Here is a 144,179-nt window from a genome sequence, read left to right as displayed (position 1 = left end):
TAATTCAGAGATATATATATATATATTTTATTTGTAAATCATATTAATTAAGGTTGATATATAATAAAAGAAAGATATAAATTAAATTTATTAGAATAATTAAAAATTAGTAGAATTTTAGTCATCGAATATTAATTTTTGTATAATTTAAAAGAATATACTTTTGTAAAATATTTTGATAAGAGAGAACAGAGAAATATGCATACTCGCACAAAAACACACCACGTCAATTTTTTTGGCGTCAAAATACTATCTATTGTAAGATAATACAATAATAATTATAGATGTTAAGTTAAATAATAAGCCAATTTTATGTTATATATTTTATTTTTCTAATATTATTATAATCATTGATGATGAGTTTATATTCAAAAATCTAAATTAAAATAAAATAATAATCTCCCTTTCCCCCTTTATTAAGCGAAAGACCAAAATATGAGTGAGATAGAGATTAAAATTATTGTCACGGGGAAATAAAAAAGAAATTGTACATCCAAAATCTAAAAATTACTACGCATTTAAAATTAATTTTAATGATTAGTTCTTGAGTCTTTTTAATTATTATCTCATCTTGTAAGCAACAGTTCACTATGTTAGAAATAACAATATTGACTTTCACCAAAAAAAAAAAAAAAGAAATAACAATATTGACAAACGTAACGTAATATAAATCAATATATATATGGGTTGTGAGGTCAAAGGATAATTGAGTTACGTTATGGATTTGTTCTTCTTAAAAATTCATGGGTCAAATTGGGAGGTAACCCAAGCCGGCTTGCATGTTCTCATTATTTCATTCTGTAATATTTGTTTTTTTGCATGTTCAAGGGCGCCTTATAAATTCCAACACAAACCATGCCAAAAAATATAGACTCATCATAAAAAAATACTCTTATCTTTGTTAAAAATTAATATACCAAAAACATTATTAAGCTAAGATAAAGAGGGGAAAAAATGGTAGTTCGTTCTAATAATATTAGAGCATTACCATCATTATTATTAGTTCCCATTATTGTTGTGTTATTAGTTTCCTTAGCACCATGTTCAACTTCAGCTTCAAATTCAAAGACATTCATTCATTGCCTTGTAAACCATTCAGATTCTTCTCACCCAATAAGTTCAGCAATTTTCACACCAAGAAATGCCTCATTCACTTCGGTGCTGGATTCCTACGTTAGAAACCTTCGTTTCAACACGTCGACAACAAGAAAACCATACCTCATAATCACTGCTTTGCATGTATCTCACGTGCAAGCAGCCGTTGTTTGTGGTCAAAAGCACAACCTGCAAATGAAAATTCGAAGCGGCGGGCATGACTACGAAGGAGTGTCATATGTGGCTGAAGTGCCGTTCTTCATCCTAGACATGTTCAACCTGAGATCCATAGAGGTTGACATAGAAAGTGAAACAGCTTGGGTACAGGCTGGTGCACAGTTAGGTGAGGTGTACTATAATATTGCTAAGAAGAGTAAAGGTCATGGATTCCCAGCAGGGGTTTGTCCCACAGTTGGTGTTGGAGGGCACATAAGTGGTGGTGGCTATGGCAATATGATGAGAAAATATGGTCTTTCAGTGGACAACGTTCTTGATGCACAAATAGTTGATGTTCAAGGTATACTATATTAAGTATTAACTATTGGGGAAGCTCAAGTGGAGTGGATTTTACGTGAAGTTGATAGTCGAGAGTCGTTAGATGAAAATTTAGTCAAATCAGTTAAATTATCTAACGACTCTCAATTATCAACTTTACGTAAAGTCGACTGCACCTGAGTTTTTAGCATTAACTATATTATTTAAGAGTTTAAAAGAGACTTTTTTTTTTTTGTTAATATCCATTAATTTTCTATGATTATTTTTTTTTGTTATAAATTTTAAGTCTTAAATTTTAAATTATAGTCTTCATTTTAAGGTAGGAATTTATGTATAGCTGCCTTCGTATAAAATTGATATAATTAAAAATTATTAGATGATAATTTAGTCAAATATGTCAGATTATTTAATAATTTTTTTATCTAATTTTATATTCTAACTCTAAGTTTTCAAAAAAAAAATTTATAATAAAAAATTAGCTAATATTATTCTTGATGCACAAATAGCTGATGTTGAAGGTATATTATATTATTTAATTAAGAATTAAATTAGAAAGTCAAGATTTTTTGTTCAATATTAACTAATTTTTTAATTTTAAATTTTAAATCCTGTATTCAAAATTTTATAAAAAAATCAGTTTAAAATATATAATTTTATAATAAAGAAATTGACTAATAATGTTAGCTAATTAAAAGATGATTTTTTATATTTATTTATTATTATTTAAATCTGAAGCGTTAATTATTTAGTTTAATTTAAAACCAAGTGAACTAAAAACATGCATTATTTTGCTAATTTTTTTTACTCTATATGTGTATCAAAAAAATTTACCTAATTAAATTAATCGATTTTTCTAGAAAAACTTTTTTAAATCAAGAATCAATCAACAAAATAGTAAATAAACAAAGGTTAAAAATTTGAGCTATTATTATAGAAAAAATATATTAAATAATTGAAAAATGGTTCAAATCTTTTTTTTTTTTCAAGATCTAAATGTCTTAAATTTATAGTAACAGTGATTGAACTTAATTAACAGGTAGACTACTTGATAGAGAATCAATGGGCGAAGATCTGTTTTGGGCCATTAGAGGTGGCGGTGGTGGTAGCTTTGGTGTTGTGATTGCCTACAAAATCAAGCTTGTTAAAGTCCCAGAGAAAGTAACTGTGTTCAGTGTTTATAGAACCTTAGAAGAAAATGCCACAGACATAGTTTATAATTGGCAACATGTTGCACCTACCATTGACAATGACCTCTTCATTAGGCTTATCATGGATGTGGTGAATGCAACACAAAATGGAACTAAGACTCTTAGGGCTAACTTCATAGCCTTGTACCTTGGTGACTCCAAAACCCTAATTTCTCTCTTGCATGACAAGTTTCCTCAATTGGGTTTGAAGCAACAAGATTGCATTGAAACAACTTGGCTTCAATCGGTGCTCTTTTGGACTAACATCAACATTTCAACTCCTCTTGAGGTCTTGCTTGATAGACAACCACAATCACCAGTCAACTTCTTGAAAAGGAAATCTGATTATGTGAAGAAACCAATTTCAAAAGAGGGTTTGGAAGGAATTTTCAACAAGATGATTGAGTTGGTAGATACTATACTGTATTTCAATCCTTATGGTGGAAGAATGGCTGAGATTCCATCAACAGAAACTCCTTTTCCTCATAGGGCTGGCAGATTATGGAAGGTTCAGTACCAAGCAAATTGGAAAACTCCAGGGAAAGATGTTGCTGATTACTACATTGACTTGACTAGGAAACTTCATAAGTACATGACTCCTTTTGTGTCCAACAACCCTAGAGAGGCTTTCTTCAATTACAAGGATCTTGATTTGGGAATTAACCATAATGGTAAGAACAGCTATGTGCAAGGTAGGGTTTATGGGGTTGACTATTTCAATCAAAACTTCAATAGGTTGGTTCAAATTAAGACCAAGGTTGATCCTTCCAACTTCTTTAGGAATGAACAAAGCATCCCTACCCTGCCACATTAGGGTAATCATCATTCAAAATTATATTATTATTGGGAATAAAACTGGCTATTTCATGCTAGCTAGATATTATGTTTAGATTTGAAAATTAAAGTCCATGGGAAGTTATACACAAGTTAAATAATACTGTAAAGAATTTATATCAATAAAATATAAACTATGGGTGTTATATAGGTTTTTTTTTTTCAATAGTTCCATATATCAAAGCCGCTAACTATATTCATCAAAACTGAAAACCACCAAAAATTGAAATAACTTGAAAGAGGTTATTGGATCTCATTTCTAAACCTAACCAATTCAATCGTCAAAACCTTATATGCATAATAATAACATGTTTAGTTTCATTACATATATAACGTGTTTTATCAATATAAGTTACTCTTTTTATTAAAAAAAATTAAAATCTATTTGAATACTCAAATTGATCAAATCCCAAACCACATCAGCAACAAATTATATATATGTTTTAATTCTGTGGTTTTCATTGGAATGATTGACATCAACAATTATTACAACTTACAAGAGTGATCAAGTGATGACGAGAAACATATTAAAATCAGTCATTAAAATTAGATATTAGTATAAAATACATATTAAAAATAAGTTAAATTATATATATAATTTGTATATAAATATATATAATTTAACTTATTTTTAATGTTTATTTTATATTAATGTCTGATTTTAATGACTGATTTTAATGTATATCTATTATAGTTATTTAGATTATATATATAGTAATAGTAAGTTTAAATTTAGCTGCCAATGAATAATAGTTCAAATGGCATAATCTTTCCATACTTATCTAAGAGGTTGCGAGTTCGAGTCTTCATATCTTTGGTAAAAAAAAAAAAGTTTAAATTTAGCTCGTTGATGCAAACTTAAAGGTGTAACCTAGTTATTATTAACTACTATATTATATCTCTTAATTAAGTGGCGAGGTTTTCATGTCTTTACTCTTGTGAATAAAGAATATTTCGTGATATCATGCATGTATTTCCTTGAAAAAAAAAAAAAGTTCTTTGATGCAATTTGTAAACAAAAAGAACGGGTCAATTCCACGGACACCTGCTAATGGCGGCTGATTCCCACTTTAAATGATACTGTATATTTAGCACTGTTGGCCATTACCGTGGCAATAAACTTTGCTATTAGCAACACATTAGATTTAATAATAATTAAAATTAAAATATAATGTCAATTTTAATTTTTAAGAGATTAATTATTATTAATTGTCAAATAATTATCCTACCTTTTTCTAATTCCCTTGCAATCAGATTCTAAAATCGCCACAACAAAAAATTATTTTTATTGACAAATTTTTAATAATAATAAAATAATAGTCACTATATATATATTTTATAATAATTATATATTTGTCATTATTACTGTATATTATAATAGTAATTATATATTTTTTGTAATAATTAAAAAAAATTATCGGTCATTATATAATTATTGCTAAACTTTTTTAGTAATAAAATAGGGGACCACTTTAATAAAGATAATAAAAATGTCTTTTTTTTAAAGATATTTACATGTATTATGTTATTATTGGACATTTTTATTAAACTGATTAATAATTTATTTTTTAATAAACCAGAACAAAATCGGTTTATTATAGCAATAATAATAAACCTAATTGTTTGCATTATAATTATTAGACTCGATTTGATCCGATCAAATTATACGATCTAAACCGAATATCTTTAAATTTTTTTATAAAAAGACAAATATATTCCTGATTTTTTGTTTTGTGGATATTTAAATTTCTAAAAATTTAAAAATACACTTAAATCTCTAAAAAATGGGTTTATTGTTATTATTATAAAAAAAATCGGTTTTATTCTAATTTATTAAGAAATTTAAAATAACTGATTCATTAATACGTCCAATAATAATGCAAAATGTAAACGTGTTTACAAAAAGACGTTTTAAGCGTCTTTATGGAAACATCCCTCTAATATAAGATGACTAATATCCAATTTCTAATAAATATATTAGCAATTATTTTTATTGTTGTTAAAAATAAAATAAATAAATGCTAAAATAATTTTTTTTAGTAGTGAATAATTAAATAGCTATTCCAATATTCAACCTACCACAAATTAAATGTTTTTTTTCCAGATAAAATATTGTTGGCCCAAAATTTCAGAAAGAAATTATCCCACGAATCTCACGTTATCTACCATTCTTATTAAAATTGATAGGGTCATCCGAATCACCCCTCCAATTATACACCAAACCTTTCGGCTGAATTATATTCGCACGAGTATCAAATAAATGGGCAATATCCATAAAACGATACATGTCGATGATCAGAAGAAACATCTAATAAAAGAAGCTACTTATACGTAGCCTTAAAGTATAAATACCTAAATTTTAAATAAAAAATTAAATTTTTATGTTTTAATATTTTCAAAAATAATGTATATTTTAAAATTTTACTCATTTAAATATTAAAAATAATTTAAAATAAATTAAGATTTTTATTATTATATGAACACATCAATATGACATCAAGTAAGGATTTCAACTGCTTTATTTCATTTTTCAACTTTTATAGTTAAATTTCTCGAGTCCAATTTCATAGCTTAGTTCCTTTTGCTTTGGCCCCTTTCTTATATAAGCAATCAGCATGAGTCTTCTGTTATGAGTGTGTGATGTTCAAGAATTACCCTTCAATTGGCACTAAAATCTTTTTGAATTACTTTATTTTACTCTTATGGCAATCCCTTGGATATAGTTTGCACTACTTGATGATAATTCCTGCACAAAAGTGTCAAAGTTTATAACCACATAGACTTTCCCACAGCAATGCCTTAAGCTTGTGATATATCTAATTCTGTCAGAAACTAAACATTTGGTTCTTTTCATTAATGAGATTCATTTATTTATTTCTTTTAAAGTATTCAAATTCAAGAGAGCCTCAGCCCACTCAATAACCTCCCTACACAATATAGCAAGTGAAAAGCATAACTTATATGATTTTCACTAAAAATCAAACTTATGAAAGATGAGCAAATGACCCATATGATAAATATTGGAAAAACACAAATAGTTCAACAAACGACCCTATTTAATGTCATAGATGGTTCAGTCTTAAGAAGAAAGTGACAACTTAAACCTGGTTTCACTTCAATCTTAAAAATGAGGACCAAAGGATTAAGTAGAAACTCCTTACACTCAGAAGGGCATACTAATAAAAATAATAGTGGCTAATGCAAAGGTAATAGTTACAACACACACATCAATTTTAACTGTTAAATAGTAAGTTCTTATTGCGAATATAAGAAACACTTAATATAAGATCAATTAATTTGTACTGTCCAATACAGTAGCAAATCTAACACTTTCGGTTCAGGATGGGGAGGAATTTTCCATTTTTACCCTAGATAAGCACACACTTAGCAGTAAAAACTAAATAGAATAAACAATGTATCCAGAATAAAATGAAAAAAGATACTTCAACTGCTAATAACTTGAAACTAAAAAATATAATGATATAATCTAAACACCTAGCAGTAAATATAATAACAACACAATCAAAAGGGAACTCAGCTGAGACAACAATATACAGAATTATCTCAAATATCAAATGCAGGGGGAAATGCTCTAAATGTTAACTGTGTAGTATTTCATTTATCAAAACCCATCTTATAATAAAAGGGATTGGCAAGCGTTCTTAATAGCTAAGTCTTATATGATATATTTCATACCAATACTTTTTGTATATAAGCAAGGAATGGATGGCTTACCTCTTTTCTAATCTAATAAAATTTCGTTTTTTATGAATAAATAAATTAACTTGTCCTATAAAGACAAAAATCTCTTATTAAAAGGCAGCAGTTTTGAACCATTCACTCATTTATTCATAATTAGAAATCAGTCTCACAAGAAGGATTAAAAATGTGACCTTTCTCCATACAATGGTGCAACATCGCCGATAAAACGGCCATGTATCAACAGAATATCAGAGTCCCGCAAAATTACAGCTGTTGGTTTTTTCGTGGCATTCCCACCCTCTTCTTTCCCTTATCTCTGTCCAGTTCCTTCCACACTTTGCCAAAAATTCATTCAATAGTCCCCTTGTCGACTTTCTGTACAACAATCGTCAAACACACATGCGGCATACATGGTGGACCAAAAGGAAACAAATTATGACCAAAAACATCGTTAAATAGTACAAGCACAACAAGGGTCAGCGTAAACAACCATTTAATTTAGAAGCAGCAGCTCATAGAAACACCAAACACGGGATGAAATCTATAAAAGAAAACAGAGACAACATTCATTATTAGTAGAAAACAGGAGAACACTTTTTAACAAAAATTTACGATAAATAAATCATTTAAAGCATTGAGAGATTTAGAAAACAACAAGTGAATTCAATCAATTCAAAGCTACAAACTATGTTAAATGCAATAAAGTAGAAGGCACATTACCCCAAATATTCTCTTCAAACTCATCTGACAACCATTTTGCAAGAGTTAGCACAGGACACTCACTTTCAGATTGGGAACACTAGAAACCATCACCATAATGAATTCAGCTATCAACTTATATAAACATTTGGAAAAAGAATGAAGATTTTCCCAATGCGTGCCCAAAGGACAATCATTAAGGTTTTAAAGTTATCAATGTATTGAGTTTCAAAGGATTCCACTAACAAAGATCTTAATGGGTTCCCTTAGGACACACAATAGCAAAACCTTAAAAAATTGTGATTATAATATGTTAAACCAATATAACAGTCAGAACATTAAAGCATATATATGCATAAACTGAAATAATTGATGCCAAAGAAATCAACGAATGAATATCATGGAATTCCATACTTATAGGATGAGCTCAGGCTTGGATGCTGAACAAATTAACAGAACAAAGCTAAGCAGATAATAAAGGAGGATTGCTGTTCTGAAACTTCAGCAAAACAGTACAATCAAAACAGATGATGATAACATTAAAAGAAGGTTCAAGTTGAATTCTCAGTAAATCAAACTACAATCTCAACGAAAAAAGATTTTTCAATGACAAATTATTGGTATTCAGGCAGCAGACTGTGAGACCACTTAACTGTTGAACATCAGTATTCAGATATACAATAATAAGGATATCAACCAGTATTATGAAAATCAGGAAAATTGATACTCCAACCATTCCAAAATATCTAATACTTTGGAATTTTTGGTACATTTAATATTTAATGTATTGGATACAATTCATGTCTAAATGCATTGAGTAATCAATGAACCAAAATTCCAAAGTGATAGATATTTTGGAGCGGAGGGAATATGTGAATACAGAAAACCTAAATTTACAGGAATAATCTATCACACCAGTTCAATACCCTAAATCTTAGATAAAACAGAGTAATGTAGTCTTACCTTTTCGATGAAATGCAGAGACTTCCGAAACCATTCCCTCAAAATGAGGGAAGCCATGCAATCCCATTACATTGATATTTTTTATAAAAGATGAAATAATATTAATAAAAGATAGATAAAAAAATCAATAAAGATAAAAGAATAAAAATAAAAATTCGAACACAAGTCACAGCTACAGAAAAAAAGGTTTTAATTAAGACAAAAAAGGGTTAACCCTTGAAGGTCTTCATTTTTACAAACTCAATTCCTACAACATCCAACAAATCCAGTCAATAAACTAATCTACAACAGAGTGAGTTCTTGTGGGTTTTCCATAGATTGTTTGAGAATAAGCTCAACTCTCCTCTTCTTATCATCCCTCTCGTCTTCTCTACCAGCCAAGGCCGCTGTTCGTGAAGCATCCTTCTTCTGATTCCTCATATCCAAGGACTCGTGGATAAGCTTTTTTCCAGCCCTGAACTTGAAATAAACAGTAGGTCTCACAGCTGGAAGAACTGTTCTCCCTTGCATCCCATCATCTTCGCACAAAACACCACTACTCCTCATCATCTCAATTGCAGGAGCAAATGCCTCCAACACAGAAACATGATTTGCAATCATATCAACATCATCAGAAAGCTTCCCCGGCAAGGGAACTGGAGAAACATCTTTGTTATCCACAGGAGCCTTAAGGTAAGGGTTCTTATCACCCCCTTCACCTTCTCCTTGTCTAAGTGAAGCACCACCACCACTCGGCACAACCACATTCGAAGTCGTATTGCGTGTTTCTACTGAACCACTACACAACAACAACCTCTTCTGCAAGCTCAACAACGACCTCTCAGCCTTTCTACGTTGCCTGGCCTGTTCAACCTTGTCTTCCCGGGGATCACAAGTCCTCTCATCCCACATAGGCGTGTGAATATAAGTGTGAGGGTCCGGCAATGCCGGCAACCAAGGCGGTATATGCTTAGAAGGTGGTGCCTCCCCCATTTGCAAGAAACTAGGGATAACTTTCCGCTGCCGAATCACTGGAAAATTCGGTATTGGCTGAGCAAAAGGAACCTCATCACCGCAATTCACAAACCTCATAAGATCCCTAACAGTTCCTGAACCTAAAAGGCATTGACTTTGACCAGAACCTATGAAACCCTTGACCTGTTCTAAATCCTCTAACCCTAGAATCAAATCAAAGACACTACATTGCGATCTACCAGCAAGGTTAGCATAAAATTCAGCAATTTTCCCCAAGTCAATAAGGTACCTAATTGTGACATCGGAAAGTGCTTCGATGGCGGAATTCTTGACGCCATTAAACCCTGCAGATTCGCAAATCTGTGCCACGGCTATTTGAGAAACCGCACGCCCAAACTCGTCAGATGAAGCTCTTCCTCCAACTCCTCCATGGTCGATGGTCCGTCGATTAGGGTTTCCTAATTTTACACTTTCTAATGTAGGATTGCAACACTGAAGAGAATAAAACATTGTTTGGTGTGAAGATTGATGAAGTTATGGGGTGAGAAAGGTCAGAACAATTAATCAATAACCAAGTTATCAACATTCAACAATTAATCAATAACCAGCATCCAGCAATAAACTGAACAATAAAATGAACCATTAAACAGCAACCAGCAACAGCAAGGCAGCAAGCAGGACATTTCCAATATAATGAACCATTAAACAACAATAAAATGAACCATTAAACAGCAACCAGCAACAGCAAGGCAGCAAGCAGGACATTTCCAATATAATGAACCATTAAACAACAATAAAATGAACCATTAAACAGCAAGCCACTGAGCCAGCAACAGCAAGTAGCAACAAATCAACAATGCATTTGTCTGTAAGTATTAACGTGGAAAAAAAAGGCTATAAATCAACAAAACTTAGCAACAAATCAACAAATCAACAGCAAGTAGCAACAAATCAACACTAATGAACAGAATTACCAGTAAACACTAAACAGCAAATAGTCAACATTACCTGAATCGGTGGCTCGGGCTCCATATTGACTTGGGAGGAAGGCTGAGTGGGAGACTGGGAGCTGCCGTGCTGGGTTGAACTGATGGGTTAGGGTGGTGGCGTCTCAACGGCGGCGGCGTGGTGCTGTGCTGCCGTGTCGAGTCGGTCGGTGGTGGCTTCGTGTTGGCCTGATGTGCGACGGGCCGAAGGCTTCGCGGTGGTGGGTGGCTGGGTGCGCAGGTCGGCAGGTCGGCAGGTGTGGCTGGGTGCGCAGGTCGGCAGGTGTGGAGATTTGGAGAAGAGGGAGCGATGAGTACTGACAAGGTTAGGGATTGGGGATTTGGGGGTTAGGGTAGACGCTCACACTCGCGCAGTTTCGTTTGGGAGGTGGGGGTCTGGGTCGCGCAGTTTCGTTTGGAGGGTGGGGGTCTTGGGGGGTGGGGTCGCGCGTGTTTCTTACTCTCTTAGTTTCAGCTACTACTCACTCCTTCAGCTCATTTCTTTTTCATGCATTTCAATTCCCCGTCTCACGTTTCGAATGAAACTATTTCAATTGTGTCTGCATCTTTATTACTAGCAAAGAAGAAAGAAGAAAGTATATCATAGCATCAACACCAACCACAACCACAACGTTCTCTAAAATGCATCAATGCAATCACAACCGTTGATTCTTCTTCTTTCAAAATCTTGATCTACTTTTTCAGTCAACAACGACGACGGCGAGAACGTTATAAACGACGACGTTTTAGGGGTTTGTGGTGAACGGAGACAATGGTGGAGACGTTGGAGGTGCAAAGCGACGAGCAGAGGTCGCTGCTGTCGCCGGATTCGAACAATGGCGACCGTTCATGGCGGTTGAACTTCGAAGGGTTTCAGATGTCGTCGCCGCACGCCGACAAGCAAGTGAAACCCTCACGTGGAATCCATGACTGCTACGGTGTTCTAGGTACAACACAAATTATAAAATCGAAATGGAAAAAAAAAAAAAAGAGAAGGAACAAATGAAGAAATAAGATGAAGATAAATTGAGTAATGATTCTAATTAGTACCTTAATTTGTAAGTGATTCAAATTAGTACCTCACATCGCTACTTGTCAGATCCTAATTTGATCGGAACTTTACTAGTTTGAGGGCGAATTTGAGGATTTACTGACAAATATAAAAATTTTGTTATAACCTTTTTGGATTTTCTTTCGGTATTGGTTTTGTAGTATATTTTTTTGGAATCTGCTTTTTGTTATGATATGGTGTGGTTAATTTATTTATTGTGAGTGGGAATCTGGAATTTGCTTTCTACGAATGGTTGTAGTCAATTGCGAGCTTGTGCTTCTAGAGTTTTTGCTGTTTCTGTGTGTACGAGAAGGATTTAAGCTCCCTGTTTTATATTCTTTTGTATTCTCTTTTGCTATAAGAGTATACTGATACTATTTAGGGTTAGTTTTTCTCTTTCCGATGGTGGATTTCGTTCAAGGTGAAATTTCAGAGTTTGTCGTAGCATTTATGTTTGTTTGGCCTGGTTTGATAGTATTTATTGGAATTTTGTGTTTTGGCTTAAGGGTCTGGGACTCTGGGTATAAAGTGAAGGTCCTTGTGGAGATTTGGGTGTTTTGGGGTTCTTTCCGTTTGCACAATATGTTAGTAGCTTTCGGTGATTGGATTGTACACTTTCATGCTCCATGTTTTTAACTTGAAGAAGTTGCATGAAATGAAACTGGTGTATTAGGTTTTGATTTGGATTTTGGATCTTTGCCTTGTGTCTTTAAATGGAGTTTTGTTGCTTCTGTGATTCCTGCAGATTTATGGAAGGCTTTGCTTTTCAAGTTTACAATCTGTCTGCTTGTTTTCATATGACTTGCTTACTGTGTTGTCTGGTTTATGGAGACTTTTTTCTTATTATTTTTGTGGTCCTTTAAATCAAGTTTATTTGTACTTGAGCTTTGAGTGTGCTACTGAATTTTCTTCATCCATGAATTCTTATGTGAGGATTTCTTTCTGAGAGGAGGTTAATTATATTTCTAACAAGTTTATTTTGAATGATGGTATCTGTATCGAACTCTTACCTACTGAAATTTGAAATGATATTTCTAAAAGTATTCATTCCTCAGGGCAAGAAGATGACATTGCTGAGTACTATCAGCAACAGGTTGAAGTGCTAGAGGGCTTTAATGAAATGGATGCCTTGGCAGAACGTGGTTTTATTCCTGGGATGTCAAAGGTCTATATTTCATTCTGCTTTCTATGTTTCCAGCTGAGTTTTCCAAACAAATTGATGTCCATATAATTGACTAGAGTAAAAAGTGGTTATATAAATAAGCCACTATTGAAATATATTTTAACGTTCCAAATACATCAGTGCCTTTGGCTGAATATCCAATTTTGTGTACAGGAGGAGCAGGAAAAGCTAGCAAGAAGCGAGACGTTTGCCATCAGACTATCAAATGTAGCAAACATGGTTCTCTTTATTGCTAAAGTCTATGCATCAATCAGAAGTGGTTCCTTGGCCATCATTGCATCCACTTTGGACTCGCTTCTTGATCTCCTGTCTGGATTCATACTCTGGTTTACTGCATTTTCCATGCAAACACCGAACCCATATCAGTACCCTATAGGAAAAAAGAGAATGCAACCTTTGGTTAGTTCTCCTAATTTATATTCTTTTTGAGAATGTCTGAATATCAACTTATGTTCTTGCCTGTCATACAAAGAGTTGGTATTTTTCTGTTTCCCTATCTTCTTGGCTCTTGGGATTTATTTTATAATTACAATATAGTTTGGTTCTGTTGTGTAATTGTGTAATGCGTACATATGTTCCATGGATAAAGCATAAAAGAAAATTTCATCGATAATTCTCTAACGGATAATCATGTTTTCATCTTGCCACTAAATATTGAATTGAAAACTGGTTGCAGGGGATTCTTGTTTTTGCCTCTGTTATGGCAACACTAGGATTGCAAATTATTTTGGAGTCAATGCGGACACTAATTATCAGATGTAAGTTGATTATTGGTTATGAAGTTGACATGCAAACGGATAACAATATATCGTGTTTCTCTAATCTAATCCATTGCATAATAACAACTCCAGGAAAATGCATTCAGCTTGACCAGAGAACAAGAGCAGTGGATTGTTGGTATTATGCTTTCAGTGACGTTGGTCAAATTCCTCCTAATGATCTATTGCCGCTCCTTTACTAATGAGATTGTCAAAACCTATGCCCAAGATCACTTTTTTGATGTGATCACAAATGTCATTGGTCTCATTGCTGCACTTTTGGCAAATTATGTCGATGATTGGATGGATCCTGTTGGTGCTATCATTGTAAGTGAATATTCCGCCTTTGTTTATTTTATTGGTTTGAACTGTTATTTTGTTAGCCATAGAAAAGGACACACAAGTCTTCTGCCAAACTCTCCATGAATTTATGTTAAGTTCTGATTCATACCTAGGAGTAAAAGCTAATGAACCAAAAATATACAAAAATGATATTTTTATTCCTCACATTCATTGACAACAGTGACCATCTCTGCATTAGCTTCTGCTGTCCTCCTGTATTTTTGCAATTTATTCCTTTTTACGGAAATCAATATCCTGTGCAAAAGGGACCTGGTTAGACGACTGCAACTGTCAAATTAGCCTCGTAATTTCTGTAGTCTCTCTTCCATGAATTATTGCATGTTATGATGGTTTGATGCATAAAGCATACCTTTTATATCATACTCTGACTTCTAAGATTTAAAGAACAATCATTAGTCCTTTTGAGCAGTACCATATTGTGATGGAAGCGATGTCATATTATCACTATTTATGTTTACTTGCCAGCCTATATAATAGCTTGTAACATATAACTTTCAATTGCCTTACTTATGGTTATGGCTGACTCTTCTACTACAGCTGGCTTTGTACACTATCCGCACATGGTCATTGACAGTGCTGGAAAACGTGAATTCCCTGGTTGGAAGATCAGCTGCTCCAGAGTATCTTCAGAAACTAACATACCTCTGCTGGAACCACCACAAGGCCGTGCGGCACATTGACACTGTGCGTGCTTACACTTTTGGGTCTCACTACTTTGTTGAGGTTGATATTGTCCTGCCTTCTGATATGCCCTTGCAAGAGGCTCATGACATTGGGGAATCGCTGCAAGAAAAGCTTGAGTTTTTGCCTGAGATTGAACGCGCCTTTGTTCATCTTGATTATGAGTACAGTCACAAACCTGAGCATGCCCAATCCCATTGATAGCAGCAATTAGGAAATGCAATGCCTTGCCATCAATTGTAAATGTGAACCATTTCACTTGGATTCAACTCTAAAGTTGCTAATCTTTCCACATAACCCTGTCATGCACATAAGTTCTTAAATCTCAACTTGGTAATAATATGCCCCAAGTGTATGTCATGATAGGAAAATCATGCAGAGATCCTTGAACATCCCAGAGTACTATAGTAGCTGAAATAGAATCCTTGCTTCTACCTCTATTCAGGTACAGTATCACCTTTGTTTTGTATCTCAATATAGGGTGCTGGTTAAAATGTGCAAATATAATGTTTTCCTTGGACCAGTTTCATGATTTAACTATAGGATGTGCTATTTTCCAATTGTCACAAATCGTTTACCAAAAAATATAATAATCAACTTCAAACGTGAATTAGAATTACTGTTTACTAATTCATACCAGGCTCCATATCTATTTCACAGCTAGGACAGGTAACTAAAACATTAATAAATCCATAGTTCAGATTCCTGGAAAATAATTGAGACTAACTAAAATACACACAACCGTTGAATTGTTCTACCCAAGACTCTAATTGCTAAATTTAAAGGGATTGGTACAAAAATTAAGCAAGAAATAGTTACATCTTCAACTAAACACCATTTGAAAATAGATGAAATTGGATAAAAGAAGGAACCGTTACTTACCTACCAACGATCTAATCCAATTGGACCATTCGTTTGCACTGAATTCAAAAATAAAGAGTTGAAATTTGAACCAAAAATCAACCATAGAAATTAGGAAATTCCTATTCATATGAGAATAAAAAACACTTGGCAACTACGAAAGTTTAAATATTCCAGCCTATCTATGTAAGCAACCAACGGAATTTTATGTAAAACCCCGTAATATATGAATAGATAAACCTCCCAAAAAAAACTAAATAAAAATTAAAAAACAAGAATTCAGGTATTCCGGGATTGATGAAGCGTTTTGCACATTACGCTGAAATGTTAATTTAACCAAAAGACTTTGGAATTTTCAGCTGAATGCAAAAGTTGAATACGCTAATTAAACCCAAAAATACTGGCATAACATAAGATATAAAATCAGCATATTCTAAATTGAAATAGTCTCTTTTCTTCCAAAAAATTCAAAAAGTTGAAATCGAAAAGAAGAAAGACAAAGAGGAACCTGCAACAAAAATTGGAGCTTGGCTACAAGACATAAGTAAATTCATAAGCAAGGGGATCTCATGATAATTTCAGCCAAATCTCCTCTGTTCTCGCTTGCATTGCTCACCACACGAGAATTGTGAGCCATAGAAAGCTCTATTCAGGCATCGAAAGGTAACTTCATAGTCTGGAGAAACTTAAAATACAGTAGAAGAAATTTTAATTATCACTTTTCAATGTTGATAGGATGGACGGTGCAACGAAGCTGGACAAGAAAGAGAACCATGTCATGTCCTCAAAAGAAAAGGGTCCAGTTACGAGCTCACTAAGGACCCCACTTTCAGATGTCCAGTCCAATACAAGAAGTAATATTCCAGGTAAATTTACAAACAACTTATTGAAACCAGATAGCTTGCTATTCAGTTTCCACACTCATTTTGTATCTTTCTTAAATGAGTCGTCTATAGATGTATGGTTAAATTACAATAAAAGGATAAGGATTTTATGGCTTTGGTTTATAATTGGAGTGAAAAGGGATCTTCACATTGTCAAAACGGTTTATACTATCTACTCTTAACTTCCACTTATTAATTACGCAGGTGACGAAAGGTGTTGTAGTTTCAAGAATAAGAGGAAGGTGAATGAACTATGTAGCAACGAATGGTTAAGCTTCACAAACAGAAAATGTTTCGATTCTTTAGCTAATGAAATAACTCAACAGAAAGAAACAAGTGACATTCCACGCTTAGGTAAGAACCATATAAATTCATATAAGTGTAGAAATACTTTTTATCAACCAAATAAATCTTTCCATCATAGAAGGTTTCAAGAACATTTTGCATATTAGCAAGTTGTTGGGGTCAATAGTTTTTGGCTAATATAAGTCTAATTATAGCTACCTAATACAAAAAATACAGGATTGGTACCACCTATTCAAAGAATTGCTGAAGAGCAACCACGCAGATTTTTGGATAACAGCTTTACCAGTGGTTTTAGAACAACTAATGTTGCAAAAACTATAGACATAAATGGAAAACCCAGCATTCAGACAACAGAGGACACGCTGTTCTTGGGGTCTAATGTGTTGTCACAGGTGACTTTATCAAGAGGTAATTATCATAAACAAAAAATTCGAACCAGAAGAGTTTTGTGATTATGTATATTAGACTGTGAAGTGTTATTTTGATATTAGATGACTCAAAGCATGCTAGGATGAAAAGAGCAGCCAAGATAGCTAAGAAAAGGAAGTGTGTGGGTGTTGCTTCCCAACAAGGTAAACATACCATACTCTGTAGTAGAGTATTCAAAGAAATTTCCTTCTTTCCAAGCAAGAGCATCAAAATATGTTGCATCGACTGATAGCCATGATTATAGTTAGTTAATGAACAAAAAAATTATTGATATCATAGGTTATCCATGTGACTCATAAAAAATTTTTCGTACAGAAGTTACTATTTCATTAATTGACATCCTAATTCATAACTAATTTTTCAGCTTGTAGTAGAGATAATACAATTTATGATAACAATGAATTGGGACTACAAAGGCATCCAGCCTATTAGGTTAAAGGATCTTTATATATATAAGCAACTATTGGTTGCTGATACATCTATTACTCATTGGAAACCATTAGGTGTTTTGGTTTTGTAATGGCCATAGAAAAATTATGCAATGTGTTAAAAAGAAAACATATTCTTGGATTCTGAATAACAATATAAATAGTGACCTTCTTAGTATATGTAAGAATAGTAAGATAGCTTCGATTATAGGAGAAGTTAGTTAGCACATAGAAAAATTAGTGGAGAATACGAGTGATTATATCACATGGTGAAATTTTAAAAGATATACAGAAATAGGTATATAATAAGGTGAGTTGTTATGCTATTTAGAAAAACACAAATATAAAGTAAATACTTATACACAGGTAACCAATTGGTTTAAGGAATTGAAACTTCTTATCATTAAATATAATGGTATTTTATTTAATCTTGGCTTGGAGCAATATTGTAATGTAAAAAAATAATGAGATCAATTTAATTAGAACAAAGGTTTAAAAGAACAAAGATAAAATGATGTGATAGATTGGATGCTGAATGATTATTAATGCTATAAAAAATTAGTAAAATTGTGTAGCCAATGCATGGTGAAATTTTATATGTATAAAAAATAAAGTATAAAATTTCAAAAACCAATTATTAGAAACTAAGAATTATTAGATTTACAAAGTCATTAGTATCTTATGATTATATGAGTAATTAAATAAGGTGTTATCATGTGATCTAATTAATAATGACTCAGCTTATTCTTATAGTTGTGGACATGGATCATCATGTTTAATACCAAAATTAAACATGAATTGATACACTCGAATTTATGTGGGTCCACACAATATGATAAAAATATCAGCAAAAGAACTTAGGCATACATAAACCCAAGAGGTAGTTTTTTTTTCTTTTAAAAGTGCACATGTTTGATTGTTGAAGGTATGGTAAACAATTTAGGAGTTATACAAATCACTTTCAATGTAGAGGACAAGGAAAATCTAATGGAGTATGCAGTTGATGGATGTATTATAGATCAAGGTCAATGTGATGGAAGAAGTGAAAATCAGATTAAGAGAAATGTTTCTATACCGATTTCATCAGTCAGCCAATGGCCACTAAGTCCACCATTAAAAGGTAAACGAGTAATAACAAAACTAATGTAGATTGAAGTAAATAGCTAGACGTATCTTTTGATATTAAACACAAAATGAACTCTACAGGGGCAGCACGAAACGCGAGAATTGAGAGAGCATTCATATTAGCTAAAAAAAAGCAAACCATAGTCTCACGCACCCAAGAAGGTAACAATCACGAATAATAAATACAACTACCAACTCAGCCATGTTCTTACACAACTTTAGATCATACTGTCTACTATACGGGTGAAGTGAAAGTGTCTAAATTTTTACATAACTCTAATTTTTTGCTCGCAGGAACTATGCCTGCAAGCAAGGGCGGTGCTAGGCACAAGGAAAGGGGGGCAATGGCCCCCCTAATTTTAATTTTTTACATGTAAATTATATGTAAATTTTAGTTTAGCCCCCCTTAAAATTTTATTTTAGTCTTATTTTATTGTATAAATATTTTTTGCCCCCCTCTAATATTTCTTCTAGCTCCGCCCCTGCCTGCAAGCACATTCACCACACAAACCATAGAAGTGAGTTCGATGGAAGGTATCACAATCTTTTTGAATTATTATATAATAAATTGAAAGGCAATTGTTATATGTTATATGCACAGTGATTGAAAAAATGTTGCATCATGATCCCTCCACTTAGGATTCATAATGAGACATATCCATATCACTAATTTATTCATAGTTGAAGTGATTAATGGAGTTGCTAATACTCTAAAATATTTAACTTTTTATTAAAAAATTATTTGATAGAAAATATATAATTAGTTTGCAGTAGTTTAAACTTATTTTAGTTTTTATTAAAATTGTGTATTTTAACTTTCAAAATTACTGCTTCACTAATTAGATAATTTTAGCTATAACAAATACTTAATTTTCTATGTTATACATAATACACATATAAATATTAAAGCAGAATAAAATAATGTTATTTTCTTGCTTTCTTAGCATTACATTAAGAAAATGTCAAATTGTAATAGAGAAGTAATATGTGTATAGCCGTATAGGATTAGTGAGTAGCTATTTATCAAAAAGTTACAAATGCATCAACCCACCAATTATTATAACCCCAAAAGAAAAGAAAAATTGTCAATTATATCTAACGTGCTTCATAATTGGAAAAAAAAGTGTATACATAGTTACCTACTTTAATTTCTTTGTGTATAAACTATTAAAATATATGAATAAAGAGTAAAAATAAATCCTATGGAACTAATTTAAACTATTCATAGAAAGTATAAAGAAATAAGTGTTGTTTAGTAGGATATAGTAGTTAGTGATTTTGTGCTAAAATATAAACCCTTTTTCTCCTTCCCTCTCAATAATTTAACTATAAAATCACCCCATTAATTTTAATAGATAAAACTCAGTCAACGTAATTAGATCATCAAAAAATGAAATATGTCATATTTAAATATTTTTTTCTAAATAAGTAATAATATATATTTTCTTAATAAAAAAATAAAGAAATCTTTTTTATTTTATATCAATAATTAAAATTAAAAAGATATATATTTTTTTCGGAGTCATAATTTGAGAATTATAGAAATTTATAACTTACTTATTTTTGGCTTTTTAAGTACGTTATTTATTTATTCTGTATTTCTTAATTATTGGTGAAATAAATTTACAATTTTGATCTATTCTAAGCGATTAATGTAGTTGCTAATACTCTAGACAACAACCATATTCAACTTGATAAGTGTATTATATTACACTTGATGATTCTTCCTAAAATCAAATGTAAAGATGTTTTTTTTTTTTAAATTTAAGTATGGTGTATGTATATTTATCAATCACCCTTAGAATAGGTCAACCAACATATACTAGAAGGTATAGAAGGCAACTAATGGACACAAAAAAGAGTCTTGATATCTCCAAACGCATGCAAGATGTGTTGAGCTCTTTGTATGTAGTGTAGTATTTTTAGTTTAGGGCATTATTAAGAATTTATATTCACCCTCACATCCATTAATTAATAATTTAAGATTATTCAGCTAAGATATCTGGCAACTGTGTTAGGAAGTGACAAAATTCTTTAATAAAAGTTTGGCCTACTTTATTGTTTACCACTAATTACAAAAATGGTTGGAAAAAAAATAAAGTGGTTGCCAAAGGTGGAGTAACATGGGTTACAAAAGAAAATTATAAGATAGAGTTTAAATAATTTTTATTCTTAGGGATTACTATTTAAAGCGGGCTCTTATTTACAGAATCAAATCAAAATATATGAATTTATTAAAAATCACGTTTGGTACTTTGTATGTTAGGCTCGGTAAGGACTCCAAGACAAAGACCTATGGAAGCTGATAAAGACTATTGCAAGCAAAATTGTGGTATGTTATGATTTGGTGGAAGGGAGCATTATTGGGAGTTACGGGTTTATAACTCTAACAAATCTGCTAAACAAACTGCATAATTTTTTATTTCCACTATTGGAACCTTAGGTTCTTACCATTCAGTTTCTTAGTTGTTAAGTCAATCAATTTACGACTAATTAGGTTACTTTTTGCACCGTTAATTATCAAGAGTTAACTTCACAATGCAGGCAATAAGGCATCACACAGATCTAACACACATTAAGTCTACTGAACGGTCAAATAAGGGTATGAGCTTACTTAATTGAATTCAACATAGAGTCTTATTTAATGAAAGTTTTAGGCAGAAAAAAATATCTCAATCCTATTTTTATATTTTGTTGGTCAATATGCAGAGTATGTGAACATCGGATATGCAATATATGAATGTGAACATTACAATGCTCTATATTAGTATGCTGAAAGGTTAAACAAAAGTTACAACACAACAGAACCGAAATTCACATTATGTTGTAAAGGAGGAAATGTTCAACTTCCACAATTACAAGAGGCCCCGAGAGTGTTGTATGATTTGTTGTAGAATAATACCCCTAAGAGCAAGCATTTTCGGGATAACATCAGAGCTTACAATAGCATGTTTCAGTTCACATCAATGGGTGCAAAGATAGATTGTGGCAGAAGTCAAGCAAGAGGGCTACCAACATTTATTCTTTGGGGAGAGAATTATCATCTAATAGGTAGTCTGATTCCTCCAGAGGGAAACATTGCAAAATTTTTCCAACTGTATGTATTTGATACTCATAATGAGATTGAAAATCGCATGGCAGCTATTCGGTAAGTTTTAGGGTTATTTCTTTATAGAATAGGTTTAGGATTTGAAGTTACTGTTGGGAGTTTTTGAATAACAATGATCCTATTAAAATCTGGTTGTACAAATTCTGTTGTCGTAAATAGGGGTGAACATCACAAAGAGATACATGAAGATATTGTTAGAGAATTGAAACAGATGCTTGATGATAACAATGTACTGGTGAAGGCATTTCACATGGTTAGAGACTCACTTGCACGAGAGTCTAATAATACAATAAAGCTCAGGCTTTTGGGTAAAAGGGGGAAGGATGGTAGGTGATACAACCTGCCCAACACGGATAAGGTAGCTGCATTGATTGTGGGTGACTTTGACATAGATAAAACTGATAGGGACATTGTGGTAGAGACACAAAGTGGAAGGTTACAAAGGATTAATCAACTCAATCCTACTTATTTGGGATTACAATACCCATTGTTATTTCTATTTGGAGAGGATAGTTACAAGGAAGACATACCTTTCAACAAGGGTAATCAAAGTGGTAGCAAAGGGCGACAAGAGGTTTCATTAAGAGAATTCTTTGCATTCAGGATACAAGAAAGGTTAGCTGATGGATCTTCTTTGTTATATTCTAGATGACTATTCCAGCAATTCTTGGTTGATGGGTTCTCCATCAATCATCTCGCTTAAATTATATACTACTTGATCAGGAGAAACTCAGATGTGAGATGTACAAGGGTATAAAGGAAGCAGTTTTGTCCGGGAAAACAACACCTTCATTGCGTGGCAAACGTATTATATTACCATCGTCATTCACAGGTGGCCCAAGATATATGATTCAGAATTATCAGGATGCAATGGCAATATGTAAGGCTGTCGGTTATCCAGACCTATTCATTACATTCACATGCAATCCTAAGTAGCCCGAGGTAGAAGACTTTCTTAAGAACAGAGAATTAAATGCAGAAGATAGACCTGACATAATATGCATGACATTCAAGGCAAAGCTGGATTTGATGATTAAAGATATTAGAGCAAACAAAATTTTTGGCAGAGTTTGCGCAGGTATGTCTAGAGACGAAATTAAATTACATTCGATTAATTGTTATTATAAATATTGTGTCTAAAATTTCAGTGTCCATGCATTTAAATATTGTATTGGATTTAGCTTATCTATGTCCTTTTGTTGACACAGTTGTATACATAATCGAATTTCAAAAATGGGGACTACCACACGCACATATACTATTGTTCTTACATAAGGATGACAAGTTTTCGACAGCTGAAGACATTGACAAGATCATATCTGCTGAGATTCCAGATAAGGAACTAGACCCTGAATACTTTGAAGCAGTGGAAAAGCACATGATGCATGGTCCATGTGGTTTAGCGAGAAAAGATTCACCGTGTATGGAGAATGGAAAATGTGTACGTCATTTCCCTAAGCGTTTTGTCGATTGTACAACTATTGATGATGATGGGTATCCAGTATATAGGCGTAAAGAAGATGGAAGAAATATCAACAAGTATGGGGTTGACCTTGATAGCCATTATGTGGTTCCACACAACAGACTACTACTTATGAGATATGGCGCACATATAAATGTGGAGTGGTGCAATCAATCAAGATCAATAAAGTATTTGTTCAAATACGTGAACAAAGGTCATGATCGCGTAACTGCTTCCTTCTATAGAAGTGTCACAGCGTATGCTGAGTTAGATGAATATGATGAGGTGAGTATGTATTACGATTGTAGATACATATCACCATGTGAAGCGGCATGGAGGATTTTTGGTTTTAACATCCATTACAGAGATCCATCTGTTGTGAGATTGGGTTTTCACTTACCCAATGAACAGAATGTGATATTCAAAGACCACGAAAATCTGGAGGATGTTGTTAGAAAAGCATCAGTGAAGGAATCTATGTTTTTAGGATGGTTTCAAGCAAACAAGGATTATGCAGAAGCAAGGGCACTGACCTATGCTGAACTACCAACTAAATTCGTATGGAAGCCAGATGAGAGGGTTTGGTTGCCTAGAAAATCACACTTTGTTATCGGAAGGATTTTCTATGTACCTCCAGGATCCGGTGAAAGTTATTATATGCGGCTATTGCTCAATTTCGTAAGAGGGCCAACTTCTTATGAGGACATTTGTACTATAGATGGTGTTTTATATTCTACTTTCAAAGATGCATGTTACGCACGTGGCCTCTTAGATGATGACAAAGAATATATTGATGCAATAGTGGAAGCAAGCCACTGGGGATCGGGTACATACTTGAGGAAGCTGTTTGCAATGCTGTTGTTTTCAAATTCAATGGATACACCAGAACACGTATGGCAGAAGACATGGTATCTGTTATCCAATGATATACTTCATAGGCAGAAGAGGCTGCTTGACAATCCAGGTAATTCATTGTCGCAATCTAAGGTTTTGTATTTTTAAACTGAATGGAATGTCAATATCAGTAACATATTGATATTTATGTTAAATGAAAATTCATTGTTAACAGTGCCATATGTGTTTGTAGGATTTTTCGAGAAATTTTGTTAGTCTATGTAAGTATATTGTGTATAATAAAAAATTTAAGAAATGAGAAGTTTTTAGTAGCCATGCTAATCATAATTGGACTTAGGTGTATTATAGGATATAATTAGCAATTCAATGAATAGAACCAAGATTCCATAATGGACATGCAATCTTATCTTATAAGAGAGATAGTTATAGTGTATTCAATAAGTTGTCTTTATCTAAGCAAATAGGATAAAATTTAATATTATTTGGTTTTATTTTTTTTTCTGGTTACGTAACTGAAGTTATTCTTCAAGATTCATTCATACAAATTTGGTCTTTCTATTGACAGATTTATTCCTTTCCGATGATGAACTGAAGGAGTTAACGTTGATAGAAATTGAGAGAACACTTAACTCATACAATAAAAGTCTGCAAGATTTCTCTCCGATGCCAGTCCTAGATATAAGCCAACTGAATAGTCAATTATATGCTGATGGAATGAACATGTTAAAATACATGACCAAAAAAATTTATTTAAATAATATTTAATTAATTTTATTTTTTTTGAAAATAGCATTCTACATATGAAGATACAAAAGTAGTTACTTATTTGGATTATATAATAAATATAAATTGCAAATCTCTGATATTATTTTTTTCTAATGAAGAACTTATTATCATGGTTTTCAAAACTAATTATATAAAATACATAATTATCTTCATAAGTAAATTTGTCAATCTAACTTCTATTATAACGAATTTGAAATTTTCAATGAATTTTTACACGGCCATCTCATAATTTAATAACAATCCATTAAATATTAGAATATTAGCTTTCAAATAGTTAATTTAGTCTATTTATTTTTTCCTCTTCATTTGCAGTAGTTAGAAAATAGAGTATAATTTCTAATAGCCTTTTTTTGCAAAACACATATTCGAAATGAAATGTTTTATATAGTCAATTACATGCTGATGGAATGCACAGGTTAATTTCTGATGAGCTCCGCTATGATAAAAGACAGCTAGCTCTAGACCATGCCACCTATTTGCAACAACTAACCGACGAGCAATATTTTGTTTATAAGATAGTCATGGATGCTGCCGAAAATGGGAAGGGTGGAGTATTCTTTTTGTATGGGTATGGTGGAACTAGCAAAACATTTGTTTGGAAGACTTTAGCAGCTGTATTGAGATCTAAATCACAGGTTGTACTTACTGTTGCATCGAGTGGTATTGCATCTCTTTTATTACCTGGGGGTAGGACAGCACATTCACGTTTTTCAATCCCACTCAATCTAGATGAATTCTCAACATGCAATATAAGACAAGGAAGTGCATTGGCCGAACTGTTGATAAAGACAAAGCTTATCATTTGGGATGAGGCTCCTATGGTAAATAGATTCTGTATTAAAGCTCTTGATAGGACAATGCGTGACATCTTAAGATTCAAGAATCCAAACAGTCTTCACCAGCCATTCAGTGGGAAGATAGTTGTTTTTGGGGGGGAGACTTTCGACAGATATTGCGGTGATCCCTAAAGGGACTCGGCAAGAGATTGTTAACGCCACTATAAACTCATCTTACATCTAGAATGATTGCAAGCTCTTGACATTGGCAAAAAATGAGATTGAGATCAGGTGATTCCAACACAAGGTCGTATGAGTTAAAAGAGTTTGCTGATTGGATACTTGGTATTGGTGATGGTAGTCATGGAACTCCAACGGAACAATGTCAGAAGATTCTAATCCCAGATGACATACTGGTTAAAGACTGGGATGATCCCATTGAGGCAATTTGCAAGGTTACTTATACAAAACTTTTTGATGGCACCAATGCTGATGAAAACATTGAAGACCGAGCAATATTTGCACCAACATTGCAAATAGTTGATGAGATAAACCAATTCATGATGAGCTTAAACCCTACTGAAGCTCATACATACTATAGCTCAGACAAGGCATGCCCAACTGAGTCTAACAACGACTTATTGGCGTCCATTCACACACCTGAATTCCTGAATACAATTCGATGCTCAGGAGTACCCAATCATGAGCTGACATTAAAGGTCGGAACTCCTATCATGCTTTTAAGAAACATTGACCACTCGGTAGGATTGTGTAATGGAACACGTTTGGTTGTCACTAAGCTTGGAAAACATATAATAGAAGCACGTGGTAGTGCCGGAAAGAACAAAGCTCAGAAAGTCTTTATTCCTAGGATGACTCTAAGTCTTTCCGATCATCGAATACCATTTAAGTTCCAACAAAGACAGTTTCCTATAATGGTATCATACGCGATGACTATAAACAAGAGCCAAGGGCAATCATTAGCGAATGTTGGATTACTTCTCAAAAAATCTGTTTTCACCCACGGTCAGCTTTATGTTGCAGCATCTAGGGTGACACACAGGGGAGGTCTTAAGATACTTTTATGTCATGATGAGGATAACTGTACCGAAATGGATAATGTTGTTTTTAAAGAAGTTTTTAGAAATGTGGCTTAAATAGGTCTACTTAAGCCTAATAGAAGTCTAACATGCAGCATATATAGGAGACCTTGGATGCAAAAGGATTAGCTTCATTCAGGTACGGCTATTGGCATAAATTTGACAATTTCATTATATAGTCCTTTTTGCATATTTAAAAATTTGAAAATACACAATCTAATGCAACAAGAATTGGTCATTAAAGCACCTTTAGTTAAGGAAATCATTGTTATTCAATTAATTAGCATAAATTAATTTAAAAATTCTTACCAATGCACCCACTAGCAACATAATCTGGAACCCATAAATCTACTGCCATAACCATATTGCATAAGCTATGACGGTCACAAAACTTGCAGTGCGTGATGGAACAAAGAAATTATAAGGTGAGAAGCACATACACATTATCTTATCAAGCATCACAAACATGTTCGTATAATATTTTGAGTTGTTAGTGTATGCCAGAAAATATATTTTTGTGATTAGAAGACTGTCCTGTTTGACAAAAGTGTAGAGAGAGTTGTAGCGTAGATTTTTTTAAAACATTTGTACTTAACAGGTTGCATACATGTATAAATTTATTCAGTGATATCATTAATACTATATTTACTTATTTTATGCATAATGAAGTGATACAAAATTTTTGATATATAGTGGATCAGAATCCATGAGCATGAACCCGATACCCCTTTACCAGAGTAATATAATTAAAAATTAGGATAGATAACCAAGTAGGTGATACACAAATAGGATATGTGCACATGAATTATTCTAACAATACCAGCCAAGTCTAGGTTTATAAAAGTCTTTAAAAACAAAAAAGGTAAGCATGAATAAACAACGGACAAACCCTTATTCATTGTTTGTTGTACTACAATTGTCACAAATCGATTACCAAAAAAACTGAATTAGAATTACTATTTACTAATTCATACTAGGCTCCATATATATTTCACAAAAGAAATGGTTAACTAAACCTAAAATAAATCACAGCACTGTTGAATCAATCAAAATACTCATATTTTTAGTCCTTTTAAGATTTGTTTATCTGGTTCTTTAGCAATAAAGTGTACAAGAGAAATTTGGAAAATTCGTTAGAGTTGGCTCTTATAGGTAGTACACATAGTTGATACCTAGATCATCAGTTACCACAACGAAAACATCAATAAATCCATGATTGAGATGCCTGGCAAATAAGCGAGGCTTACTAAAATACACACAAGCTTTGAACTGTTCCACCTAAGACTCTAAATGCTAAATTCAAAGGGAATGGTACAAAAATTAAGTTAAAAATAGTTACATCTTCAACTAAACACCACTTGAAAATAGAGGAACTTGGATAAAAGAAGAAAACCCATTACTTACCTACCAACGACCTAATCTAATTGGACCATTCATTTGCACCGACTAAAAAATAAAAAAAGTTGGAAATTGAACCAAAAATTACACATAGAAATTAGAAAATTCCTATTCATATGAGAATAAAAAACAATTGGCAGTTACCAAAGTTTAAATATTTCAGCCTGTCTATGTAAGAAACCAGGGGATTTTACAGGAAACTCGGTTACATATGAATAGATTAAGCTCCCAAAAAGAATTAAAAAAATTATAATTCAGGTTTTGCGAGATTGATGAAGTGTTTTGCACATTAAGATGAAATTCATCTACACCAAAAGACTTCTGAATTCTCTGCTAAATTCAAAAAGAGAATACGCTAATTAAACCCAAAAATACTGGCATAACATGAGATATAAAATGCTCACCTTCTAAATTCAAACAGTCTCTTTTCTTTTAGAAAATTCCACCAAGTTGAACTTGAAACTAAGAAAGCCAAAGAGGAACCATATGGTCATTTAAAAATATGGTTTTTGCAATGTGCCAAGAATATAATTTTTTCTTGGTTTTATTATTTTATTTTTTTTTGCACTCTATTTTTTCTAATCTAATTTTTTGCTTTGTATTATATTTCTTTACTTATGTTTTGGGGTGATCACTTAAAATAAGTGTTGTAAAAAATGCTACTATAACATGCTTATCTTCTCACAGTCTTATCAATCAAAATTGCATTATTGCAGTCTTCTTATGCGCTGAAAACTGCATAATTTCATGTGAAACCGTTTAAATAAAGAAATGGATAACATACCAATTGGCAAATAGGAGAAACCTCATACCAGGCTAACTTTAAGTAAGCAGCCGCTCGGCTACAGTAGTAAGTCGCATTCATGCCATTCAGTTTGATAGCCTCAGTGTAGTAAGATAGTGCCTTATTCCTCTGGCTTCCTTTAAAGGCTGCATTTCCCTGAAGAATACGCCTTTTATCAGCTTATATCATATTATCCACATTGCACATATAATGTAAGCTGCTGCTCTTAAAGTAGCAAGATAGAACAAACCTTCTCCTCTAGAAGCTCATAAGTTTCAATGTTGCCATTGGTATCTGGTAATGGCAAAGAATAGGAGGCAACACTAACTTGCTCTTGAAGAGTGCAATACATATCCAACACCGTATCAAGCAGAAATTTATCAGCCCCATGGAATGAGATGAATGAAATAGAAACACAGCCACCATTATGAGAACCTAATGGAACTGTAACCTGCAACAAACAATATAAAAGTAAGCAAGCAGCTCAAGCAACATTTCAGAACAAATGAAACTGAGAAAAGGAACAAGATCACCTCTAGCACCTAAAGATAGTAAATTACTTGACAACATCCAGACACGCTAGCAATGCTCGACAATGCAGAAGTTCTAACATGAAACTCAGAAGACAACCCTTACTTTGTATTAAGCTTTAATGGACCATTAGCTACAGAAGGAATAACGAGTATTCCATCATCCTGAGGGACAACTAACCAAAATCAGGATGTGTTTAATTGGATGGGATGGAAAGTAGACTTGCCAAAATTTTTTGGTCATTTCGTTGTAAAAATCAGAGATCTAAGTAATTTTGGCATAAATAATGAAATTCCATGACAAGGAATGCCACTTATTCAAAAAATTAAATAACAAGAACAGCTTACTACATTATTTTATTTTCTGTCTCCTATGATAGAATCAACATTAACATCACTAAAACCTTCAATATTGATAACACTAAATACAGAGCACAATGGATATAAATAAAGAATAAATACACATTTTATAGTACCTTTAGTAGACTTTGAAATGCAGCTCGCATCTCAGTCCGGACTTTATACAAGGTTTTTATATTATCATGAGTAGCATTAATATTAATAGCAACAATAACACCAATAACACCAATAACACGCTCAAAAACATCATGGCCTAATTTGAATTTGATGGATTTGACCCAATCCTCATGATTGGTTTTAAATTTATATATGAAATCAGATGAAGAAACACATTTCTAGAATAAATACATGCCATAATATTCTTTGTTTCTTATAGACAGAATATAAAACAACATAAGCATATAAATATATCACACATCATTTACACACCACAAAGCATTCTGCAGTTACGAAAGAAGTAACCATTCATTGCAAAGTATGGTTCTTTTGAAACTAAAGTTCGAAATTGTTTGAGAGAAATATCTCAGGAAAAGGCATCAATTAACAAACAAAAAAATTTTTCTAATATCAAAATGAAGAATAGATAACCATATGGTACAACATTATCTACTACAATAAACTAAATCACAAAGCATATAATAAAATACCCGTGGGTTGAAAGCATAACTGCAGAAAGAGCTTTCAATATAGATGCTCCATTTTCTTGGTCTGTTCATGCTGGATGAAGCTTTAGGCTGGGCACTTTAAAAGTAATATCCAAAGGATGAAAAATTTTCAGCGCCAACAAGGTTTTAATCAGCACTTTAATACTCACCTTATCATACAACAAATACATTGTCATTTAAACAAGCATTGGTTAACAGAATAAGGAGAGCACATTGCAACTTGCAATTAAACTTAGCCAAGGTCTGAGATTTTTGATATGTGAAATACTTACTATGATACTTGATTAATACTTTAACCCCCTCTTTTCATTGTTGAACTGGATACCAAACAATAGCTGCAGCATTAGCTTATTTTGGGGCAAAAATGGTTGTTGGCGCTGAGAATTTGAATTACTCATACTCTTTTTTGGAAAAGAAACATACTATTTTTTAATTACACCTAAATGCCTTCTAATTGGTTGGTAGGCTTTAAATGACTCTTTCTCTCTCATTGGTTGGTGCACCTCAAAAAGTCTTTCTCTTAAATTTAATGTTAATTACTAATGGAGAGGATATTAGTTTTATTAATTTAATTTGGTCTCCAATTATATAATTTGTTATATTGTAATGTTTTAGTATATTTTTTTGTGCTTACGTAATCCAATCAATTTTAATTTGTAAGATTTAAAAACAAATAATAAAATAAAATATTAAATTCTTCCATGTTAATTAATTAATTGTTAAATATCACGTAACAACCATATGATTTTTTGTTAACAAAACAATCAATTTGTGCATTTTCTTGATTTAAAATAAAAAACACAAAATTTAAATAAAACAAATCTTAGAATTTAATTTATTGACTTCAATTAGTTTAAATTAAAGTAGGGAGGACCTTCATTAGTTTTAAAACAAAATAAGGAGCAGCATTCTATAAGCATGAATGGGATGGACGAAAGAAAATGGAAAGAAGTCGACAAATAGAATTTTGTGGGAAAAAAATAAAATATAAAACATAAAACAGAAGTCCTCGCTGCTGGTCCTACTTCTAACTCCACTATAATAGTTAGTATTACATATATGTATGTCATGCTGTATATCATATATGTTCTTATTGTTTTCTGCTACGGATCCAATCCACGGATCCCACAATCCGGGACGACCCCCGAACCCGGTTACCCGGGTCCGACCCATCAAAACCCTCTAGAAGGCCAAAAACCGGCGCAATAGAGCTCCCAACCAACTTTCAAATTCAAACGTCTCCCTTATCTTAGCCAAATAAGATAAGATAAGATATTCACCATCACCTATAAATAGAGGACCCAGGTCCCTCCAGATATTCATTCATTCCACACACCTTATACCTCTCAGATCCATTCTGACTTGAGCATCGGAGTGTCTTTGCAGGTACCTCCCCCCATTGCTCCAGTCAAGAGATCCGGCACCTGCCTCAACCCGCAAGTTCTCGATCCACCTCTCAACCCGTACCAGAGACATCTCGTACATTGGTGCCGTCTGTGGGGACTTGCGCCGATTAAGCCAGAATGGGGGACGTACTTGAAGAAACCTCCTTAAGCCAAGATAACTCCCGAACGAGGAAACCGACCCCCGAACAGCAGGAGGTCACGAACCGTGGAAGGATAGCAAGCACCATCCACCACGCCACCCCAGCACAGAATAAGGAAAACGAACGCGTCGTCGCAGAGCCACGGCACCCCAAAAACACAGGGGACAAAGCGGCACAAATAATCCAAGATCTCTGCCTTCGAGTCCAAGAACTCGAAGGCAGAGTGGCCACCAAGGAAAGGCACAACGCCGAAAATGGAAGCCACGTAACCTCTATATCAAAATCTCGCCGAGGTAGATTGCCAACCCGACAACACGATGGGAATCACAGCACCTCGCACGACCCCAGACGTGAAAAGTCACCAGAACGGTGACACAGTAAAAGGTGCAACCGCAGCGCTTCCCGGGATCTAAGTCATTAACACGACTCGGACAAAGACCGACGACACCGAGAAACCAAACGCACGAGAAACGACCACACAATAATGGGAGCCACTCCTTTCACGGAGAGGATCTTAAAAGCAAAACTTCCCAAAGGTTTTGATAAACCCACATACATGAAGTATGACGGAACCAAGGATCTCCAGGAACACCTAATGGCCTTCGAAACCAGGATGAACCTAGAAGGCGCAGCCGACGCAGTCCGATGCAGAGCTTTTCTGGTAACCCTAGCCGGGCCGGCAATCAAATAGTTTAACGGCCTCCCTAACGGATCCATAACCGGTTTCCACGACATTTCACGAAAATTCATGGCCCAATTTACAACTAGAATCACTAAAGCTAGACACCCCATCAGCCTGCTAGGGGTCACACAAAAACAGGATGAGTCTACACGAAAATACCTCGACCGCTTCAACGATGAATGCCTAACGGTCGACGGGCTCACAGATTCCGTTGCAAGCCTCTGTTTAACCAACGGGCTCATGAACGAAGATTTCCGCAAGCACCTTACCACCAAACCAGTGTGGACCATGCACGAGATCCAGAACATCGCCAGAGATTACATAAATGACGAGGAGGTCAGCCAGGTCGTCGCTACCAACAAACAGCAACACCCAACACGGCAACTTGACGTCCCGACCTAACCCACCATCCAGAGAAAATCAGAGGGACCATCCCAAACAAACAAACACAAACCGACCACCCAAAATCGGTAAATTCTCTAATTACACACCCCTGACAACCCCAATTACTGAGATATACCACCAAATAGCAGATCGATGTATTATCCTGAAAGCCCGACAACTCAAAGAAAGAACAGACGGCAACAAGACCCTTTATTGTGACTACCACCGAGGTTACGGGCACAGGACACAAGACTGTTTCGACCTTAAAGACGCTCTCGAACAAGCCATAAGAGATGGCAAGCTCCCATAGTTCGCCAAAATCATCAGAGAACCAAAACGCGCGGAAAGAGACAGGTCACCAGAAAGAGAAGGACGCAACCCGAGAACACAAAAATAACCCCCTAGGGAAAGCCCAGAAGACGAACCAACCATAATAGTAAACGTTATCACGGGCAAATATGTATCAGGCAAGTCAAAATCAACACTAAAAAAGGACCTCAAAGTCCTGGCCGTCAGAGACCAAACCCCAACTACCACCGCCGACAACACGGTAACCTTCCTACCCGAGGACTGCCAACACGGCACCTCGGCCGAAGACGCACCTTTCGTCATCTCAGCAAGAATCGGAACAGAAGTAGTACGAAGAATACTGGTGGACACCGGCGCAGACTCTAACATCCTCTTCCGAGGAGCCTTCAACAAGCTCGGGCTCCACAACGATAATCTCCAAACGCACCGCAACGACGTCACGGGACTTGGAGACAACTTCCTCAAACCAGACGGTTCCATCACCCTCCCCCTCACCATAGGAACGGGTAACCAAAGGAAAACAATTCTATCCGAATTTGTAGTCCTAAAAGACTCCACTGCTTACAACGTCATCCTTGGAAGAAAAACAATCAACGACTTCTCTGTCGTCATCTTTACCAAATACCTCCTTATGAAGTTCACAACGGAAGACGGCTCCATCGACACCATCCACGGAGACCAGGAAGTCGCAGTAGAATGTGACAACACCAGCCTAGCTTTACGGAAGAAGTCTCGCGACGCGGCTGGAATATTCCTAGCCGACCAGGACGCTCGACAAGATGGCCAACCCATGCCAGAACCAGAAGGCGATATGGAGAAACTACAAGTAGGGCAAACCAAAGACGAATACACTTTCATCAACAGAAACCTCCCGTATGACCTTAAAGAGGACCTTTCTCAATTCCTGAAACAAAACAGAGACTTGTTCGCATTCACACCAGCCGACATGCCTGAAATAGACCCCGATCTAATGTCCCACCGGCTAGCCGTAGACCCCAAAGCCAAACCCGTGGCACAAAGGAGACGAAAAATGTCCCCAGACCGAGCGGCCGAGGACAAAAGGCAAGTAAACGCCCTACTCAAAGCAAACTTCATCAGAGAACTACCCTACATGACATGGTTGGAAAATGTCGTTCTAGTAAAGAAATCCAACGGGAAATGGCGAATGTGCGTCGACTACACGAACCTCAACAAAGCCTGTCCAAAAAACGCCTTTCTCCTACCAAACATCGACGGATTGGTAGACGCCGCATCCGGCCATCGATACCTCAGCTTCATGGACGCATACTCCGGCTACAACCAAATACCTATGCACCAACACGATGAGGAAAAAATGGCATTCATCACCCTTGACGGGACGTACTGCTACACGGTCATGCCCTTTGTCCTGAAGAACGCCGGAGCCACCTACCAAAGGCTCGTCAACAAGATATTCCAGAACCTGTCCGGGACCAAATTAGAAGTTTACATATACGACATGCTCGCCAAGACTAAATTCGGCGAGCAACTCATCAACGACCTCAAGCTCGTAATGAACACCCTACGAAAGCACCAAATGCGACTCAACCCGACAAAATGCGCCTTCAGAATGGAGGCAGGAAAGTTCCTCGACTTTATGATCACACAACACGGAGTTGAAGCTAACCCAGAGAAATGTCGTGTCGTTCTCGAGATGACAAGCCCAAAAAACCTTAACGATATCCAAAAGCTCACCGGCCGGCTCACTGCGCTATCCCGCTTCCTCGGAGCATCGGCACTAAAAGCAATCCTCTTCTTCAAACTGATGAAGAAAGGAACCCCCTTCAAATGGGAAGCAAAATGCGAAGAAGCATTCCAATATTTCAAGAAAGTCCTAGCAGAACCACCAGTCCTCGCCAAACCCCAAACAGGGGAGACCTTCTACCTATACCTCTCCATAACAGAAGAAGCACTCACAGCGGCACTCATCCGCGAAAATGAGAAAAAGAAAAAAAAACCCATATACTTCATAAGCAAAGTCCTACAAGACACGGAAACTCGCTACTCGCGCCTGGAAAAGCTATCTTTCGCACTCCTCACGGCCTCCCGGCGCTTACGACAATATTTTCAGGCCCATCCCATGACAGTTCAAACCGACCAAGCGGTCAAACAGATACTGCAAAAACCCGACCTAGCAGGAAGAATGCTAGCATGGTCCATCGAGCTTTCCCAATTCCAGATCAAGTTCGAACCCTGAAACGCAATCAAAGCACAGGCAATGGCCGACTTCATCGCCGAGATGACACCAGGAAACTCCGCCCCCGAGTCATGGAAACTACACATCGATGGCTCGTCGAACGTCACCTCCGGAGGTGCCAGAGTCATACTCGAAAGTCAAAATGAGGTCGTAATTGAACAGTCAATATGATACGAGTTTTCAGTTTCAAATAATCAAGCAGAATATAAGGCCCTCATAGCAGGCCTAGCTCTAGCCAAGGAAGTCGGAGCAAAGGACCTGGAAGTAAACACCGATTCACAGGTAGTCAGCTCCAAAATTAACGGAGACTACCAAACGCGAGATCCCCAACTCCAACAATACCTTGCCAAGGTGAATGAACTAAAGGAAGGATTCAATCGCGTAACCATACAGCACGTTCCTAGGGAACGAAACGCCAGGGCAGATCTCCTCTCTAAACTAGCCAACACTAAGCCAGGACACGGCAACAAGTCGCTAATTCAGGAAGTCGTCAGATCACCATCTATATCAACCACGACCGACACCTACCTAACACTCTCTAGACAGGGATCATGGACCTACCCTATCATACAATACCTCTTCAACGGAACACTGCCAGAAGACCCCAAGGAGGAAAAATGGACAAAAAGGGAAGCCGCCAATTATACGGTCATCGCAGGACAACTATACAAACGCGGATTCTCGCAACCCCTTCTCAAATGCGTCGAACTCGAAGACACGGAGTACATACTCCGCGAAGTCCATGAAGGCTGTTGCGGCCACCACATCGGGGGCAAAACCTTGGCCCAGAAAGTCATCAGGGCCGGATACTTCTGGCCTACGATTATCCGGGACTCCATGCAGCTGGTAAAAAACCGCGACAAATGCCAAAGGCACGCCAATATTCACCAAGCCGCCCCGCACCAGCTCAGCATCATATCGGTAGAACGGCCATTCGGTACCTGGGGATCGACCTCGTCGGGCCCTTTCCTACGGCACCCGGCCAACTCCGGTACCTCATCGTCGCCATAGATTATTACACCAAATGGATCGAGGCCGAACCCCTGGCCTCCATCACGGCAACCTAATGCCGAAAATTCCTTTGGCGACAGATCATAACCCGCTTCGGGATCTCCGAGATCATCATCTCGGACAACGGAACCCAATTCGCCGATAGGAAATTCAGAGAATTCCTAGAAGGGCTACATGTATCCCACTGATTCAGCTCGGTAGAGCACCCCCAAACAAACGGGCAGGTGGAATCCCCAAACAAAATAATCGTCAAAGGACTGAAGAAATGGCTCGACGAAGCCAAAGGGCTATGAGGCGACGAACTCGGATCAGTCTTATGGTCGTATCGAACAACCCCCCAAACGACCACCGGAGAAACCCCCTTCCGATTAACATACGGCGTGGAGGCTGTTATCCCAGTGGAAATAGGAGACCCAAGCCCAAGGAGGACGATCGGGGGTAACGACGAGGAAGCAGAACGAGACCTCACCAACGAAGTAAGAAGCATAGCCCACATCAGAGAGCTAGCTCTAAAACAAATAATCAGCCTAAGATACAACCACGGCGTCATCTGACGAGAATTCGTACCCGACGACCTCATCCTACGACGAAATGACATTGGAACCCCAACCCCAGGGAAAGGAAAACTCACCCCCAATTGGGAAGGACCATACAGAATCAAGGCTGCCCTCGAAAAATGAGCATACAAGCTCGAACGACTTAACGGCGACGAAATCCCGAGGACATGGAACGCCGCCAACTTACGATGATACTACACTTAGACTGACCTCCCTAGGTCTTCCCTTGTTTTATCTGCTTAGTTGTTTCTTTTCTTTACTACATTTGTTTTCCCTCTTTACAACAATTAAAGTATCAATCTCGGGTACTCTTTTCCGCCATAAACGGAGGGTTTTAACGAGGCCCGAACATTAATAAAATTCCATCAAAAGCCATTTTTCATACCTCTCCCCTTTTTTTCCCAAACACGGAATAAAAACAAGGCCACAACACCGAGAACTGATCACCCTCGAGGCCTAACAAACGGATATCCTCTAACACTACCGAACGGCCTACCAAAGGTCCTAAGTCACGACGGCTTAATCATATAAAGCGGAAGAGCCCGAACGGCCACGCGAGCCATCAAAGAAAAACAAAGCTATAAACGGCCACAATGGCAGCAAACTATAAACGGCCACAACGGCATAAAGAGTTCAAAACATACCAAATACACGGCCTCAGGGCCAACCAAAATATCCAAAATAAAACTAACAAAGTCCAAAAAAAAACTAACATAACAAAATATCATAAAAAACTACTCAAGGTCAACGATCTGGCCATCACGGATGGTCTTGAAAGCCCCATCACAGACACATCCACACTCGGAGCTAGCACCAAATCCTGGGCCCTCATTGTCTCCTCGGTAGGCACGATCGCACCCTTTGCATCAGCTAACAACTCCACCTTCTCCTTCTTCAGAGCGGCCACTTCAGCCTTTAAAGCCTCCACCCATAGTTGTAAAAACCGAACCGGACCGGCCGGTTCGACCAAAAAATTGGTGAATCGGTGGTCCAGCCGGTTCAGTTTTAGTTTGGACCGAAGAAGGAAGCAAACAGCTTAAACCCGGGTGGTTCATCACAAACCGGACGAAACCGGCCAAAATCAGCCGGTTTGATGCAATCCGTAAACCGGCCGGTCCTATGGTGCTCCCAACAAATGCAAGTCTTGGGTGTTCCAGCAGCATTTGAATATTGGATCCAATATTCAAAAATGCATGCAATGGGTTTCGAACCCATGTCTCCTTGCCTAACAAGGATAAAGCATGCAATGTGCTAGTTATTCTATATATTATATACATACACAACTAAATTATTTTATATTTATTTAATTTAATTTTAGTTTTATACTCAATTTTTTTAATTCTTTAAAATTTATAAAATTATTAAAATAAGTATCAAATATTTTAATATTTACATTTACATATTAAAATGTTAATAAAGATATTTATTTTAAATTTTTTAGAGTATTGAGTTAGTAGGTCTTCGAAGATTTTGACTTAAGACTAATTAGTAGGGACATCTAAGCATCACCACTAAATTTCACATGAAAAATTTTAATAGAAGGACGTAATGTGTTCATCGTTTACTATCTTGAAGGACCAAATTGATATTTTTTTTTCAAGGGCTAATTAATTTGAAGTAAAAAATTTTAAGGATGGACCTAATTGTCACTTTATTCAATTTTTTACTATTTTATATTTTTTATTTACGTACGACCGGTTCTATCGATTCAACCAATGATCCACCGGTTGAACCAGTGACCCAGTGACCCAGTAACCTGACCGGTTCGATCACCGGTTCGGTTCTGACAACTATGCCTCCACCTCCCCAAGAAGCACGGAAGCCTGAGAACCCGCATCGGAAGCTCGCCTTCGCTCCACACCCAGCTGAGATAGGAGTGAAGTCTCAACCTCAAAAAGTCAGAGGATCTCAGCCCCGGCTTCCTCGGAAGACTTCGCCGCCTTCTCTCTCGCTACCTCGGCGGCCTCAAGCTGTTCTTTCAACTTGGCCACATCAGCTTGGGAATGACGAAGCTTCTTATCCAGCAAACCGACCTGAGCCATCACGGGCTCAGCCTTCCGAACAATAACAGCAGATCGGAGGAGGGCATGATATACCGACTTGGCTTGAAAGGAGACATCACAGTCATCAAAAAATGGTTTGGTACCTGGCATCAAGTACTGATCTATAAACCCCGAAGCATTGAAACGCCGATCCATCACGGTAGGAACAGCACCCTCCTCCTCAAAATTCTCACTACTGGGCTCCTCGGGCCTCTTCCTCTTCCGAGAAGCCTTGGCGGCCGTGACCACAACGACTTCCTCTTCAGGCGAGTTCACGGGACCAGGAGAAACCTGAGCACCAGCCCTAACCCCAGACGAAATCACCTCCTGGGAAACAGCTCGAGAATCCGCAGCAGAATTAGAGGCAGGGGTAGCAGGAGACGCCGACGACCCCTCCTCCCGATCCATTGCTGCTTTCAGCCTCACCAGAGAAGTCAAACCACCAGCCATCTCAACTGAAAAAATCCAAAGAAAAACAAAGTTACAAAATCGGGAAACAAACATAACTACAAAGAAAAAGATAGCCACACACCAATATACGACCGGCAGGACACAGGATCCCCCATGACGTCCCGAGGATTCAATAGACGCTCCCCAAACAAATGCCAAAGGACACTAGCATTGTCCTTATCCTCTAGAGACAAACCATCATATGTGACCTTGGTCAAAACCGACGGCCCTGCACCGAAATTCTAATAAGTCAGAAACCGACGCTCGCCCTCTAACGTCAACCAAAAAGGACGATGTCCCTGAACAGGGCGTACTTTAAAGTATTCTATTTTAAAATCGTGGAAAGAATCTTCAAACAAACCAAATATACGACGATGAGGCTGAGCCCGGAACGACATATATCCTTTCTTATGTTTCCCCTCCTTAGTCGGAAGAGTACATAAGAAAAGAAAAAGGAAAACAGGAACAGAAACCGGAAGATCGATGTACTGACACACAAGCTCAAAAGACCTGATGGCCGCCCAACTATTCGGGTGAAGCTGAGACGGTGCCACGGAACACCGACTCAGCAGCTCCTGAACAAACGGCGAAAAGGGAAACCGCACGCCGAGCCAAGTAAACATCGACTCATAAACCCACATCCAGTCCGGCACAGTGGGCGAATTGAGTTTCAGATAACAAACATGCTCATCGGCATCCGGGAGGGCAAGCTCATATTGCCGCTCCATATCGCCGCCACCACAAATCGCCCCCTGATCGCGGAGCCTTTGGAGATCGGCCTCCGTCATCCGCGACGGAACGCCCCACATATCGCTAGTCACCCAGATATAGCGAGCGGGGACGCCCCTGGAAGGGGCTATTGAAGTACCCACTCCCTCACTCCTCCGCCGATGCATACCTAAAACAGGGAGGAGCACCACCATCAGCCTACTAACCCTACGCAGAAGCAAGGAAGACAACCAAAAACTTACTACCCACTACCAATCCAATACGGCGGTGCTCATCCCCTTCAAAACACAAATACTACCACCACCCAAAACGCAAAATGCAGCACAAGAAAGCAGATGGCAAAACAATGCATGGCAATTACAGAACAACAAAATACCACCAAATAATGAAAGCAAGAAAGAAACAAAGGGATACCAACCTGATAATGCAAAGAACGAGCCCGAAAATGCTGAAGCAAGGAAAGCAGAAAACTCAACCTCGAAGAAACGCCAGAGCACACCAGAGAGAAGGAGATTTTTCAGAAAAGAGAGTAAAAGAGAAATGAAACAAACGAGGGAAGTAAGAAGGAAAGCCAAAACGGTTTCAAAAAGAACAGAAAGATGTAAATAACCCTGGAAAGTAAAAAAGGGCATGGGGGAAATAAGGGAAAGCTACCTAAAAACGTCCCCTCACAATAAATGCCCCCTTGGAAAAAGAAACCAATAAAGTACACGTCGAAAAATGCAACAGGCGCTGGGACACAGAAGAGACGCGTCAGACCAAAACGGCCAGGCGAAACCTCGGCATGGCCATAAAAACCAGAGCCGGTGCACCGACCTCTCCTCAAAAGAATCAAGCGACCACCCAAGGAGAGCATAAGAAGGCCACAAACGGTTAAGACTACACCTCCCAGCGACAGACCGACCTCGCTCGCTCTCCCGCTGCGGGGGCAACTGTTACGGATCCAACCCACGGATCCCACAATCCGGGACGACCCCCGAACCCGGGTCCGACCCATCGAAACCCTCTAGAAGGCCAAAAACCGGCCTAATAGAGCTCCCAACCAACTTTTGAATTCAAACGTCTCCCTTATCTTAGCCAAATAAGATAAGATAAGATATTCATCATCACTTATAAATAGAGGACCCAGGTCCCTCCAGGTATTCATTCATTCCACACACCTTATACCTCTCAGATCCATTCTGACTTGAGCGTCGGAGTGTCTTTGCAGGTACCTCCCCCCATTGCTCCAGTCAAGAGATCCGGCACCTGTCTCAACCCGCAAGTTCTCGATCCACCTCTCAACCCGTACCAGAGACATCTCGTACATTTTCCTTTAAGTTACACTTAGTAAGGATGAAAGTAAGAAATTTGTAAACCAAAATTGAAACTTAATATGAATAAAGAGATTAATGCTTATTGAAATTAATTAGAAAAAAAATGTGACACCCAATTTACTATTTTTTCTCAATTAATTTTTTTCTGAGATATTTGTAAAAGCTACTTGGATTCCGTCTTTTTTTTTTCATTTCTTAAATATCTTGGTGAATAATTGCATTATTTTGCAGTTGCTTTTTTTTTAATTTGCCAACTGAAATATATAACCACTCGCTAGAGGAGGGGTTGAGGGTGTTCATGTGGTACTGTTGCTTTGTTATTATTTTGTTTATTCATGTCCATCTATATCTTAGGGATAATCATCTTCTCCTTTCTCTTCTATAGCCTTTTTGTAGCAGGTGATAAGATTTACTATGCTTCAACTTCTGAAAGATTAGAGATCTCTTCTCATGTTAAAGATATTATTGATGTTGATATTTTGAGCTGGGCAATTATTAAAGTGAAAAAAGCAAAAGGAACTTCACAAGAGGTGTTTCAAAGTAATCAACCAAAAATTTATCAGTTATAAGTTATCAATCTTTTATAATGAGTACATTGTAAGCTGACTTTCAAATCTTTTTTAATTAAAGATTAGTGTTTAAGAATTGTGTGTGTCAAGAGGAGAAAGTCAAAATTTATTCAGGATCAAATTAGTTTTGATAATTATGTAGTATAGTATTAAAGTAAACTTCAGGCCTAATTAAGTTAGATCAAATTTGTTTATTAAGGGTCAAATTAAGTTAGATCATAATCCACTCTCGCTTTTATTTTTCACATATTTTTGTTGAACCTACTGGGTACAGTTTATCATATTTTACAAGTATGATATCTATCGATCTATGTAACAGTGAGTTTTGGCTTTGATTTTACTTTGTTTATATACTTTCTTTTAATGGGTATCCAGGCTTTAAATATGATGTTATTCTTCTTTGGGAGCAAAATCATAATTCTGTTTAAAAAAAAACAATAGTTATTACTTTATATTGATCGCAAAGATAATTGACCAATAGTTGGTTTAGAAAATTTTACTATACCATTTATTCAAGCATGTAATTCTATGAATTTAGGAAGAATTTAGGAAGAAGTCAAAGGCTCAAAGCTCAACATAAAAGACCTTTGATCTTTTGGTATATGCATATGAAAAAAAAAAGAAGAAAAATAAAAAATATTGAAATATCAAATAGAGAAAAAAATAAAAGAGAAAAGAAAAATAAAGAAACCAACAAGGAATAAAAAAGTGAAAAATTTGAATAAAGGATATCTTTTTTTTTTTAGGTTCACTTCTATATCATTGTAAATAAAAAATTACCACTTAGTTATGTTAAAAATACTCATTAATAACAACTCCAATACAATTTAAATTCTATAAGATAGTTGGCTCATAAAAATTATATATTTTAAAAATATACAAATTGATTGAGGCTTGAGAGTGGTATCATGCATGATTATATTTGTGAAACATCATGTATAAGTTGTTGAAAATTTTTTCATGAATATTTATTTTTCTTTTATTGGATAAAAGTTATAAATAAGAGTAATAAAGATATAAACACAAATTTAAAATAGTTTATATGAACTTCTTCAATATTGATAAATTTATAATCTATTTTCTTTAGAATTTAATTTTGATGCATTATTAATGAAAAATTATTTTACACGTGTATCTAATATATTAGTAAAAATAACTACTATTTATATTGATCGCTTTTCTTTATTTAAACATTAATAATATGTTCTTTATTTAAAATAGTTATAAAAACTCCTTCAATAGTACAAGTTATAAAAAAAATAGTTCTATAATAGCAATCTTATTTTTGAAAGTGAGATTATTTATTTCAAGTTTTAAGCACAAATCAAGTTGGAATTGATTTTTTTTATTTTTAATTTCTATTTCACCTTCTTAGAAAAAAACCAGGAAAATAAAAATTAATTAAGAACATTAGTAACACATTTAATTAAAATAAAAACGATTCAAATTAAAAATTACACAGAATTATATTTTGTATTTTGCAGCTATTTACCAAAGACAAAATAGTAATTAAACTATGCCATATTAAAGGGAAAGTTAATGAAAAAAAATTGTAAAAATACAAATATAAATGTCAAACAACGACAATATTTGTTTGTATATAATGAAAATAGTGTATGAAATAATAGAATAAATTCAAAGTATCAAATAGCCTGTGTAAAAAGAGGAAGTATATTGTAAATTTTAGGAACATTGAGAATTTTGTAATCAAAGTACAATCAACGGTAATAAATAAATTTATGTATAATGACAATTTTGCATGCAACACTCAATGTTTGAAATTAGTGAATAAAGAATTAAAAAGCGTACTCTATTTCAACTAATTAAGTTGTCCGTACAAATTAAAAAGATAACAAATCACCATTTAAACATATTACAGAATCAACATGACACATTCGAAGCGTGGGCCAATAGGGTGTAATAACTAACTTAAAAATTAATATAATAAAAGAGATTAATTACATAATCTTTTTGTATATTAAACAAATTAAGTCTTTTAATATATATTAATGTTTTTGTTAAGAAACTATACATAAATACAATAAAATAGATTAAATACAAAATTTGTATACAATGCAGACCATATACTAGAGATTTAATAATATAATTAAATATTCTTTGGTAAATGTTCTTTATATGATTATAATATAAATTATTTTTATTTAGTCTTTAGAAAATGTTACGGCCTGGCCCAAACCCTTCACGGGTTGGCCCGACCCGAGCGCCACCCGACTCGAACGGTCAAGGGTGAGGCGCCCCGCAACTGACCCGGACACGTGTCCCAGACAGCTCACTTACAGCTGTGGGAGAACGTCTCGGAGGAAGTGGACCTGTCCTTGTAGGGCCCACTCCTGACACAGTATATAAGGAGAAGGTTTTACCCTTCCCCAAAGGGTATGTCACACATCATATTACCCCTTTTTTCGCCTGCACGTTACTGACTAGAGCGTCGGAGTGTCTTTGCAGGTGACACCCCCCCTCTCCACAAGAAGTGCTCGGGACCCCACCAACACCAGACCGGCAGTTCACGGCGAGACGAGACCCCCCATCTCCAACTAGGATACCAACCCGATCCGTCCGGTACCCGACCCACCGAACATTGGCGCCGTCTGTGGGAACTCGTCCATGGACTTCGTACTGGTCCCAGGTGAGACAGCTCGCGAGGCCGAGCCCGTAGGGGACCCCGCCGCGACTGCTCCTTGGCAGCGCACAGGATCCCCCCTGAGACACACGACACAACCTCACGAGAGACGCCCCTTCGGGGGAACTGGCGACAACCACGCCAGAATAATGCAAGAGCTACGCCACAGAATGCAAGACTTGGAACGTCGGCTGGCGGAAAGAGAACACGATCAGCACACCCCAGAACAAAGCCACTCTCGCTCCCGCTCAAGGAGCCACTCCAGACGCACGCCCAGCCCCCAAACTAAGTCCGAGAGCGCTGGGAAAAGGGGACGCACGAGAAGACGCCACGACCCCGTCATTTATGCCAGGCATGAGAGGCGGCGCACTACAGATCGCGGAACCGAAGACGCCCGTGGGGAGAACGACGAAGGGAGAACGGCGAGAACACGAGGACCCGTGATAATGGGGGCGACCCCATTTCACCGTTCTATACTCGAGGTCCGGCTGCCAAAACATTTTGACAAGCCCACAGACATGAGATACGACGGAACGCAGGACCCTCTGGAGCACCTCACGGCCTTCAAGGCCAGGATAAACCTGGAGAGAGTGGGGGACGAGGTAAGATGCCGCGCTTTCCCGGTCACCCTTGCAGGACCTGCAATACGGTGGTTCAATAACCTCCCGCAAGGCTCAGTGACCGGCTTCGCAGACATCAGCCATGCCTTCTTAGCCCAATTCACGACCAGAATTGCAAAGGCGAAGCACCCAATCAACCTGCTTGGGGTGACCCAACGACCCGACGAGTCGACCAGGAAATACCTAGACAGATTCAACGACGAGTGCCTGGAAATCGACGGGCTGACAGACTCAGTGGCAAGCCTGTGTTTGACGAACGGACTCCTGAACGAGGACTTCAGAAAGCACCTCACTACGAAGCCAGTATGGACAATGCAGGAGAAAGGCGAAAAGGAACATGCCAGGGACGGCGGTCCCAGCAAAACACCAAGGCCGTTTCCCCGAGTCTAGAAGTTCACCAACTATACCCCCCTAGCGGCATCAATCGTGGAAGTTTACCAACAGATAGCCAAGAAAGGAATACTGTCAAAACCCCGACCTCTGAAGGACCGAACAGGAGAAAACAAGAGCCTTTATTACGAATATCACAAGGGGTATGGACACAAGACCTAAGACTGCTTCGACCTGAAGGATGCGCTAGAGCAAGCAATCAGGGATGGGAAGCTCGCCGAATTCTCCCACCTCATTAGAGAGCCAAGGAGACGGAATCGCGACCACGAAGGCGAAGACAGGCCCCGGGCGACAAGGCGACCCCAAGAACCGGAGGGTGACGACTAGTCGACCACGGCCTCACGGTGGTGAATGTAGTAACTGCCAGGAATTTGGCCCCGAGGTCAAAAACGGCACAGAAGAAAGACGCCAAGGTCCTGGCCGTCTCCTCCTCATCTGCGAGAAATTCCCGGAGACTCTCATCCATCTCCTTTGGCCCCGAAGACCAGTGGTTTGACGAGATACTGGAAAGTCCCCCTATGGTCATTACGGCCAGAGTCGGAACCGGCCTCGTCAAGCGGATCCTCGTGGATACGGGGGCAGACTCGAACATCATGTTCCGCAACGTATTTGACGCCCTGGGGCTGCGTGACACCGACTTAGCGACTCACCAGCACGGTGTGGTAGGACTAGGCGACCACTTCATCAAGCCGGACGGGATCATCTCCCTCCCGACCTCAATGGGACAAGGACAAGGGCGGAGGACAGTAACGGCAGAATTTGTGGTCTTGCGAGATTCCACAGCCTATAACATCATTTTGGGGAGAAAAACCATCAACGACCTTGGCGCGGCGATCAGCACGAAACTGCTTGTAATGAAGTTTGTTACTGATGACGGATCTATAGGATCCATCAAAGGAGACCTGGAAACGGCAGTCGCCTGCGACCACGCTAGCCTCTCCTTGAGGAAAAAGTCTAAAGAAGCATCAGGGGTTTTTCTAGCCGACCTAGACGCCAGAATATATGACAAACCCAGACCTGAGCCAGAAGGGGACCTGGAAAAATTTAAGGTTGAGAACACGGAGGAGAAGTTCACGTTCATAAACAGAAATCTCCCCCATGGATTGAAGGGACTTTTGATGGAGATGATCAGAGCCAATGCCGACCTGTTCGCTTGGACACCGGCCGACATGCCAGGGATAGATCCCCAACTCATGTCACACTGTCTGGCCGTCAAGCTGGAAGCCCGACCAGTGGCCCAAAGGAGGAGGAAGATGTCGCAGGAAAGGCCAGAGGAGGTGGCCAGGCAGACAGCCAGCCTCCTCGAAGCGGGGTTCATCCGAGAGCTGGACTACTCGACTTGGCTATCGAACGTGGTCTTGGTGAAAAAGCACAATGGGAGGTAGAGAATGTGTGTGGACTACTCCGACCTCAACAAGGCATGCCCCAAGGACTGCTATCCCCTTCCCAACATCGACGCACTCGTCGACGCAGCAGCGGGGTACCGGTATCTGAGCTTCATGGACGCTTACTTTGGGTACAATCAGATACCGATGCACCAGCCCGACGAAGACAAAACGGCGTTCATAACGCCTGGAGGGATCTATTGCTACAAGGTGATGCCGTTTGGCTTGAAAAACGCTGGCGCCACGTACCAGAGGCTGATGAATAAAATATTCAGCGAGCTCATAGGCAAGATAGTAGAAGTCTACGTGGATGACATCCTTGCGAAAACCACACGACCCGACGATCTCCTAAGTGATCTGGGGGGCGTGTTCGCGTCCCTCCGACAAAACGGCATGAGGCTCAACTCGCTCAAATGCGCCTTTGCCATGGAAGCCGGGAAGTTCCTAGGGTTCATGATAATCCAAAGAGGGGTAGAAGCCAACCCTGAGAAATGCCAAGCGATTCTCCAGATGAAGAGCCCGGGTTGTATCAAAGACGTACAGCGATTGGCAGGAAGGCTGACGGCGTTATCCTATTTTCTCAGCGCATCGGCAGCAAAAGCCCTGCCCTTTTTCAATCTGATGAAAAAGGGGATAGCGTTTGAATGGACTCCTGCGTGTGAGAAAGCGTTCAACCACTTCAAAGAGATCCTAGCATCACCTCCGGTGCTCGGGAAGCCAATGGCCGGAGAACCACTCTACCTCTACCTGGCCGTAACGGAGGAAGCGCTTGCAGCAGTGCTGGTACGAGAGAAAGGGAAGGCTCAACAACCAATCTACTTTGTAAGTAGGGCGTTACAAGGAGCAGAGCTGAGGTATAGCAAATTGGAGAAACTGGCGCTGGCACTCCTAACCTCCTCCCGAAGGCTGAGGCAATACTTCCAGAGCCACCGTGTTGTCGTGAGAACGGACCAAGAAATTTGCCAAGTACTCCAAAAGCCTGATTTGGCAGGAAGGATGATGACTTGGGTCATCGAGCTCTCCCAATATGATTTGTACTACGAGCCCCGACATGCAATCAAGGCCCAGGCAATGGCAGATTTTCTAGTGGAGGTAACAGGCGATCCCCCAGAGAAAACGGGCACACGGTGGAGGCTCCATGTGGACGAGGCCTCCAACCAGACGTCCGGGGGCGCCGGGGTCATCTTAGAGAGCCCGGCCGGGGTCGTATACGAGCAATCGACCAAGTTCGAATTCCCCGTATCGAACAACCAAGCGGAATATGAAGCCCTCCTGGGAGGACTGACCCTAGCCCGGGAAGTCAGGGCGATAAGGCTGGAAGTGTGCAGCGACTCACAGGTCGTCACCTTGCAAGTGAACGGAAGCTATCAAGCAAGAGACCCGTTGCTGCAAAGGTATTTGGAAAAGGTTAGAGAATTAACCAGGCAATTCCAGGAAGTCACGGTCCAACACGTTCCAAGGGAGAGGAACACACGGGCGGACCTCCTATCTAAACTAGCAAGCACAAAACCGGGAGCAGGCAACCGGTCCCTCATCCAGGGCATGGTAAAGGAGCCAATGGTTGCCCTCCATTTGACGGAATCAAGCCCTTCCTGGTTGGACCCCATCACAAACTTCCTGGAACATGGCAAACTACCCGATGATGAGAAGACAACCAAAACGTTGAGAAGGGAAGCAGCCAAATATGTAATCATACAAGGACAACTGTTCAGAAAGGGACTCAGCCAACCCCTATTGAAGTGCTTGCACCCCGACCAGACGGACTACGTACTTAGAGAAGTCCACGAGGGATGCTGCGGCCACCACATCGGGGGCAAAGCCCTAGCAAGGAAGCTCATCCGAGCTGGGTATTACTAGCCATCAATGATGAAAGACTCCAGGGAATTTGTCAGAAAATGCGTCAAGTGTCAAGAAAACGCTAACTTCCACAAAGCGCCGGCTTTCGAGCTGAGCCTACTGACGTCTACCCGACCTTTCGCTCAATGGGGAGTCGACCTCTTGGGGCCTTTCCCGGTCGGCGCAGGACAAGTTAAATATCTCATAGTTCCCATCGACTACTACACCAAATGGATAGAGGCTGAACCACTAGCCGGCATATCCTCATCCAATTGCAGGAAGTTCATGTGGAGACAGGTGATAAGCCGTTTCGGCATCCTGGAGGTTGTCATTTCGGATAATGGGACGCAATTCACTGACAAGAAGTTCACGGAATTCCTCACTGGCCTGGGGATAAAACAAAAGTTTTCCTCAGTTGAACATCCCCAGACAAATGGACAAATGGAGTCCGCAAACAAAGTCATCCTACTAGGCCTCAAGAAGCGCTTAGACAACAAGAAAGGCGCATGGGCCGACGAGCTCGCTTCGGTCCTCTGGTCCTACCGGACAACCGAGCAAAGCTCCACCGGGGAAACCCCCTTTCGCCTAACATACGGGGTCGACGCGGTGATACCTGTGGAAATTGGTGAACCGAGTCCACGACTACTTCTCGCAGGAGTAGACGAAGCAGTGGAAAAGGACCTGGTGGACGAGACCAGAGAGATGGCCCACTTGTCAGAAACAGCACTTAAACAAAGAATAGCTCTGTGCTACAACACTAAAGTCCTCAGGAGGGAATTTGAGGAAAGAGACCTCGTCCTGCGACGCAACGACGTCGGTTTACCGACCCCAGGAGAAGGAAAGTTGGCGGCAAACTGGAAAGGTCCCTACAGAATCAAAGAAGTGCTCGGCAAAGGCGCCTACAAGCTGGAGAGACTTGACGGCAAAGAAATTCCAAGAACGTGGAATGCAGGTAACCTAAGGAGATTCTATTCGTAGCTTGGGCACACCGGCCAAGCGGCCTGATGAGCCAAGAGATGCTTGCTCTATTCACGTGTTAATTCTTAGCTATTTATCTTTATCAAGTACCTGCCATGTTCACGAGTTTGTTTGGCTAACAACTAATTTTTACTTGTCCAAATTCGTTTATCTACTATTTCCCAATACGTATTCCATACAATCGCGTTCTTCAACGGCAATCTGGGACTGATCACCCCGGGAGCCAGTCGGATCATAGCCATGACTAACGGCCGTGATAACACGACCAAGACAGTTCCAACCGTTACCAACACAAACGGCAAAATGGACACAAACAATAAGTCCACACCAGAAAAACGGTAACAAAACATAGGTGCTACTAAACAAACAGAATAAAGGCGATAATAAAAGACCGACCAGGCGACCACTAAAAAGTAGCAAAGGTCTCAACAGTTATAACAAGTATCTTACAAAGCCACACAAAAACACAAAGTTACAAGAGCTCGTTTTTGAGGCATATCAACAATCTTGCCGTCCTGGATTGTTTTGAGGACTCCAATAGCCGACGTGTCGAATTATGGTACCACGATCTTCACCTAGGCCTTGAGAGCCTCCTCGGTCATAAAGATCATGTTCTTCCCCTGCTCCCAGACTGTCTTATATTTCCTCTTCAACTCTTCCGCCTCGGCTCGCGCAGCCCCAGCCGACGAGACGGCCGCATCGCGCTCCTTTTCCACAGCGACCACCCGACCTTGCGCGGCGTTAAGCTGGCTCTCTAGAGTCATCTCCCGCTCGGTAAGACGGGAGACGGTGGTGTCGGAGGCATTCATTTTTTCCTCAAAGGACGCAGCCCTCTCCTCGGCATCCTTGCGCCCCCTCTCTGCTGCGGCCAGTTGCTCCTGAAGCTTTTCGACCTGGACCTTGAACTCGTTGTTGGCTTTGGCAGCGGTATCAAGTTTCCTTCGCAGCGCCTGCATACCCGACAACTCGAACTCAGCCTTCCGAGCTATCACAGCTCCGCGAAGAAGGGTTCGGTACATCCACCTCGCCTGCCCGGCCAGGTCGGTGCCAAGGAAGTGCTCCTCCGTGCCAGGGATCAGCTGGGAGTCGATGAAAGTCCCAGCATCAAAATTTTTCTCCATCACGGTGAGGGTTCCTTCCGGGCTAGCGGAGGCCCTCAGTCTCTTGGGAGTATGAACAATTTCCACATCTTCTTCTTAGAGGGTAGAGGTCGAATGACCAACAACGGCTTCTTCGAGAATAGGGGAAGCCTGCGCCCCGGCCGAATTCTTTTCGGACACTGCGGTGTCCTGGGGAGAGGGCACAGCCTGATCCTCCTTCTCCCCGGAAGGGCCTTCCGGCTTCCCGGCATCCTTCTCGTCAGCCTTCTCCTCATTGCTATCCTCCAAGAAGGTCTTGACCAAATTCTCGAGCCCGGTTACCGAGGCAGACATCTCCACTACAACAGAGAAATAAGTACGTTAGTCGTGAAGTCGGAAAGAACAAATTAAATAACAAATAATGCAAAAGTACAAGACAAAACAGCTCACAAATATAATTCCTGGCAGACTCCCGTTCACCCATAAGGAGGTGGGGGTTCATGGGGTTCTTTCCAAAAAGAGCAAACAGCACGTCGGCAATCCTCTTATTTACAAGGGATATTCCCTTGTAGGTCACCTTAATGAAAGAATTAGACCCCGCACCGAAGCTCCAATAAGTCGGGATGGGGCGCTCCCCCTCTAGCGATAACCAAAAGGGATGGCGACCTTTAACAGAACGAACTTTGAAGAATTTGTCCTTGAACCCATGATAAGAGTCCTCGAACAGGCCAAATATCCTCCGGCCTTGGGCAGACCGGAAGGACAGGAACCCTTTCCTCGCCTTCCCTTGTTTGGAGGGGTTGGTAAGGTTGAAGAAGAAGAGGAAGACATCCACTGACACCGGCAGCTCGAGATATTCACAAACCATCTCGAAACAGCGGATGGAAGCCCAGCTGTTCGGATACAGATATCCGATTAAGAAGCGACATCTGAAAATCGGAAAATGGTAGGCGAACGCCAATCTGGGTGAACATGGCTTTGTAAAACCAAATCCAGTCGGCAACCCGGGGAGAACGGAAATTAATCTCATACAATTGCTCGTTGGGGGCGGGAACGAAGGTCTCGTAATTGGCCTCCTCATCTGTCCCCCTGCACAGATACCCAGCTTGCCGGAACTCCGTCAACTCCTCCAGATCCATCTGGTTCGGCGAATCCTTCACATCTGAGGTCACCCAGGCGTAGGGGTCGTAGTTCGCGGCAGAAACAGAAGCCCGGGAGACGACGCGAGGCATACCTACAGTGGGGGTACCACTCCATTAGTCTATGAGGTCGGGAGTCCGGAAAAAACCCAGAAACTATTCCTATTCAACAGTTAAGATCAAGCATGGCTAAAGCTATACCTATCACGCAAGCCACCTAAAAACCTACCCTGGAATGGTACCCCTCCCCTAACACATCTACTTAGCACTAAAGGTCATCTAGCAACAAAAACCAAACAAGACAGCAAGAATGCAAAGCAAACACAAACAACAAGCATGCAACAACGAAGTAGAAAAGAAAGAGATCCAAGGATTACTTGAATTTGTTGCAAAAACTAAGAAGGACGAAGGGAAGCTGCACGAGGGCACTGCAACGACGCTTTGAAATCTTTTGAAAGAAGAAGAGGAGATAGCGGGGAGATGGAAGAAACAGGAGTGTAAAAGAATAAAAAAAAGTTGAAGCAAACTGTTTAAAAACCGCTACACAAAGCGCGAAAGAGCCAGGGGCAAAATGGTCTTTATGCGCGGGATTTTGCAACCCATTATGAGCATTTAATACTCAGCACGAAGAACGAAGCGACAAACGGTTGCCTCAACAACCAAGAGACACGCGCGCAGGGGGCATGTCCCTTCCACGGGTGGCCGACCTGGCGACGATGAATGGAACATGAAATAACACGCCACTAATAGCTCCCACGACTATCACTGGCGCGTGGGGGCACTATTACGGCCTGGCCCAAACCCTTCACGGGTTGGCCCGACCCGAGCGCCACCCGACCCGAACGGTCAAGGGTGAGGCACCCCGCAACCGACCCGGACACGTGTCCCAGACAGCTCACTTACAGCTGTGAGAGAACGTCTCGGAGGAAGTGGGCCTGTCCTTGTAGGGCCCACCCCTGACACAGTATATAAGGGGAAGGTTTTACCCTTCCCCCAATGGTATGTCACACATCATATTACCCCTTTTTTGCCTGCACATTACTGACTAGAGCGTCGGAGTGTCTTTGCAGGTGACACCCCCTCTCCACAAGAAGTGCTCGGGACCCACCAACACCAGACCGGCAGTTCACGACGAGACGAGACCCCCATCTCCAACCAGGATACCAACCCGATCCGTCCGGTACCCGACCCACCGAATAGAAAACAAAAAATAAAATATTTTTATATATTGTATAATAAATTTTTATATATAAGTAATTTTTTATGTTAAAAGTAATAATTATTAATATTAATAAATATATAACAATAAATTTTTATAATAAATTAATATTTGGCCGGCGCATAGCACGGATTTTACACTAGTAAATAGTAATACTAATATTGTAATACATATACGTACTTATTTATAAACTCTTATACCCATAACTTTTTTTTTTTTGAATAAGAGAGTTCAATACAATAAGTGGAGTAGCAAGAACAATAACAAACAAATAGAAAAGTTAAAAAAAAAATTACAAAGAAATTTATTAACTATTTGTTGTGCTCCTCCTTCTTAAAATGTACTCCTAATTTTATATTTCTAATTTTGTACTCGTGAAAACATTTTCAACCATTCCAATCTTATTAAAATTCTGTCAATTCAATTTTAAGATCATTGAGCAAAAGTCCACTAATTATATATTTTTTTTATCAATTCTTACTAAAATTCTGTTAATAAATTTCTATGTTATACTTTTCGTTGGTCAAATATTCTTAAAGTGTGTTAACAAGACTAAGTATATTAAATTAAGTAAAATTTACAATGGTACGAGTATTTTTCATATTATAGATAAGAAGAACACGAAGTTGTGACTCAGCAATGGACTATGTGGGTTCAATACTTCAATTCATCAGTAAAAGTAAGCCATGGATACTAGCAAAGACATGTTAACTTCATTTACATTATGTTTCTATAATTTTATATGCAATTATGCACATGTTCAAATTAAGACGCATTTTTTCAAAAGCAGAGTTTTCAACCGCTAGCTTTGACTAAATGTTTATAAATAGTAATACTAATACTGTAATACATATACGTACTTATTTATAAACTCTTATACCCATAGCTAATATTTAGATAACAAGATACTTATTATAAACTATTCTTTTTATTTTAAAATTCTTGTAATCATAAAAGTTTTTTAATCAAATATAGATATTTATTTATAAAAAGAAAACTACAAGTAGGATAATTTGGGTTAATAGTACAAATGAGGCTCCCCCAACATGATTGGATTAGAACAAAAAATGAATATCCTTAGTTCCGAGAGAAAAGGTTCAAAAAAAAATGTAAAACTAGTATCACAATACAATATATATATATATATATATATATATATATATTATATTATATCTAGGAAAAAGAATACTAAAAAAAACAGAAAAGCTCTCTTACTTCTCCATTTTCTTCTTCCTCAAAATGAAGTAAACTAAAGAAGAGATTGCCTTACAAATCATCATAAATATAAAATCTTCTAAGTGAAAAAAGAAGAAAAGAAAAGAAAAGAAACAAGTCTAGGATGGAATGATAAAAAGCATGTAGTAGTAATGTAGTATCTGTAATTCTGTATCAACTGGTATGCACAATTCTAACTCTCATAGCATCAATTTCTTTTCTAAAACAGAAGTGAAACATATTTTTTCCAATTAAAAAATGCAAAGAATTTTGGAATGATTCAAAATAATGTCTAGAACAACCTTAATTATCCTAATGAAAAATGCTTTATCTGAAAAAAATGAGCAAGCAGTCTTTTTTTTCTAACGATATATCTGCTTCTTTTTGTTGTTTCCATCTTAAAAGAAACATAATAATCATGAATAGGAAGAAAAATTGAAAGTTGAAAAGTCAATATACTTAAGCATAACATAATTATACATATCTAGGTACTAAATTTTCAATGTATTCAAAATGTGAAATGACAAATATTATGAATAAAAAAATTACAATGATTAGTTACTTAATTTCAAATACAAGACAACAAATCGAGTGGTATGATAGAGTTGCAAGTTACCAAATGAATCCTTCAAACATGAATAGCCTATCTTATAAATTCTGATATGATGACATGTTTATGATCAATAAGCTCACTTATCTTTGGTTAGAAACAGAGAGCAAGAAATACACTAAGATATGCCAAAAATGAGAATAATTTACACTCATAACATAATTCATTATTACCTATCACTCTTAAACCCTTTTGTTCTTGTGTTACTTTCCCTACTATGCTCACCTTCATTATCAGCAGCAAATTCAGCTCACAACACTTTCCTTCATTGCCTTGTAAACCATTCTTCTGACCTTTCTCACCCCATAACTTCATCAATCTTCACACCAAACAATGCTTTATTCTCTTCAGTGTTGCAATCCTACATTAGAAACCTTCGTTTCAACACCACCACAACAAGAAAACCATTCCTTATAATCACCGCATCACATGTATCTCATGTGCAATCAACCATTGTTTGTGCACAAAAGCACAACAAGCTGATGAAAATCCGCAGTGGCGGCCATGATTATGAAGGGGTGTCTTATGTGGCAGAGGAGCCATTCTTCCTCCTAGACATGTTCAACCTCAGAGCCATTGAGATTGACATAGAAACTGAAACAGCTTGGGTCCAAGCTGGTGCAACACTTGGTGAGATCTACCATAGTATTGCTCAGAAGAGCAAAATTCATGCTTTCCCTGCAGGTACATGTCCCACTGTTGGTGCTGGAGGACACATAAGTGGTGGTGGCTATGGAAGCCTAATGAGAAAATATGGTCTTTCAATTGACCATGTTATTGATGCACAAATAGTTGATGCTCAAGGTAGAGTTCTTGATAGAGAATCCATGGGTGAAGATCTCTTTTGGGCTATTAGAGGTGGTGGTGGTGCTAGCTTTTGTGTGATTCTTGCTTTCAAACTAAAGCTAGTTAGAGTTCCTGAGAAAGTCACTGTTTTCCAAGTTGAGAGAACATTGGAGCAAAATGCAACTGATATAGTTTATGATTGGCAACATTTTGCACCGTATACTGATTCCAATCTTTTCATCAGGGTTGTTCTTGATGTGGTAAATGGAACACAAAAGGGAAGAAAAACTGTGAGGGCTAGTTTTACTTCATTGTTCCTTGGTGACTCAAAAAGCCTTGTTTCTCTCATGAGTGAGGCATTTCCTCAAATGGGTTTAAGGCAACAAGATTGCATTGAAACAACATGGATTGAATCAGTTCTGTTCTGGACTGATATCAAGATTTCAACACCTGTTGAGATCTTGCTTGATAGAATGCCACAATCACTTCACTCATTGAAAAGAAAATCTGATTACATAAAGGTACCGATTCCCAAAGAGGGCTTGGAAGGGCTATGGAAGTTGATGATTGAGTTTGAGGACACAATCCTTTATGGCCATCCTTATGGTGGAAGAATGGATGAGATTCCATCATTTGAAACTGCTTTCCCTCATAGGAAAGGGAATCTATGGAAGCTTCAGTACCAAGCAAATTGGAACAAGGAAGGGAAAGATGTTGCTGATTACTACATAGACTTGACCAGGAAACTTCACAAGTACATGACTCCTTTTGTGTCCAAGAACCCTAGAGAGGCTTTCTTCAATTACAAGGATCTTGATTTGGGAATTAACCATAATGGTGAGAACAGCTATGTTGAAGGTAGGGTTTATGGTTATGAGTATTTCATGGATAACTTCAATAGGTTGGTTCAAATTAAGAACAAGGTTGATCCTTCCAACTTCTTTAGGAATGAACAGAGCATCCCTACTCTACCTTATGAGATGATATTATTCAATGATGCTTACTCAAAATTATTCATTGATTTGTAGTTTTTTATTATAGGTTTGATGACTATGTTGGTCCTATAATTTTATAAAATTTTTAATTAGTTTTTTATATTTTTTTTAATTGAGTTTTTACACTGCTTTAATTTTGTAATTAAGTCCTTCTTAGTGTAAAAAATATTAAAATTAACTGAATATTTCTTTGCAAATTGAAAGTATTTATAATTAAAAACTTAATTAAATGTTCGATCGCATGTATTTTGGTAAAAATATTATGTTAATTTTAACATTTTTAACATAAAAAGGATGTAATTACAAAATTAAAAGCAGTGTAGGGACTAAATTGAAAAGAAAACAAGTATAAAGACCTAATTAAAAATTTAATGAAATTATAGGGATCAATAGAGTAATTAAACCTTTATTATAGGTATGTTAGTTGCTAGATTGGTTTGAGAAACAAAAACCACACCAAGTCTTTTTCTTTTTCTTTTTTTTTCTTTGAACTTGAATTTGTTTGTAATAGTAATAAAAATAGAATTTAATTTTAATGTATTATCAGTGTAAAATAATTTTACACGTACATTTAATTACGTAATATTATGTTAGTAAAAATAACTATTTTTTATTTTGATTGCGTGAATGCTCATCTAAAAGAATGTATGTGATTAGACGATTATTACCTAATATTACATTAGTAAAAATAACTTTTTTATTTTGATCTCGTGAATGCTCGTCCAAAAGAATAATTTACTATTAATTATAAGAGTGAAACATTTGTTTGTGGAACATGTCGTACTTTGACGATCATCCTTAAATCTCATTCAGACCCCATTCATCAATGAAAATGGACAAATCGACCTCTACAATTGGATGGCAACTGATTGCCCGTCTGATATATTAGGTTAAGTCCGACGTGTCAATTGCCAGTGCCACGTGTCAATTCTAAATGGTTGTAAGGACTAAAAATCTTCTGTCTATCTCTTCTTCTTCCTCCCCCTCTTCTTCTTACTCTATTTCAAAGCCATTATCAATAGCTACTCACAAACAATGAGTTCTTAGAACAGAGAATAAAATAAACACAAACCAAACCCAACCGCCACCACCATATATTACCTTCTCTGCAAACCAAAATCACTTCTTCACTCTCAACAATTCATTAAGGTTCAGTTTCTTTGTCAATGGAGCCCTTCCTTCTCTCCCTCCCCTTTAAACAACATGGACGATTCTTCTTCAATTTGGGACCTTACTTACCTTCTCGATTTCAACTTTGACGATGACCAAATTCCTCTACCCCTTAACCCTCATCAATCATCTCAACCGTTGGATTTCGATCCTCCAGCTCCTCCTGATCCACACAATATTCCTTCTCCTCTTTGCGGGCCGGGTTCTATGCGCGTGCCCCGAGATCGATGCTCAGCTTGAGAAAGACGATCTCCCTAGCAAGAAGCGTGTGCGCACCACTTTTTTCCGCGCATGGCTCACCCTCGACGGTTTGTTGGCAAGTTCTTGGCTGTGAGGTTGATATCACGAAGTTAAAGGGGTACCACCTAGGGGTGGTAATATGTACCCTACCCATGAGCACCTAACTCGATCTAACTCGGTCGGGTGGGTTGCCAACCCGATCCGCAGCGGGTAGGATAGGGTGCGGGTAGGGTTCTCGTGCGGACGGATAGGGTGTGGATTGAGTCTCAATCCTATCCAACCAACCCACATATTATATATGTATATATTATATACTTATATAAAAATATGTTTCAAGTGGATGTTGAAGCAAAGACCTCTTACTAAACGCAAAAAATCGTTAGCCACCAAAAGAATATCATTAATTAATAATTTAATACGTTTTTTTTTACACAAAAATCAATTCTATTTTAAATTATCATCAAGTTATATAATAATATTGTATCTTTTTTTTATAATCTGCAGGTTAAAAACGGGTAGAATTAAAATTGGAATATTCTTAACTCGCGAGTAGGATAGAATTGAATTTATATAAAAATCTCAACCCACAAGTAGAATTAAGATTGATCTAAACCCTATCCTACCCTACATATTATCACCTGTAGTACCACCGGAGGCATAAGGTTCGCCTATTGTTTGTGGGTAGTATATTTCTTTCATAAACAATATCATAAAAGTCTCATACGAATGATAGAAAAATCAGATCTTTTACTTTAAATTTATTTTTATTTTTTGAGCTTCTATCTCACCGCCATACTCAAAATAAAGAGAATTAATTTATTGAATTTTTTGTGGATGAATTATTTAAAAGTCATTTGTTATTAAATAACTAAAAACCCTCAGCTAAATGGTTTAGTTTGTATGGAAACTGTGATATCCACGTTAAGACCATGAAAGTCTTGGAAGCATCATGTCTCATACTATTTTGGGGCATAGTAGAGATATAGAACACACAAATATTTTAAATTACAATAATAATTTGTATTTGTTATATTTTCGATTCTAAGTTATTGTTTGTGGGTCGCTATTGATAATGACTATGAAGTAGAAAAATAAGAAGAGAAAAGGAGAAAGAAAAAAAAGAAAGAATAGACAAAATTTTTTAGTCTCTGCAATTATTTAAAATTGACATATGACATTTATAATTGATATATTACACTTAACTTGATACATTAGATGGACAATCAATGGTCATTCAGTTGTAGGGATCGATTTGTCTATTTTTATTGATAGATGGAAGTTTGGATGAGGTTTAAGAATAATCAGAGTGCGACATATTTTACGAACAAATAGTTAGGAGCAGAGACGAATCCAAGTGCATTGGTGTGGGGGCAAGCGCCCCCACTACAATTTGAAATTTTTTTAGTAATATATGATAATAATATTTATTTACCCCATTATATTATTAAATTTGACCCACAATAATTTTTTATTCAACTTTTGGTACTTAATCATCAATTTAAAATTTTATATTAGATATTCGTTAGAAATTTAGAATGATCAATTCTCATTTAAACGAAATTAGTGTTTTTTTTTTAAAATTAACTCAAAAGAATATTATTTATCTTCTCTTCAAATTAGCTTTAATTTTTGCGTAGCAACCATATTAATTAAAAGAACTTTTTTAACTATGAATATCAATAAGAGTCGACTTCTAATTGTGTTGGGAAGTGAATTTTTAAATAATTGTTTAGTAATATATGTGGAAAGAGAGAAATTTTGATGGTAGTGTTAAGAGAAAAATTACTTAATTTTTTAAAAATATAAAACCTAAAAGAATAGAATTTTAAATTATATATTATTATTTAAATTACTATTTTAGTGTTTTAATTTGTATATTAGATATTTTGAAGGCTAATCATATTTTACAATAACAAAATATAATAATAATAATAATCATGTTATATGTACATAAAAAATAATTATCTGTATAAAATACATATTAAAATATAAAATACACATTAAAAATAAGTTAAACAATACATGTATTTATACATAGATATATAGTAGTTAATAGATAATTTAATATTTAATTTTTTATATACACATTATTTTTATTATAAAAATTATTATTATGTTATATAAATTTTGCCCCACTACTAAAATTTTCTGGATCCGTCACTAGTTAAGAGTCGGATATTCACTCTAATTATAATGAATAATATTTTGCTTGCTTATAAATACATTGTTAAATAATTAAAATAATTGACTCAGAATTTTAAAACTTTATACCTAAGGTAATGAACAAACTTCTATCGCTTAGTTAAAGAAAAATGGGCTCGCTCTGTTCAACTATTTTGTATATGGAGCTATAGCTACTTAGATAAAGACGTTTAAAACGTCTTTTTTTAAAAATATTTTTAAGTAATTAAAATTCAATACATATAACTGATTAAACTATGTTATTTTTATTAAAATTAGATCAGATAAATTGATTTGACAAAAAAAATCGATAAATTATACTTTGAACCGGTCTAAATTAATATTTTTTTATAAAAAATAATTACAATATTTCTATTCATACCCTGGCCCAATAAATAGGGCCCAGGATCCAAGCAAAGAAGCCCAACCCAAAGGGTTGGCTCTCCCCCAGTACCAGCCTTCATCCCAAGAAGTCGGTGCTGAACACGACCTGCTCCAAAGAAGTCAGATACGAGGGTTAGCTGGCAGATAACACTCATTCGAATGAGTAACTGCCCCTAGAAACTCTCTAACCACTTCATAGAGCCATATCTTAACCTCCCTAAGATATGGGAACGGTTATCCACCTAAAAAGGTGGCACTACTTCAGCGGTGGTTATTGGTTCACCACTATAAATACACTGACACCATTCAGGTATCTCTAAGGCCCAATACACTCTAACCTGCTCACACTCTTGCTAACTTAGGCATCGGAGTGTCTTTGCAGGTACCACCCCCCATTCTTTCACACGTACAAGTCGGACGGAGGATCACCGAGTAACAGATCCCCTCGAAAGCCACCTCCTTCCTACGTTTGGGCCAATCAACGCTATCTAACCCATTAATCTCCGGTTACCCACCGTAACATTGGCGCCGTTGCCGGGGACCCGAGAGATCAACCAGTGATGGCAGATAGATCCCCTGAAGAGGGTCATGTGGAGACAGATTCTGAACAAGAGAATCTGAACACTGGAAACAATGAGGCAGACCAGACCCTTCACCAGGAAGCCAATGATCAACACAGGGAAGGCACCTCCGGAATCAAAAACCCGAAGGTAAATTCTTCAGAGGGGCGCGAATCAGAAAAAGAAGGACCATCCCACGCAATTGAGCTCATGGGATTAGTCCACAGTCGCCTCGAGCAGCTAGAACAGGAACGGGAACGACAAAAGGAAACCGAAAAGAACCTAAAGGAGGAGATGGAGCGACGAAAAGAGTTAGAAAGAAAACTCTTAAAGTTAGAATCCTCCCTCAAAGGTCAGAACTCCCACGACGGTAGAGAAGATTCGCCCTTAGGGGAGGAAGATCCTTTTAGTGAGGACATAATGAGGGCAAAAGTTCCGAGAAACTTTAGAAGCCCCGATATGGACCTCTACGACGGAACCACTGATCCAAAGCATCATCTGAGCAACTTTAAAAGTCGGATGTATCTGGCTGACGCTTCTAACGCTACGCGATGCAAAGCTTTTCCGACAACCTTGTCAAAGGCAGCGATGAAGTGGTTCGACAGCCTCCCTCCGAGGTCGATTACCAGTTTTGAAGACCTCTCAAGGAAGTTCTTGATGAGGTTCTCCATCCAGAAAGACAAAGTAAAACATGCACCAAGTCTCCTGGGAATAAAACAGGAGGTCGGGGAGTCCTTACGAGCCTATATGGAAAGGTTCAACAAAGCATGTTTGGAGATTCAAGACCTGCCCACCGAGGCCGTCATCATGGGGCTAGTCAATGGTCTTAGAGAAGGTCCCTTCTCACAGTCCATATCAAAGAGACACCCCGCCTCTTTAAGTGATGTACAGGAAAGAGCTGAAAAGTACATCAATATGGAAGAAAATGCTAAGCTAAGAGACCCGAGTTGGCGACCTGGTCACCCTCCCTCAACGAAAGAGAGGGAGAGGGAAGCTAAGAAGAAGGAAGAACTCGGCCTCGATAGGCCAAGAAAATATCACTCTTATACTCCTCTAAAAGTTCCTGTAGTGGATGTATACAGAGAATTTTGCAATACCGAAAGGCTGCCTCCTCCCAGGCCCATTAAAAATAAAAGAGGGGGGAGCCGCGGTGATTACTGTGAGTACCATAAGATATATGTGCACTCCACAAACGACTGTTACGACCTTAAAAATGTGATAGAAAAGCTGGCCAGAGAAGGTCGGCTTGACAGATATCTCATAGAAAGGTCGGACAGTCATGGAAAAAGAAAGCGAGATGATGTGGATAGAAGAGACCCACCACCACAAACTCCGGAGAGACATATCCATATGATCTCAGGAGGGTTTGCGGGAGGAGGACTCACAAAATCTTCTCGTAAAAGACATCTCAAGAGAGTTTACCAGGTCGGAGGGGAGTCATCCGACCTTCCTACCATTTCATTCACGAAGGAAGATGGGCAAGGAATAATCTCGGGGCACGATGACCCAGTGGTAATTACCATGATCCTGGCAAATGCCCATCTCCACAGAACACTAGTAGACCAAGGAAGTTCAGCGGACATCCTCTTTAAGCCCGCTTTCGACAAACTGGGATTAGATGAGAAAGAGTTAAGAGCCTACCCCGACACCTTGTACGGATTAGGCGATACGCCAATAAAGCCACTAGGATTTTTGCCCCTCCACACCACCTTTGGAAAGGGGGAAAAATCAAAGACTCTGAGTATAGACTTTATAGTCATCGACGTGGGGTCAGCCTATAATGCTTTAATTGGCAGAGCTACCCTTAATCGACTCGGAGCGGTGGTATCGACGCCCCACCTCTGCATGAAATTCCCGACCTCAGCGGGGATAGCAACGGTAAGGGGAGATCAGAAGTTGGCAAGGAAATGCTACAATGAAAGCCTAAACCTGAGAGGAAAGAACAAAGAAATCCACACAATAGAGCTCGGTGGAGCAAGGATTAAAGAAGAGCTGCGACCACAGCCCGGGGGAAAAACCGAGGAGATTCAGGTCGGCGAAGAGGAAGGAAAAACCACCCACATAGGAGCCAACCTAGGGGAAACCCTAAGACAAGGGTTGACTAAGCTCCTAAGAGATAATTCCGATCTCTTCGCCTGGAAGGCCTCCGACATGCCTGGGATAAATCCCGAGCTCATGTCTCACAAACTCTCAGTCTACTCGGGGTCCCGACCTGTGCAACAAAGAAGACGCAAACTCGGCCCAGAGCGAGCCCTAGTAGTGGAAGAGCAAGTACAGGCGCTCCTGGAAGCTGGCTTCATCAGAGAAGTCAAATACCCAACATGGCTAGCCAATGTAGTGCTAGTCAAAAAACAAAATGGCAAATGGAGGATGTGCGTCGACTATACCGACTTAAATAAAGCATGTCCCAAGGACCCTTATCCACTACCAAGCATTGATGCCTTAGTAGACTCTAGCTCGGGGTATCAATATTTGTCGTTCATGGACGCCTACTCGGGGTATAACCAAATCCCGATGTACGAGCCAGACCAAGAGAAGACATCATTCATCACACCCAGAGCCAACTTTTGCTACGTGGTCATGCCATTCAGATTAAAAAATGCAAGAGCCACCTACCAGAGGTTGATGAATAAGGTGTTTGCCTCTCACCTAGGAAGCTTAATGGAAGTATACGTCGACGATATGCTGGTAAAGACCAAGAAAGAAGTCGACCTCCTGCCTGACCTTTCACAAGTCTTTGACACCATAAGGTCGCACGGGATGAGACTAAATCCCGCAAAGTGCGCCTTCGCGGTGGAGGCAGGAAAATTTCTGGGATTCATGCTAACGCAAAGAGGGATCGAAGCTAATCCCAATAAATGCAGAGCTATCCTGGAAATGAGAAGTCCGACTTGTTTAAGAGAAGTCCAACAACTTAACGGCCGACTTGCAGCTCTCTCCAGGTTTTTGGCAGGATCAGCACTAAGATCCCTTCCACTGTTCTCCCTATTGAGAAAGGGACACCAGTTTGAATGGACTCCCGAATGCGAGGAGGCGTTCCAGGAGTTCAAAAAGTTTTTGAGCCAACCTCCTATTTTGACCCGACCTGTAGCCGGAAAAGACCTCGTCCTATACCTATCCATGGCAGACAAGGCTGTCTCAGCAGCCTTGATAAGAGAAGACGAGGACGGTCAACACCCAATCTATTTCATCAGTAAAGTTCTACAGGGCCCTGAGCTAAGGTATCACAAATTAGAAAAATTTGCCTACTCCTTAGTGGTAGCCTCACGAAGACTACGGCCTTACTTTCAAGCTCACACAATAAGAGTCCGCACGAACCAACCCATGAAGCAAATCCTCCAAAAGATGGATGTTGCAGGAAGAATGGTTCAATGGGCAATAGAACTCTCCGAGTTCGACTTGAAGTATGAAACTCGGACGGCGATTAAAGCCCAGTGCCTCATCGACTTCATTGCAGAATACGCAGGAGATCAAGAGGATAAACCAACTACATGGGAACTCTATGTAGATGGATCCTCCAACAAAACAGGAAGTGGTGCAGGCATAATATTGGTAGATGAAAGGGGAACCCAGATAGAGGTTTCCCTCAAGTTCGAATTCCCAGCTTCAAATAATCAGGCAGAGTATGAAGCCTTGATCGCAGGACTGAAGCTGGCAGAAGAAGTCGGTGCTACAAAGGTGATGATATACAGCGACTCCCAAGTGGTGACCTCCCAAATAAGTGGAGAATATCAGGCAAAGGACCCAAACATGAAGAGGTACTTGGAAAAAACTTTGGAGCACCTTGGGCGCTTTGCAGAAACCGAGGTGAAACACATAACTCGGGATCTAAACAGCAGAGCAGACGCCCTATCCAAGTTAGCAAGTACCAAGCCAGGAGGAAATAACAGAAGCCTGATTCAAGAGACTCTCCAGGAACCTTTAGTGGTAAAAATAGAAGACAAATAAGAAGTCTTCGAAGTGGTCGGATTAAACCTCGGATGGATGAACCCCTTAGTCGAATACCTGAAATTCGACATCCTCCCCAAAGAGGAAAGGGAGGCCAAGAAAATCCGAAGGGAAGCACAACACTACACCCTGGCAAGAAATATCCTCTACAGAAGAGGGATATCAACGCCATTATTAAAGTGTGTGCCGACCTCCAGAACCACCGAGGTATTAGAGGAAGTACATAGTGGAATCTGCGGAAACCATCTCGGAGCAAGGTCATTAGCCAGGAAAGTAATCCGAGCTGGATTCTATTGGCCAACCTTGCAGAAAGATGCCACAGAGTTTGTGAAAAAATGCCAACCATGTCAAATGCACGCAAATTTTCACGTGGCTCCTCCAGAGGAGCTCATTAGCATCACTTCTCCGTGGCCTTTTGCAAAATGGGGAATGGATTTGTTAGGCCCTTTTCCTCAGGCGCCAGGACAAGTCAGGTACCTAATAGTGGGAATAGATTATTTCACAAAGTGGATAGAAGCAGAACCACTGGCCACTATCACTGCACAAAGAAGTCGGAGGTTCCTCTACAAAAATATCATCACAAGGTATGGGATACCTTATTCCATTACCACAGATAATGGAACCCAGTTCACCGACTCCACCTTTAGAAGCCTAGTAGCCGGCATGAACATCAAACACCAGTTCACCTCGGTGGAACACCCACAAGCCAATGGGCAAGCCGAAGCAGCCAACAAAGTCATACTGGCAGGGCTGAAGAAAAGATTACAAGATGCGAAAGGAGCTTGGGCTGAAGAGCTCCCACAAGTACTATGGGCTTACAGAACAACCCCCCAATCCGCCACTGGAGAAACACCCTTCCGACTAGTTTATGGCGTAGAAGCCATGATCCCAATAGAGGTCAATGAGCAAATCCCAAGAGTGATTTTCCACGACGAGATCGGGAATATACAGGGGCACAAAGAGGAGCTCGACTTGCTCCCCGAAGTCCGAGAAGAAGCCCAGATAAGAGAAGCAGCGTTGAAGCAAAGGATGACCGCGAGATACAACAAAAAAGTCATTCGAAGGAGTTTCACCCCAGATGACTTGGTCCTAATCAGAAACGATATTGGAGTCAACAAATCGGGGGAAGGAAAGCTCGCTGCTAATTGGAAAGGACCATACAGGATCAACGAGGTCTTAGGAAAAGGCTATTATAGGGTAACCGACTTCGACGGCAACGAGTTACCAAGATCATGGCATGCTTGTAATATGAAAAGGTACTACAGCTAAAAGCGAACCCTACTCCCTGATGTACTCTTTTCCCAATTTCATGATTTTTTCCCAAAATCAAAGGGTTTTTTCTGAAAAAGGTTTTTAACGAGGCATCACAGTAGGGGCTAAGGGAAAATAGATTTTTCAAAAGCCCTTAGTAGCAATAAGGTACCTCCTTAATTAATAAAGATCTCTTTCATATATCTCTTTTAAATTCCCTTTTTTATTCTCTTTCTACGAAACGTGCCGATTTAAGCTCGACAAAACGTGAAAATCCCATGAACCGACCTAGATGGTCGTCAGGATAAAACGATGAGGTACAAGTCGGCGTAAAGAGGCTATGGAAGTCGATCATGATAAACTCGGGAACAGTCCGACTCATAAGTCGGAATGCGAAACCGAGTAAAACTAAAATGAATCGCAAAAGTAGCCTAAGTCACGAAAAGCTCAATGAAACGAAATTGAGTACCAGGAATAACAAAAAGAGATAGGAAAAACTAAGAAAAGATTATAAGGCTGCCTTGAAGATCATAAAGATTCAGAAAGCCCAAAGAAAAGGTTTTTTCCAGAAAAGATCAAAAATCAAAAGAACTACGAATAGAAGAGCATGCGCGCACAAGATAACTCAAAACCCTTATCCAAAAAAGGGGGTATTTATTTAATCGTTAAAATTAAACCCTTGTCAAAAAAGGGTATGATAAAACTATTTTGTTTACGGCCTTAAAAGGCCAAAAATTGTTCAAACATCAACAAATAAATATAAAGAGTTTAAAAAGGGGGGGGTCCACAGGCCGGACCCCCAATAGCCAACAAATTACTTCTTTGCAAGAGGAGTAGAAGGATCACCACCACCAGGACCAGGAGTTGGAGAGAAAGTCGGAGGAGCGGCAGAAGAGCTCGGAGCGTCCTTAGAGCGAGGAGGGGACTTTATGATCTTCTGCCCCCGAGTCTTCAAATCAGACTCAGACTCCACCATGGGGACAGGAGGATCCACGATGGCACCATCAATAACAATCTTATCAGGGTCCAAAGGAGAAAGGTCCAAGTCAGGAGCAATGACTCCGACCTGCTCCTTAAAAACCCTCCAAGCCTCATCAGCACCATCCGCAATAGAGTCCTCCAACTCGGTATAGGCCTTCCGGGCATTCAGCAAGTCATTCTTTACAGACACAAGATCAGCAAATAAACTGTTGTAGCTGGCTTGCGCTGCCTTCCTCAAATCCACCTCCATGTTGCATTGGGCTTGCAACTTCTTCTCCTTCTCCCGGAGGCTGTCCCTCTCCTCCTTCAGCTTGGCGACTTTCCCCTCTAACTCCCTCTCATGCTCCTGATATATGCGAAGCCTGCCTTCCAGCTCCTCGACCCTCGAGGTCGTCCCTAAAGAGATGAGAGGAGTCTTCTCAAATATATCTAAGAGTTTGCCACAAACTCCCGCCGTCTTGAGACTCTCCTCAACCACAGCAGTGAGGTAGTGCCGAACAGAAACATCATCCATGCTCATACGAGCATGGGGATAAATGTTCTTTCGGACGAACGCAAGAGCGTCCGCCTCACCAGAAGCGCCAGACTCTAAGGTCTTACGCTTCCTCTTCTCTGGTTCAGGAGTAGGTCGGACGGAGGGGGGTGGCAGAGAGGAAGCAGAAGAGGAAATCACAATAGGTTGGGAGGGAGTCCCGACGTTCCGAGGAGGAGGAGGAGGAGAGACAACCGCCCTAGCGCCACCAGACCTGGCACGAGACCTCGCCTTGGCCTCCTGAACTCTTTGGTAAGACTCCTGGGCATTTGTTTTTGCCATCTCTGAAAAAAGCAACAATTGATAGATTAGACAAGTCGAAAGAATTAATCAGACAAGTCGGAGAACCAAATGAAAGCTACCTATTTGTGCCTGGATATAACTTGGAGACCCCTGGAGAAACTTTTTCGTGTCCAAGTATGGAGACCTCCCCCAAACTTCTCGGAGGAACCCCACAATGGCCGCCTCCACCTCATCCAGGTCGTCAAGACCATATTTTTCACAAGGGGAGGCCTCCAACCAGTATAAAGGAAAGCGGGGGGAAGAATTGTCATCCAGGAAAAAGGGGTGGTGGCCCTCTACAGCTTACACTTTGAAAAAATAGTTTTTGAAGTCGTGGAAGGATTCGTCAAAAAGGGTGAAAATCCTCCTACCTTGTATGGCTCGGAACGATACCCACTGTTGTTTATTGTTTAGCCCACTAAAGGGTTTTGTCATATGAAAAAGATGGAAAAAAATCTTTAAAGAAATCGGGAACTCTAAAGCCTGGCTGATAAATTGATAAATTTTCAAAAAACCCCAAGAGTTGGGGTGAAGCTGGGTAGGAGCGACTCGGCAATGACGTAAAACAGACATCTCAAAGTCTGAAAAAGGAAGAAAAACACCCAAACGGGTGATCATACACTCATACATAAAGAAAAAATGGGAGGCCGCCTCATTAGCCCTCCCAAAGCAAACCCGGTCTTCTGGACCCGGGGCCACTAACTCATACTTCGGCTCGTCCTCCTCAGAAGAACAAATTCTGTGGCGAGTACGAATGTGGGTGATAAACTCAGAATCGACTGAGGGTTCCTCCCCTAAAACTGTGACATCGACCCAGTGAGAGAGAGCATCTACAGAAGCCATTTCTTTTTCTAAAAAAGGGGTGACAAAACCTACAAGGGGAAAAGAAAAATCACCAATACGGTCTCTAAAGGAAGGGGGATGCGAAACCAAAGTCTGCAAATCAAATTTATCTACAAAAGCATATTAAAGAACTAATCTTTATCTGGAAATGAGGGTTGGAAGCAAAAGCCTTCGAAAGCGCAAGAATGCAGCACGAACGAATGCAAGGAAAATTTGAAAGATCGCAGAAACGAAACAATGAAAGAGAGGGAAAGTATTTATAAGAACGTTAGGGGCATAATGGTAAAATAGGGGCAATCATTAATGAAGATGCACCGTTACCAAGGCTATTGAATCCCTATGCACACCCTAACGGACACGACGCTTGATTAGACGTAACTGTCAGAACCAAAAGGTCACGAAAAGTCACGTCGGTTTCAAATCATCACGTCGGTCCCCTTACAAATCGGCTACGATCCCGAGTAGAATACTCGAACCCAAATCTTAAAAAGAAATTGGGCTCGAGTAGGGGCACTGTTCATACCCTGGCCCAATAAATAGGGCCCAGGATCCAAGCAAAGAAGCCCAACCCAAAGGGTTGGCTCTCCCCAGTACCAGCCTTCATCCCAAGAAGTCGGTACTGAACACGACCTGCTCCAAAGAAGTCGGATACGAGGGTTAGCTGGCAGATAACACTCATTCGAATGAGTAACTGCCCCTAGAAACTCTCTAACCACTTCATAGAGCCATATCTTAACCTCCCTAAGATATGGGAACGGTTATCCACCTAAAAAGGTGGCACTACTTCAGCGGTGGTTATTGGTTCACCACTATAAATACATTGACACCATTCAGGTATCTCTAAGGCCTAATACACTCTAACCTGCTCGCACTCTTGCTAACTTAGGCATCGGAGTGTCTTTGCAGGTACCACCCCCCATTCTTTCACACGTACAAGTCGGACGGAGGATCACCGAGTAACAGATCCCATCGAAAGCCACCTCCTTCCTACGTTTGGGCCAACCAACGCTATCTAGCCCATTAATCTCCGGTTACCCACCGTAACAATTTCTATTATAAAAAATAACTAAAATATTCTTTTATATATATATATATATATATATATATATATATATATATATATATATATATATTAAGAACCCTAAATTCTAACCATTTTTTTTCCTGTGTCGTTATAGGGTTAAAATTAGGATTTTTAAAATTAAAAAAATATATATATAATAAAAATATTTTATTTATTTTCTATAATAAGATTATTGTAGTCATTTTTTATAAAAAAGAATATTAATTTAAATCGATTTTAAAATTTGATTTGCTAATTTTTTAACCAAATCAATTTATTTGATCTAATTTTGATAAAAATAATATAATTTAATTAATTATATATATTAAATTTTAATTAAAAATAAATATTTAAAAAAAAAAAAGCCGTTTTAAGTGTCTAAGTCTCCCCTTGCATATTACCTTATCTCTAATCATTGGTCATATCTCAATAATTGAATTTTTGAGCCATAACATGTAATACAACATCTCAGTTATTAGAAAATATGATATCCACTTAAAAGTTGAGGTTCACACCAATTATTGTTCGGTTTTTATTGGTGAGTGATTTCAAGAGTACAGTTCAGTGATAACAACTGAGTGGTTGCAGTTGCACATCTTTTCGCAGGCATGCTGATGCTGAAGTATCCCTAATTCGATGTATTTTTATATTTTATTAGATCTTGTCTTTTTGCTAAAAAAAAAATAATAAAATAAAAATCATTTAAGTAAACATTATTTGTCAATAAAAATAATAAAAAAATATTGATTAATTATTATTTAAAAAGATTATTACTTTTTCGGTGAACAATTTTTTTTTATAAATTTCTTTAACCTTTTGTTCATCATCTACTAATTAATTAAATAATTATTTATTAAAAAATTAATTTTTTAAAAATAAAATCTCAAAATAAAAAATATACAAAAAGATCTTGGCGACAAGTTAATAGATTTTAATTGGCACTAAGTGCTATTTATTTTTCAGGAAAAATCACCTAAAGAAATGAGATGAGTTTTAATATTACGAAAATGTCTTAAAATAAGTACACTAAAAATAAAAAAAAAAGATATTTTTTTATTAAAAAAATATCTTTTTTTATTAAAATAATGACGTCCAAATAAGCACAAATTATAGTAAATCGAATTAAGTAGCTTCGAATTAGGACCACCTATAATAAATCAAAACCAATAGTTTCAATTTAGTAGTAATGTGACGTTGGGGAGTTGCATGGTTAGATAAATCGAATGAGAGTGTTTTGATTTAATAGTTTTGTTAGCTCATGATAAATCAAAGCCAATTGTTTCAATTTAAATAAGGTGTTGTCCAAGGTAAATCGATGCTACTTATTTCGATTTAGTGTTGGCAAGCTATATAAAAGAGTTCGAATTTGTTAGATGCGAATTACATTTACGATTCTCCACTCCACTAGAAATACAAATTCTCTAAAAAAATCTTAAAAACTCCGGATATGGAGGACGACCCAGATTGTATATATCGTTTGGACGGAGTTGTCCATATTGCTGTATCTTGTGTATGATGTATCTCTTGTCCCAAATCCAGATTCTGCATCCGGAGATTTCTATTGTGTCATGGCCTCCAAGTCTAAAATTGAAATGTGCGGAGAGTATTGTTGACTTCTCAAACTTGATGCTCCACCATGCATCCCGGATTGAAATATTCCTCCATAGATCGTCATCGCTATCATCATCAATCATGACGGATTCCACATCATTGTCATCCCACAATATATCTTTGACGGCATCTGGCTGTCCACTCTTCCCTGAAGCCGGGATCATGACAGGAGTACCACCATCACAATAGCAAGTTGACGGAAGGATCAATTGTCACCTATTTCTCCATCATCAACGTAGTTTAGATTAGCTGCGAACGATGGAGATGCCACTAACCCAGGCTCAGGTGCAATGACATGCACAAATGACAAGGAACCAACAGGTATTGAACTTGAGGCTCCTGACATTGTTATAAATTGAGGATTCTGATTTGATCCTCCTAAACTACAAACCACATCTCCAAATTTGGCCAATAGCTCATAGGTCATCACCTCAGAAAAATGATGACGACAGTAAAACAAAACTTGCAAATCTTCGTCACCGTTTATTACAAAGGGGTCATACTTCACACCATCTCGAATAATATAAATCAAAATTCTATAAAATAACTTCTCCACTTGTTTCATGCCTTGCCATCCTAGATTTTGGATTATAGTTCTCTAAAACTCAACAAAACTTGTCGAAGGATTGATAAGGACACTCAACAAATCTTTATCAGTGAATTTTATTCTCTCTTGCGTTTTTTTCTTAATCGATTTTAGTATGGTTATCTTCAATGGTAAATCAAATCCTTTATACTCGATTTATATGGTTTCACCAATTTCCAGTAAATCGAAACAATCTCATTCGATTTATCTAGCTATGCAACTCCCCAACGTGACATCACTATTAAATCGAAGTTATTGATTTAAATTTACATGGATGGCCCTACTTCGAAGCCCTTAATTCAGTTTACTATGGTTTATGGTAAATCGAATTCACTCAATTCGATTTATATGGAAAGACTTAAAATTAAGTTTAATAAAATAAGGACTCTCACAAATAACTTTTCATTTTAGGACATTCACGTAATATTAAAACTCATTCTATTTCTTTAGGTGATTTGCCCACATGTAATACTATTTTCCATTTTCTATTGGCACTTCAATATGTTAGGAAATTCTAATTTATTTATGAACAATATATATATATATATATATATATATATATATATATATATATATATATATATATATATATATATAATCACAAATTAAGTTATTTTATAAATAGTCACAAAAAAAAGTTATTTTATAAATGACTTATATAATAGTGATGTTATTTATTATTATAAATGCTAATAAAATAAGTCATTATTACTTTTGATTTGAAATTAAATGAAAATAAAACTAGAGATACTATTATATTTAGGTTTTAGGGTTTAATGGGTGTCACACTCAAATATAAATAGTGACTTCAGAATTTTGGTCTCGAATATTCCAAAGCGGCCTCCGTAGTTTTTTTGCATTAAAGAGTTATGATTCAACCCTATTAGAGATACAGAAGACTTGGTTGAGAAAGATAAAAAAATCAAACTTTTTCAATTATGCTCATGAATTAAGATACGCTTCTGTATTCAAGTATTTTTTTTAATAATTTAATATGAATGATTTTAGGATTAAAAAATTTTAAGAATTTCCAACAAACAATATCAGAGATATTTATGATTGAATCATTAAGAAATTATAAATTTATTTATTTATAATTGAATCTTGATTAAGTTTATGAAATTAGACTCAAATTAAATTTATAGAATTTTTTCTTTTCATATATATTTTGTCCAAATTAACCAATGTGAGAATAGCATTTATATTGATTCGTTAATAAAGAATTCAAAATTTTGGTTATTATTATTATATTTGAATTCAATGTTGAGAGTTTGGAAAAAAAACTTTTGGCATTTCCTGTCTTATAGGCTCATGGATCGAGAATCAATTTCTTGATGTACAGGACAATTTGAATTGCTATATTATAATGGAATGGAGTTTGGAAAAAAAACTTTTGGCATTTCCTGTCTTATAGGTTTCTCCTCAGGAATAAAAGTGGTGTTAACTAAGCATTTAGTGTGGATTTATACAGTAAACAGAATTCTCTTTTTGGAGCATATTGAGTTAATTTATGGAGATATAGAAAAGAAATTTAAAGTAAAGGGTGAAGAGATGAGCCTCTATGATCCTCCTCTTTAGAGGAGCTGATCGTCAAGCTAGTGACGTTAAAGAAGCGCTTGTCGGGAGGCAACCCGATAATTTCGTATCCTTAGTTATTCTTCGTAATAGCTTTCTTACTTATTTGATTTTTATTGAGATTTTATTATTTTTCTGATCATGCAGCTATTTTAGAACAGGAACCGGATTCCTCTTACTATTTGTTTTTATTTTCAGTTCTTCTTTACTTGAGGACAAGCAAACCTTTAAGTTTGGTGTTGACGCTTCGTTTAAGGGTTTTCTGTTTATTTTTATTGCACTAAGAGAGGTGAATCATCTTCACAAAGGAGCACAACCTGAAGAATAAAACGACCGCTCGGATAATTAAGGTGGTTGAGTTCCTTTCATTTTTTATTCCTTTCCGCTTTTATTATGTTATGTTCCGGTTTCCTGCTATTTTGATTTGTTTGTTGCATGATCCTTTATTAGTTAGAATCCTAGGTCTAGTTTAGTTTTCTCTTAATTGCTTTAATTCTGAAAAGATGTCTCATGTATTACTCACTGAGCTTGAAATTCAAATAAAAAAATACAGAAGTGATGTATTGCATGAGAAAATGAGTTTATATTGAAGAATAGTCTTATTTACTTAGATGTGGTGGTACTTTCTATGATTCTGAATGCATGACTTGAACAGTGCATGTTTTTTATAGTGAAATTTATGAATGTTAAAATTGTTGACTTTTGAAAGAATGATGAAAAAAGAGAAATGTTATTGATAATCTGAAAAATCATAAAATTGATTCTTGAAGCAAGAAAAAGCAATGAAAAACACGAAGCTTGCGAAAAAAATTTATATAAAATAAAGAAAAAAAAAGAAAAGCAAGCAGAAAAAGCCAATAACCCTTCAAACTAAAAGGCAAAGGGTAAAAAGGATTCAAGGCTTTGAGCATTAATGGATAGGAGGGCCCAAAGGAATAAAATCCTGGCCTAAGCGGCTAAAATCAAGCTGTCCCTAACCATATGCTTGTGGCTGAAGGTGTCAAGTGAAAAGCTTGAGACTGAGCGGTTAAAGTCGTGGTTCAAAGCAAAAAGAGTGTGCTTAAAAGCTCTGGGCACCTCTAACTGGGGACTCTAGCAAAGCTGAGTCACAATCTGAAAAGGTTCACCCAGCTATGTGTCTGTGGCATTTATGTATCCAGTGGTAATACTGGAAAACAAAATGCTTAGGGTCACAGGCAAGGCTCATAAAGTAGCTGTGTTCAAGAATCAACATACTGAACTAGGAGAATCAATAACACTATCTGAATTATGAGTTCCTATAGATGTCAATCATTATGAACTTCAAAGGATAAAGTGAGATGCCAAAACTATTCAGGATTACAGTTGTAAACCCCACTATAAGAAGAGACATGAGCTTAAGTGAACTCTCATTCTCATGCAAATTCACATCCTAAACTTATATTAGTTTTGGTTGCTTGAGGACAAGCAACAATTCAAGTTTGGTGTTGTGATGCGTGAGCATCTTTCCTATCTTTTCCTAGTGAATTTGTATTTAAATTGTTGAGTTTAATAAAAAATTAATTATCTTTTAGCTAATATGGATGCTACTTTGAATCTTGTGCAATTCTGTTTATTTTAGGTAGCATTCAGCTGGATTTGATGGAATTTCTGCAGAAGAAGAGATGAAGGCGAATGATGTTGTCAACCCTGACCTCTCTGCACTCAAACCTAAATAACTCGAGCTACAGAGGTCCAATGGATGTGATTCCAGTGGCGTTAGAAAGCTAACTTCTAGAGCTTTCCAACGATATATAATAGTCCATACTTCTTCTCCGAACTCGCTGCCAAGGCTGCGCCGAACTTGAGATTTCTCAAGTTAGGCGCAAGACACAACAACAATACGCGAGATTGGTCCTGCCCACTTCAAGTTAGGCACACTAAAGCACAAGTTAGACGCAGCTTCACTCAACTAAACTCTAATTCATGCTGTCAAACCCAAGTTAGGTGTGGATCCTAGTGAAGCCAAGTGGTCCCCATCCATTAATTGAAGATTTGCTAATTGCTATAATTAATTCTAATTTAAATTCAAATTTTAAAAATAGGAAAAGATATTATTTTAGTTTAAAAGATAGATTTTTAATTAATTAGGATTAGATATAAATAGAGGGATACCACTTCAACATTATTGGATCCCAGACTACCAAAATACATTTTATTAGAATCCTTATTTTCTACCTGAACCATGAGCAACTAATTCTCCATTGTTAAGGTTAGGAGCTCTGTCTATTTCTATGGAATAATTTTATTGCTTTTTCTATTTTAATTTATGCATGGATTTATAATTTAAGAATTGTTTTCACTCTTTATCTTATGAATTTGGGTAGAACGGAAGTATGACCTTCTTTCTATTTGAGTTCTTGTAAAACTTGGAAAAGCTCTTTACTTGAACAACAGCTTGAAAACATATTCTCCTAAATTTTAATTATCTGGATTTCACGGGATACATGACATATAATCTTTTTATTTTTGGGTAATTAGAGTTTTTGGGGCATATAAACTGGAATTTGATCATGTAGCTTCTAACTGGAATTAATTGACCAAGGAATTGGCAGTTAATGAATTTTAGAGGAGACTAGAAAGGTCTAAGGAATTAGGGTCTAGTCACATATAGTTTGCCATAAATTAAATCCTACATAATTAAAATAGTTAGTAAGAAAAGTAAATCCGAAAAAATAGATAACTCTGAAGCCTTAACTGCTTTCTCAATATTTTACTCCCAACTTATTCACCTGCCTGTCTTCAAACATCTAAATTTATTAATTAATGCTCTTTGAATATTCAAACACTATTTTCTATTTGTCTAACTAAGCCTATCAAACACTATTGTTGCTTAATCCATCAATCTTTGTGGGATCGACCCTTACTCATGTAAGGTATTACTTGGTACGACCCGGTGTACTTGCCGGTAAGTTAGTGGGTTACAAATACCGCACCAATGATCGAGGATGATGGTGATGCGGAAGATGAGGCTGATAATGTGTAACAAGTTATTTTGTATTCGCGTTGAATATTTTGCTATTTTATATGTAATAGATAATAATTTGTGGTGCTGTTGAACTATGATTTTGTTGGTTGTGGAACTGAATTGTTTCCGTTTAATGATAGTGCTTTTTGTTTAAGGAAAAAGCTGTGCTTGATTGATCGGAAATTGATCTGAGAATATTTCCCTTTTTGTTTGATGTGACTGTCGAGTATTGGCAGGTTGTAATTAGATGAGTGTTTCTGTCGTCCGAGCTATATGGATAGTAGATAGAATTGTGTTTGATTGACAATATAATTCGCCTAGTTGTTAGTTTAAATAGAGGGAGATAATTTTTATTTCTCATGTATGGTAAATTGGTGGACCTTTGAATACAAAGGTGCAGGTAGGCTAGCCTCGTTAAAACCTCTCCAAGTAAAACCCTTTGGGACAAAATCTTGGTAGTAGGAAAAAGAGTACAAGCCTGTCCCTGACTTTTAACTATAAAATTTCTTTAGGGAAGAAACATTCCAGGTATTGGGCAGGATTTTACCATCTATGGATTCTAGTTTGTATGCTCCATTTTTGAGTACTTCTGCTATTCGGTATGGGTCGTCCCAGTTTGCTGCGAGCTTTCCATGTGATGGTAGTTTCTGAGCAGTTTCTGTCTTACGAAGTATTAAGTCGCCTTTCACAAATGATCTGCTTTTCACCGTTTTGTTATATTGGCGAGGTAGTGCGTGCTGTGCCGCACGTTGTCGTAATGTGGCGATGTCTCATATTTCTTTGATGATATCGAGTTCGGATCTCCGAGCTTCTTCCTGATTGCCGAGCTGGGTTCTGATTGAGCTCTGGAAAATTTCCAGTGGTATCATAGCCTCAGAGCCATATACTAGTCTGAATGATGTTTCTTTTGTTGATGATTGTGGGGTTGTATTGTACCCCCAAAGGACTTCAGGTATTAGCTCGGCCCAGAGGCCTTTGGCGTCATCTAGCTTCTTCTTCAGTGTATGTAAGATGACCTTATTTGCGGCTTCGGCTAGCCCATTCGTTTGAGGGAGTTCGACTGAGGCGAAATGTTGCCGGATTTTAAGATTCTGCAAAAAAGACTGAAATTTCTGATCTGCAAACTGGAGACCATTGTCAGTTATGATATGGTGAGGTATTCCAAAACGGCAAATAATATTTTTCCAAACGAAAGAAATCATTTGTTGGGATGTGATTCTCGCCAAAGGTTGGGCTTCCACCCATTTTGAGAAATAATCGATTCCTACTATGAGAAAATTTACCTGGCCCGGTGCCGTGGGGAATGGACCGAGTATATCTAACCCCATTGGTTGAAAGGCCAATTGATATCAGAGTGATGTAGTTGCTCGACGGGAATGTGTATCAGTGGTGCATGTTTCTGGCAATTGTTGCAGGTCCGGATTTTGTGTTGGCTATCCTGCTTTAAAGTCGGCCAGAAGAAACCAGCGCAGAGGACTTTTGATGTTAGGCTCCGAGCACCGGTGTGTGTTCCGCAGATTCCCTCATGTGCCTCGGCTAATGTTATGTCGGCTTCGTGCTTGTTAAGACATTTTAGCAACGGGCGAGTGTATCCTCGTCTGTACAGAGTTCCGTGGAGTACTGTGAAGGAAGATGCTTGTCTTCAGAACTTTTTTGTATTTTCGACCTCTGCTGGTATATGACCTGTTTGTAAATATTGTATGAAGTCGTCCCTCCAATCCTTTTCCTGTGTAACACTTAACACATTTGTTAGAGTAACACTTGGAGATATTATGGTGAATTGATGTAGTGTAGATAACTCGGATTGTGTGCTGCCGAGCTTAGATAAAATGTCAGCCCTTTGATTTTGTTCTCGTGGTATGTGTTGTATTTCAAATTTAGAGAATTTTGAAGTTAATTTTTTCACTAATAGTAGATATTTAGATAAAAGAGGATCCTTTACCTGAAAAAGGTTGTTTACCTGTTGTACTATCAGTAAAGAGTCATAGTATAACTTTATGGCCGATTTTGGAGATTCAGACAAAGTCGGAGTCCGGCGAGTAGTGCTTCATATTCGGATTGGTTGTTGCTGGCTTTGAAAGCTAAGTGTAAGGAATGTTCCAGTATAAAGCCATCTTCGGCCTCCAGACAGATTCTAGCTCTATAGCCCCCATTATTGGAGGAGCCGTCCACATACAAAGTCCATTGCTTTGTATGGTCCTCTTCTGATGGTATTGTAAGTTTGGCAATAAAATCGGCCAGGAATTGGGACTTAATTGGTCCTCTGGATTGATACCTAATGTTGAACTCTGACAACTCGACTGCCCATTTTATAAGTCTTCCTGCAATTTCTGGTTTGTGTAACACCTGTCTTAATGGATGATCTATTCTGACATAGATAATATGGCTATGGAAATAAGGTCGGAGTCGTCGCGCTGAGAATATCAAAGCTAAAGCGAGCTTCTCAATCCTCGGATAGTTGAGCTCAGCGTGTTGGAGAGTTTTGCTGACAAAATATATTGGATGCTGAACTTTGTTCCTTTCTGTAACAAGAGCCGAGCTTATCGCCCAATCAGTAATTGATAAATATAAAAACAAATCCTCCCCTTGGAGGGGTTTTTGCAGAATCGGCGGTTGTGAGAGAGTTGTTTTTAGTTTGGTAAAAGCTCTCTTACAGTCGTCGTTCCATTGAAATTTGGTTTTCTTTTTTATTGTTTGAAAAAAGGGAATAGATGTTGAAGCTAGGCATGGAACAAATCTCGACAGGGCGGCAAGTCTTCCTGTAAGGCGTTGTACTTCTTTGACTGTCTTCGGGCTAGCCATATCCAGAACTGCTCGGCATTTGTCTGGATTTGCCTCAATTCCCCTGCGTGTTAGTAGAAATCCTAAAAACTTACCCCCTTGAACGGCGAATGCGCATTTCTCGGGATTGAGGCACATGTTGTAGCGGCGTATTTGGCCGAATATTTCTGCTAAATCGTCGATATGGTTTTTCCCGATCTGTGTCTTGGCCACCATGTCATCGACATATACTTCGATGTTTCTGCCAATCTGTTTGGCGAAGACCTTGTCCATAAGACGTTGATAAGTTGCACCTACATTCTTTAATCCAAATGGCATAACTTTATAACAGTAGTTACCGAAATCAGTAATAAATGCCATTTTACTTTGATCGGATGGGTGCATGAGAATTTGATTATACCCCGAATACGCATCCATAAAACTTAAGGTAGCATAACCTGAGGCGTTATCTACTAAAGAGTCTATGGATGGTAAAGGATAGGAATCCTTAGGGCATGCTTTGTTTAAGTCAGTAAAGTCGACGCACATGTGCCACTTACCGTTTTGCTTTCTTACCATTACCACATTTGCTAGCCAGGTAGTAAATCTGATTTCTTTGATAAATTCTGCGTTGATGAGCTTTTGGGTTTCCTCTAAGGACGCTCTTTTCTTCTCTTCACCGAGTTTTCTTTTCTTTTGCTGTACTGGTCTGACTGACGAGTTTATTGCTAGTTTATAGTTGATAATTTGTGGGTCGATGCCGGGCATGTCTGAAGGTGTCCATGCGAATAGGTCGGCTTGATTTTGTAGGAAGGTAGTGATGGCCTTTAGTTCTGATGTGTTGATTGACATGCCTACATAAGTAAATTTGTTAGGATCATTATTAAAATATACTTTCTGTAAGTCGTCGGATGGTTTAGGGCGTTCAAGAAAGTCAGCTCTTGGATCAAGGTCGGCGAGTGCATGGCTGTTGTTGGTAAGGTCGACATTGTTGACCTGTTGCCTGGAACGGTTTTGGAGTTTCATGTTGATTTGTAACACCGCCGTGCCTCTTTATGATCTCCGTGGATTGTTACAACTTGATCGTCCTGCAGAGGAAACTTAACACACAGATGAACTGTAGAAACAATTGCGCCGAACTTGTTTAAAAAAGGTCGGCCAAGTATAAGATTATATGGACTAAAACAATCGACTACTAAATATTGAATGTCATATGTTTTTGAAAGATGATGCTCACCCAGTGTGGTTTGTAACCACACTGATCCCAATATTGGCACTCGTTCACCCGATAACCCGACAAGGTCTCCTCCTGTTGACTGGAGGGTATTGGCGCTGAGCTTCATTTTTTGGAATGTTGTGTAGAATAGAACGTCGGTGCTGCTCTCGGGATCCAGAAGTACTTTCCTTACCAACAGATCGCCCAATTGAAGGGTGATTACCATAGGATTGTCCAAGTTGTGTATGTTTGAATTAAAGTCGGCGTGTGTGAACGTCACTTGGGGGAGTTGTGTTGCGAATTTAGCTTCACGCTGGAAGCCCTCTGCCGAGCATATAGCTCGGTATGATCTCTTTCTGGCCGAGCTTGAGGATCCCCTGCCGGCGTATCCCCCTGAAATACAATTGATTATACCTCGGGGCTTTTCATATTGATTTGGCGTTGTCCTTTCCTTTCCTCGGTGCTGTTGTTCTGATGAATCCTCGTTCCTGGAAGGTGTGGAACGTTTTTGAATGTGACTTCCAATGTACTTGTCAAGATGTCCTTGCCGAGCTAACCGTTCTAAGAGATCCTTTGCTACCACATAGTCATCAGTGGTGTGGCCGTGCTTCTGGTGGAAGGCACAATATTTAGATTTGTCTACGTTCTTAGTGTCTTGGTAGGTGCCGGCCTTTCTTGGTAGCTTGATGAGTTTGGAATTTAGAATCTCTTTGATGATATCCTCCCGCTTAGTGTTAAACTGCGTATAAGAGTCGAAACGAGGTGTTAGTTTAAAACCTTTCTTACTATTTAGAGTTTTATCATCGTCTCTATAGCTTGTTTTGTCAGACTTCCGAGCTTGTCTGAGCTCTTCGATATCAGTTTGGCCTTTGGCTTTCTCCCGGAACTCGGCAAGGATTTTGGGCTTGGCTACTGCAATTGTTTCCTGGAACTTCCCAGGTCGGAGGCCGCTTTTGATTGCATGCAAATGGACTTCGGGATGAAGGTCGGGTATGCTGATGGCGACTTTTGTGAAGCGAGTCATATAGTCCTTCAAACTTTCGTTTTGCCCCTGCTTGATAGTATTCAGATAGTTAGAGTCATGCAGATATATTGCGGATCCAGCGAAGTGTTCTTCAAACAGCTTGGCCAGTTGCTGAAATCGCGAGATAGAACCTGCAGACAAAGCACACAACCAATCAAGTGCAGGACCGTCTAAATAATTTGGAAAACAACGGCATAAAACAGTATCTGATGCACCATTGACGATCATTGTTGATCGGAACTTTTTGAGAAATTTCTTCGGGTCTCCGAGTCCATCATAAGGTGTGAGGGTTAGTGGCAGGGTGAATCTCTTCGGCAATTCGAAGTTCATCACTTCTTCTGTGAAGGGTCCTACAGGTTCGTCGGACTCTTCGTTTTCATCTTCAGGTTGAACTTCGTCGGCTCGGATAGTTTTCGAGACATGAGAGGGCTGGGAATGATGCTCATTATCTTCTGGTTGCTGGCGATGAGTATCATTATGTTCTATCCGAGCATGGTTTAGTTTAGCGATTTGAGCAGCCATTATTTGATTTTCTTCGGCCATTCGTTGATTGGCTTGTTGTAGCTCAGCTACCATCCGCATAAGTTCGGATAGTGAAGGAGGTGGTACGTCAGCCATGGGTGTAAACGAAAGTAATGGGACCAAAAGAAAGAATTGATTTCCTCGGCCCCACGGTGGGCGCCAATTGATCTTGCCTACGAAATAGATCGGCTTCAACTATCTGGTATCAACCGAGCTATATACTCGGAGGCTGGACGTCCAACTCCTGAATCCGAGCTTTTCTTTGTGTTACTGTGTGAAAGCGCGAGCAATGAAAAGGGGGAGGAGTTTACCTGCAAAGGCACTCCAAAGTTTAAGTCAGTATATTATCTTGTTCGAACTTTATGAAAAAGAAATGTTTTACCTCCCTTTATATGATGAATTCTTCGTCAGTTACATTCTCGGCAATAATCGTCGATTTCTGAAATGATTGCTATTGTAACCGACTTTATTATGTCGTTTGGGTGTCAGTTATGATAGGAGCATTGATGTCATAAAATCCGAGTAGTAACATATAATAATGAGTTATAGCTCATATTGATAACGGTTATGAGGCCGAGTTATAACTCGTATTAATGATGACCATATCAGTTATTATTACCTTTGCTTTGGAATTAAATAAGAATAAAATTAAAGATACTATTATATTTAGGTTTTAGGGTTTAATCATTTAATGGGTACCATACTCAAATATAAATAGTGACTTCAGGATTTTGGTCCCTAGTATATTAAAGCGGTCTCCATAGCTCTTTTTCTATTAAAGACTTGTGATTCAGTCCTACTAGAGATACATAAGACTTTGGTTGAAGAAGATCAAAGAACTAAACTCTTTCAATCATGCTCACGAATTAAGATAACTTCCACATTCAAGTATTTATTTTTTAATGATTTAACGTAGATGATATTGAGGTTAAAAAATTCTAAGAATTTTCAACGCAATATTATATACTCACTCAATTGACATTTGACAATAAATTAAATAAAATTTTTGTCAGCTTAGGTTGGTCAAGTGATCAACTCACTCGTTCGCTTAAATAAGTATCGGAAATTTGAATCTCATCTTGTACATGCAGCAATCCATTAAACAATAACAAACTCCTTAAATAAAACTCAAATCTACAATAAATTAATTTTTAACATATCGAATTAGAAGATATCGTAAACAACAACAAAATTTTTTTAAAGCATTCTCTGCACTACTGATGCAATTTTACGTTATTACATACCTTCGTTTCAAGTTTCAACACCTTCATATAAGAAAATTAAACCATTCCTTAATTATAACAATAATAGAATTAAACACACCACTTGAATATCTGAGCAAGAAGAATGAAAATTATATACAGAAAGTCCTGGGATTAATATTTTTTATTAATTTTGATCAATATTTAACCATCATAAATATCAAATTATTTTTAATAAATAAATTATATTAATTTATATATGTAAATTTTATTAAATATAAATATAAATTGAGTTAATAGTCAAAATAATCTCTAAAAAATACTTCGATCTCCATTTTCATTCCCAAAAGAATAAATTAATTGAATTCGTCTCTAAAAGATAACCAACTTAGTCACGTTCGTCCTTCCGCTATTTTCTTTACTAACGGTGCTCACAGAGAATGACGTGGTTACATTTTTTTTGTTTGGTTAAAGTCTGAAACTAAGCAAGCCCAAACCCGAAAAAACGAACCATAATCACTACCAACCCGATTCTCTACTAAAACTCCCTCACTGATTGTCTTCTCCTGTTCCTTCATGGTAGAATACTGTGCGAATCCTCCATGGCAATGGCTCTGCCGCCACTGCTTCGGTTACGGTTGGTTCCGTCGCCGCCGATGACTCTACTTTTGTTGCCTTCACCCATGCCTCTGTTCCTGCTACCGACGCCTCTGCTCGCACTGTTGCTGCTGACGCCTCTGTTACTTCTGCTGACTCCGCTTCTGCCGCCGATGATGCCGGTGTGACCTCCGAAGCTGGCCCCATCTCCGCTTCACTTCTGCTTCGTACTCACACAGTAGCTATGCTTCGAGCTCCTCCATGCGAAGAAGGAAGAACGATGAGACAAGTGTCTTGTGAAATACCCCAGATAGAGATGACACTATTGTCCTGATGGCTGAAGACGACGAATTCGAATTGAAGCTATCCAAGGGGGTGGTGTGAGCCAATTCGAGAAGTCAGATTTATTATTACTGCTTGTCTTGTTCTCTTCTGGTTCTGCCTAACCCCACTTCTTCATCCATATATCCACTTCCCATTGATAAATCTAGAGAAGAGAGGGACAACTTCCCAATTGATGAAACAGAATTCTTGTTGTTGGCATCATTAATTTCACGATCCATTGCTGTGTTTGACCAAGCATCCATGAAAACCTTTGGTTTATCAAATTGGAAAGTTTTCATAAGAATCAGAACAGGGTTAATGAAAGTTTGAGAGGCGCTTGTTGTGTTGTTGATCTAAGCACATTCCAAGTTCCAGAACGAACACACTAACAATGCTTTATGACTACTCTAATGATTGCAGATGATATAGTGATCTTCTTTGTCTTCATGATGGTAAGTCATGGGTTAGAAAAAGAGAGAGTGAGAGTGAGAGTGAAAAAGAATCTAAGACTGTTCTAAAGGTAAAACAACGTCATTTAGTAAATTATATTAATTTATGTGTATAAATTTTAATAAATATAAGTATAAATTATGTATTTTATGTGTAAAATTTATATTTTTGTAAATATAAATACAAATTATTACTAACCAAATATTAGTATAATATAATATTTTTTGTTTTCAACGATATTTTTTAGTTCGGTAGGCTAAGAACTAATCCATCACAGTACTGAGATTTATTTAAGAGTTTACTAGTAATTAATAAATTGAGATTTAAATCCAGACAATTATTAAACGAACTAGTAAATTAATCACTAGACTAATCTAATTTAATTATATAATATAATATTTGTTGATCCTGGAATACTACTAAATTATATATAAAACCATAAATTAATAAGTTTTAAGAATGTGGTAGAATTATTTATAATAATATATTTATTATATTTTAACAATAATAAATAAATAAATAAATAACAAATTATGGCTTCCACCTGCAAATTTTGATAAAAAAAATGCTCGAATTAAATTAGCCCACGTTTCTTGAATACTTTTTTGTGTACCATATTTTCAGCACATTGTCACGGCCTTGGACACACTCCAACGCTACCGTGATGGCACTCGGACTTACTCAACCTCTTGAGCTAAGACCAAGTCAGCCTAACCCTCAATACTTAGCAAGAAAGCTAAGAATACAAGAGAACACAAGAGAAAGGAAGCTTTGGTGGAAGAACACTTTATTGATCAAGTGTGGTTACAAATGATTCACACACCTTACACTAACTCTTACCTCGTATTTATAGCCATCCACCTCCTCAATGGATGGTTAAGATCAAATCTAATCAACGGTCCAGATTAATCATCCAGAACCTTCTTTACAAATATCTACCCTACCACAACTTTCCAAATATTTCTAGATTATTCCATACCACTATTTATACTTCTATATACATCTACACTCTTCTAGAATACTCTATGATCTTCTAGAGTCTTCTAGAACCTTCTAGGATATTCCAGGAACTTCTAGGACATTCTAGAACGTTCCAGAACCATCTAGAGCATTCTCAAATACTCTAGAAAACTCTACAAACACTGTTAAATTTAACCTTCTAAAATTTTCCGTGACATTCTCCCCCACCTAATGCGCAGACGTCCTCGTCGCGTTCTGTTCATGATAGCGCTCTAGGTGTTCTTGGAATTGCCACAGATCTTCGCGAGTTTCCCAGCTAGCTTCAGTTATCGGGAGCCCTTTCCACTTGATCAAGTATTGGATACTTGGTGGTACTCCTCTTCGTCGCACGACGCGATTAGCTAGGATCTCTTCGATTTCTTTGTCAAAAGATCTAATCACCACAGGCGGAGCACGACTCGAGTTACCTCTACTCGGTTCGTCTTGGTCCGCATGATATGGTTTAAGCATACTCACATGGAAGACCGGGTGGATCTTCATAGAGGGAGGGAGTTGTACTTTATAAGCAACCTCCCCAACACGTCCAATGATCTCAAATGGCCCTTCGTATTTGCGGATTAAACCCTTATGAACCTTGCGAAAGGCTTTGAATTGTTGTGGAAGAAGTTTGATCATTACCTTGTCTCCCACTTGATAGCTTGCATGCCTCCTCTTCTTATCTGCCCATTTCTTCATCCTCTTGGCAGCTTTGTCGAGGTAAGAACGAGTGACATCTGCTTGTTCTTCCCATGACTTAATCATATGATAAGCTCCAGGGCTCTTCCCTGAGTAAGAGGAAGAAAGAGAGTGAGGCGTAAGCGGCTGTTGTCCAGTCACAATCTCGAACGGACTCTTCCCTATAGACTCACTCCTTTGCAAATTGTATGAGAACTGAGCAATGTCGAGGAGTTTTGTCCAATCCTTCTGATTAGCGCTCACAAAATGCCTTAAGTAACACTCGAGTAAGGCATTCACTCTCTCAGTCTGCCCATCGGTTTGAGGATGGAAGCTTGTTGAGAAATGAAGCTCCGACCCAAGGAGTTTGAACAACTCTGTCCATAATCGTCCTGTGAAGCGTGGATCTTGATCACTAATGATGCTCTTAGGCAATCCCCAATATTTCACCACATTCTTGAAGAATAGTCGTGCTGCCTCCTCTGCAGTGCAGTCAGTAGGGGCGGGTATAAAGGTAGCATATTTCGAAAATCGATCCACTACCACGAGAATAGATCCAAACCCCTCGGATTTCGGTAAGGCAGAGATGAAATCTAGAGAGACACTTTCCCACGGTCGCTCTGATAGAGGCAGAGGTTCCAACAACCCACTTGGTGTCTTGTTTTCAATCTTATCTTGTTGGCACACAAGACAAGTTTTCACATAGCTCTCCACTTCATCTCTCATTTGAGGCCAATAATAAGAAGATTCAATGAGTGCTAAGGTCCTTCGCTGACCTTGGTGACCAGCCCACTTGGTGTCGTGGTGTAGTTGGTTATCACGTCCAACTTCTTGGCTAATGGATCGTGATGCAACCCTTCCTTGATGGTATGCACAATATCTCCTTCAACCATAGAAATGGCCGCCATCCTGTATGGTTTTAAGATAGGTGATTTCGCTCCTAACTCCAATTCAATGTTGTCATCCATCTTTCTTCTAGGTGGTAACTGCTTTGGCAACTCGAGAGGTATCACATCCTTATTTTCTTCAAGGACTTCCTTGATTTTAGGGGGAGCATCTTCTCCTTTGGCTGTTGACTCCTCTTGTAGTAAAGCCAAAGACACCATCTCCTCCTTCTTGAAACCTTTCTTGAGTTGCATGGTCGAGAGAATCGGAATTCCTCCAGCCTTTGAGATTGTAGGGACCATGCATGGAGACCCTTTCTCCATGACGCATACTATATTGTAGTATGGCATAGGTATTATATTTGCCTTCCTTTGTAAATCGAGCCCGATGACTATTTTAAAATCGTCCATGGGTGCTACTGAGAAATCCACAAGGCCCTTCCAAGAACCAAGAGTCATCTCAACCCCTTTTGCTACTCCCTTAAGGGGTTCACCCTTGGTATTCACGGGTTTGAACCAACCATTCTTTTCGGTGATCTTCAACCCAAGCCTCCTTGCTTCATCAGGCGTGATGAAGTTGTGTGTAGCACCAGTGTCGATCATAGCCATGACGGGTTTTTCATTGATAAAGCCTTTGACATACATCAAGCCTTTCTTTTCTATAGTGCTTGCTTCTTTGCCCTTCACAGCATTCATGTGTTGGATAGATCCAACACACTCAGTTACTTGAGTTTGAGCTTCTCGTTCCTCGGCGATAGATGCCAAAGTCCCTAGCTTGGGACAATCCTTCATTTGGTGTGGTCCCTTGCACACGAAGCATCCTCCTTTGGGCACGAAAGCCTTCTTTTTTTCTTCGTACTCTTTCTTTGAAGAGTATTTTCCTTCTTTCTTGGTTGAGAAACTCTTCCCCTTGTCTCCCCCACCTTTAGCAGAACTAGGCTTGGAGGAAGACTTAGGTTTAGAGTCTCCCCTATGATACTCAGTGAGTGATTCGGCCACCACGATGGCCTCATCAACATCCTTAACATTCCTTCTTTGTAGTTCTTGCTTTGCCCAAGGTTGGAGTCCATCAATGAAGAAGAACAATGCATCCTCTGATGCTAAGTTGGGGATTTGAAGCGTGAGAGTAGTAAACTCCTTTACGTAGTCGCTAATCGTACTCTTGTGCTTCAACTCCCTCAACTTCTTCCTTGCTTCATAAACCACATTCTCAGGGAAGAATTGTCTTTTCAATTCCCTTTTGAAATCTTCCCATGTGGCTATGTTGCAAGTGCCCTTTTCCATATCTACGCACTTTCTCCTCCACCACAAAGTAGCATTATCAGAAAGGTAGAGAGCTGCAGTGCGTACCTTTATTGCTTCTTCGACCACCCCTTGGCCTTCGAAGTACCTCTCCATTTGCCATAGGAAGTTCTCCACCTCGCGAGCGTCCCTTACGCCCTTGAACTCCTTTGGCTTGGGGAGATCAATCTTTGTCGTCTCCCTTATAATGGTTGGTCGAGATTTCGCCTCCTCGAACCAAACTCGAACTTCCTCAAATAGCTTTAAGGAATTCTCAAGCTTCTCTTCAATTTGGAGCATGCTTTCTTTGAAAGCATCTAGTTCTCCTAATACGTGAGCCTCGAGGGTCTCCTTGTCATGTTCTATCCTTTGGAAGCGCTCATCCATAGAGGATAGAACATTTTCCAACATAGAAACTCTTTCTTCTAAGAAGTTAGAGTCCTTACCTCTAGGCTCACTTGAAGAACGGACCTTCTTGCCTCCCCATTGAGAAAGAATAGTATCCCTTCCCCTTTGAGACTCAACATGCTCCATGGTGATACTAGAAGCCATTCCCACAAGCGACTTGTGCTCCCTCTCGAACCTTGCTCGGATACCAAATTGTCACGGCCTTGGACACACTCCAACGCTACCGTGATGGCACTCGGACTTACTCAACCTCTTGAGCTAAGACCAAGTCAGCCTAACCCTCAATACTTAGCAAGAAAGCTAAGAATACAAGAGAACACAAGAGAAAGGAAGCTTTGGTGGAAGAACACTTTATTGATCAAGTGTGGTTACAAATGATTCACACACCTTACACTAACTCTTACCTCGTATTTATAGCCATCCACCTCCTCAATGGATGGTTAAGATCAAATCTAATCAACGGTCCAGATTAATCATCCAGAACCTTCTTTACAAATATCTACCCTACCACAACTTTCCAAATATTTCTAGATTATTCCATACCACTATTTATACTTCTATATACATCTACACTCTTCTAGAATACTCTATGATCTTCTAGAGTCTTCTAGAACCTTCTAGGATATTCCAGGAACTTCTAGGACATTCTAGAACGTTCCAGAACCATCTAGAGCATTCTCAAATACTCTAAAAAACTCTACAAACACTGTTAAATTTAACCTTCTAAAATTTTCCGTGACAACATGCATACCAAATGTTGAAAGTTGCAAGTTAAGTTGCAACGCATCATTAGCTACATGAGTTGGGTGAAATTTGGTTAGTCTTGATTCGAATTTAATTTTATATAATAATTGGATTTATTTTTGAGATTTTTATTCGATCTTAAATTCGATAAAATTATACTACTTTTAAGTCATACTAAAATTAAATTTCGATCGAGATGAATTTCAGGTCTTACTAAATTTTATGTCAAAAAATTATAATGTATTTATTTATAAAAAAAATTTGTTATAGAAAAGTTGATAATTATATTTAAATTGGTCTATAAATTCTAATTTCATGCTTTTTTAATTTATTTCCTAATTCAATAAATGTAATAAAAAAATAAAATAATAAATTTATAATTAATTTAACATAATATTAAAATTAATTTAAAATATATATATCTTTTTTAGTTCTTTTAGAGTGCACATGAGTCAAATGAAGTCGAATTTATCTTAATCCAAATTCAACTCTAAATAATGATTGAGATTATTTTTAAAACTCTTAGACGATCTTAAATTCAATAAAATCACACCAAATTAACCCCAAATATTGAGGTTCGAATAAGATTTTCGAATCAAATTGAATCATGTACACCTCTATGCAACCATAGATGAGTAAAGAAGATCTTTTTAACAACGGATCCATTTTATAAGGTGATGATTCACCTTGGCTGTTATCAATGTTCTTTACACACGACACGACAACAGCATTTAAGAATAGAATAATATTATACATTTAAATTTTATAAATTAAATTTAATTAAATTAAATAATAAAATTTAAAATAATACTAATCATAATTAATTTTTATTATATTAAATTAATTTAATTAAATTTAATTAATAAAAAAATTTAGATATATAACTTTACTTTTAATAATAAACAGTATGATAGTAAGATAAGAAAAAATTTGACAGTATCTAACATATTAGTGTCTAAATTATTTAAAAAATAAGAGAAGTCACGGTGAATCCTATTTTTTATTTATGTATAAAATAATTAAAAAATTAAGTACCATAACAAACAGCTAAGATAAAATGAAAAACGTTTAAGTGTACTATAAAATGAGGTATTTTAATAAATTTAGCCATTAATTTCAAGAGTAAATTATCAAAAATGTCTAATAATTTTATCGCTAAAAAAAATTATTTGAATTTTGTTATCAATAAAAATACCATCAAATAATTTAAAAACGTGACAAAAATATTCACCATTAAATATATATTTCTCAAAAAATATTTTAGAGATTGAATTTTAATGCGATTTTTTACAAATATAATTAAAAAAATAAGATATTATTATTGTTAAAAATTGGTGATTTCTCGTTAAGTATATATTATTTTGTGATTTTTAAAATGTATTGTTGGTTGTTGACCTAAAAAATCACAAAAAAAAATATAGGCTTAGCGAAAACACCAAATTTTAAGAATAAAAATATCTCATTTTTCTAATCATATTCGCAAAAAATTACATCAAAATTTAATCTCTAAAATATTTTTTGAGAATACATATTTAATGTTAGATTTTTTGTCGCATTTTAAATTATTTAAAGGTATTTTTGTCGATAACAAAATTCGAATACATTTTTGTCAATAACAAATTAAAATTATTCAAGTATATTTTGTGTGGTTTATCCTTAATTTCAATCATAAAATTAATTTATAATTGAGGTAGATGGTTAATACTTAAATTAAAATTATTAAATCACATGATTTCATGCTCCACTTGAAATATATCTAATAAGATATATTGCTGAGTATTTTTTAAAAATATTTTAAATTATATATTTTATAAATATTTTTTTTATTATTTTTATGATTTGAATCTAAATTTTTTTAGTTAAATTATAAGTCATTTTTTATTTTAAATTTTTAATTAATTTTATTTTGACAAACCATTGTCTACTTGATCTGTACATCTAACCTTCAATAATAATAGCAATAAGGCAAAATTTGTCGGTGCTTTTAAATTTGATGTCCAATTTACCGAACTTGTTTTTTATAATAATTATTAAATTGTTGTAAAATAAATAAAAGATATATTAAATATAAAATAAAGATGTATAAATAGAAGAGTCTAGCATTAATATAATTAGTTCAATAATGATTTATATATATATATAATAATATTATATGTTGTAATGTGTATATATATAAAGATAGGAAGAAGTATTAAAAGTAAGAAGAGAGAGAATTGCATTTATTTATTGTTACTGTAAAGAGAGAGAAAAGGAAAATATTTGTAATTGTGTGTATCAAATTCTATTGCCTCGTTCATGCTTTTATAGGCAAACAAATTCTTCTTTTCAAACATTATTAATTGTGCTATATGAGAATTCGCTCCTTCCAGCATGGGAAATTAGATTCACCCATAAATGAGTATTCATCCTTATCCTTCCATACTGTAACACTCCCCCTTGGGTGCTCATTTAGGAATATGTCTCATTAAAACCTTACTAAAGAAAAACCCAATGGGAAAAAACTTTAGTGAAGGAAAAAGAGTACAATATCCTTTGTGATGAGGGCTGCCCCATTAAAAACCTTGTCAAGAAAAATCCAATAGGAAAAAACCTGACCAAGAAAAAAAGAGTACAGTCTCCCCCTCTTGCCGACATCATTTAATGTCTCGAAATCGGTGCATCCCAATCTCATGTACCAATCTTTCAAAGGAGGATTTTGGGAGTGACTTTGTGAATAAATCTGCCAAATTATCACTTGAGCGGATCTGTTGAATATCAATTGTCCATTGATTTTGAAGATCATGAGTGAAGAAGAATTTGGGAGAAATATGCTTTGTTCTATCACCTTTGATGTATCCGCTTTTAAGCTGAGCAATGCATGCTGTATTATCTTCAAACAAGACAGTTGGAGCTATCTTATGATCAATCAGTCCACATGATGACAGGATATATTGGATCAAACTCCTCAGCCAAAAACACTCGTGACTTGCTTCATGAATTGCTAGTATTTCGGCATGATTAAAGAATGTTGCAGCAATCGTCTGTTTCGTGGACCTCCATGATATAGCTGTTCCACCATATGTGAACAAGTATCCTGTTTGAGATCTCCCTTTATGTGGATCAGACAAGTATCCGGCATCTGCATAGCCAACTAGTTGTGACTTGGATCCATAGTGATAAAACAATCCCATATCAACCGTTCCATGAAGATATCGAAAAATTTGTTTGATTGCACTCCAATGTCTTCTGGTTGGAGAGGAACTATATCTTGCTAGTAAATTCACCGCGAATGATATGTCAGGTCGCGTATTATTAGCAAGATACATTAGCGCTCCAATGGCACTAAGATATGGTACTTCAGGACCAAGGATATCTTCATTCTCTTCTTTAGGACGGAATTGATCCTTTTCCACGTCCAAAGATCTTACGATCATTGGGGTACTTAATGGATGTGACTTATCCATATAAAATCTTTTCAAGATCTTTTCTATGTATGTTGTTTGATGAATAAAGATCCCACTTTTTATATGCTCGATCTGCAGGCCGAGACAAAATTTAGTTCTTCTAAGATCTTTCATCTCAAACTCTTCTTTTAGAGTTTTTATAATTGTTGGAATCTCTTCAGGAGTCCCAATGATATTTAAATCATCAACGTACACAGCAATTATAATGAACCCAGATGTAGTTTTCTTTATGAAAACATATGGGCAGATATCATCATTCTTGAATCCATTTTTGGCCAGATACTCAGTAAGATGATTATACCACATTCGTCCAGATTGCTTTAGACCATATAAAGATCTTTGCAATTTAACTGAGTATAACCCTTGCGAATATTCATTGGATGGTTTAGATATCTTTAGTCCTTCAGGGACTTTCATATAGATATCCCGATCTAATGAGCCGTATAAATAGGCTGTTACCACATCCATTAAATGCATATGCACATAAACTGACCAAATAATGCAATGTTATCGCATCCACTACAGGGGAATACATTTCTTCATAATCTATACTGAGCCTTTGTGAAAAAACCTTGTGCCACAAGTCGGGCTTTATAGCGCACAACTTCATTTTTCTCATTTCGTTTTCTCACAAATACCCATCGGTATCCAACAGGTTTTACATCTGCAGGTGTACGGACTACAAGTCCAAAGACTTCACGTTTTGCAAGTGAGTCTAATTCAGGCTTCATAGCTTCTTTCCATTTTGGCCAATCATTCCTTTGTCGACATTCTTCGACTGATCTTGGCTCAAGATCCTTACTTTCATGCATGATATTTAATGCCACATTAAATACAAATATTTCATTGACAATTGTCTTATTTCGGTCCCATTTCTTTCCTGTAAAGACATAATTTATCGAGATCTCGTCATTTTCACAATTTTCAGGTACCTGAACGTCTTCTGGCGTTAACATTATATCAGAATTTTGGACAACTGCAGGTGTCTCTACTATGTCTTTTTCAACAGGAATATTATTTACCTCTTTTCGCTTTCGAGGATTTTTATCTTTGGAACCGACAGGCCTGCCACGCTTCTGGCGTGTATTTGCTTCAGTGGCTATTTGTCCTACTGGGACATCAATTCAAATTGGGGCATTTTCCGCCCTGCCACGCTTCTGGCGTGAATTTGCTTCAGTGGCTACTTGTCCTACTGGGACATCAATTCGAATTGGGGCATTTTCCGCTGGTATATAAGATTTGGTTATCCTCTTTGTATCGGAAAATGCATCAGGCAATTCATTTGCTATTCTTTGCAAATGTATAATCTTTTGAACTTCTAGTTCATATTGTCCTGATCGAGGATCTAAATGCATCAAAGATGATGCATTCCAATTAAGTTCCTTTTCAGGAAGCTTATTCTCTCCCCCTAATGTTGGAAACTTTGATTCATCAAAATGACAATCCGCAAACCGAGCTTTAAATACATCTCCAGTTTGTATCTCAAGATACCTCACTATAGATGGAGAATCATATCCAACATATATCCCCAATTTTCTTTGGGGTCCCATTTTAGTACGATTAGGTGGTGCAATGGGAACATATATCGCACACCCAAATATTCTTAAATGGGAGACATTTGGCTGCTGGCCAAAAGCTAATTGCATAGGAGAGAACTGATGGTAACTCGTTGGCCTCAATCGAATAAGTGCTGCGGCATGTAAAATAGCATGCCCCCAAACTGAGGTTGGGAGATTTGTTCTCATAAGTAAGGGTCTAGCAATTAACTGGAGGCGTTTAATAAGTGATTCTGCTAACCCATTTTGTGTGTGAACATAAGCTACCGGATGTTCAACACTTATTCCATTAGCCATACAATAAGCATCAAAAGCTTGGGAAGTAAATTCACCAGCATTATCAGGACGAATTGCTTTGATTGGATTTTCTAAAAATTGTGCTTTTAATCGAATAATTTGAGCCAGTAATCTCGCAAACGCCAGGTTGCGAGAAGATAATAAGCACACATGTGACCATCTCGAAGATGTGTCTATCAGGACCATAAAATATCTAAAAGATCCACATGGTGGATAAATAGGTCCACATATATCACCTTGAATCCTTTTTAGGAATTCAGGGGACTCAAATCCAACCTTTACTGGTGATGGCCTTAAAATTAACTTTCCCTGAGAACATGCAATACAACAAAATTCACTAGATTTAAGAATCTTCTGGTTCTTTAGTGAATGTCCATGAGAGTTTTCAATAATTCTCCTCATCATGGTTGTTCCCGGATGACCCAATCGGTCGTGCCAAGTTATGAAATCATTTGGGTTAGTAAACTTCTGGTTTACAATGACATGTGATTCAATTACACTAATCTTGGTATAATACAACCCAGATGAAAGTGAAGATAATTTTTCTAATATAACTTTCTTATTTGAATCATGAGTTGTGATACATAAATACTCATGATTTTCCTCATTCATTGTCTCAACATGATATCCATTTCGGCGAATATCTTTGAAACTCAACAAGTTCCTCAGGGACTTGGTAGATAATAGTGCATTATTTATTATAAATTTTGTTCCTCCAGGAAACAAAATTATAGCTCTTCCGGAGCCTTCTATCACATTGCCCGAGCCAATAATAGTATTAACATATTCTTCTTTTGACACAAGATGGGTAAAATATATAGTATTTTTAAGAATAGTGTGCGAACTTGCACTATCCGCAAGGCAAATATCTTCAGAATATGTCCTTGTCATTTTTCTTCAAAAAAACAAATAATGATAATAATAAAATGAGTAAAAGTACATGCACAGTAAAAATTATTTACATGAATACTTAACAAACACACATATTAAACTATTCCATCATTGATCAAATGGCCAATATTTCCTTTAAAATCCTCAAAGAAATCAGATACATCATAATAAGTGGTGGAATTTTTATAATTTGAAACAAAAATTGTTTCCTTTCCTTTGTCATCCCTTTTCAAGGATGCTTGTAAAGATCAATTAGGTGCCTTGGGGTACGACAAGTACGTGACCAATAGCCCTTTCCACCACAACGGAAGCATTTATCCTCAATTGATTTATTTTACCCAGTGTTTCTTTCTTTATCCCACTTCTGGTGAGATCCTTTATTATGAACATAATTTCTTTTCCTTCCATAATTTTTCTTGTTATTAAAACCTTGCCATTTACCTTTTCTAGGGTAATTTACCGCATTTACTTCAGGAAATTGGGCGGCGCCAGCTGGGCGCGCTTCATGATTTTTCAAGAGCAACTCATTATTGCGTTCAGCAACAAGAAGGCAAGAAATTAACTCAGAATATTTTTTAAATCCTTTTTCTCGATACTGCTGCTGCAGGAGCACATTCGAGGCATGGAAGGTTGAGAAAGTTTTCTCTAACATATCGGGCTTGAGGAAGTATCACATGATTGTACATTTTTTCAAGGTCTTTCCACAGATCTGCAGGATCTTTTAATGTGGAATATTCATTTTTCAATCATACGTCAAGATGACGATGAAGGAAAATCATGGCCTTGACTTTATCCTTCTGGGATGCATTATTTTTCAGCCTTAATGGTATCTTCAAGATCAATTGAATCAAGATGGATTTCAGCATCTAATATTCATGATAAATAATTGTTTCCAGATATATCAAGAGCATTAAATTCAAGATGAGAGAGTTTCGACATAATGAAAATTTGTTACTTGAGTCTTCCTAAAAATTTGATGAGAGTCTCGTGCTGATAACGTGTTGTAAAATAAATAAAAGATATATTAAATATAAAATAAAGATGTATAAATAGAAGACTCTAGCATTAATATAATTAGCTTAATAATGATTTATATATATATATATATATAAAGATAGAAAGAAGTATTAAAAGTATAGAGAGAGAGAATTGCATTTATTTATTATTACTGTAAAGAGAGAAAAAAGAAAAATATTTGTAATTATGTGTGTTAAATTCTATTGCCTCGTTCATATTTTTATAGGCAAACAAATTCTTCTTTTTAAACATTATTAATTGTGCTATATGAAAATTTGTTCCTTTCCAGTATAAAAAATTAGATTCACCCATAAAGCATTCATCCTTATCCTTATCCTTCCATACTGTAACATAAATATTAATTTTATTTTTTTAATAGATTAAGCAACTATATATAGACACCATAATAAGTACTTGATAATAATTGTCGTGCCAAATAAGAACGAAGAGAAGAAAAATGGAACTGCTCACAGCAACTATTTTATTGCTTCTTTCATCATCACTCCCGTTTTCTTTTTCTTCTGCTCACAAAACTTTCATTCACTGCCTTGTAAACCATTCTTCTTCTTTTTCGTCTTCTTCTCACCCCATAACAGAATCAATCTTCACACCGAACAATCCATCATTCTCTTATGTGTTGCAATCGAACATTAGGAACCTTCGTTTCAACACCTCCACGACAAGGAAACCATTCCTTATAATCACTGCATTGCATGCATCTCACGTGCAAGCAGCCGTTGTTTGCGCTCAGAGGCACCACATGCTTATGAAGATTCGTAGCGGCGGCCATGATTATGAAGGAGTGTCTTACGTGGCAGAGAGCCCATTCTTCATTCTTGACATGTTCAACCTCAGATCCATTGACGTTGATATTGAAACTGAAACAGCTTGGGTCCAATCTGGTGCAACACTTGGTGAACTCTACTATACAATTGGTGAGAAACAATTATGCAATTTATTTTACTTTTTCAAATAATTAACTAAATATTAAACTATTTATGTGTATATACAGATGTTTTTTAGGCCATTTGTTAAAAATAAAAATAAAATTTAACACTGAGAAAATAGACTTAGACATTGTCTGCTATTAAGCCTAAGAAAACTCTCAATCGAGAGGGTTGTGTTAGATATATATTAAAATAATAAGGTAAATTCTATGCTGCCTTTTATTATGGTGCCTAAATTGCCTAACTTTCTTTTAAAAGTAAAAAATAAAATATTTAAAGTAAAAAATAAAATATTTAAAATTTATTAAATATTATCTATTTATCTTTTTTAATAAGTTAAGCACAATCTCAAAAATACCATAACATTCACCAAATAGCAAATTCTAAAGGTCTAACAAATTTATAAATCAAAAGTATTTATATATTAGTTTTCACATAAAAGTCATTATAATGTTACTCATAAAAATAGTAAATTACATCTGCGTGCAACATGCTTTGGTTATATAATAATAATAACATTATTCAATATACTTTTGTCATTATAATGTTACTCATAAAAATAGTAAATTACATGTGCGTGCAAGATGCTTTAGTTATATAATAATAATAACATTAGTCAATACACTTTTGTCATTATAATGTTACTCATAAAAATAGTAAATTACATGTGCGTGCAAGATGCTTTGGTTATATAATAATAATAACATTATTCAATATACTTTTGTGATATTTTCTTATCGATATCTTATTAATAACCGATCAAATTAGTCTCGAAAAGATGATCATTCTTTAAATTAGTTTTTGAAAATTTTTTTAATTAAATTTGTCTTTTAAAAATTTTAAGTTAGTTTTATTAGTCCTTTTATGTTAACAGCATCAAAATTTGTTGTTGTGACACGTTAAATGATCCACAATATACGCATAGTAGTCCTAATTAGCGACTAACATGATAAGTTTATGAAAGGGTAAACCATAAAAAATGCACCCGAATAATTTTTTCATTGACGAAAACGCATTTGAATTTTGTTATCAATAAAAAAGGCCCTCAAATAATTTTAAAATGTGACGAAAATGCCCAATATTAAATATGTATTCTCAAAAAATATTTTAGAAATTAAATTTTAATGTGATTTTTTTTGCAAGCATAATTAGACAAATAAAATATTTTTATTCTTAAATTTTGGAGATTTTTTGCTAAATATATATTTTGTGATTTTTTTGTCAACAACTAATAATATTTTTAAAAAATAAAATAAAAATATAGAGATCAAATTTTTATTTTTTTTTTGTGTGTATTTTTAAAAAGTTATGTAAATATTTCTATAAAATTTTGGATTAAATGTATAATTAGTTTGTTAAATACAAAAGTCGTTTGTCACTTACAAAAACAATATTTTTTGGGCATTTTTGTTGCGCTATTAAATTACTTGAGAGTATTTTTGTCGATATTAAAATTTGGGTGTATTTTTGCCCGTGATAAAATTATTCGAGTGTATTTTTGGTAGTTTACTCTTTATGAAATTAGATCAAATCAACTCTAAATTAAAGAACTTTAATATCTCAAGTTCTATCCTCAATTAGATTTTGATTTGATCTAATTTTATAAACTTATCATAATAATAGTTAATTAAGACTTTTATGTATGTGTTGTAGTATTACTTACTGTGCTACATTAACAAATGTTGGTGCCGTCAACAAAAAAAATAATAAAAGGATTAAAGCGAATCATTTAAAATCTGTAAAGGATGAATTTGATTAAAAAAAATTTTGAGAACTAATTTAAAGAACGAGGAACGAATTTGACAATTTTCTCAATATCTTATTTTTTTTTCTTTTAATATACAATTATCACTATTTATTTGCCATAGAGAAACGACATTAATTTTTTTCAATACATATTGTTTGTACTCTATACTCTATACTAATATTTTACGAGTTAATATTCAAAATAACCCCTGAAATTTGATCCCGATTCAATTTAGCTCTTAAGGTTTCAATTAACTCTAATTGTACCTTGAAATTTTGACTCGCGCTTCAATTTGGCCATTTCGTCGTTTTCCGTCACCGGAAAGCTGACCTGACAAATTTGGTTGACACTTGGCACTATCAGAACGACGTCGTTTAAATCTTGGCACCCAAATTATTTAGAAACGACATCGTTTGACATGAGAAAGGGGTTAATGCAAAAACCCAAACGTTAGCTACTTGAAAATGAAACCCTCAACTGACCCTCTTTCTTCCTCCTCCTCCCCTCGTATACGTACCCTCAGAAAAGAACCATGGGTGTCACTGTAACTAAAGCTTGAAGCTTTTCTTACTTGTTTCGCCCCCCATTGTGAAGACTAATTGCCTTCTCATCTCTTCAAAAACAGGTTAGTAATAAAATCGTTGCTCTCAACATACGATACTCTGTTTTTTGCAAAATGTTGTATAAAGTTTGTTCTTCATTTTTTCGCTCTATTTCATCAGTGAAATTTTGGGGGACTTTGCTTGATTACGATTGTTGATGATAGTAGAGTTTTTGTATGCTAGGGTTTAATTTTTTTGTATGTATATGGTGGTGAACAACTGAATCCTATAATTTTTTGTAACGTAATTATTGATTCTTCATATTCCATTTTAAAATGATAAACTTACTCCTTCATATCCTATTTTAATTGAGAATTGATTCTATTATTTGTTGCAAAATATTAGCTTTTAATTTGACATTCTAGCTGCGCAGTTCTGGTTAGTTTGTTTATTTGTTCTTTTTAATTGATTTTTCATTGGAAAATTATGTAATTTTAATGGTAGAGTCATGCCGTATGTCATTCAATACATTCTTGTTACCTTTTGATCATTTTAAATCTAATAGACACAATAATCTATGCGGTGAAATTTATGAGATGTGGTATAGAACAACCGAACAACTTTTGTATATCTTTGAAAAATTGCATTGATCTATGAAAATACATGTGAGATTTGGTGAGGTGACTGAAAATGCTCCATTAGTACCACATCTTGCTGTTGATGATACACAAGCTTCAGAGATTATACTCACCCAACCCACTTACTCACAGTCAGAAAATCAAGAACAGGTAGGTAGCGTTTAGTGGAGAGACAGAGACGAAAAGACTGAGACTGAGAGACAGAGACTAAGAGACAGAGATTGAAATAAATCTCAGTATTCTTTTTGGTGCAAAATGGGAAATAGAAATTGAAACAAAAACAAAATTCTAATTTAATTTACATAAAGGGTAAAATTGGAATTAATTAATTGAAATGAGGGTATTTTAGATATAAAATGTTATTAAAGTTTCAGTCTCCATCTCTAAAAATTTTAGTTTCCTGTGTTCCTACTTTTTGGAGGTATTGAAATACTGAAATTTTGGAGACAGAGACAGAAATTTTAGTACCAGTCTCTGAACCAACAAACATGATACTGAGTCTCAGTCTCTCAGTCTCTGTTTCAGTACCTCAAAACAAACGCTACCGTAGTGATTGGTTTCTAATATTTGATGAATTGTTGACTAATTTGTAACCGTTTATCATACACGGTTAAATGTTTTTTGGATCCAATTGATTGATGTTATTTGGTTATCTTCGAGAGACTCTTGCGATTTGGAAAAATTGGGGCTGCTATGTTTTATTTGAAATTTTTAGGGATTAAATTTATGCCTTCAAACATTTCGCCACATCATCTAACTGCTTTGCTGCTAGGTGTCAACCAAAATTGTCAGGTCAGCTTTCCGGTGACGGAAAACGACAGAAGGGCCAACTTGAGGTGCGAGTCAAAATTTTAGGGTACAATTAGAGTCAATAGAGACTTTGGGGACTAAATTGAATTGGAGGTCAAATTTTAAGGGCCATTTTGAGTATTAAGTCAATATTTTACTTACTTTCTTTTTAGAAAAAATTAAATTGTCTTTATTTATGTACCATAAGTTGTCAGATATTTTATACGGATGCAACACTTACAGGCGAGAAAAGTAAAACCCATGGCTTTCCAGCTGGAGTTTGTCCCACTGTTGGCGTTGGAGGACACATAGGTGGGGGAGGCTATGGCAACATGTTGAGAAAGTTTGGTCTTGCTGTGGACCATGTTATTGATGCACAAGTAGTTGATGTTCAAGGTACTCTTGTCCTTTCAAATGTCAATAGCTTAACTAAACCTAAAAAATTAGCTCACCAAGTAAAAGTTGTCTTACACTTATAAAATATATGTAGATTTTATTCATGATATATTGATATGTATAAAATTTGTAATGTTGTATTTAGCTTTATTCTAATTTATCACTTAATCTACTAATTTGAATCTAAATGCAGGTAGATTGCTTGATAGAGAATCCATGGGTGAAGATCTCTTTTGGGCTATTAGAGGTGGTGGTGGTGCTAGCTTTTGTGTTGTCATTGCCTACAAAATCAAGCTTGTTAGAGTTCCAGAAATAGTGACGGTTTTTCATGTTAAAAAAACACTAGAGCAAAATGCCACAGATATAATTTATACATGGCAACATGTTGCACCAAACATTGACAATAACCTCTTCATTAGGCTTATCATGGATGTTGTAAATAGCACACAAAATGTAACAAAGACAGTGAGGGCTAACTTCTTGTCCTTATTCCTTGGTGATTCCAAAAGCCTTGTCTCTCTTATGAATGTGAATTTCCCTCAATTGGGTTTGAAGCAACAAGATTGCATTGAAACAACTTGGCTTCAATCCACAGTGATTTATTGGAGTGATATCAACCCTTCAACGCCTCTTGAGGTTTTGCTTCATAGAGACCTACCATCTGATTACTTTAAGATGAAATCAGATTATGTAAACAAACCAATTTCCAAAGTGGGTTTAGAAGGGATTTGGAAGAAGATGATTGAATTGAAGGATACTAAACTATATTTCACTCCTTATGGTGGAAGAATGAACGAGATTCCATCAAATGCAACACCTTTTCCTTACAGGGGTGGGACCCTGTGGATGGTTGAATACATAGCAAATTGGTTTGAGCCAGGGAAAGATGTTGCTGATTACTACATGAACTTGGCAAGGAAACTTCATAAGCATATGACTCCTTTTGTGTCTATGAATCCAAGAGGGGCTTACTACAATTACAAGGATTTTGATTTGGGCATTAACCATTATGGTAAGAGCAGCTATGTTGAAGGCATGGTTTATGGTTATCAGTATTTCAATGATAACTTTAATAGGTTGGTTCAAATCAAGACCATGGTTGATCCTGCCAACTTCTTTAGGAACGAACAGAGCATCCCTGTTGTCCCATATGAGATGGTTTTGGATAATGGTGGTTACTCAAGAATAATGATCAATTAATTTGTAGTTTTTTAATTGGTTTGTTTGGGGGAAAGATTGATTGTGGAAATATAAGATTGGCTCTTGCCATAAAGTGCCAAAAACTAATGTAAATAATTGATTGGTTCAAAGCATTTCAAATGTTTCAATGTTTGGAGTGTTATAGTGATTTTAGTCATTGATCTCAATCATACAGTACGAATGTTTTATCAGGAAATATATGAATCCACGTGATAAACGTTCATAGCTTATCAAATAATCTCAAAACTTCGATATAAGATTTATTTCAACCTAAAGTACAAAACAAAAATGGAACCAATCTTATCTCCAAAACCAATGCTATGGTTTCTTTCCACTCTTGTGTTCCTTTCATCACTTCCTTGCTCTTCTGCTACATATTCAGCAGCAGAGTTCAACACTAGTTTCATTCACTGCCTTATAAACACTACTTCTGATTCTTCTTCTTCTCACCCCATAACAGAATCAATCTTCACACCAAACAATGCTTCGTTCTCTTCAGTGTTGCAATCCTACATTAGAAACCTTCGTTTCAACACCTCCACAACAAAGAAACCACTCCTTATAATCACTGCTTTGCATGTATCCCATGTACAAGCATCCATCCTTTGTGCTCAGAAACACAACATGCTGATGAAGATTCGTAGCGGAGGCCATGATTACGAGGGTGTTTCTTATGTGACTCATAACCATGTTCCATTCTTCATCTTGGACATGTTCAATCTGAGATCCATTGAGATTGACATAGAAACTGAAACAGCTTGGGTCCAGGTTGGTGCAACACTTGGTGAGCTCTACTATAATATTGTTCACAAGAGTAAAATTCATGGCTTCCCAGCAGGGGTGGGTCCCAATGTTGGTGTTGGAGGACACCTAAGTGGTGGTGGCTATGGCAATATGATGAGAAAATATGGCCTTTCAGTGGACAATGTTCTTGATGCACAAATACTTGATGTTCAAGGTACTCATGAAAATTAAACTCTAAATAATTTTGTTAGTTTAAACTTTAAATAAAGTAAATAGTATATATTTAAAAAACCACATAGATTTATATACTGTCTGAAAAATTCATATATGAGTATAGTTTTGGTGTAAATAAGATTTGTGGGTGAAATGCGAAAATATGTCATGCAGGTAGATTGCTTGATAGAGATTCCATGGGTGAAGATCTCTTTTGGGCTATTAGAGGTGGTGGTGGTGCTAGCTTTGGTGTTGTCCTTTCCTACAAAATCAAGCTTGTTAGAGTTCCGGAGACAGTTACCGTTTTCCAAGTTCCAAGGACCTTGGAGCAAAATGCAACAGAACTAGTTTATAATTGGCAATATTTTGCACCAAATACTGATCCTAATCTTTTCATTAGGCTGATTTTGGAAGTTGCAAATGGTGCTGAAACTTTGACAAAGACAATAAGGGCTACCTTTGTAGCAATGTTCCTTGGTGACTCAAAAAGCCTTGTGTCTCTCATGAATGAGACATTTCCTCAAATGGGTTTAAGGCAACAAGATTGTATTGAAACAACATGGCTCAAATCTGTGTTGTTTTGGGACAACATGGACATTTCCACAACTCCAGTTGAGATTTTGCTTGAAAGAACTCCACAGTATACACTCAAACACCTCAAGAGGAAATCTGATTATGTTCGAAAACCGATTTCGAAAGCGGGTTGGGAAGGGATTTGGAAGAAGATGATTGAGTTGGAGAATGGTGCAATGTACTTCAACCCTTATGGTGGAAGAATGGCTGAGATTCCTTCAAATGCAACACCTATACCTCATAGAGCTGGGAATCTTTGGAAGATTCAGTACCATGCAAATTGGAATCAAAAAGGAAAAGAGGTTGAAGATCAGTACATAAACATGATTAGGGAACTTCATAGGTACATGGCTGCTTTTGTGTCCAAGAATCCTAGACAAGCTTATTTCAATTACAAGGATCTTGATTTGGGTATAAACTACCATGGTAAAAACAGTTACTATCAAGGTAGGGTTTATGGTTATGAGTATTTTAAGGATAATTTCAATAGGTTGGTTCAAATTAAGACTAAGGTTGATCCCAACAATTTCTTTAGGAATGAACAGAGCGTCCCTGTGATCAGTTACATGGGAAGTGTTAGAATAGAGAGTGAAAAATCATTACTTTATACTTTGTTATTTTTGTTAGTATTAAGCTTGGTTTTTGAAAGTAAGAATTATATATTTAGAGAAGAGTGCTAGAGGAATAGTAATTTTTGTAATTTGTAGTCATCAAATAGTTATCAATGATAGTTTTAATGGTGTGAAATTAGTGTGAGATTTCATTTAACAGCTCACTTTTTTTTGCTGGTTATATGTTAGCTAGAATTTAATAAAGTTGTTAGCCCCTAGACTTTTCCCATATTTAGATCCACTTCTTGTTGTCTGAATTCATTAGTCAAGTTCTGTACCAAAAACAATTAAATGCATTAGTTGTGTGATGTGAAATTGAGTTATGAATTTATGATTGTGGGGCACAATCGTTTTATGTACATCAATGTTGAGTTGAAAAAAAGAAAAAAAAAAAAGAAACATTTGAGTTATCTCGGTGTGACCTTAAGGTTATGGGTCAAAGACGAAATTAATTATTGATATAATTATTACTTATCTGTTTAAGTTGCTTATGTTACATTTTTTTAGTGCGATTTTTATTCAGATCTTGTATTAACCGGAGATGCTTGTTCACTAATTGCCCTTTTAATGTTGGAATGAAAAAGTGCTTCTCTTATTTATTCTTGTGTCTGCGTTGATGTGTTTTTACTTTTTAACCAATGATAACATGGATATTCACCTTTCACTCGTTGTAACTTGTAAGTATAACATTCACACCAATGAGATTTAACGTAATTATAAAATCGTTATTTTAGATAGATTAATTTTTTAAATAACAAAACTGTCCCTTCTCTCTTCTCATCACTACCCCCTTCTACTACCATTCCATCACCATCTGCATAAAAAAAAACTTTAACAATAACCTCAAATAAATCAAAATCAAAACAGCAATTCATCACTAAAATTATTATTGTTAACAAAAAAATGAAAAAATCATTATCATCATTGTTAAAATAAACATTAACAAGAAAGAAAGGGAAGTGTGAGAATAAAAGAAAGACAGAGAGAAAACAAAAGGAGGCAAACAAAGGATGAAAGAGAGAAAATGATAGATAATTAAGGAGTTTTTATAGAAAATTATTTTGTAGTATGTTCTCTTGTTATTTATAGAAGTTAGGAAATTATATAAATGAATGAAATCAAAATGTATTCAATTCAATTAAAATCAAAGGAATTCACATCCATAGCAATTATTCATTTTCTTTCTTTTTTCTCTTTAATAATTATATAGCGAGTGTATTATTGTGAGTAATGTTCAATTTCATATTACTTTCTATCTATTAGAAGTCAAAATTTCGCTGCAGACTCAACAATTGGTATCAAGAGCTAACGTTATATTATTCATTATTTGAGTGGTAAAATTCAATTTTGAATATAATGGCTTCTACTAGTAGTAATGTCAAAGTAGGCAAATATGAAATCGAGAAGTTCAATGAAAAAAATGATTTTTCCTATTGGAGGATGCAGATGAAAAATCTGTTTATATCACAAAAGTTACACAAGGCACTAGTAGGAAAAGAGAAAAAGCTGGAAGGAATGAAAGATGATGATTGGGAAGAATTAGATCTTGAGGTACGGGCTGCAATAATCTTATGCCTTGAGAGGGATGTTGCTTTCTTGGTAAATGAAGAAACAACTGCAACAGGCGTCTGGACAAAGTTAGAGAGTAACTTCATGACGAAGACTCTAACTAACAGGATCTACTTAAAATCCAAATTGTATACATGCAAGATAGAGGAAGGCACCTCAATTCGAGAATATATCAATAAGTTTGATAGGATCATATCAAACTTAAAGGATATAAATGTGACGGTTGATGATGAAGATCAGACACTCATATTATTACTTTCATTACCGAAGTCCTATGAAAATCTGGTGAAGACATTGATGCTGGTGGGTGACACTCTGACCATGGATGAGACGAGGGCATCACTTTTAGCGGATAATCTACGTAAGGTTGCTACAAGTGTAATGTCATCTTCAAATGGAAGAGAGTATAATAATCAAGCACAAGGATTGTTCGCGGCTAGAGGAAGGACTAATGAAAGAGGAAAAGGTAATAAGCGTGAAAAGTCTAGGCCAAAATCTAGACCTCACGCGGAGAGAACATGCTTTAAATGTGGTGAGGCTGGACATTTCAAAGCAAATTGTCCAAATAAGAAGATAACTTTCAAGAAATAGAACAACGATAACCCAAAAGAAAAGCAAGAAGCAAGCTACGTCTCAAATGATGAGGATGATTGTTACTCTATAACAGAACAATCTTATGAAATCTCCGGTAAGTGGATTCTTGATTCAGGAGCCTCTCACCATATTTGTCCAAATAGGAAGTGGTTTACTACCTATGAAAGCATAAATGGTGGCACAATTTTAATAGGCAATGATCATGCTTGTAAAACTGTGGGGTTGGGTACTATAAGAATCAAGATGCATGATGGAGGAGTAAGAACCTTAAAGGATGTAAGGCATATTCCAGACTTGCAGAAAAATCTTATTTCCATAGGTTTGTTGGAGAAAAATGGCTGCAAAATAGTTGCGAAAAATGGGGTACTAAAAGTTGTTTATGGTTCTTTGGTAGTAATGAAAGGAGTTCGTCACGGTAATCTTTATTCTCTTTTGGGGACAACAGTCACATGTGAGTTAGCAGTTGGAATCAGTGGAAGTAGAGATCAAACAAATTGCACAAGAATATGGCACATGCGGCTTGGACATATGTCAGAGAAAGGTCTATCATTGCTTTGTGGACAAGGTTTGCTGAAGAATATGAAGAAACCACAAATGAAATTTTGTGAGCATTGTGTGTATGAAAAGGCACATAGAGTGAAGTTTTCTACAAGCAAGTATAAAAGCAGAGGGTTGTTAGACTACGTGCATACTGATGTTTGGGGCCCGGCTAAAGTTACTTCCAAGGGTGGTTCCAGGTATTTTGTTACTTTTGTTGATGATTATTCCAGGTATGTTTGGATTTACTTCCTCAAACATAAGAATGAGGTATTCGATACTTTTAAGCGGTGGAGAGCAATGGTTAAAAATCGAACAGGTAGGAAGCTGAAAACTCTACGATCTGATAATGGCACAAAGTACACGAATGGGGCTTTCAAGGAGTTTTGTGACCGAGAAGGCATTGCAAGACACTGGACAGTTAGAGAAACACCACAACAGAATTGAGTCGCCGAACGACTAAATCGTACGCTACTTGAGAAGGCAAGGTGTATGCGCTCTAATTTCGGGTTAGGCAGAGACTGGTAGGCAGAATCGGTTGCTACAGCTTGCTACATAGTGAATCGATCCCCACATTCTTCTCTAGATGGAGACACACCTTATAAGGTGTAGTCAGGAAAACATGCAGATTACGAAAAACTCAGAGTCATTGGATGCACAGCCTATTATCATATCAAAGATAATAAGTTTGACGATAGAGCTAAGAAGGCAATCTTTTTGGGGTATCCAAGAGGGGTTCAAGGCTATCGCCTTTGGAGTGTAAATGATTCTAAGTTTGTAATTAGTAGGGATGTTACCTTTGATGAACGATCTATGGTAGCTTTGTCTAAAGATATGGTGCCAGGTGATGGTGATGTTGAAAAAACTTCAAATACTCAAGTGGTGGAGATAGAGTCTAAATACCAACAAATAGACTCTAGTAATGTTCAGGTGGAGCATCCTAATGCTACTCGAGATGATGCAGAGGATGAACTTGATCATGAGAAAATTCAGCGAGAAAATGCACATGCATTACAACAACAGTAGCAGGATTCTTTGACATATACTAGGCCAAAGAGAAATTATAAATTTGTTCAGAAGTTCGGGTCAGACAAGCCTTTGAGACATTATGGGCAGGTAAACTTAGTAGATTATGCACTCTCAGTGGAGGATGATGAGTTGGTCACCTTCAAACATGCTATCAAAGACAAAGATAGAGAGAGTTGGTTGTCGCTATGGAGAAAAAGATGCAATCTCTTCATAAGAACAAGACATGGGATGTGGTCCCATTGCCCGTGGAAAAGACTGCAATTGGTTGTAAGTGGGTGTATAAAACAAAAGAAGATCCTACTAAGTCAGATGGTACAAGATTCAAAGCTAGGTTAGTAGCAAAGGAATTCTCACAGAAAGAAGGGGTTGATTACAATGAGATATTTTCTCCTGTGGTGAAACACACTTCCATACGGGTGCTTTTAAGTCTTATCACTCATGGTGATCTTGAGTTGGAACAATTAGACGTGAAGACTGCATTCTTGTACGGTGACTTAGAGGAAGAAATCTACATGTATCAACCTGAGGATTTCAAGGTTGAGGGTAAAGAAAGTCAGGTATGTCACTTGAGGAAATCACTATATGGATTGAAACAATCTCCTCGGCAATGGTATAAGCGATTTGACTTCTTTATGTTAAAACAAGGTTTTTCCAGAAGTAATTATGATTGTTGTGTATACATTCATAAGCTTCTTGGAGGTGATTATATCTATCTTCTATTATATGTGGATGACATGCTTATTGCCTTTAAGAACAAGGTAGAGATAGATATGTTAAAGGTTCAACTTGGTAAAGAATTTGAAACAAAAGACTTGGGTGCTGCACGAAAAATATTAAGCATGGAAATTAAAAGAGAGAGATCAAGTCAAAAATTGTTCTTGAGCCAAAGAGGATACACTGAGTGCGTCATTGAAAGGTTTGAAATGAAAAATGCTAAATCGGTGGTAACGCCGTTGGCTCCACATTTTAGACTCTCTGGTAAACAATCTCCCACAACAGCAGAGGATAAGGCTTACATGGAAAATGTACCTTATGCTAGTGCAGTCGGTAGCCTAATGTATGCTATGGTGTGCACACACACAGATATTTCACAGGCAGTCAGTGTTGTTTAGCAGGTTCATGGCAAACCCGGGTAAGGCACACTGGAAAGCAGTAAAGTGGATATTAAGATACTTGAAGGGTACCATTGACACAGTTTTATGCTTTAGTGGAAAATCATGTCAAATCAGCGGCTTTGTTGATTCTGATTATGCTGGTGATCTAGATAGAAGACATTCTACAACTGGTTATGTATATAAAATACAAGGTGCTCCAGTTAGTTGGCGATCGATGTTACAAGCTACAGTGGCACTATCTACTACAGAGGCTAAGTACATGGCAGTAACAGAAGGGGTGAAAGAAGCATTGTGGCTAAGGGGTCTTCTAGATTATTTAGGGTTGAAGCAAGATTGCGTGAATCTGAGTTGTGATAGTCAAAGTGCAATTCATTTAGCTAAAAATCAGGTTCATCATGCTCGTACCAAGCATATTGATGTAAGATATCACTTCGTGCGCGATGTTATAGAGAAAGGTAACATTTCTCTTATAAAAGTACACACAGATGAAAATCCTGCTGATATGTTGACTAAAGTAGTGTCAGAAAATAAGTTCCAACACTGTTTGGAATTTCTCAATATTGCTTCATGTTAGGCATTACATGGAGAAATAGAGGAACTACGATTGGTTTGATTCTGAACAAGGGTACATAGGCAGTCATTATAAAAATAATGCAACCGGATATGAATACCACATTTTGATCGTTTAAAATTTGAGTAGATTTCAAATTGTGAACGAGGTGGAGAATTGTGAGAATAAAAGAAAGGCAAAGAGAAAACAAAGGGAGGCAGATAAATGATGGAAGAGAGAAAATGGTGGATAGTTAAGGAGCTTTTATAGAAAAATATTTTATAGTATGCTCTCTTGTTATTTATAGAAGTTAGGAAACTATATAAATAAGTGAAATCAAAATATATTCAATTCAATTAAAATCAAAGGAATTCACATCCATAGCAATTATTCATTTTCTTTCTTTTTTTTCTTTAATAATTATATAGCGAGTATATTATTGTAAGTAATGTTCAATTTCATATTACTTTCTATCTATTAGAAGTCAAAATTCCGCTGGAGACTTAGCAGGAAGAGAATGAAAGAAAAGGGGAGAAGAAGGGTGGCAAAAGGCAGAGAGACAGAGGCGGAGCCACGTACAAGCCAAGGGAGGCAATGGCCTCCCCCAACTATCAAGTTTTTCTTATAAGTTATATATAAATTTTAGTTTAGTCCCTTTTAAAATTTTTATTTTATTCTTTGTTAATTATAAAGTTTTTTTTGGTCCCTCCCTAAAAGCTAATCTAGTTCTGCCCCTAGAGAGAGGGAAAGAGAAGGGAGGCATGGTGATGCTGGAAATGTGAGGAATACAACCACCACCTCTCCAACGACAACAAAAAACACGAGGGACACAACCACCGCTTACCATCGTCATCTCCAAAATTTTTTTAGCAATCACACCGCAGATACCAAATACACAAAAATCCATAACACAAATCATACCCAAGACTCGCCGTATAACTAACCTGAAACAGTTTCTGCAAGCCAAACAAAAGAAAGCAAACAACGGCAAGATTTTTTGTTTATTTATTTATTTATTAACGTGGTAATAATGAGTACGTGGACCAATTTTTGATATGTGGTAATGCATTATGCAACCATTAAAGTATCAAGAAAAAGACTGAACTACCGTGTTTTTCCTTCAACATTATAAGCATTCAAGGAATGCATTGGCGTAACTGTAATTAATTTCTCTTTAACACTAGTTATAAAACTTAAAAGAACTTAACATTTTTAGACATAACATTTTTGTCTGCACATAAAATCTGAAATTTTTATCCCTTAGAAGTTGTCACATATTGAGAATATTTTATTCAAGAACTGGACAACTGAACTTGGTTGAGTGAGTGTTGGAACAAATAATTGTCTTACTATCTGCCACTGCAAGTTAAATTGATAGGCCCCACAATCCTCCGTAGCTTCCAAGATGAATGCATATAAATTGATAGGCCATCATTTTCTATCCAAAACCATTCAACAAAATGAAAAAGAACAAAGCCTCTCTTATTCTCCAAATCTTCACTTTCCTCATCTTTTACTGATCAAGTTCATATGTTGCATCACACAGAAAAGGAGGATCAGGAGTTGTTGGTTATGGCTACACCATATCTAGTGTCAATAACAATGCTCTCTCAGCTAATAAGACATCCTTGATTGCTAACCTTAAACTCATCAAGTCTTCCACACTTTATATGGACCTGATGTTCCACGCCTCAGCCTTCATGCCAGGTAACAATAAGTATTAAGTACTATTGTTATATTGAATCAAATTTATACATACATGTATTAGTAACGAAGATGTTCACATATGGCGATGTCTTTCTTGACATATGATATTCTAATAACTTTAACCATTTAGATATAATAATAAAAAAAATACAAGATCCAGATTTGACGAACAAACACACATAAATATGAAGGCTGGATGGTGCATGTAAGCATGCAACCGATTTTTTCTTTAACAAGTATTTTATGATTGAAATTGTCACCTTGTCCTTATAGGCAAATTTTAAAAGTCATTTTTTCTAGCCACCATATGTGATATGTCTTGGCTGAGCTGCAATAAATGGTGTTATTTTTCTTTTCTTTTCTTTTCTTTTTTTTTTGAACGAGTCTCACAACAATAATCATGCAATTTATATAAAAAAAATTAGTTATTGTATATAAAAATATCATTTGATTTTCATAAAAAAATTTATTATAGTACTATAAAATATTTAAATTATTTTTTTATTATATATTTGATTATTCTATTATGTTAAGTTTAATTATTTTAATAGTTTAATTATAATAATACTATAAAATAATTAATTATTTAATACTTTAAATTAAGCGCAATAGGGTTCTTCTTTTAATGATTAATGATTATCTAAAAGTTTAACTTGATATCATCAATATGATGACATAATCAATCATATTCTTAAATTTTTATGTTTATGAATTGTATTTTTCTAATTAATTTATGATTTGATTAAATAGAGTTAGTTTTAGTCAATGATGTATGTAGTATTTATTATCACAAAATTACTGATTTTTATTTACTAAAATTATTATATAAATTATTCATGCATGTTTACATAGATAGGATAGAATATAACTATCATGAAAAAAAAAATAATGGAACAAGTCATGGATTATGCAATAATATTAGTTAGGATTTAAATATTAAAATAAAATAAAATAAGTACCCACTATATAAGATTATGAGTAAAAGAAAAATATAAGAAAATACCTCCATTGTTAATTAAAATAAGAAGATGACATACTTGTATTTTTTTTAATTCCATTCTAATCAAATATGGAATTGATGCTATTTTTAGTTTTACACTTAACATAATTGAAAGCATCTTTTCTTTCTTTCAACTTTGTATTACTCATAATAAGAATCACACGAACATTATTCACACTAATTTTGTAGAAATTTGTTGTTGATAGCGATTTTTAGTGGATTAATAACCAATAGTTAATGACTAATAACCTCGTAATGGTATCCTAAATTGTCACTTTACATATAGCGATACTAAGTTAAGGTATTATTATTAATAATTCAGTTTGTCATGTTATATATATGGTATTAATATTTTTAGAGGTATAATATAACTAAAATAACTGTCAAAAATAAAATTAAAATATATCTATATATAACATCAGAGATACTATTATAAAACTAAACTAAATGTAAGTGTCATAACATGTATGTCGTGAGTCGTGACTATAATGCAGAAAAACAAAAAAAAAGTATTTTTCAAAATCGAAATAACTAATCATAAATTAAAGAGCACATAATGAAAATATTTAAAAGCAAAAGAGATTCACTACTAATTATTTTTTATAGAAAAATAAAAAAACTTCCATTTTACAAAAAAGAATTAGAGTTCAAATTTAAGAGTCTAATTATATAAAAATGAGTTAAATTTAATTCAACTATATTCTTAAGGTTTAATTATTTTATTGGTCTTTATAATTTTATCAAATTTATAATTAGGTTTATATATTTTTTTTCTTTTAATTGGGTTTCTATATTGTTTTTAATTTTATAATTTGGTCATTTTTCACCAAAGATAGAGAAACTCGAAACCTCTTAAATGAGTATGGAGACTATGTCATTTGAGTTATAACTTATTGGTAAAGACCAACATAATAATTAAACCTATTTTTAATACATTTATTGTAATCTAGATAAAATTATGCAAATGATTATAATTTAAACAATATTTTTTTCAAATTAAATAAAGGCTGCATTTACAAAAGAATTAAAAGAAAAATTGTTCACAATTATTATTATTGATTGATTAATTAATTAATTAAATAGAATTTGTTTACGATTAACCAATAACAATAACAATAATGACTACCACAGCAACAACAATTATAGTGACAATTATAATAGCAATAGATAGTGGCAATGATAGAATAATAATAATGATGATTATGATGATGAAAATTATAAATAAATAAATAAAAAGATAGATAAATAAATGGAAAAAAATTAATTTATAAAAAAAAATTAGTTCGACAAATGGTTTTTATATTCTCAAATTTAATAAATAAGCCAAAACTAATGTATTTTTTTATACGATATTATATGGAGAAATAGAAAGAATTAGATAAAAATCAAAAAAATTATAATAAAGATTCTTAAAATTAGGATGAAGAAAAAATTAAAGTTTTTAATTATTTAATTAAGTTATAGAATCAATATTAATCTTATAATTTTTTAAAAATAAAAAAAATTAAGTGTTAATGCATTTACACGTGTCTTTTAATTGAATCTCCTTTCCTCTACTAGGTATTGCTAACCCTCTGACATATCACATATCCCTTTAACTTAGACCCAAAATAAGATAAATAAATAAAGAAGAGCAGCAGCCTTCAAAGCCAAAACATTTAGCGGCTTATTTTCGTCTTTTTCATCAATAAGATGAACATTTTAGGAATTTAATTCCTCACTAAATAATAAGAAAAGTGTTAGGAGTCGATAAGTTTTGTGATTTGTAGTCATCAATTAGTTATCATTAGTGTTTTTTATGGTGTGAGATTTCATCCAATAGTGTGAAATTACTCACTTTTTTTTTATAGTTAAGTGTTGGCCAAATTTTAATAAAAATTGTCTCTAGACTTTTTCATAAAGAAAATAACATGGGCATGGGCAGCTGATTCGTACATGACATACCATATTCTATTAAAGTAGCGTGGAAACTGATAATTTTCCATTTAATCACCCCCATTGAATTGACATATATAAACTTGTTTGTGTTATGCAGATTATTTTGACTTATCTAATTGAGTTTTCTAAATCATATACCATTCTTTTCCTTAAAAGCGTATTATTATACAGTGATAATATAGCCTTAGACATACACATACCAGTGCTAATACAGTATGCAAAATTTATAATTGATCATTCCTATTCATCATCCTTTGTGTAAGACATACTGAAGCTAATATAGTACGCAAAGTCAACTGCTGCTCTAACCTCTAACTGATAATAATTGATTATCATTCACAGCATAATGTATATTGAAGCATGTATAATCTGCAAAATTTTCATTGAAGGTGCATTATTTATAGTTTTTGGTATATAATATGTTTTCTACTTTGTAATTGGTTATATATATTGTATGTGTCTTTTGCAGTTTTGCGAGCAAGGACAGATTAAGAGTTAGAATCACAGACTCCACTCACCAAAGATGGGAAGTTTCAGAAGAAGTGATTCCAAGAAGCTCCCATTTCCCTCTTCTCCCCTTTCTCATCAACAAACAATTCCCTTCTTCCAACCATACCTGCAATCCAAAACAAGAACCAAACTTTTCTATCACAACACCAAACTCAGACCTCATATTCAGCCTCCACAACACCACCCCATTTGGCTTCACTATCTTGCGCAAGTCCTCCAATGATGTCCTTTTTTTTGACGCTTCACCGGACCCTTCCAACTCTTCAACTTTCCTTGTGTTCAAGGACCAGTACCTTCAGCTATCTTCCTCACTCCCAAGGGAAAGAGCCTCACTTTATGGCCTTGGTGAACACACCAAGAGCTCCTTTAAGTTGCAGCCACACCAGACACTCACCATGTGGAATTCAGATACTTTTAGTGCTAATCTTGACTTGAACCTTTATGGCTCTCACCCTTTTTACATGGATGTAAGGAAAGGATCTAAAGATGGAAGTGTGAAGGATGGAAGCACACATGGGGTGTTGCTGCTAAATAGCAATGGGATGGATGTTGTGTATGGTGGTGACCGGATAACTTATAAGGTGATTGGTGGGGTGCTTGATCTTTACTTTTTTGCCGGATCGTCACCGGAGTTGGTTATGGAGCAATACACTGAACTCATTGGAAGGCCTACTCCTATGCCTTATTGGTCTTTTGGTAAGTCTTATCTATACTCCTTTAACTTTATCAGTATTACAAGATTTTAACTGAAAATTGTTCTCACATAGTGGTTTCTAGATTCAAAGTATTCTGTTTTATAATAGAAGTAAATATAACATGTGATAACTATAAATCACTCTGCTTTTTCCCGTTTTGATATATCTTGCTCCCATGCTAATCCATAAAGTTATCATTTCTTTTGTGAAAGGTTTTCACCAGTGTAGCTATGGCTACAAGAGTGTAAATGATCTTGAGGGTGTGGTTGCTGACTACACAAAGGCACACATACCCCTTGAAGTTATGTGGACAGATATTGATTACATGGATGCATATAAAGATTTCACCCTTGATCCTATCAACTTTCCCCTGGATAAGATGAAAACATTTGTTGATACCCTTCACCGGAATGGACAGAAATATGTACTCATATTGGATCCTGGTACCTAATTCCAATACCATGCATTTTCTCCCAACCAAAAAACACTCTCCACCTAATTTTTAGGGAAACTACACTAATATCCCTTTTTTTAGCTTATATGACACATGACATCCTCTTAATTTGCCATGTTTATATAGAGAAATGGAGTCAATTACCTTGGTCAACTTTTTCCAGGACAAGTTTACTTCCCAGATTTTTTAAATCCAAGAAGCCAAGAATTCTGGGGGAGAGAGATCAAACTATTTAGGGAACTTCTCCCATTTGATGGTCTCTGGGTTGACACGAATGAGATATCTAATTTCATCACTTCTCCTCCTAATCCATCTTCTAGTCTTGACAACCCTCCCTACAAAATTAACAATTCTGGAGCCCTACAACCAATCAATACGAAAACGGTACCAGCAACATCCTTACATTATGGAAATATCACTGAGTATGATGCTCACAATTTATATCGACTACTAGAATCCAAAGCTACCAACAAAGCTTTAAAAGATGTAATTGGTAAAAGGCCTTTTATTCTTAGTAGATCAACTTTTGTAAGTTCTGGTAAGTATACAGCACATTGGACTGGAGACAATGCTGCTACTTGGAATGATTTGGCATACTCAATTCCTTCTATATTAAATTCTGGAATATTTGGAATTCCAACGGTTGGAGCAGATATATGTGGTTTCTTAGGAAATACAACTGAAGAACTCTGCAGGCGATGGATCCAGGTAACAATTGATCCTAAGATATGGGATAATTTCTTTGTGAAAAACTCAAAACTGGAAGGTTTACTATACATATACATATCTAATTCCTTTTATTTACCTCATGTAGTTGGGAGCATTTTACCCCTTTGCTAGAGACCATTCAGTAATATATTCCATCAGGCAAGAGCTTTATCTTTGGGATTCAGTTGCTTCATCAGCAAGGAAAGTGCTCGGCCTTCGCTATCGCCTCCTCCCTTATTTCTACACATTGATGTATAAAGCACATACAAAAGGGACACCGATTGCAAGACCCCTTTTCTTTTCATTCCCTGAGGATGTCACAACATATGATATAAGTTCACAGTTCCTACTTGGCAAAGGAGTTTTGGTGTCACCAGTGCTACAATCTGGAGCTGTCACTGTTAATGCATACTTCCCTGCAGGGAACTGGTTTGATCTCCTCAATGTCTCAAATTCAGTGAGTGCTGAGTCAGGAAAGTATGTTACTCTTGATGCTCCACCTGATCACATCAATGTGCATGTTAGTGAAGGTAACATCTTGGCCATCCAAGGAGAAGCAATGACAACAGACGCGGCCCGAAAGACTGCATTTCATCTTGTGGTGGTTGTTAGTAGCAGCAAAAGTAGTTATGGACAAGTTTATTTGGATGATGGAGAAGCACTTGACATGTTAGGAGAGAATGATCAGTGGACATTGGTAAGTTTGTATCGTGCATTACAGAAGAATAGTGTTTTTGTTGCATCTAATGTTACTAATGGAAGATTTGCTCTGAACCAAAGATGAATCATAGAAAAGATCACTTTCTTGGGAATTCCTAAGCATACTGAGTTGAATATTGAGAATGGAACAAGTTCAATGAGAAAGATGGTTACACATGTTGAGAACTTTTCAGAGTTTGTTAGTATAGAAGTTTCAAGATTGTCACAGCCTATTGGAAAGGCATTTAAACTAGAAATTCAAATACAAGGTTGAAGGGTAGCTAAAAGAAGGATTGTCTTTATAGATGCAATTCCTTCTCATGTTTCTCCAGTTAAAATTATTGTGATAATTATTATGACATAAAAATTAAGGATTTTGATCCTCTAAATTTTGGATTTTATTTGAGAGGATAAAGTGTGATTTCTCACAATTTATTTTATAGGTGGGACTAAGAGAAAACATGAGAGAAAAAATATTCAAGGACGAGAGATCACACTTTACCCTCTCAAGTGAAAATCTAAAATTTAGATGATCCAAATTTAAAAATTAAGATGTCATTTTTTATATCTAAAATAAGTGTGACAGAATGCTATAACATGACTATGAAATTAAAATATAAATACATAGATATCTATGTTAATAATAAAGTTTTCATTGCAAGATATAGTTATATATATAAATATTTAGAAGAAACCGAGTTAAAATTGGAACAGAATTCGTTCTAAAAAGCTAAGCTTGTCAACTAATATTGATTCATTTAAAAATCTAAGTCTTAGAAATGATGTCATTATTTTGATATCCATGTAGAGAATAACTTGGATTCGTTTCAAGTTGGAACATGATTTCGAATCTAATATATATATATATATAGTTATATACCCATATGGCCATATATATATATATTAAAAAGAAATCTTTAGCCTTTACAATGATTAGAAAGGTAGACATTTGTTTTTGTTCAGTTACACAGATACATCTAAAACTAAATTATATAAGCATTGCTTTTCCAATATTCGAAACATCATCGTGCAATTGGTATACTTAAACAATTCATATATTTAAAATGTCTTTACCTTTCTAAAAAACTAATGAAAGAGACTAAAACAAAAAACTTCTAAATTTTATTAGACTAATTTTTTTTTACAGAAATAAAAAAAGGGCATTTCACAAGTAACAAAAACTTAATTAAGCCTACAATAATTGAAAATGAATTGAGCATAACGGCATACCTTAGCTTTCTAATTTCTATCTTCAACATTCAAGACTAAGAAGCATAATATGGGTGCGGTTTTGAGGAGTGAAACCAGAACCACTATGTTTCCACCACCAATAACAAGCTTCTTCTATATGTGTATTTGCCTAATCTTTTGCCATTTTGTTACATATTCATCATCATCAGAAGAAATAGAAGTAGTTGGTTATGGTTACACCATCTCAAATGTGAACAATGAAGATCTTTTAGGAACTTCATTGAGTGCTAACCTTAACCTCATCAAGTCTTCCTCCATTTATGGGCCTGACATCCCACACCTCAACCTTGTTGCCAGGTAAGAAATGTTGTAGTCACTTACTTTGCATTGTGTATCAAACCGGCTTACATTCTCATCCCCATTGGATCAGGTGTAAACCGGTCTGATATACAATGCAAAGCGAGTACAACTATCATTGTTCTAAAGCTAACATGGAATACATATTTCTAAATTTTGCAGTTTAGAAACCAAGGACAGGCTAAGAGTAAGAATCACAGATTCCATTCACCAAAGATGGGAAATTCCAGAAGAAGTGATTCCTAGAAGTTCTCAATACTCTTCTCATTCTCTCAATAGCTATGATCTAAATCAAGAACCAAAACTATCTCTAACATCACCAAACTCAGACCTCATATTCAGCCTCCACAACACAATTCCATTCGGCTTCACTATCTCGCGCAAGTCCTCCAATGACATTCTCTTTGATGCTTCACCGGACCCTTCTGACCCTTCAACTTTTCTTGTGTTCAAGGACCAATACCTTCAGCTCTCTTCCTCACTGCCAAGGGAAAGAGCCTCCATTTATGGCCTTGGTGAGCACACCAAGGGCTCCTTCAAGCTGCAGCCAAACCAGACATTAACAATGTGGAATATGGACAATGGTGCCAACCTTGACTTGAACCTTTATGGCTTTCACCCTTTTTACTTGGACATGAGGAAAGGATCTATGGATGGGAGGGTTAAGGCTGGGGCTACACATGGGGTCTTGCTGCTAAATAGCAATGGGATGGATGTTGTGTATGATGGTGACCGCATAACTTATAAAGTGATTGGTGGAGTTTTTGATTTTTACATTTTTGCCGGATCATCGCCGGAACAAGTGATGGAGCAGTACACTGAACTCATTGGAAGGCCTGCTCCAATGCCTTATTGGTCTTTTGGTAAGAAAATCTTAATTAGTACCATGTATTCTTATAGCAAAGTTGATAAATCATCACAATATTTTTTTTGTCCAAGAAAAGTCTGTGGATCCCAACTTTACATGCTAATCCAAAAGAATTCTCTCTTTTGTGAAAGGTTTTCATCAATGTAGATATGGCTATAAGGATGTGAGTGATCTTGAAAATGTGGTTGCCAACTATGCAAAAGCAAATATACCCCTTGAAGTTATGTGGACAGATATTGATTCAATGGATGCATATAAGGATTTCACACTTGATCCTATAAATTTCCCATTGAATAAGATGAGAAAATTTGTTGACACTCTTCATCAAAATGGCCAGAAATATGTTCCCATCTTAGATCCTGGTACCTAATTCCAACACCAAGCAACCTCTTTTAACCAATCCACAAACATATTACAGCAGTTATTGATTTGAAGCTAATTTTTCAAACAGGTATCAGTGTAAATACTTCATATGCAACTTATGTCAGAGGCTTGGAGGCTGATATCTATATAAAGAGAAATGGAGTCAATTACCTTGGTCAAGTTTGGCCTGGACCAGTTTACTTCCCTGATTTCTTGAATCCAAGAAGCCAAAAATTCTGGGGTAATGAAATCAAATTATTTAGGGAGCTTCTCCCATTTGATGGTCTCTGGCTTGATATGAATGAAATAGCTAATTTCAACACTTCTCCTCCTAATCCATCTTCCAATCTTGATAACCCTCCCTACATAATCAATGATTCTGGAACTCAAAAACCAATCAATACCAGAACAATACCAGCAACATCTTCACACTATGGTAATATTACTGAGTATGATACTCATAATTTGTATGGACTCTTACAAAGCAAAGCAACTTACAAGGCTTTAAAGGATATAACTGGTAAAAGGCCATTCATTCTCAGTAGATCAACTTTTGTAAGCTCTGGTAGGTATGCAGCTCACTGGACAGGAGATAACGCCGCGACTTGGAACGATTTGGCATACTCAATCCCTTCTATATTAAATTTTGGAATATTCGGAATTCCAATGGTTGGAGCAGATATATGTGGTTTTGGACCAAACACAACCGAAGAACTTTGCAGGCGTTGGATCCAATTAGGAGCATTTTACCCCTTTGCAAGAGATCATTCAGATAAATCTTCAACCAGGCAAGAGCTTTATCTTTGGGATTCAGTTGCTTCGTCAGCAAGGAAAGTGCTCGGCCTGCGCTATCGCCTCCTCCCTTACCTTTACACACTAATGTATGAATCACACACAAAAGGGACACCAATTGCAAGACCCCTTTTCTTTTCATTCCCTGAGGATGTCACCACATATGACATAAATTCACAGTTTCTACTTGGCAAAGGGGTTTTAGTCTCACCTGTGCTTGAATCTGGAGCTGTAACTGTCAATGCATACTTCCCTGCAGGAAACTGGTTTGATCTCTTCAATGTCTCAAATTCAGTGAGTGCTAAATCAGGAAAGTATGTTACTCTTGATGCTCCATCTGATCACATTAATGTGCATGTTGGTGAAGGTAACATTTTGGTCATGCAAGGAGAAGCAATGACAACTGAAGCCGGCCGGAAGACTGCGTTTCATCTTGTGGTGGTTGTTAGCCGCAGCCAAACTAGCTATGGACAAGTTTATTTGGATGATGGAGAAACACTTGAAATATCAGGAGAGAATGAAGAGTGGACATTGGTCAGATTTTATGCTGTTTTACATAACAATGGTGTTTTTATTACATCTGATATAGTCAATGCAAGATTTGCTCTGGACCAAAGGTTGATCATTGAAAAGATCACATTCTTGGGGATACCAAAGAACAAGAGATTAGGTAAAGTGAATTTGGCAAGTAATGAATTGAATATTGAGAATGGAATTGTGCAGACACATGCTGATAACTTGTCACAGTTTATTAGTATAGAAGTTTCAGCATTGTCACAACTTATTGGAGAGAAATTTGAGCTAGAAATTGAAATGACTATGGTTTAAAAAGCAGGTTTTTACTATGAAAGAATCTATCTTCTTCTTGTTGAAGGGATTTCTTCATAGTTCTGTCTTACAATTAGATGATCTTTCAGCAACTACATTCAAAGCTCTCTCCATATATAATATACTTCTCTGTGAAGTTGTTTAAAAGAGTCAAAGATGTAGCATTTCTTTATTACTTATGGTTGGAAAATTGAGAAATGACTATTTTAAGATAATAAAATTTCAGATTATTTATCAAAGAATATTTTTTGTTGACAGAAATACCTATTTTTTTTAGCAAATGAATCAGAAGTATGGCATGGACTTTTTTTATTTTGGCTAAAAAATTTATATATCGAAGAGTCATGGTCATGGATATGTATATATCATAAAATGGCTCGGGAAGTGTAATCTAGGCGTATATAAAACATGTAATTCAATGGGGGGGCGAAAAGCTCTTTTAGTAGAGATCAAAAGCCTTAATGTATTTAAGCATCTATCTATCTATTTTATCTATATAAAAGTTAATACTAAAATCATGCTATATTTAAGTAATGACATATAAATTTTTTAGAATTTTGCCACGTCAGCATATTAGTATAGATGTAATTCTATTATAAAATCAAATATATTTTTTCTTTCAACCTCAATATCAATTCTTTGTAACTGTTTTCGTAATAATTAACACAAGATAATTCTTGTAATTAAAATTTCTTTTTAATAATATTAAATGTCTTTTTATTTTACAATTCATATTTTGTAACGCTTCTCACAATAATTAACAAGATTTTTTTATGTAAAGTATCACATGTGTTGAATCTTAAATTATACATTAAAATATCTTCAATCTTTCTCAGAGACACATGAAATAAATTGGTTATTCATTAGTTTCTATAATTGCATTTTTTAAAAAAATAATTTATGGGAGATGAGTGTGCTAGAATGTTTCAAAAAATAAAAACCAATAAAAAGTTTATACTATAGTTAAAAGACGTCAAGCTACTCTATATAATACATGATATATATACGTAGATTATACAATCCTATATATACATAATACATGATATATATACGTAGATTATTCCATCTTATATATACGTAAATTATATTTTAAAAATATTTTTATGAAAAATTATATTATATAATAATATCTTTAATAAAAATAGTTAATTAAATTTTAAATATAATTATTTAATTATTTATCAAGTAATATAAAATAAAATTTTAGTTATTTTATATTTTTATGTTACAGTTTAAAATATTATTTTAATATAATTTTTAAATATTATTAAAAAATTTTGTATAATAATTAATTTAATAAATAAAAAATATTCAGATATTTTGTATTTATATATTTTATATTTAATTATTTAAGAATAAAAGATTCTATTGCTATTTAAAGTATTGTGTATTAAAATATTTTTATTTAAAGTGTTTATTTATGTACTATGATATTCTGTATTTATTAAAAACCATCAATACTCTTCTTTTATATTAGCTTTTGATTTTAATCTAATAAAATCTAATGGTCTATATAAATATGGCACATTCAATAAGCACACAAGTGTTGAGCTCATTTTAGACATACCCATTAATTTTTAATTTTAGATTATCACAATTAATTTTATGCCTAATAATCCAGTACTTTTTTGCATGCACTTTAATAGTATTATAAAACACACAAATAACTATAATAATATTACATAAAATTATAACTTGTGTTCGATCTTTATAATATTTACTTTTGAATTGATTTAAGTTAACGTAGTTATTTAATGTTATTTTATTTTATTTAAATATTTATATTTGAATCCTATCCAATAAAAAATACAGTTTATTTGTACTTATTAAAATAGTTGATAATATAGATATAAAAAAAATTTAATTTTTAAAATATAAATTAGTAAAGATAATTTTAGAGATTATACAATAACCACCTTGCATAAAATCTTGAAATGTTTACGACCTATATTTTCATATAATTAAACTTCTATAATTTCAACAAATATACTTTTCAAAAAATTATTTATCATTTGTATTCATATTTATGTATTTAAAATTTTTTTTATAATATTTATTAATCATTTTTATTTTTTATTTAAATTTGCAGAACATGTGGGTCTCATTCTAGTTATAACATAGAGAGTAATACTTTTGTGCAAAAAAATTTATCAAAATTGTATCCTTTTATATTTATATTTGTCCGTTTAAAAACTAAATTCTATTTTCCTTTTATGTATAATTTCGACACGCTATATTTTTAATGGTTAATTTGAATATTTCAACTTTTTTTCTTTTTCTTTTTCATTTTTTGTTCTAGATTAATTTTAAAATCAATGAAAGTTAATTGAATATAAACAATTTCACTATACTTAAAATGACTATAAATAATAATAATAATCGTATATGCTAATTTTTATTTTCTTTTGCATGAAAATATTAAAATCCTATACTTTAAAATGGAAATAGAAATTTTATATATGTGAGATAACTTATTTCAAAAACAAATTAAAATTCCTTGGAAAAAAAAAAGCCACTAAAATCAGAGGAACAGAAAGTGCAAGCAAGATGATAGACAATGCAAAAGGAAGGTACTTGTACCAATAGAGATCTAACAATTATTGAGAATCCCATGAATAGAAATATTATAAATGATATTTTCAAGAAAAACTGAGAAAGTACAGGGAGTCAATGCCCTAAGCATACAATATGTACAATGAACATTTAAGAAGTATTAGAGATATGACCATTAGTGTTACATTGTCCTATCAAGTTACATTTTTAAGATGAGTGGTTTCATGATATAGTATTAGAGTTCTAGATCTAAAAGGTCAAGAGTTCAAACATTGACATCAGCATTCTAGACTTATTTTATTCATTCGATGACTGAACTATTGTCCTTGTACAAAAGAGAAAAGTCCCTCACACTCAACACACTCACTAAGTAGCAGAAGAATGAGTAGTAGGCATGAGAGAAGAGACACTATGCTTCCCTTGTTATTGTTCTTGTGCATCATATTTAGGCATGGAGTTGAAGCTTCCACACTAACAGAAGAAGTAGTTGGATATGGCTACACCATCTCAACTGTGGCCAGTGATCACTTTGGGAAGTCGTTGACTGCCACTCTTAGCCTCATCAAATCTTCTTCTCTCCATGGACCTGACATCCCACAACTCAAACTCTCTGCCAGGTAACAACACCACCACTTTGAATCATTAGTGTGATCTTTTCAGTGATTATTAGAAAATTAAATAATTAAACACTATGATATCTTTACTGTTATAGCACGTCATTATACTAACCTTAGATAGATTAGTTCAGCTTTGCTTCGAATCTTGATACTAATGAATTCTAGGTTATAATTGATTATCAATTCGGTATTCACTATTCACTATCCAATACATACTGAAGTAATAATATTAATACACACAGCAAAATGTGATGCAAAATTTGAAGTTGATATGGCTTGCATCATACACGATTCCTATTCACTGCATCATACAAACTGAAGTGTATATAGCATGAAAATTTTGGTTATTTCTGAATTTTGCAGTTTTGAGAACAAGGATAGGCTAAGAGTAAGAATAACAGACTCTACCCACCAAAGATGGGAGATCCCAGAAGAAGTGATTCCTAGAGGTTCCTATTACCCTCACTGCTCTCTCAGCACCAAACAATTCCCTTCTAAACAAGAAGTAAAACTATCTCTGACAATAGCAAACTCAGACCTCATATTCAGCCTCCACAACACCACCCCATTTGGCTTCACTATCTCGCGCAAGTCCTCCAAGGACATCCTCTTTGATACCTCACCAGACCCTTCCAACCCTTCAACTTTCATTGTGTTCAAGGACCAGTACCTTCAGCTATCTTCCTCACTCCCAAGGGAAAGAGCCTCACTTTATGGCCTTGGTGAACACACCAAGAGATCCTTTAAGTTGCAGCCACACCAGACACTCACCATGTGGAATTCAGATACTTTTAGTGCCATTCTTGACTTGAACCTTTATGGTTCTCACCCTTTCTACATGGATGTAAGGAAAGGGTCTAAAGATGGAAGAGTGAAGTCGGGGAGCACACATGGGGTGTTGCTTTTAAATAGCAATGGGATGGATGTTGCATATGGTGGCGACCGTATAACTTACAAGGTGATTGGTGGAGTGTTTGATCTTTACTTTTTTTCTGGATCATCGCCGGAGCTGGTGATGGAGCAGTACACTGAACTCATTGGAAGACCTGCTCCTATGCCTTATTGGTCTTTTGGTAAGACTACTTATATAGCATGATAATCTATTCTGCCTAGTTATAATACATATATAATGATATTGATATTGCTCACATATTTTGATAATGATGATGAACCCTGCTGCTCTATTCAGTTGGACAAATTCATTCACTTCCACATTTCATTAAAGAAACGTTGGGTTACCATGTGGTACTTTATGAATTTTCCTTTCACTTGTTCACAGACATTTAAGTTCTAATCAATGTGTAAAAACTGTTGGTCTTATCTTGCTGATCTATTATTTGTAGCAGTGATTCCTATGCTTATCCACATCTTCATTATTTCTGTTCTGAAAGGTTTTCATCAGTGTAGATGGGGCTACAAGAATGTAAGTGATCTCAAGGGTGTGGTTGCCAACTATGCAAAAGCAAACATACCCCTTGAAGTTATGTGGACAGATATCGATTACATGGATGCATATCAAGATTTCACCCTTGATCCTATCAACTTTCCACTGGATAAGATGAAAACATTTGTGGATACCCTTCACAAAAATGGCCAGAAATATGTGCTTATCTTGGATCCTGGTAACTAATCCAGTAATCCTCATACCATGCCATTTCTTTTGATAATAAAATAACATCCATGCATAAGCATTAGTTATTGATCCAGGCTTTAATTTTGCAAAAAGGTATCCATGTGAATCAAACATATGCAACTTTTGTCAGAGGATTGCAGGATGATATATACATCAAGAGAAATGGAGTCAATTACCTTGGTCAAGTTTGGCCTGGACCAGTTTACTACCCTGATTTCTTGAATCCAAGCAGCCAAAAGTTTTGGGGTACGGAAATCAAATTATTTAGAGAGCTTCTCCCATTTGATGGTATTTGGCTTGACATGAATGAGTTGTCTAATTTCATCACTTCTCCCCCGAATCCATCGTCTAGTCTTGACAACCCTCCCTATAAAATTAATAATTCCGGAGTTATGCAACAGATCAATTACAGAACAGTCCCGGCAACATCTTTACATTTTGGCAATATCACTGAATATGATTCCCATAATTTATATGGACTCTTAGAATCCAAAGCAACCAACAAGGTTTTAAAGGATATAAGTGGCAAAAGGCCATTCATTCTAAGTAGATCAACTTTTGTTAGTTCTGGCAAGTACACAGCTCACTGGACAGGAGATAATGCTGCCACATGGAATAATTTAGCATACTCAATCCCTTCTATTTTAAATTTTGGAATATTTGGAATTCCAATGGTTGGAGCAGATATATGTGGCTTTTCGGGAAATACAACTGAAGAACTTTGTAGGCGCTGGATCCAGGTAAAATTTCATCCTTAAGTATGGTAATTAGTATCGATTATTGATTCTTTTTTCTTCTTTGTGAATGTTGTTTTCATATACTTGTATTAGTTTTGTATGCTTAGGTTACAAAAGTCACATGTAGAAACTAGTATCTTCTTTGTATAGTAGAAAACTTGGAAACTCATAACAAAACGTATAGATATCAAATTATTTTCACTTTCCACAATGCAGCTGGGGGCTTTTTATCCCTTTGCAAGAGATCATTCGGACAACACTTCCAATAGGCAAGAGCTATATCTTTGGGATTCAGTTGCTGAATCGGCTAGGAAAGTGCTCGGCCTGCGCTATCGCCTCCTCCCTTATCTTTACACACTAATGTATGAGGCACACACAAAAGGGACACCAATTGCAAGACCCCTTTTCTTTTCATTTCCTGAGGATGTCACAACATATGATATAAGTTCACAGTTTCTTCTAGGAAAGGGGGTTTTAGTGTCACCTGTACTAAAGCCGGGGGCTATAACGGTTGATGCATACTTCCCAGTAGGAAACTGGTTTGATCTCTTCAATTTCTCGAATTCAGTGAGTGCTGAATCAGGAAAATATGTTACCCTTGATGCTCCATCTGATCACATAAATGTGCATGTTGGTGAAGGTAACATCTTGGCCATGCAAGGAGAGGCATTGACAACAGAAGCCGCCCGGAAGACCCGATTTCATCTTGTGGTGGTTGTTAGTAGCAGCAAAACTAGCTATGGACAAGTTTATTTGGATGATGGGGAGACACTTGACATATCAGGACAGAATGAGCCATGGACATTGGTTAGTTTTTATGGTGCATTGCAGAAAAATAGTGTTTTTGTTGCATCTAATGTCACTAATGGAAGATTTGCCCTGGACCAAAGATGGATCATAGAAAAGGTCACTTTCTTGGGAATACCTAAGCATAAGAGAATAAGTTATATGAATGGAACAGGTTCACTGAAGATGGTTGTCAAGACTCACAATGATGACTCCTCACAGTTTGTTACTATACAAGTTTCAGAATTGTCACTGCTTATTGGAGAGGAATTTAAGCTTGAAATTGAAATATAAGGAACAAGGGAAATTAAAGTTGTTTTTTTCTTTTTATCTACTGAAGGAATGTGTCTTGCTGTAGGTATTCCTCACAAATGTCATGTTTTGTAACAAAAATAAAGAATACTATCAACATGGCTGGGAATCTAAGTACTAAGAAATCATATCTCTATTAATACTGTGGTTGTATAGTGTGATTGATTTGCTGTTTTAAATGATTTTATTGTGGAGCTCATTCTGATTCACCTATCTGTTTCTAAACAAGAATAAAATTTCAAATTATTTATCAAAGATTATTCTGTACCAACAGAAATAACTATATTTTGGGTAATGAATCAACACTTTGGGAGTGTTGGCTGAACTTTTTCCTTTCATCAGCAACTAAATTTTAACATGATAAAAGTCTAATTTTAATATAAAATGATTTTATACTCTTTAAAAGATTATAATAGATTTGTTAATTTGTACACTGGAAAGATTCTAAAATAGCGAAATACACCTCAAAGATTGTTTAGACAGGTCAGAACTGTTCTTTCCTTATTTAGCATTCTATTGGTCTGACATAAAATTGCAATCATACACTTTGTAATCCTCCAAATGTCGATGTATCAGCTTAAAAAATCTAAATTCATTACTGCATATACAACTAAGTATACTTTCGACTTGCTTAAATAAACAATCTTTGGGGTGTATCAAGTTATTTTAAAACCTTTTAGGTGTACTTTAATCACCTTTATACTCTTTTTCGTATATACTTTTGTCTATTTTTACTCTATAATTTTTTTTATAAATAAAACCAAAGGAAGAGACAGACACAAGAAGATAGACTCATAGACGTGCACTAAAAAGATACTTGTACCCATAGAGAATTAACAATCATCGAGAGCCTCATGAATAGAAATCATAGAAATTGTTGTGAAAATAATGGATGTCCATTTGAAATGATTATGACTTGGATAGCAGCACTGAGTGGAATATCACTTTTCGGTGATCACTAGATTTTGATTCGCAAGTGATTTGGTTATGGAACTTTATGTATTGGTGGTAGATGATTGCATTTGATTCTCCAGCCATTATGAATAGCCTTCTAATCTCAACCACCAACACAGTAATAAGCTGCAGAATGTTTTTTCCCATGTTGTTGTGCACATGTTTTTGCCTCATATTTTGGCATGGTGTGTTGAAGGTACTTTCCCATTAAGAGAAGAAGTAGTTGGATATGGCTACACCAGTGAAACACTAACGGCTAACAACCAAGTGAACCAATCAACTGTCTATGATTAGTGAGAATTTCTTGTATAATCTGAAAGCAAATAAGTACTCTGATTCTGGTTAAATTGTATTTGTGGACAAATTTTAGGCTTTCTTTCTGTTTTTTTTTTTTTTTTTGAAACTATTCCTTTGTTATTTGCACTATAAAAATGAATTATTCACGGTGTTTATTCAATTTTTATAAGTTCATGTTAAAATTCATTTTCTTTAATTTAATTCAAGATTTTGTATGTATAATTTTTTACAATAGTCATGCTACACATACAAACCTTTTTGGCTTACAAGTCCTACAAGTTGGGCCAAGCCCAACAAAACACACGCGCCTTTTACTCCCCCACTCGAGCGTAAAGACACGAGTGTCAGTGAACCGTTTCCAAAGCGCGCTCATTATGAACAACTCTTTTTCTTCTTTGTCAATCAAAACCACAACCCTCGAGATTCAAGCCACATTCAAAACCAACACCTACTCTGAAGAAACTGTCAAACTCCTCGCCAAAAGTAGACAAAATCAGCAAGAAAACTTCCAAATATCCATAAAAAAACACCAAAAAGAAAGAAGAAACATTATTCAAGGTACTGTTTGACTATTCTATTAGGTTTTTCAGATTTCTATTTCTGATTTCGAATGTGAAGCATTATATCGTCGTATTTCTCTCTCTGTTTCACTATTCTTGGTTTAGATTTGATATTACTGTTCTGATGAAACTGTTCAAGTCATTTACACTTCAAGTGAATGGTTTAACGTGTGTTTTCATCTGTTTTTGTGCATGATATGTGCAGTTTGCATATTTTTTAAGTAAGTTTGTATAGACATCAACTCTGTATTGTATTTCAAGTGAAATCATTTTTTGGTGTATATGGCTGATTTTTTGGTGTAAATCTCGAAATTCGAATGTGACTGGTGCATCTAGTGGCATTTTGAACTTAAATATTATTCTGAACTAATATAATGTCATGGAATTCAAAAAAAATAGAGGTGTATGAAATTTATATATATATATATATATATATATATATATATATATATATATATATATATATATATATAAAGAGTATTGAAGCGTAACTGGTGCTGTTGTACCTGTGTTTGACCTTGTAGTGTCAATGTACGCATGTTTGGTTGACTTGAATATCATTTTGAACTCATTTAATTTCGTATAAAAAAATAATAAATATGTAGAGGACTGAATTTGGGTGTATGAGACTGGAATTTGGGTGTATGTGGCTGGTATTTGGGTGTATGTGTCTGTAGCTTGCCTGGTATTTTTATCTATTGATAATATTTCTTACTCCTTACAGTAAAAATGACAACCAAGAGACAAGGTAAAAAAAATACAATGTAAGCACATATATATATATCTTAGAACAATTCAATTATTCCTAATGTAAATATAAGTTATTTAAGTGACTCTCATTTTACTTTGTTTACAGCAAACCAAAGACTTGAAATGTGCCACGAGACTATTGAGTGAAAAGTTTGAAATGATGAGCAAGCCAAAAAAAAGTCATCGTTTGCGAATTAGGATTTGGTGGCCTCATGCACATCCTGCCAATGAATGTACCACACAAACTGTTAAAGGAGTTGGCTAACTGATTTAATTTGGACAAAAGCAAACTGGACACAAGTTATGATTCGTTTAAAGTTAAACCCAAAATAATAGGGGCTGCTCTTGGCCTCAATGCATCAGGTAACTGATTACAGAAAATCTCTATATTTGCATTCTCTATAATATATTTTTTGTAATATCTTATTTTAATATCATGTAATCAAGTAAAAAATTTAGGTATATATGAGTGATATTTGGATGCATTTCAAGTGATTTGGAGTGTAAATTATTTTTTTTATAGGAGATCTGGTTTTCGATAAAGTGAGTTATAAGAAACTTTCTGAGGAGAACAAACTAATTTTTAGAAGGTTTCAGGGGAAGACATTAAAGAATCTAATCGATGAGATGATGAATATCGGTGTTGATAACGACCACAATCGCCTGATGTTCAAGAAGAGTTTTATCCTCTATATTCATATGGCGTTCTTGTTGCCAACTACGATAAATAAAGTATCTCCTGTGCACCTAACTCAAATTTTTCAGATGGAGAAAATAACGGAGGACAACTGGGGCGTCCATGTGCTCAATTTCATCATCAAAGGCATAACCAATTATCGTCTGAAAAAGAAAAAATTGATTCACGGCTGCCTCTATGCATTGATGATAGTGTATTTCCATCTATCAAAACACATAGACAAGAAGGGAGAAGCAATCCATGGACCTTCCTGGGTTAGCCACTGGAATAGAGAGCTGCTGGTTGCAAGAATGAGACCAGAGATAGATGGTCATATGGTAACTAAACAGAATACCTTCTCTAATTTGGGTGTATTTTAATTATTTAGATGGTGTAAACTAATGTCTCTATTGTTTCAAGGCATCGTCAAAAAGGAAAAAACAAAAAAGAATTTGAAGGAATTGAAAAAAAAAAAGAAAAGAAAGAAAAAAGAAAAAAAAAAGAAAGCAAGTTCATCCGAGAGTGATCCATCGGAGAGTGAACTTGATTTTTTCTCCGAGTCTTCAGTCTGAAGAAGACTCAGAGGAACCAAGAAGGAAACAACCCACCAGAACGGCCAAAAAGTAAGTAATATTTTTTGGTATATTTTGTCACTTTTAGGGTATTTTTTACTAATGATTGTTTGCCTTCCAGAATGGAATCAAGAAAAAGGAAGCAGCTTTTAGAGGATTCCACTTCAGAAAGTGAAAATGAATCCAATGATGAGTAAGATTCTGAAATTATTATCACTTTTTTTCTGTTTATTTTCAAAATTTGATGTATTAACAGAACATAGTATTTCTCATTTAATTTCAGAAGTGAAGAATCGTCGCCAATTAGAAAACAAAAATCAAAGAAAAAATTTAGACTCCCCACAAAAAGTATGCATTGCTTTTGAGAGTATTTTATCATCAATTTTGTTGTGCTTGTCTGATTCATATTTTTTTATTTCCAGGACGCAATCCAAAAAGAGAAAGCACATTGTTGAGGATTCGTCTTCTGAAGAACAAATTCAATCCTATGATGGGTAACTTTATCATCAAAATTATATTTGTTAACATGTTCTTCTGCATGTACTGTCAAAACTGATATTGAAACTAAAGTATTAGAAGAATTCTTAAGAGAATAAAAAAAAGAAGACCAACAAAAAGGTTGCTGCACGGGGGTTTGTTATATTTGGGTGTATATTACCGATTTTAAGGTGTTTTGGTTGCTGATTATTGTTTTTGGTTTCCCAAGATGAAGGGAGCTGGGTTGCAATCAACAGAAGGTCACTATGACTCATCCGAAACGTAAGATCCTTTATTTGATAGAATTTTGATATCCTGATTTAACTAATAGTATTTTTACTGAATGATGTTTATTCTATGCTTAGAATATCGGAGGTTAACTTAGGAAGTGAGAGTGATCCTTTGTTTCACGGATAAACAGATCAAAGCAGCATAAACAAACCTGCGGATAGCATGTAATTTCTCTTTCTAATACCGGTTGCTTAATTCTTTTTTTACCATCTGCTTCTAATTCTGTATATATTGTTTTAGAAAAAAAAGCCCATTAATGTTTTATTCAAGAAAAAAAGGTAGGAAAACAAAGAAAAATCTGCAACTACTTAAGTTGTCAAAAAACAGAGCTTGTGTTTCTTTTCAATGTTTCAGGTGTATTTTGACATTATTTTGGTAGATTTCAGGTTGAGTCTGGAAGAAGAATCGGTCAGTGATCCAGCTCAACAGAAGATGATTGTTGTTCGGATGGAGACACATTCGAAATCTGAACCGCTTGATATGTGAGTTTGACAACTAATTTTTGACCTTCTGATCATCTATTTTAAGGGAGTTTCTTAACTTTTTACTTTTGTCTTGTTTAGAGTTCTGATTCAAGTACGCATGCCTCTGTCCCAAACAACAACACCAAGCCCTGTGTCACAAATTGAACCATCCCCCCTCCCCCAAAGTCGCAGAGCGAGAAAATTAGTGAAGAAACAACTAAGAGGTTAGGGATAATATTCGGGTGTATTTGGGTGTATTGTTTTCTTATTTGGGTCTATTATTTTCTTATTTGGGTATATATCTACAGGATTGAGCTGTAACTGGTTTTTTATAATTTGATTCGTTTTCTATGACCTTGCAGCACTCTACAACCCCAGAAACCTAATGAAAGAACACCCATGGTGCCATCAGCTGTAAGAACAGGATTTTTCACGGATAAAATTATTTAAATGCCCAAATTAAATTTCGAAAAGTTAGGATGAGAATTTGGGAATTTAAACATGATTTTTGGACTCAGTGGGTCCTTCCGAGTCAGAAAATGTGTTTTCTGCGAAAAACTATGAACCGGCAATCGAACCGGTTAAACCGGTTCAAGTCTGCTAAGTGCTGCGCGAGAAGCAGTGAAAACAGCCGAAAACCTTAGAAAAATATTAGAGATGAAAAACGGGCGTTAGTGTTAAAGGTTTTGCCCAAAGTTGGGTCGAACGGGCTAAAAACGCTAATGGGTTGGATCGGGCCCAAGTTGGACCCAATCCCCACATATATAAGGTTCGTTAATGAACCAAGTTCAACACAACACACTAACAAACACACCCACACAGCTGAGAGGAGAAGGAAGAAGAAAACCCTCTATTAACACTATTCACTTCCATCTTCTCAAGCTCATATCTTGAGTTATAGAGCTCCGATCGCCGCACTGTTTGCGGCTACGCGTTTCTTGTAGAGAGCTCTACAAAACCCATATAAGAAACTGGTAAGAAAAGCTCGAAATCTTCTCAGATCTTCTCTTCAAAGTTTCGAGTTTAGGGTTTTGTGATTAAGTGAGATTTGTGATTTTTGGGTGTTTAGGTTCACTCTAATCCTTGCTTAGCATTGGATTTTGACATCCAAATCTGTTAGACAAGATAAGAGGCTTTGAACTCTTGTGAAATTTTGTTTTATGATAAGTCCTAGGTTGATTTGTGGTGATTTATATGTATATAGTTTAATTATTGTGAGCTTGGAGCTTGTTGGTGATTGTTGGAAGCTTGGATTGTGTTGGAAAGCTTGTTGGTGATCTTTGTGGTGCTCGTTGTGGGTTAAGGACATATTGAGAAATCGGCCAATGTATGGTTTCGGTTTTCTCTATGTAGTATATAATATTCATGGACACTTAGGCTAGTGACTCATAGGATAGGTTTGAAAATTACATGTTGTTGATGATTGGTTGGTTGAGGATGTACAATGAATTGGTATTTTTGATGTTGTTAGATGATGATGTTGAGATATGATGAAATTGGATGAATGAACATTGTTGACTATTAATATGAAGCATGGTTGAGTTGATGATGAAGATTTATAGTGGTAAATGATGATTTGTGAATGTGCTTGGAATGTTATATATATACTTGATTATTGAGGTTGAGAATAATGAAGTAGGGTGGAAAGATTGGTATTAATGGGGAAAGGTGACTCTAGAGGGGAAACTTTGCTGTAGAGGGGAGTTGAGTGTTGTTTTGATTGGTTTGAGATATGAAAATTATGAAATTGGTAAATTGTGAACTTTGGGTAAAAGTTGGTTTTTTATGAACTTTGTTTGATCATAACTTTTGCCTCGATTTTCAAATTCTGTTGGAATTGGTTTAGATTTAAAGTTCATTAAAAACTCTTCGAATTGATATAAAGTTTGTAAAATTTGAAATTTTGTAGAGGGAGTTATGATCATTCAAAGTTGGTGTTAAAAATCTGAAATTCTGCAAAGTTGCAGAATTTCAGGATTTCTGATATGTGCGCACGCACAGCCTTGTGCGAACGCACAACCCTGAGAAAATCTTATTCTGTGCGGACGCATAGACCTGTGCATACGCACAGGCAGGAAAAGACTCTCTGTTTGCAGCGTTAGCACAGCTTGTGTGCGTGCACATCAATGAAGAATTACGACCTGTGCGTACGCACAGCCTTGTGCGCACGCACAAGTCGGGAAGGGTCATCTGTTGGGGGCACTCGCACACCCTGTGCGAGTGAACAGACTTTACAAATTTTAGTACCTGTGCGTACGCACACCCCTGTGCACACGCACACTTTCAAAATCTTCCTGGGCGTGCGCACGCACACCCCTGTGCGGACGCACACGCCCTGTTTCACAAATTTAAACTTTGTTTTCAACTATTTCACCTTTCCAACAAGGTTGTAGGCTTCTATAACACCATTTTAAGGTCTTTGGGCTTAATTTTGAGTATGGAAATATGAGAAATAAGCTAAGGGTTTTAGTTGACGATTATTATGAAAAACTAGAAAACGGAGGTTTAGGTTTCTGGTGTACTAGGGATGGGCTTGGTGGAGTGAGAAAGAGGAATGGAGATGTTGAATTGACAGTGGTTGAGATGAGTCGAGGACTCTGAATGGGATGATGGATCCATGTTGTACTAAAAACGTTTTCTGAAAACCACTGATGTATTGTTTTGTATTAAGATTATGAGACGCTACGCACCCGGCAGGGACGGTGGTTAGATCCTGCCTGTCGAGGTAGCGGCGGCGGCGTAAGGGCGGTGGTTCGTCCCGCTTGCATTGAGATGTGAGGTCTGTGGCAAGAGTATCCCGCTCGTATCCCTTCGGATCAATAAAGCGTGCAAGCGCAAAATCCTGGACAGTGATCCGAGCACTATATCTCGGGGGTTCCCATATGGTGATTCCGAAGGGCAACATCTCCATGGAGATGTGTCGGGTTGGCAGTTGAACCGACAATGTGATATCACAGCCAATAGGGCAGGAATTCATCATGTGCATTTTTTATCTGTTTGTATGCTTTTCTGACTTGTAATTTTTTGCCTAATTGCATAACATACCTATTTGCTATTTGAATTACTTGCCTTACATGCAATACTTGTGTCTTACTTGCCTTATATATAATTGTGATTTCTACTGGGATTGAGGAGGTTCAGAAGGCGGTGGTGATGGAATTGCATGGAGGTTAGGTTGGTGAAGGCTTTGGGACAGCGGTGATTAGTTAGAATAGAAATCCCCTAAGATAGAATACCATGTTTATTTATGTTAAGAGTATTATATGTGCTTTATTTTTTTAGTATGCCTTAAGTGTGAATCTTGTAATGGAGTTGGAGCCTAGGATTGCCTTTGGCGTCTCGGAGTCTTATATCCTACATCACTGGACACTGTTACCATATTGAGAACCTCCGGTTCTCATACCATATCTCTGTTGTGTTTTTCAGATGTAGGTCACAACCCACCTCGGTGAGTTGTTTGGTTGGTGACAGAAGCGGATGATCCAGATACTATTTGGAGTCTTTTTGGTTTGTTTTGTATTTGTCTCTCGCTTTTGTATTTTTGTTTTGGCCTAGAGGCTTGTATTTGAAAGAGAACAAAACTTATATAAGCCATTTTAAACTTCAGTTTCCTTTCGTCTGTATATTTGGCTAGTTGGCTTAAACTCCACGAGCCGCGGCTAGTTTCTTATAATATTACACTATTATACTATTATCTTTGTTTATATCAAATATATTTCTTGTGCTTTAAGTTAGGCACGTCGTTAGTTCGTTTTGCGCTTTTAAATCCTGTTTTTGAGCTATATCCTTCATCAGACTTCTAGATTATATTATTTCTTCTATATATATCATATGTATCAGCTTTAGAACTGTCGTAACCCTTGATTAACCTTTGCTTTACGACGTGAGGTAAAGCTTAGGCTAATTAGGGTGTTACACCAGCTCCATCTAAAGTGTACGTCCAGCACAATATAACTCTCTTTCGATATCATTCGTCTATTCTTATTCTTATAATATCTTACATATTAACACGCAGTAATCTAGCCCCTTAAGCCACTGCTGCACTGATGATGATGATGGCCCACACAACATCCTACGTACCTAAAGAATTTTCGATGCCATCATTCAGCCTTGGCTTCACTGATTTAAGTCAAGAAGAAACACTGACCCAAGAGGGGCAACCAGGATCTCAGAAGGGAAAAAGTCCTGAGACGCCAATACTAATCAAAGAATTAGAGGGGCTGGTGGGGAAAATTACAAACAGTGGGGTAAAGGCAGCATTGGATTTTGGAGAGAGTAAAAGTGCCCCGGTCGAAAAGCAGCTTGCCGGCCAAATTTTTGAAAAAGTTTGAAACTCCTGAAAGGAGCAACCTAATGTCGGCGAAATGAAAGAAAAGTACTACATATGGGCCACACGAGTAATGACATACAGGGATGGAACAACTAATGAGTATGATCCAGTGTGCACCCTCAATATCCAACAACCATTGCTAATGTCAAAAGTCCACTTTGCGTCTCTAAAAGCTAGTACATATATTGAAGCTGAAGTAATATTAGAATAAGATTAATGATTATATTATGGCATGTGACTGCAATGTTGATTGATGTAATTAATTTGAGTATTTTGTTTTTCTAGATTGTCAATGCTATGTGCCTGATCTTGAACCAACAAAATATTAAAAAATTTGAAGAAGAAATTTACTGTCTCTCGCTTAATATTGCGATAAGGTGTATTGTAATTAAATTTGGGTGTATTTTTGTATTCTTTTGGGTGTATTAAATATTTCTTTTGGTGTTTCACAAATGCTGCAGAACATGGCTATTGGGAATCATGCAGGTGGGGAGTTCTTACAGCCAAAATAAAAAAAGCCATTTATGATTGAAGACTACAAAATGTTCATACCCTTTTTGGAGCTGAAAAAATTAGCATCACATCCATATGTAAGTTTTTATTTCTAAAACTTCTTATCACAATTCTTTGGTTATTTACCAATTAAACTAAAACACTGTTCAATGTGGACATGCTTAGGATATTTGCACCTATTTGCTATTCGGAGCATTGGTGGTTTTGGGTGGCTGATGTTAGAAAGAAAAAATTTTATATCATTGACCCATATCACAAGACGTGTCCCTCCGAACCATGAATGAAGCTAAATAAATTTGTTGCAAGTTGATTCTATTTTTTGTGTTTTAATATTTGGGTGTATTTTTGTACAAAATAAGGTGTAGTTTGTGATCCTTTGGGTGTATTTATTTATTAAATTTATTCTTTCTTATATGTTGCTTTGTTTTTTGTTTTTAGGGGTATGTGATTTCCAGAATGAGGGTATATGGCGGGGGCACCTCTCAAGAAAAAAAGATCGTGAAATTGAACCGCCATACATCGATATTTCAGGCCAAAAAACACAGAATAAATCTTTCACTCTAAAAATTGTGTTTTCTCTTGCTGTCCTGTATTAATTTGCTAATTTATTTTTTGTTTTCAGCTATGATTGTGCTGTTTATATAATGAAATGGCTTAAAATATTCCAGCCTCAAAACATTGAGAAGGGAAAATATGAATGGGACAATTGGACTCAGATAACTGTGTTTAAAACTATATAACTCTCTATTACTCTACTAAATTAACAGAGTTGATTAAAATAATATTCTTTTAAACTGTAGACAGAGGTGGACCACTTTAGAGTTGAATTTACTTCTCGCATTCTGTTTCATGATATGAATCGAGACAGAGATGCAGCCATTAGGGGAAGTGAAGTAGTGAGATTGTCCAAGCCATCTGCAGTGTTGTTGAGTTCATATTGTCAAATAGATTCATATGATATTGACAGTAATTAATTTCAGTGTTATGTAGTCTTGGAATAGTTGAAATTAATTATTGTCAATATCATATGAATCTATTTGACAATATGGACTCAACAACACTGCAAATGGCTTGGACAATCTCACTGCTTCACTTCCCCTAATGGCTGCATCTCTGTCTCGATTCATATCATAAAACAGAATTCGCGAAGCAAATTCAACTCTAAAGTGGTCCACCTCTGCCTACAGTTTAAAAGAATATTATTTTAATCAACTCTGTTAATTTAGTAGAATAATAGAGAGTTATATAGTTTTAAACACAATTACCTTAGTGCAATTGTCTCATTCATACTTCCCTTTTTAATGTTTTGAGGCTGTATTATTTTAAGCAATTTCATTATATAAATAGCACAATCATAGCTAAAAACCAAAATAAATTAGCAAATTAATACAGGACAGCAAGAGAAAACATAATTTTCAGAGTGAAAGATTTATACTGTGTTTTTTTGGCCTGAAATGTCGATGTATGGCGGTTCAATTTTACGATCTTTTTCTTGAGAGGTGCCCCCTGGCATATACCCTCATTTTGGAAATCAAATACCCCTAAAAACAAAAAACAAAGCAATATATAAGAAAGAATAAATTTAATAAATGAATACACCTAAAAGATCACAAACTACACCTTATTTTGTACAGAAATACACCTAAATATTAAAACACAAAAAACAGAATCAACTTACAACAAATTTATTTAGCTTCATTCTTGGTTGGGAGGGACACGTCTTGTCATATGGGTCAAGGATATAAAATTTTTTCTTTCTAACATCAGCCACTCATGACCACAAATGCTCCGAATAATAAACAGGTGCAAATATCTGAAGCATGTCCACATTGAACAGTGTTTTAGTTTAATTGGTAAATAACCAAAGAATTGTGATAAGAAGTTTTAGAAATGAAAACTTACATATGGATGTGATGCTAATTTTTTTAGCTCCAAAAAGGGTATGAACATTTTGTAGTCTTCAATCATAAATGGCTTTTTTTTATTTTGGCTGTAAGAACTCCCCACCTGCATGATTCCCAATAGCCATGTTCTGCGGCATTTGTGAAATACCAAAAGAAATATTTAATACACCCAAAATAATACAAAAATACACCCAATTTGATTATAATACACCTTACCCCAATATTTGGTGGGAGACAGTAAATTTCTTCTTCAAATCTTTTAATATTTTGTTGGTTCAAGATCAGGCACATAGCATTGACAATATAGAAAAATAAAATACTCAAATTAATTACATCAATCAACATTGCAATCACATGTCATAATATAATCATTAATCTTATTCTAATATTACCTCAGCTTAAATATATGTACTAGCTTTTAGAGACGAAAAGTGGACTTTTGACATTAGCAATGGTTGTTGGGCGTTGAAGGTGCACACTGGATCATATTCATTAGTTGTTCCATCCCTGTATGTCATTACTCGTGTGGCCCATATGCAGCATTTTTCTTTCATTTCGCCTGACATTAGGTTGCTCCTTGCAGGAGTTTCAAACTTTTCAAAAATTCGGCTGGCGGGCTGCTTTTCGACCGGGGAACTTTTACCCTCTGCAAAATCCAAGGCTGCATTTACCCCAATGTTTGCAATTTTCTCCACCAGCCCCTCTAATTCTTCGATTAGTATTAGCGTCTCAGGACTTTTTCCCTTTTTAGATCCTGGTTGCTCTTCTTGGGTCAGTGTTTCTTCTTGACTTAAATCAGTGAAGCCAAGGCTGAATGATGGCATCGAAAATTCTTTAGGTACGTAGGATGCTGTGCTGGCCATCATCATCATCAGTGCAGCAGTGTCTTCAGGGGCTGGATTACTGCGTGTTAACATAGAAGATACTATAAGAATAAGAATAGACGAATGATATCGAAAGAGAGTTATATTGTGCTGAACTTACACTTTAGATGGAGCTGGTGGCACTGTGGGTGTTCTTTCATCATGTTTCTAGGGTTGTGGAGTGCTGTAGGGTCAGAGAAAATAAATCAAATTATAAAAAACCAGTTACAGCTCAATTCTGTAGAGATACATCTAAATAAGAAAAAAATACACCCAAATAATACCCAAATACACCCGAATATTATTCCTAACCTCTTAGTTGTTTCTTCACTAATTTTCTCGCTCTGGAACTTTGGGAGGGATGGTTCAATTTGTGGCACAGGGCTTGGTGTTGTTGTCTTGGATAGAGGCATGCATACTTGAATTGGAACTCTAAACAAGACAAAAATAAAAAGTCAAGAAACTCTCTTAAAATAGATAATCAGGAGGTCAAAAATTAGTTGTAAAACTCACATATCAAGCGATTCAGATTTCGAATGTGTCTCTATCCGAACAACAATCATCTTCTGTTGAGCTAGGTTACTGACCGATTCTTCTTCCAGAATCAACTTGAAATCCACCCAAATAATGTCAAAATACACCTGAAACTTTGAAAAGAAACACAAGCTCTGTTTTTTGAGAACTTGCGTAGTTGCATATTTTTCTTATTTTTTGGCCTTTTTTTTTCTTAAATAAAACATTAATGGGCTTTTTTTCTAAAAGAAATATATACAGAATTAGATGCAGATGGTAAAAAAAGAATTAAGCAACCGGTATTAGAAAAAGAAATTACATGCTATCCACAGGTTTGTTTACACTGCTTTGATCTATTTGTCCTTGAAACAAAGGATCACTCTCGCTTCCTAAGTTAACCACTGACATTCAAAGCATAGAATAAACATCATTTAGTAAAAATACTATTTAGTTAAATCAGAATGTCAAAATTTTATCA

The 144,179-nt window shown here is 36.4% G+C and overlaps 12 protein-coding genes and 1 pseudogene across 15 annotated transcripts; 10 read left to right on the top strand and 3 right to left on the bottom strand.

The window, feature by feature from the left end:
* The first annotated feature begins 762 nt into the window (after positions 1-762).
* On the top strand, positions 763-3,757 carry LOC112741519 (berberine bridge enzyme-like 8). The gene is made up of 2 exons (XM_025790533.3): positions 763-1,612; positions 2,627-3,757. The coding sequence occupies exons 1-2, from the start codon at positions 955-957 to the stop codon at positions 3,589-3,591; spliced, it is 1,623 nt and encodes a 540-aa protein (XP_025646318.1). The 5' UTR covers positions 763-954; the 3' UTR covers positions 3,592-3,757.
* A 3,680-nt stretch (positions 3,758-7,437) lies between these two features.
* LOC112741516 (transcription initiation factor TFIID subunit 8) lies at positions 7,438-11,138 on the bottom strand. Its single transcript, XM_025790529.3, has 4 exons — positions 10,938-11,138; positions 8,034-10,421; positions 7,804-7,854; positions 7,438-7,688 (listed from the first exon to the last, which is right to left on the bottom strand). The coding sequence occupies exons 1-2, from the start codon at positions 10,959-10,961 to the stop codon at positions 9,258-9,260; spliced, it is 1,188 nt and encodes a 395-aa protein (XP_025646314.1). The 5' UTR covers positions 10,962-11,138; the 3' UTR covers positions 7,438-7,688; positions 7,804-7,854; positions 8,034-9,257.
* Positions 11,139-11,687: 549 nt separating this feature from the next.
* On the top strand, positions 11,688-15,474 carry LOC112741518 (metal tolerance protein 11). Its single transcript, XM_025790532.3, has 6 exons — positions 11,688-11,862; positions 13,022-13,131; positions 13,303-13,548; positions 13,826-13,930; positions 14,001-14,234; positions 14,808-15,474. Exons 1-6 carry the CDS (start codon positions 11,688-11,690, stop codon positions 15,150-15,152), a joined length of 1,215 nt encoding a protein of 404 aa, XP_025646317.1. The 3' UTR covers positions 15,153-15,474.
* Positions 15,475-19,367: 3,893 nt separating this feature from the next.
* LOC112742243 (uncharacterized) lies at positions 19,368-27,385 on the top strand (annotated as a pseudogene).
* Positions 27,386-28,554: 1,169 nt separating this feature from the next.
* On the bottom strand, positions 28,555-31,221 carry LOC112741515 (outer envelope protein 64, mitochondrial-like). The gene is made up of 4 exons (XM_025790527.3): positions 31,082-31,221; positions 30,792-30,958; positions 29,505-29,705; positions 28,555-29,410 (listed from the first exon to the last, which is right to left on the bottom strand). The coding sequence occupies exons 2-4, from the start codon at positions 30,858-30,860 to the stop codon at positions 29,216-29,218; spliced, it is 465 nt and encodes a 154-aa protein (XP_025646312.1). The 5' UTR covers positions 30,861-30,958; positions 31,082-31,221; the 3' UTR covers positions 28,555-29,215.
* A 15,567-nt stretch (positions 31,222-46,788) lies between these two features.
* Positions 46,789-47,655, top strand: LOC140178476 (uncharacterized). Its single transcript, XM_072215567.1, has one exon. It carries the CDS (start codon positions 46,789-46,791, stop codon positions 47,653-47,655), a length of 867 nt encoding a protein of 288 aa, XP_072071668.1.
* Positions 47,656-55,585: 7,930 nt separating this feature from the next.
* LOC112741513 (berberine bridge enzyme-like 8) lies at positions 55,586-57,614 on the top strand. The gene has a single exon (XM_025790526.3). The coding sequence runs from the start codon at positions 55,857-55,859 to the stop codon at positions 57,543-57,545; it is 1,689 nt and encodes a 562-aa protein (XP_025646311.1). The 5' UTR covers positions 55,586-55,856; the 3' UTR covers positions 57,546-57,614.
* A 23,873-nt stretch (positions 57,615-81,487) lies between these two features.
* LOC112742240 (uncharacterized) lies at positions 81,488-83,323 on the bottom strand. The gene has a single exon (XM_025791478.1). The coding sequence runs from the start codon at positions 83,321-83,323 to the stop codon at positions 81,488-81,490; it is 1,836 nt and encodes a 611-aa protein (XP_025647263.1).
* Positions 83,324-98,377: 15,054 nt separating this feature from the next.
* On the top strand, positions 98,378-104,382 carry LOC112741512 (berberine bridge enzyme-like 8). Of its 3 annotated transcripts, none has more exons than XM_072213763.1 (4): positions 98,417-98,930; positions 102,642-102,705; positions 102,867-103,054; positions 103,248-104,382. In XM_072213763.1, the coding sequence occupies exons 1-4, from the start codon at positions 98,453-98,455 to the stop codon at positions 104,252-104,254; spliced, it is 1,737 nt and encodes a 578-aa protein (XP_072069864.1). In that variant the 5' UTR covers positions 98,417-98,452; the 3' UTR covers positions 104,255-104,382. The 3 variants fall into 3 exon arrangements, with proteins under 3 accessions (XP_025646310.1, XP_072069864.1, XP_072069865.1); XM_072213764.1 differs by having other exon boundaries at positions 98,788-98,930; positions 102,662-102,705; XM_025790525.3 differs by lacking the exon at positions 102,642-102,705 and having other exon boundaries at positions 98,378-98,930; positions 102,902-103,054.
* Position 104,383: 1 nt separating this feature from the next.
* LOC112741511 (berberine bridge enzyme-like 8) lies at positions 104,384-106,710 on the top strand. Its single transcript, XM_025790524.2, has 2 exons — positions 104,384-105,212; positions 105,386-106,710. The coding sequence occupies exons 1-2, from the start codon at positions 104,543-104,545 to the stop codon at positions 106,462-106,464; spliced, it is 1,749 nt and encodes a 582-aa protein (XP_025646309.1). The 5' UTR covers positions 104,384-104,542; the 3' UTR covers positions 106,465-106,710.
* A 4,533-nt stretch (positions 106,711-111,243) lies between these two features.
* Positions 111,244-119,585, top strand: LOC112742239 (alpha-glucosidase-like). Its single transcript, XM_072215566.1, has 7 exons — positions 111,244-111,694; positions 111,814-111,864; positions 113,445-113,496; positions 116,904-117,640; positions 117,852-118,063; positions 118,220-118,801; positions 118,908-119,585. The coding sequence occupies exons 1-7, from the start codon at positions 111,244-111,246 to the stop codon at positions 119,583-119,585; spliced, it is 2,763 nt and encodes a 920-aa protein (XP_072071667.1).
* On the top strand, positions 113,240-124,141 carry LOC112741510 (alpha-glucosidase). Of its 2 annotated transcripts, none has more exons than XM_072213762.1 (7): positions 113,240-113,496; positions 116,904-117,640; positions 117,852-118,801; positions 118,908-121,048; positions 121,211-121,911; positions 122,048-122,278; positions 122,368-124,141. In XM_072213762.1, the coding sequence occupies exons 4-7, from the start codon at positions 120,780-120,782 to the stop codon at positions 123,897-123,899; spliced, it is 2,733 nt and encodes a 910-aa protein (XP_072069863.1). In that variant the 5' UTR covers positions 113,240-113,496; positions 116,904-117,640; positions 117,852-118,801; positions 118,908-120,779; the 3' UTR covers positions 123,900-124,141. The 2 variants fall into 2 exon arrangements, with proteins under 2 accessions (XP_072069863.1, XP_025646308.1); XM_025790523.3 differs by lacking the exon at positions 113,240-113,496 and adding an exon at positions 116,541-116,823.
* A 2,633-nt stretch (positions 124,142-126,774) lies between these two features.
* LOC112741509 (alpha-glucosidase) lies at positions 126,775-130,746 on the top strand. The gene is made up of 5 exons (XM_025790522.3): positions 126,775-127,069; positions 127,433-128,142; positions 128,461-128,691; positions 128,796-129,442; positions 129,656-130,746. Exons 1-5 carry the CDS (start codon positions 126,834-126,836, stop codon positions 130,517-130,519), a joined length of 2,688 nt encoding a protein of 895 aa, XP_025646307.1. The 5' UTR covers positions 126,775-126,833; the 3' UTR covers positions 130,520-130,746.
* Positions 130,747-144,179: the final 13,433 nt, after the last annotated feature.

The sequence above is a fragment of the Arachis hypogaea genome, chromosome 14 (assembly GCF_003086295.3).
Source record: "Arachis hypogaea cultivar Tifrunner chromosome 14, arahy.Tifrunner.gnm2.J5K5, whole genome shotgun sequence".
NCBI classification, from domain to species: domain Eukaryota; kingdom Viridiplantae; phylum Streptophyta; class Magnoliopsida; order Fabales; family Fabaceae; genus Arachis; species Arachis hypogaea.
The sequence above is the reverse complement of the archived record's forward strand: the minus strand, read 5'-3'. Positions and strand labels throughout refer to the sequence as shown.

Excerpts from the sequence above, each read along its gene's own strand:
- LOC112741519 (XM_025790533.3), top strand. The coding sequence starts at position 955 with ATGGTAGTTCGTTCTAATAATATTAGAGCATTACCATCATTATTATTA. Across the intron at positions 1,613-2,626 it reads ACAAATAGTTGATGTTCAAG|GTAGACTACTTGATAGAGAA; the intron begins GTATACTATATT and ends CTTAATTAACAG.
- LOC112741516 (XM_025790529.3), bottom strand. The coding sequence starts at position 10,961 with ATGGAGCCCGAGCCACCGATTCAG. Across the intron at positions 10,422-10,937 it reads AGCCCGAGCCACCGATTCAG|TGTTGCAATCCTACATTAGA; the intron begins GTAATGTTGACT and ends TATTCTCTTCAG.
- LOC112741518 (XM_025790532.3), top strand. The coding sequence starts at position 11,688 with ATGGTGGAGACGTTGGAGGTGCAAAGCGACGAGCAGAGGTCGCTGCTG. Across the intron at positions 11,863-13,021 it reads TGACTGCTACGGTGTTCTAG|GGCAAGAAGATGACATTGCT; the intron begins GTACAACACAAA and ends TTCATTCCTCAG. Across the intron at positions 13,132-13,302 it reads TTATTCCTGGGATGTCAAAG|GAGGAGCAGGAAAAGCTAGC; the intron begins GTCTATATTTCA and ends TTTTGTGTACAG.
- LOC112741515 (XM_025790527.3), bottom strand. The coding sequence starts at position 30,860 with ATGAACAGACCAAGAAAATGGAGCATCTATATTGAAAGCTCTTTCTGC. Across the intron at positions 29,706-30,791 it reads GTTATGCTTTCAACCCACGG|GTTACAGTTCCATTAGGTTC; the intron begins GTATTTTATTAT and ends TGTTTGTTGCAG. Across the intron at positions 29,411-29,504 it reads ATGAGCTTCTAGAGGAGAAG|GGAAATGCAGCCTTTAAAGG; the intron begins GTTTGTTCTATC and ends CGTATTCTTCAG.
- LOC140178476 (XM_072215567.1), top strand. The coding sequence starts at position 46,789 with ATGGTCATTACGGCCAGAGTCGGAACCGGCCTCGTCAAGCGGATCCTC.
- LOC112741513 (XM_025790526.3), top strand. The coding sequence starts at position 55,857 with ATGCCAAAAATGAGAATAATTTACACTCATAACATAATTCATTATTAC.
- LOC112742240 (XM_025791478.1), bottom strand. The coding sequence starts at position 83,323 with ATGGCTGACGTACCACCTCCTTCACTATCCGAACTTATGCGGATGGTA.
- LOC112741512 (XM_072213763.1), top strand. The coding sequence starts at position 98,453 with ATGGAACTGCTCACAGCAACTATTTTATTGCTTCTTTCATCATCACTC. Across the intron at positions 98,931-102,641 it reads TGAACTCTACTATACAATTG|GTGTCAACCAAAATTGTCAG; the intron begins GTGAGAAACAAT and ends CTTTGCTGCTAG. Across the intron at positions 103,055-103,247 it reads ACAAGTAGTTGATGTTCAAG|GTAGATTGCTTGATAGAGAA; the intron begins GTACTCTTGTCC and ends ATCTAAATGCAG.
- LOC112741511 (XM_025790524.2), top strand. The coding sequence starts at position 104,543 with ATGGAACCAATCTTATCTCCAAAACCAATGCTATGGTTTCTTTCCACT. Across the intron at positions 105,213-105,385 it reads ACAAATACTTGATGTTCAAG|GTAGATTGCTTGATAGAGAT; the intron begins GTACTCATGAAA and ends TATGTCATGCAG.
- LOC112742239 (XM_072215566.1), top strand. The coding sequence starts at position 111,244 with ATGGCAAACCCGGGTAAGGCACACTGGAAAGCAGTAAAGTGGATATTA. Across the intron at positions 117,641-117,851 it reads TATGCCTTATTGGTCTTTTG|GTTTTCACCAGTGTAGCTAT; the intron begins GTAAGTCTTATC and ends CTTTTGTGAAAG. Across the intron at positions 118,802-118,907 it reads TCTGCAGGCGATGGATCCAG|TTGGGAGCATTTTACCCCTT; the intron begins GTAACAATTGAT and ends TACCTCATGTAG.
- LOC112741510 (XM_072213762.1), top strand. The coding sequence starts at position 120,780 with ATGGGTGCGGTTTTGAGGAGTGAAACCAGAACCACTATGTTTCCACCA. Across the intron at positions 121,049-121,210 it reads CACCTCAACCTTGTTGCCAG|TTTAGAAACCAAGGACAGGC; the intron begins GTAAGAAATGTT and ends TAAATTTTGCAG. Across the intron at positions 121,912-122,047 it reads AATGCCTTATTGGTCTTTTG|GTTTTCATCAATGTAGATAT; the intron begins GTAAGAAAATCT and ends CTTTTGTGAAAG.
- LOC112741509 (XM_025790522.3), top strand. The coding sequence starts at position 126,834 with ATGAGTAGTAGGCATGAGAGAAGAGACACTATGCTTCCCTTGTTATTG. Across the intron at positions 127,070-127,432 it reads CAACTCAAACTCTCTGCCAG|TTTTGAGAACAAGGATAGGC; the intron begins GTAACAACACCA and ends TGAATTTTGCAG. Across the intron at positions 129,443-129,655 it reads TTTGTAGGCGCTGGATCCAG|CTGGGGGCTTTTTATCCCTT; the intron begins GTAAAATTTCAT and ends TCCACAATGCAG.